The sequence below is a fragment of the Choloepus didactylus genome, chromosome 10 (genome assembly GCF_015220235.1).
Source record: "Choloepus didactylus isolate mChoDid1 chromosome 10, mChoDid1.pri, whole genome shotgun sequence".
NCBI lineage: Eukaryota > Metazoa > Chordata > Mammalia > Pilosa > Megalonychidae > Choloepus > Choloepus didactylus.
In genome coordinates, this window is record NC_051316.1 from 16,095,858 (window position 1) to 16,240,036 (window position 144,179).

The following is a 144,179-nucleotide window of genomic DNA, read 5'->3' on the forward strand; positions in this document are numbered from 1 at the left end:
AAATTAGCCTATGTTCCTACATTTTACATTATCAATTTCTCTGCAATTACTGTACTCTTATTTCCTTAAGATAGATAACTGAAAGGAAAAGATTTAATATTTCTTAAAACTTTAAAGCATCCCTAGGAATAACATTTCCATATTTAGCAAACAACTACATATTTCCAGTTAAATCTGAAATTCAGGAAACAAATATTTTGGCTAAGTATGTCCCAAATATTACATGACACTTGTATGCTAGGAAAATATTCATATGTCTGTGATTCACAGTTAAGTGGTGTCCTCTGTTTTATATAGCATCCCTACCTAAGAGGTGTAACCTATTAAACTCTCATTATTTATTCACTCCTTTAGAAAGAGCAGTGAATTAATGGTAAAGAGATCTGAATTTGAATCTTTGTTCCACGAAGAAAACACATTATTTTCACCTTTTCATTGAATGAGAACACTTTAATAAATCGTATTATTAAGTCTGGATTTTTATTCTATTCCATTGGTAAGACGCTACTTAGTTCTACTCTGAGAGCAAGGACCCAGAAAAGCCAGGAGTTTTTTGCAAAGGACATGAGTAAGAGCAAGATAAATGCAGTCAAGCCATGCATAACTTAATCCTTGCAATCTGAGAACACTGCATTAGAACAGATCTCTTCTTAAAATAATTCACCAAGGATCCTATCTAAATACACGGAACTGCCCTGCAGGCTTGCAAATATAAAAATCGTGATTGGTCTTTTCCTACACCTTCTCTTACAGACGGTGGGATGGCTGTGGACCTTCCTGGAGAACAGGCATTGCCTGTTCCCCAAGAAGCCTCATAAGGGCCCTGAGGCTCCACTTCCCGCCTCTTCCACAGGCCCCCTCCCCAGTAGACTTTCTCCACGGGACCTGGCCCTGCACACGTGCGCATGCTACAGTGATGGGCCGGGCTTTCAGGCACGTGGTCTCTTGCCCTCCAACTGCTCCAGGTGGCGGTTGGGAACCAAATCTGAAGGGAAGCGCATGCGCGCAGTGCGGAGGGCACTTCGCTAACGGTCATTGGTGGGGGGAAGGGATGTACTTTGACCGTTTTTCCTGCGTTCGGGTTTTATCTTTCCGTTTTGTAAAAAATAAAGGTAATGGCTACTGTGATTCATAGCTTGTAATGATGTGAGCGAACTCAGTTTTGTATGTGCTCTCGGGTTATTTGCGTATGTTGTGTCTGTATCAGCGGCTGCTCCGTAAGGTGCGCTCCTGCCCTGGTGTTGCCGCCCTGCGCTGTCGGGGAGCATCTGTACCTCGGGAACTGGAAACACGCAGGCACAGACCCGGCTGCATTTATTGGTTAAAGTGCGTTAGGAAATTTAGTAATGTAGAGCAAACTTAAAAGTGTGTCAAATTTGTTTCTGTTATATCCTGATAGAAAAAAAGGAAGATTTCTTCAGTATCTGAAAACTGTTACTCTCGTGAGGAGAGAGGTAAGGAATACCATTCAAAATTGAGTGAAATTCTAATGTATATCTTCATTATTTCACTATACTATCTGTTAACATAAAAATATCAACCAACATTTATTATGAACCCATTCATTTTTCAAGAATGTGAGGGTCGTTGCTTAAAGTAATATAATCAAATATTTATTGAAAATGTGATTTCAAATTATGGGATTGCAAGCATCTAAAAGAAGCAAGATTTGGGCAAAAATCAAAAGCATTATGTTTGAATCAGTTGGCTATATGGAACTTACAATAAAGAGTATTGAATATTTTGTAATTTTCTGTGAATTGCATGCTATCTCTATTATATTATCAGTGTTTATTGTGTGAGGGTGGGTGTATTAATACTTTACAGAGAATTGGTTTAGCCTGTTGAACCTTTGCCAACAAGTCATTCCTGATGTACTTGGGGCCCTAAAGTGTTTGTATTCTAGAGGAGTGGAGGTTCTGAGTGCAAGGGTGTCTTTGGAGTGTGAGGTCCATGTGCATTCATCCTTGGGTTGTTAGGGGGTCAATGGGAGGGCATTTTGTGCCTGATTATGGGTGTAGGGGAGGGAGGCTGGTTGTGTTCCTGGAAATGGGATATTCTCTGTGGGTATTTGTGGGCCTTTTGGGGATCGTAGAAATTCAAGGAGCATGAGCTCAATTGTGCATGTATGGGATTGTGTTCCTATGAATTCATAGTTCAGGGTTTATGTTTGTATTTAATGGGTTGGTGGAAATGTGATATGTGTATTCAAATGTGTGAATTGGTGTGCCCAGTATGTATATTTAGGATTAACTAGAGGTCATGAGTGTGTTTTTTCAGTGTGGCTGGAGCTCAGTGTTTTTGGATAGTGTGAGATGCAATTAATGTATATCAATGGGGTTATTTATTTATAATTTGAGGCTTTGGGAATTTTTTTTTCCTTTTACATGTTGTGCATGCTTTCCCCATAAATCTTAGAAAATTTTTTGTGTTTAATTGTTGGTTTGGCAGGAATATCTGCATATGCATATGGGCAGTGTTAAGGAATGTGTCTGTGTATATTAGTTTATAGGGTCTGTGTATTTTGTGTATTTGGGGGATGTGGGGGCATCATTTGAGTTTAATGGGGCATGTTGATTAGTGATGTATGTTTTGGTGATTTTCAGGAATTTTGTTTGTACTTCGGTATTTGAGGGTAGCTGTAAGACCATTTTAGGTAGCGGGCAGGATGTTATATATGTACAGATGAAAGGATTGTGGGATTGTGCCATTTGTTGACTCTTATTCTGGAAGATGCTGGAGTTATTTTTGTGAATATTCATGAGTGTGGGAATATGTATATACAGGTAGTGTGGGACCATATATGTATTTGAGAGTATAGGGTGTTTGTGCATATTTATAGCATGTTGGAGAATTGTGTGTATATTTGAGATGTGTGTATTGACTGTATGTGTATTCAAGGATCACAGCAGTTTGGATGTGTGTCTTCTAAGGCTATGAATTTGAATTTATAGCTAGAGAAGTTTTAGTATGTATTCTGCAAAGTTAGTCTATATAAACCTGATGGAATGGTGTGTTGTGTGTTTATACATGGAAGTAAATATCTTAGTTTGCCTGAGCTGCTATCACAAATACCACACAAGGGATTGCCGTAAACAACAAACATTTACTGATCTCTGGTTTGAGGATAGAAGAAGTCCAAATCAAGGTATGGGCAAAGCTTACTTTCTCCTGAATATTTATAGTGTTTTTCTGCTGACTACTGGTGATCGTTGGATGTGTTTCTGCCTCCTATCACTTGCCAATGTCCTCTCCTTTCTAGCTTCTCTAACCTCTGATTCTTTTTATAAGGTTTGCTGCAATCTAATTAAAACACACGCTTATTCATTTGGGCCACATTGTAACTAAAAGTATTATGTTCAGGAGATCCTATTTACAATAGGTTCCCACCAATAACATGTCTAATTTGGTAGCATAATTCAGTCTACCACAGTGGGATAATTGTATTTTTATGTTTTCCAGGTATATGATATGACTATATCTGTGAATTTGGGGTGTAGGAGTGGGGTCTTATATTTGGGGATTTGAAAGGAGTTTTATATGTACTTATATAGTGTAAGATGAGATATTTCCTTGTGTCTTCAGAGTGTGTGACTGATTTGTGTGCATATCCAGGAGTGAGATGATGAATTGTATACATTTATCCATGGGATCTAGCATGTAAGAAATATTCACAGCCTACTTTGGAAAATGCTAGGGTTTTCACATGTGTCTTTGGGAATGATTAGGGGTTAGAGAGGTGGGGTTTTATTCTTGGTATATGGGGATGATGTGTAATGTTTTGGCAGTGTATATATTCAGATATTGGAAATATTTGAGTGGGTATGCATGTGTTTACTGTGTAGGCAGGTATGTTTGCATATCAGCAATAGTGCAGGGACAGCTGGTGTTTTTGTATTTTCTGTGTATCTATCAGAGTGTTTACTATATAATCATGGGTTTTGTAAAGTGTCTTCATTGGAAGTTTGTGTGTATAATAACGGGTTCACTGAATGTCTTTGTTTATTCTGGAATGTTATGCTTGAGGAATTTGGTTCACTTGTGTGTATGTGTGTTTTCAGGGCCTTGTATGTAATTGATGCCTATAGGTTGTTTGTAGCTCTATATGCATTTGGGTTCAGGGAGTTTATGGAGTTCATCGAGTATGTACTCTTTGATATGTGGTAGGTTCAGTCTGTGTATTTGGAAACTAACAGTCTGTGTAGGTTGTGTGTGTATTTAGATATTGTGACTATTGTACAGTTGTAGAATTCTGTGTGGGTCCATTAGGGAGATGTATGAGATAAATCTTTTTTTACTTGGTGTTTTGAGAGCCTGTGTATATGTAGGGTATTTATTGTGTGTATACCAGAAGTGTATTGGTTGCATGTCTGTTTTCAGGCAGATTTGTTATTTGTTATATGTGTACAGTTATAGGACTGGCATGTGAGTGTTCAAGGTGGGCAGGTTTTGAATGTAAAAATTTAGGAATAATAGGTGATTCAACTGTATTTAAGGTATGGATACAATTGGGCATGTTTGTCTAGGATATTTGAGAGTGTTTGTGTTTGGAGATATGTAGGGTGGTTTTGTTGGTATGTTTAGGGTGGGAATTGAGGGTCCTGTTTGGGTACAGTTCCATCCTGTACAATTTTCCTATGAAAGGGGATCAGGTTCACTGGAGCTGGTTCATATTAGCAAGGTGTGGTGGTTTAGAGCTCTATGTACCCCAAGAAAAACATATTCTTAAACTTAATCAATTCCCATTGTGGGACCTTTTGATGAGGTTACTTCCAGTACAGTGTGTCCCACCTCAACCAGGATGAGCCTTGATCCTATGAATGGAATCCTTTATAAACAGAATGAAATTCAGACATAAAACCACAGGAAGCAAGAAGGTGAAATTCAGCAGAACCTGGAAGAGAATGGAGAGGCCAGGAGAGGCCACCATGTGCATTGATAAGTGACAGTGGAACCCAGGATACAGGATTGCCTAAGCCAGCCCTGGACAGCATCTTTTGATGACTCCTTGATTTCGACTTTCTCTTAGCCTGAAACCCATAAGCTAATAAATTCCCATTGTTTAAACCAGCCATTGCATGGTATTCTCTTGAGCAACCCAGGAAAATGAAAACACTTGGGATCATTGATTGTGCATATCTCTTCCTGTGTCAGTATTCAGTGACATCAGGTTGGTATTCTAAATTGGCCATGGTGGGAATATTTACTCCATAAATTGGGGATATGCATTCTGTTCCTGGAGAGCAGATAATTGTACATTTTCCAGAGCATCATCAGTGTGTGTGTGTTTGTGTGTGCACGTGCATACTTAATATGTATTATAGAGCCAGATCATTCAGGCAACATTGTAGTAGGTTCATTGGCAACTCTAAGTGAATAATGAGTGGGACAGTTGTAGGTTTCCCATCTATGTTTGCATCCACCCTTCATCATTATGAATTACTGGGTTGCTCCCAATCAGAATTGTTAATGCTTAAGGGCCAAAGATTCCCCTAAATGTTGGAGATTTTCTGCTCCTCCTTATGCAGATGGGTTCAGGTGTGTCTGAGTTTTAGGGTGTTCCTTCTGCTTTCATGTGGTACTTGCATCAGGGAACCCTAAATGCATAGGGGTGATTGACGATGGCCATGCGTAGCAGAACTTCACAGTTGAGTTGTTCACATGACAGTCAGCAGTCCCAAGGTAGTGCAGCTTCCTGAACAGTAGATAAGATGGATCAAGTCTTCTCCGAGGCAAAAACTTTTGAGAATCATCTGGGCAGCCACAGGTGCAATTGGCTTCTCTTGGTCATGACTAGTGGTCAAGAATACAGTCCACTAAGGTTCCTGCTTTGGAAAGGATGCAGAACCATGTACCCCACCCCCCAACCTGCTGTCTGCTCCCTGGGTGTAATATTGGGTAGCAAACAGGTCAACTGTGACACTAATTCTCAAACAACCTATCTCCATGGAAACCTGAGCCTTCAGGAGTAGAAAGGACCTCCAGGTGTCAGTGAGGTGACATTGGAGGAACTGCAGAGGTAGGGCTAAAAGATGATGGTTGTGAGGGCTGGTGACACTGGGGAGGTTCAGCTAAGAAGAGATTTGATTCTGATTCTGCTGAACCAATGTGACATGGACTTTTTTCTTATCTGAATGCTTAGGATGTTCTTAGCACCGGGAGGCTCATCTCAGTTTCATGTTTTCCTTATAGGGTTCCTGGTTCTTCTTTATTTTCTGTGTTCCACATGGAGCTGGATCCCACCTGAGGGTATCAAGTGATAGTGGAAAACTTCTGACCTCACACCTGCCTCCTGCCTCCCTGGGACCCACTGAAGGATTTCTGGGCCTTACTCCTTATGGTGAGTCTCCTTTTTGCCTTTTATTCTTTACGATATTTCCTCCTGCCAACAAAAGGCACAGACATCCCTTTTTTGAATGCTCCAATAAATGCTTTCCTATGGTATGGTGGGATTCTTATCCTCCACTGCCCCTTTCATATTCTAACCCCAACTTAATGGCAGGATTTTATTCTGTATAATGTGTTTATTAGGAGAATGGTGCTCTGATTACCTTTATATTTTTAAATGTTATATATTTTAAGTTAAAATACACAGAAAGTATACACAGTAGATTTTGTTGAGTATTTTTTAAGTATTTTGCTCTTATGTGGTAGGACATGTGCCGTGAGATTTAGTAGAGAGGACAGGCGTTTCTTATATCTCAACCAAGCCTTGAAAAGCTCCCTCCCAGGTTACATGAATGAAAATTGCTGGAAGGGCTGATATAAGCTGAGCTGGTTGTTCTGGTACAAATATTTTGTGGAGAGAATATCATGGGTTTGGGAGAGGATTCACCCCGAGGAATAGTCTGCCTGGCATGGAGCGAGTCTGGCTGAGCCCTGGAACTGCCCCTGCCAGGGAGGAGGGTTGAGGTGGCAGAGCCCTGAGCATCACAGGGTTCAGAGATGGCAGAGCAGCTGTGTTGTTTACTTGGAGCCACATTTGTTTTCATCTCACTCCCCAGAAGTAATCCCTAGTTTTCTTTTTAGAATGAAAATCCACTCCTCTTCCCAAGTTGAACTTAAGTAGTTGGAAGAGAGGCCCCACACAGGCAGAGGCCAGTCCTCTTCAGGGTCTCATGTTAAAGGAATCCCTGGTGTCTTAGTAGGTCTCCCCTCAGGCCTGAGAATGGACACGGCAAATATCAGCAGGCACAAAGTTGTCCCTGACTCAAAATTCTCAGAGCTAGTGTGACAATGAGAATCTGAAGTTGAATATAGATAATCAAGTCATTCACACCACTAAAATTTACTGAGTTTCATATTTGTACATAAATGGGCAAGTCACAATAGGAAGTAAAACTCACAGCATGTATATCTGAAATTGAGCTTATGTACAGAGTATCTAAAGAATGTTTGCAGCTCAATGATAACTTTAAAAAGCCAATAAAATTAGGTAAAAAATTTGAACAGACACTACCAAAATATATATGATTGGGAAATATGCAGGTGAACATATGCTCAACATCACTAATGAGCAAGGAAATAAAAATTGAAACCGAAATATGAAGCCAGTACATGTGATAAAATGGTAAAAATAAAAAAAAAAACAGTGACAGTTCCAAGAGTTGAAGGAAATGGATCAACTGGGATGTCTATACATGATCTGAGGGATTGTGAAAAGCAGTTTGGCTGTGCCTTATAAATTTAAATGGGCTTATCCCACATGCCCAGCCATCCCACTTCTAGAAATAAACTAAGTGAGATGATAGTAAATAGTCAAAACCTCCCAAGTTCCATCAGCTGATAACCAGGTAAGCAAATTGTGGTATATTTACACATGGATTACACTGTGCCATAAAATTGAGCTAACTATTCATACACAACCACCTGGAGGATCTCAAAATTTCATTCTCAGTGACAAAAGCCAGACCCCAATGAATACACATATTGTGACCCTATTTATATTACCTTATGTAATGAACATATCTACATTCATAGAAAGCAGAGTCATAGTTCACTCAGGTCAGGGTGAGAGGTGAAGGGATTGTTGCCTGCATGGATTTGAAGCCAATTCTGGGTCATCCTCTTACTGACTCTGTGACCTGGATGAGTTGTGACTCATGTGTGAAATGGGAATCACCTCTATGTCACAGGCTAGTTATGACATTTATATAGTTCTGTAGCATGCCTTGAACAAGTACTCTTGGTAAAGATATTAAAGAAATGATAACTGTTATTATCCCCACTCTAGTTCTTGCTTATGTTGATGTCCTTGTCCCACTGAAGACAAGGACTCTGTTCCCCCATAAGAAAGTGCACAGTCAAGAGGGAGATGGAATCATGAGCAGTTGGATCCAGCACATGGTGAAGGGGCTGTGATGGGTCAGAGGAAGGGGCTGAAGGTCTGGACCTCAGGAATAGTGAGGGTAACCTCAGGGAACTCCCTGACTTCTTCACCCCTCTAGCCCTGCCCCCTTTCAATACTAAGCCCAGACCCACATACACAGAACACTCTCCTCATGACTCCAGACACCCTTTTGAACACTTTCAGAGTAGAAATGATGGATATCATGGGTTGAGTCTCTATCCTGGGTAAGCATTTTACTTTCAAATCTCTAATCCTAATAAGGGTTATCCAAATGAAATTTTATTCTTCCTATCATATGATTAAAAAAAAAAAAAACCCACAGATACAGAGACCACAGGTCACAGGGCCAGCATATGACAATGGTGAAATTGAAACCTTGACCTGACTGGCCCTAAAACCTCACTCCCCATTGCATCTGTCTTCTTCTCTCCATATTGCACACTAAGGACTTGCACCCACTCCCAGGAGCATGGTGGGAAGACATTTTGGGGGGATGAATCAGAAAATGTGAACAGGAATTCAGGGAAACTTGGTAGAGACAACACCACCCTCCCCAAAAGAAATGGATAATCAGCCCAGGGACCACCAGTAGGGACATCTGTCCTTGAGGGTGTTCAACAGGGCCTGACTGCATTCCCTCCAAATATGACCCCAAAAGGATCTGGTCTCATTGATTTCCACTCTTGATTCTGTCCATGGGTTTTGACAGATAACCACATTCTTCTTTTCCTAGTGCTCATGTCACATAACACCAATAGAAAATGTGGTGTTATAACAGGATGTATCTTGATGGCCTGGGGAGGTTGGAGAGTGGTCTTGGGGCTGCAGACTCCATACTGGGATTACTGACCCCAAGGAGAGATGCAAAGATTGAGGCTGGGGTAGAGAGCACCCCTCAACTTGGAGGCAGAACCAGCCTTCCCCTCCACTCCCCCATCTCTACATGGACTGAAGGAATTGTCAGCCCTGTACTGTGAGGCACTTTTTGCCAGGCCCTGAGAAGCCCTAGAGTATGCTGTTGCCCCAAGGTTGATGAGACAAAGTCCTTTGCTCTTCTAATTCCACACTAGGGCCTGGGGTCCCACAGGCTTGTAGTGACACACTGGTGTGGTCTGAGGGGACCCAGAAGTCTTCTGTCCCACCACTGGGAAACTCCTCCTAAAAATGAAGTTCATTCTTATTTCTACTGTAGGATCCTAGGATTGAAGGGAGGAGGTTGTGTTTTCAGGGCCAAAGGAAGGTGACCCAGGACCTGCAGATGTGGAAAACAAAACAGGCTCAATAGAAAACAGACCAGAGCTAGAGAGGCCAAGAATCTGAAATGGGGCCTTAGACAAGCTTTGGTCCTACAGTGGGAGGTGGAGAGAGTGAATGAGGGATGTGAAGTTCCCCCACCCACAACTCCAGAGAGACTCAAACCTCCCTTTTGCCCAGACTGAGCTCCTTAGGCTTCTGAAATATGTAGCAGGAAGCCTTGCAGGAATGTCAGCCTGGAGCTAAAGAGTCTAGGTTCTGCCTGCAGACCAGGCTTGCCCCTTACCCATCCTTTCATCAGCAAATATGACTATGAGGGGACCAGATGAAAATAGGGGTACTTTATCAATAGGAACCTAGAAAACAACCTCTGTGAAAGAAAGAAAAATAAAATAAATAAATCAGTACCTGGCAGAGAGAGAAGAATTATGATACACACCCGGAACCTTTTCACCTTACCTCAGGAGGGCTGTAGCTCTAGGATGTGTGGTTGGGTCTTTCCCTCAGTTAGGCTGAGTCCTGTAGGCGTTTCTTACCGGCCTCCATTACCCACTGGATGGTGAGCTTTTCTGGAATGGGGTGAAACCCTGGGCAAAGTGACTCCCTGTATCTGCGGCCCTCAGATACATCTCAGGCTGTCTCACAACACCATTCCCCTCAACTAGGAAAGCGAGGCGTTCACTGCAGAGGGATCTGCAGCATATCTCACTACCCACCGAGCTCATTCTTTTCACATGTACATGTACATTCTGAGTGTGTGAATGTCTTCAGCGTAGTGGGAGATATTTATGTGCTTAGGGGAAATGTGTGTTTCTGTGTATATAAGTTCTGTGTATATAAGTTGTGTGAATTCACGGGGTGGGGAGGCCTGTATGTTGTGATAGGAGGGAGGTTTGGATGACACTGAAGGTTTAAGGTAGGGGTAGGAGGTTTGCATACGTACATGCAGGGTTGTTGTAGGCTGTGTGTGTACTATGGTTTTGGGCAGGTTGTGTGAATATTCAGTGATGTAGGAATTTTCTCCATATTCTAAAAATATAGGTAGTCCAGGCTGAATTACAGAGTGTGTGTTGATTAAAAGGTGTGGTGGGGTTGTGTTTACCCTTCTAATGCATGCATTTTGGAATTGAATATTAATTATTGTTTGTTTATTTGCCAAAGCAAGTCAAATGACCACACCTGAGGTCAACAGGAAGGGAGCATATAGTGTTTTATCATCAGTGGCATTGCAGAAAGGAACATCAGATATTCTACATAGTAATATAGTCAGTCACATTGGAAACTTCTCTGTGTGTGCATTTGAGGTGGTTCTGTGTATTTTGAGGGTATTGTGAGGTATTGTGTATATGTCTCTATATGTGAGCTGTGAGTTAGATTTGTGTATTTGCAGATCATGGTGTTAAATGTGTATTCATGGTGCCCAGGTGAGAATTCAGGGCATTTATTTTTTGGTGTTGAAGAATTTGGAGAGAGTGGAGTGGCTGGGTTTGTGTTTTGGTTTGGGTTTGCTTGTTTTTGTTTTTAGTGTGACTATATTATCTGGGCAGTTGGATAGATTCTGTTCGTAGTTTCTCAAGGTGGAGCCTTGTAGAAGTCTGTGTGCATTTGGGGCTGTGAGGTTATTCTGTGCCGTTTGAGGAAAGTGGGGGCATCATATGTGTATTTATGAGAAGGTTGAAAAGCTTCTGTTCATCTTCAGCTCCTTGAGCATTGTATATATGTGTATCTTCACAGAATATGGGGGATTGAATGTGTAATATTTGGTACTAGGTAACTGACCCTTTCTTAAGTACTTAGTTAATATGTGTTTGTCTTGAATGCATTTGGGTATTGTCAGAGGGTCTGTGTGATTGATTTGGGGGTTACATGTGTTTTGATGTGTTTTAATGGGATATGAGGATATGTGTACTACTTAGTGTTTGTTCACAATTGCTTAGGGGTTGTGTTTTGTATTAAATATTGTACTTGGTAATTTTACTGGGACTTGTGTGGTCTATGTATTTTTTTGCAGGAGTGATTCTGAGTGTATTTTCAGGGATCTGGAAAATATGTAGGTAGTGTCTGAGATGCTTCAGGGATTTGTGTGATTTTTACTGTGTATATCCAGCAGGTATGGAGGTATTGCTCATGGACCTGGTGATTGTGGAGGTGCATGTGGATTTGTGGGCAGGTGGTGGGTATGGAGATTCAGGCACTGGGTGCTTGAGCTTGTGGAACCTGAGGGATATGAATGGATTCAGCAAATGTACTGAGTTGGGTGTCATCCTAGAGCTGTAGGTAGAGGGTGCATGCTTCTGCTGGGGGAGTATAAGACAATTACATGTACATGTGGGTTTGGGGGATTAGTTGGAGCATTTGTAGGGTGTTTGCATATATTTGGATGTGCATGTATGTGTAGAGATGGCACAACTGTATTTTTCAGGAGGTGAGTTTGGATTCTTGGCAGTATTGGTTATTAGGATCTGTGAGTGTTCATTATGGAGGTGTTTGAGGCATTGGGGTTTTTGTATATATGTTAGCACTTGGGATTGGCATTTGTGTTCACATTGGGTGTATGGGGAAATTTATTTTTGTATGGGGACTATGGTTGATTGTGCATTTTGTAAAGGGAAGGGAGGTTTATGTGTCTTTAATTCTAAGGCTGAGGTTACATGTAATCAGCATAATTTTGGGGAGAGATCTGGAAGGTTTTATGTGTATTTGGGAGTGTGTTGGAGTATCATAGTGTTCTTGGGCTTTGTAGTCATTGTCTAGGTGAGTATCTCTGGTTTTGTGGGGTCTGTGTATTTATTTATTCAGGGATTCTGAATGTTGTGTGTTTTTAATCAAGTTGGGTAGGGGTGTGTATATGTATATGAGAGTTTGTAGAAGTTTGGGTATGTTTGGGGTGTGGCATAATTACTTAGAGTTCACTGTATGCATGTATTTATATTCAGAAGCTCAAGTTTGAGTTTTGGGAGTTTAGGATTCCATTTATTTAGATTCTGGCAGCTAGTGGGATTCTGTGTGTGTGTGTGTATGTGTGAATTTTGAGTGTTTGATGGTGTCATTGTGCACTTGTATATTCAAGGAATGAAGAGTATATTGGAAAGGGGAGAGCTTCTGGGGAAGATCACCAAGTAGGGAGCTCAAGGACTCACTCCTACCTACAAAACAGTAGTAAAAACACAGAAACTGTCTGAAAGAACTGTTCTAGAACCCTGGAGACCAGAAAAAGAACATTATATAGCATCTAGAGAAGAGCAGGAGGATTAGGCTGTGAAACTGTGTTAAAGAACTGTGAATAGCTTGCTCTGAGCAGCAGCTGCCTGCACCTATCCCCCACTCTTGAGGCCAGCTGTCTCAGGGTCCCTAGTCTCTGGCTAGCTGTGGCGGACAGAAAGGGACATAAAAATCCTGTTCCCCAATAATGGGGTGAGGTAGAAGAGTGGGAGCATGGCTGATCATTGATCACTGTTTTTGATAAATGAATTCTACCTAAAGTGATTTACAGATTCAGTGCAACCCCAATCAAAATTCCACCAGCCATTTTGCAGAAATCAAAATGCCAATCATAAAATATTATATGGAAATGTAAGGGGCCCCAAGTAGCCAAATCCTACTTGAAAAAAAGATGAACAAATTTGGATGACTCACACTCTTCACATTAAAAGTTATTACAAAGCTGCAGTAGTCGAAAGAGTCTGGTGAGTTAGCCCTTCCGTTCACCCATTGATGTACCCTTAGGTTGCCTCCATTCATTGCAAATTGTGAGTACTGCTGCCATAAACACCAATGTGCAAATGCCTATTTGTGTCCCTGCTTTTAGTACTTCCAGGTCCATACCAAATATCGGGGTTGCAGTATCATATGGCTCAGATGTGGCCTCTGTGTTACAGCCAACTCTACAAATAAACTCACTACTCTCCCCCTGATGTGGGACATGACCTCTAGGGGTATAAGTCTCCCTGGCAATGTGGGCCATTACTCCCAGGGATGAGCCTGGCCCTCGCATTGTGGGATAGACAATGCCTTCTTGACCAAAAGGGGGAAAAGAAATGAAACAAAATCAAGTTTCAGTGGCTAAGAGATTTCAAATAGAGGTGAGAGGTCATTTTAGAGGTTTTTCTTATGCATTATATAAATATTCCTTTTCAGTTTCTTATGTATTAGAATAGCTAGAAAGAAATACCTGAATCTGTTGAACTGTAATCCAGTAGACTTGATTCTTGATGATGATTTTATAATTAAAGCTTTTATTGTGTGACCTTGTGATTGTGAAAACCTTATGCCTGACACTCCCTTTATCCAGTAAATTGGCAGATAAGTAATAAAATGAAGACAAAAAAATACATAAATAATAGGGGGTATTAAGGGTATGGGATGTTTTGGGTGTTCTTTTTTGTTTTACTTTTATTTTTTCTTTATTTTGGAGTAATGAAAATGTTCTAAAATTTTATTGTGGTGATGAATGCACAACTCTATGATAGTACTGTGAGCCAATAATTATATACTTTGAATGGATTATAGCTCAATAAAATTGCTTTAAAAAATGTATGGTACAAGCACAAGGACAGACGTATTGATCTATGGAAATGAATTGGTAGTTCAAAAATCAGTCCTCGCATTTAAGACCAACTGATTTTTTTTAATATTCATTTTATTGAGATATATTCACATGCCACACAGTCATACAAAACAAATGGTACATTCAGTTTTTCACAGTACCATTACATAGTTGTACATTCATCACCAAAATCAATCCCTGACACCTTCGTTACCACACACACAAAAATAACAAGAATAATAATTAAAGTGAAAAAGAGCAATTAAAACATAAAAGAACACTGGGTGCCTTTGTCTGTTTGTTTGTTTGTTTTCTTCCCCTATTTTTCTACTCATCCATCCATAGACTAGACAAAGGGGAGTGTGGTCCTTATAACTTTCCGAATCCCATTGTCACCCCTTAAAAGCTACATTTTTATACAATTGTCTTCAAGATTCATGGGTTCTGGGTTGTAGTTTGATAGTTTCAGGTATCTACCACCAGCTACCCCAATTTATTAGGATCTAAAAAGGGTTGTCTATATTGTGCGTAAGAGTGCCCAACAGAGTGACCTCTTGGATCCTTTTGGAATCTCTCTGCTGCTGAAGTTTGTTTCATTTCCATTCACATCTCCCTTTTGATAAAGAAGATGTTCTCCATCCCACGATGCCGAGTCTATATTCCTCCCCGGAGTCATATTCTACGTTGCCAGGGAGATTCACTCCCCTGGGTGTCTGATCCCATGTATTGGGGAGGGCAGTGATTTCACCTCCCAAGTTGGCTTAGCTAGAGAGAGAGGGCCACATCTGAGCAACAAAGAGGCATTCAGGAGGAGGCTCTTAGGCACAACTATAGGGAGGCCTAGCCTCTCCTTTGCAGCAATAGTCTTCCCAAGGGCAAATCCTGTGGTAGAGGGCTCAACCCATCAAACCACCAGTCCCCTATGTCTATGGGCATGTTAGCAGCCATCATGGTGGGGCAGGCCAGTACCGCTGTATTCTCCACCAGCTCCTCAAGGGGGCTCTGCATATTTTTTCCTTTTTTTTTTTTTTTTTTTTTTTTTTTAGTTTTTTTTTAGTTTTTTTTTTTTAAATCAACTGTATGAAAAATTTAAAAAAAAATTAAAAAACATACAATAAAAAAACATTTCAAAGAGACCATAACAAGGGAGTAAGAAAAAGACAACTAACCTAAGCTAACTACTTTACTTCCAACATGTTCCTACTCTACCCCAAGAAAGTAACCTAATATAGCAACATTTCTGTGAATTTGTTCCTACTATACCCATCAGAAATTAACAGACGGTAGTCTTTCCTGGGCATTCCCAGAACGTTAGATTTACCCACGATAGCTTATCTGTTCTTATTGGATTATTGTTCCCCCTTCCTTAATTACTCTCTATAGCTAGTTCCCCTACATTCTACCTTATAAACCATTTGTTTTACATTTTTCAAAGTTCACTTTAGTGGTAGCCCATTTTTGTGCCTGGCTTATTTCGCTCTGCATTATATCTTCAAGGTTCATCCATGTTGTCATATGTTTCACAACATCGTTCCCTCTTACTGCCGTGTAGTATTCCATCGTGTGTATATACCACATTTTATTTATCCACTCATCTGTTGAAAGACATTTGGGTTGTTTCCATCTCTTGGCAATTGTGAATAATGCTGCTATTAACATTGGTGTGCAGATATCTGTTCGTGTCACTGCTTTCCGATCTTCCGGGTATATACCGAGAAGTGCAATCGCTGGATCGAAGGGTAACTCTATATCTAGTTTTCTAAGGAACTGCCAGATTGACTTCCAGAGTGGCTGAACCATTATACAGTCCCACCAACAATGAATAAGAGTTCCAATTTCTCCACATCCCCTCCAGCATTTGTAGTTTCCTGTTTGTTTAATGGCAGCCATTCTAATTGGTGTGAGATGGTATCTCATTGTGGTCTTAATTTGCATCTCTCTAATAGCTAGTGAAGCTGAACATTTTTTTCATGTGTTTTTGGCCATTTGTATTTCCTCCTCAGAGAAGTGTCTTTTCATATCTTTTGCCCATTTTATAATTGGGCTGTGTGAACTATCGTCATTGAGTTGTAGGATTTCTTTATATATGCAAGATATCAGTCTTTTGTTAGATAGATGGTTTCCAAAAATTTTTTCCCATAGAGTTGGCTGCCTCTTTACCTTTTTGAGAAATTCCTTTGAGGTACAGAAACTTTTAAGCTTGAGGAGTTCCATTTATCTATCTTTTCTTTTGTTGCTTGTGATTTGGGTGTAAAGTCTAGGAAGTGGCCACATAATACAAGTCTTGAAGATGTTTTCCTACATTATCTTCTAACAGTTTTATGGTACTTTGTTTTATATTGAGATCTTTGGTCCATTTTGAGTTAATTTTGTGTAGGGTGTGAGTTAGAGGTCCTCTTTCATTCTTTTGTCTATGGATATCCAACTCTCCCAGCCCCATTTGTTGAAAAGACCATTATGGCCCAGTTCAGTGACTTTGGGGGCCTTATCAAAGATCAGTTGGCCATAGATCTGGGGGTCTATCTCCGAATTCTCAATTCGATTCCATTGATCTGTATGTCTATCTTTGTGCCAGTACCATGCTGTTTTGACAAATGTGGTTTTATAAGCGTCAAAGTCAGGGAGTGTAAGTCCTCCCACTTCGTTTTTCTTTTTGAGAATGTCTTTAGCAATTCGAGTCATCTTCCCTTTCCAAATAAATTTGATAACTAGCTTCTCCAAGTCTGCAAAGTAGGTTGTTGGAATTTTGATTGGGATTGCATTGAATCTGTAGATGAGTTTGGGTAGAATGCACGTCTTAATGACATTTAGCCTTGCTATCCATGAACAAGAAATATTTTTCCATTTTTAAGGTCCCCTTCTATTTCTTTTAGCAGAGTTAAGTAGTTTTCTTTGTATAGATCTTTTATATCTTTGGTTAAGTTTATTCCTAGGTACTTGACTTTTTTAGTTGCTATGGAAAATGGTGTCTTTTTCTTGAGTGTCTCTTCAGTTTGTTCATTTCTAGCATATAGAAACATTACTGACTTATGTGCATTAATCTTGTATCCTGCTAATTTCCTAAATTTGTTTATTAGCTCTAGTAGCTGTATCGTCAATTTCTCGGGGTTTTCCAGGTATAAGATCATATCATCTGCAAACAATAACAGTTTTACTTCTTCCTTTCCAATTTGGATGCCTTTTATTTCTTTGTCTTGCCGGATTGCCCTGGCTAGCACTTCCAGCACAATGTTGAATAACAGTGGTGATAGCGGGCATCCTTGTCTTGTTCCTGATCTTAGAGGGAAGGCTTTCAGTCTCTCACCATTGAGGACTATGCTCACTGTGGGTTTTTCATATATGCTCTTTATCATATTGAGGAAGTTTCCTTCAGTTCCTACCTTTTGAAGTGTTTTTATCAGAAAGGGATGCTGGATTTTGTTAAATGCTTTTCAGCATCTAATGAGATGATCATTTGATTTTTCCCTTTTGATTTGTTAATGTGTAGTAATACATTGATTGATTTTCTTATGTTGAACCATCCTTGCATGCCTGGAATGAACCCCACTTGGTCATGGTGTATGATTTTTTTAATGTGTCTTTGGATTCGATTTGCAAGTATTTTGTTGAGGATTTTTGCATCTATATTCATTAGGGAGATTGGCCGGTAGTTTTCCTTTTTTGTAGCATCTTTGACTGGTTTTGGTATTAGATTGATGTTAGCTTCATAAAATGAGTTAGGTAGTGTTCCATTTTCTTCAATGTTTTGAAAGAGTTTGAGTAAGATTGGTGTCAGTTCTTTCTGGAAAGTTTGGTAGAATTCCCCTGTGAAGCCATCTGGCCCTGGGCATTTATTTGTGGGAAGCTTTTTGATGACTGATTGGATCTCTTTGCTTGTGATTGGTTGGTTGAGGTCTTCTATTTCTTCTCTGGACAGTCTAGGTTGTTCATATGTTTCCAGGAAATTGTCCATTTCCTCTACATTATCCAGTTTGTTGGCACACAGTTGTTCATAGTATCCTCTTATAATTTTTTCATTTCTTCGGAATCTGCAGTAACGTCACCTTTCTCATTCATTATTTTGTTTATATGGGTCTTCTCTCTTTTTGATTTTGTCAGTCTAGCAAGGGGCGTGTCAGTCTTGTTGATCTCAAAGAACCAACTTTTGGTGTTATTTATCCTCTCTATTGTTCTTTTGTTCTCTATGTCATTTATTTCTGCTTTAATCCTTGTTATTTCTTTTCTTCTACTTGGTTTAGGATTGGTTTGCTCCTCATTTTCTAGCTTCTTCAGTTGATCCATTAGTTCTTTGATTTTGGCTCTTTCTTCCTTTTTAATATATGCGTTTAGTGCTATAAATTTCCCCCTCAGTACCGCTTTTGCTGCATCCCATAGGTTTTGATATGTTGTGTTCTCACTTTCATTCGTCTCTATATATTTAGCAATTTCTCTTGCTATTTCTTCTTTAACCCACTGATTGTTTAGGAGTGTGTTGTTTAACCTCCAGGTATTTGTGAATTTTCTAAGTCTCTGATGGTTATTGACTTCTAATTGTATTCCATTGTTGTCAGAGAATGTGCTTTGAATAATTTCAATCTTTTTAAATTTATTGAGGCTTGTTTTATGTCCCAGCATATGATCTATTCTGGAGAAAGTTCCATGAGCACTAGAGAAGAATGTGTATCCTGGTGATGTGGGATGTAATGTTCTATATATGTCTGTTAAATCCAATTCATTTACCTGATTGTTTAGGTTTTCAGTTTCCTTATTAGTCTTCTGTCTGGTTGATCTATCTATAGGAGAGAGTGATGTGTTGAAGTCTCCCACAATTATTGTGGAAACATCAATTGCTTCCTTTAGTTTTGCTAGTGTTTCTCTCATGTGTTTTGTGGCACCTTGATTGGGTGCATAAACATTTATGATTATTTCTTCTTGTTTAATTGCCCCTTTTATTAGTATGTAGTGGCCTTCTTTGTCTCTCAAAACATCCCTGCATTTAAAGTCTATTTTATCTGAGATTAATATTGCTATACCTGCTTTCTTTTGGCTGTAGCTGGCATGAATTATTTTTTCCATCCTTTCACTTTCAATTTCTTTGTGTCCCTGTGTCTAAGATGAGTCTCTTGTATGCAACATATTGATGGTTCATTTTTTTTTTTCCATTCTGCAAATCTACGTCTTTTAATTGGGGAGTTTAATCCGTTTACATTCAACATTATAACCATGAAGGCATTTCTTGAATCAGCCATCTTATGCTTTGGTATATGTTTGTTATATATATTTTTCCCTCTCTCTTTTAATATCCTTTAATGTACCGATACTGAATTTCTTTAGTACTGAACCTTTCTCCATGTCTCTCTCTCCTTTCTTTGTTTTTCTGTCTGTAGGGCGCCCGTTAGTATCTGAAGTAGGGCAGGTCTCTTGTTAGCAAATTCTCTCAGCATTTGTTTGTCTGTGAAAAATTTAAGCTCTCCCTCAAATTTGAAGGAGAGCTTTGCTGGATAAAGTATTCTTTGTTGGAAACTTTTCTCACTCAGAATTTTAAATATATCGTGCCACTGCCTTCTCGCCTCCATGGTGGCTGCTGAGTAGTCACTACTTAGTCTTATGCTGTTTCCTTTGTATGTGGTGAATTGCTTTTCTCTTGCTGCTTTCAGAACTTGCTCCTTCTCTTCTGTATTTGACAGTGTGATCATAATATGTCTCGGAGTGCGTTTATTTGGATTTATTCTATTTGGAATTCGCTGGGCATTTATGATTTGTGTATTTATGGTGTTTAGAAGATTTGGGAAGTTTCCCCAACAATTTCTTTGAAAACTCTTCCCCTTCTGGAACACCAATGACTCTTATATTTGGACGTTTTATATTATCTATCATATCCCTGAGGTCCATTTCAGTTTTTTCGATTTCTTCCCCATTCTTTCTTTTATGCTTTCATTTTCCATTCTGTCATCTTCCAGGTCACTGATTCATTGTTCAGCTTCCTCTAGTCTTGTACTATGAGTATCCAGAATCTTTTTAATTTGGTCAGCAGTTTCTTTAATTTCCATAAGATCATCTATTTTTTTATTTAGTCTTGCAATGTCTTCTTTATGCTCTTCTAGGGTCTTCTTGATGTCCTTTATATCCTGTGCCATGCTCTTCTTCATGTCCTTTATTTCCCATGCCATGGTCTCATCGTTCATCTTTAGTTCTTTGATTAGTTGCTCTAGGTACTGTGTCTCCTCTGATCTTTTGATTTGGTTCCTTGGGCTTGGATTATCCATATTGTCTGGTTTTTTCATGTGCTTTAAAATTTTCTGTTGTTTTGGCCTCTTGGCATTTGCTTAAGTTTATAGGGTTCTTTTGGAATTTGTAGACCAATTGAAATCCTTATCTCTAATTTGATGTACAACTTCGTGGAGTACACTTTCTCTAACAAACAGCAGGTGGCGTCCATGAGCCACCAGTTCCCCTCAAGCCAGTTTTCCCCCTCTTTGCCTTTGTGGTGAGAGGGGGAGTGAGTCTTGTGGGGTCCAATTGGTGTACCAAGCTTGCATGTGTAGTTGGTATTGCCCTCCCTGTATATGGGGCGTGTGTCTGGGCAGTCAGGGAGGGAGGGCGGGCGGCTCTAACAATCAAATCTCCTAGGTGTTCCTGGAGTTTTAAAGCTGCTGCAATAGTCTAATCTTTCAGTTCAGTCCTGCCACAGTTTGTCTTTACCACTGACCCCCAAGTCCTTGGTATTGGTGTATGGCCCCTGAGACTTGCAAGTGGGTCCCTCTTTCAGGCCGTGCACCCCCTCGTCCTCTGTTGAGGGATATCTGTCTTATGTCACAGGTGAGTGCCGTCCCCGCAGGGCAGTTCTGGGCTGCAAGGCTGTCGGCTGAGCGGACACCCCCCTTTTCTTGGGAAGTTGTGGTGTTTAGTGAATTTTCTCAGCCACTGGATTATTGCCTTTTGTCTCAGAGCTCTCTTAGTTCTGCTCTTGTCTTGACCTGGCCAAATTGCAAGTCTTTGAGGCTTTCTATATTGGGCTTCTTAGAGTAATTGTTTTAGAAAAAGAAAAAAAAGATGAAAAAAAAGATGAAAAAAAAAAGGGCCTCCCTTGCAGATCTAATGGTTTACTGAAATGCTAAGAGACAAAGCATTTAGGGCCATTAAGGAAAAGTCCAAGGGGCAGAGAGATGAGTTTTTCTTCGGGATTTGCATATGAGCCTCGGGTCCTGAGCTCTGCCCTTCCCCTTTCTATGTTCACCAGTACTCCAAAAAGCCCCCGCTTTTCTTTTTGGGCTTTTCTTGCTGTTTCTTGCTATCCCTGTCTCCTCTCTGCTGGTCTGGCTGCTCTCAGATTCTCTGGTGCCTGGTCTCAGTCTGCCTATGATTGGAGTTTGGATCAGTAGAATGAGTTTCCGATAAGAGCCGCCACTGCAGTTCTCCCTTTTTGTTCCAAGCACTGACAGCCCGTCCTCCCACAGGACTGAGCATGGCAGGGAAGGGCGCGGGTCCCCTGGCTGCAAAAATTTACAGATTTCGCTGATCTCAGCAATACGATGTGTTCATGAGTGTTGTATGATGTATGCCCAAAGACATCTTGCTCTGTGGTGTCCAGTCCACACAGTTCCTGGCTTTATACCTCAGACCAATTGATTTTTGACAATGGGCCAAAGACCACTCAAACTCAGAAAGTACAGTCTCTTCCACAAATGGTGGTATGAATATAAAATGTCCATAAGCAAAGTAATGAAGGTAGACCCCTACTTCACACCATATGTAAAACCAACTGAAAATGGATCAAAGGTCTAAATATAAGAATCAGAATTGTGAAACTCCTAGAAGAAAACATAGGTAAACATCTTTAGGACACTGTGTTAGGCAGTGGTTTCTTAGACTTTTTACCCAAAGCACAAGCAACAAAAGAAAAATAGATAGATTGGACCGCGTCAAAATTAAAAATGTTTGTGTATCAAAGGACTTTTATCGTGAAAGTAAAATGGCAATTGACATATCACTTCACAACCACAAGGATGACAACAATCAAAAAGGCAAATTAAAACAAGTGTTGGCTAGAAAGTAGAGAGAAAAATAGACATTCCTACACTGAGGTGGAACTGTAAAATAGTCCACCCACTGTGGAAACAATCTGGAAGTTTGCCAATATATGATACATCGGGTCTTCGTATAACTCAGGAATTCCTCTCTTAGGTATCAGAAATGAAAACATACATCCTCAAAAAATTTTTATACACATGTTCAAAGCAGCATTTTTCATATTAGCCAAAAAGTGGAAACAAACCGTATATCCATCTAATGATGAATGGATTAATTAATGCAGTTTATCCATGCAGTGAATATTAATCTGCAATAAAAATGGCATCCTGAAACATACTGCAATATGGATGAACCTTGGAGACATTATGCTAAGATAAAGAAGGCAGTCAAGAAGACCACCTATTGTGTGATGTCATTAATATGAAATGCCCTGAAGAAGAAAATCTACAGAAACAGAAAGTAGATTCACGGTTTTCTGGGGCTCTGGAGGTTAGGAGGAAATGTAGAGAGATGACTAATGGATTTGGGTCTTCTGTTTGAGGTGAAGAAAATGTTCTATGTGTATTTTTGCTAATGTTTGTAGACCTCTGTAACGTACTAACATCCTTTGGGCTGTAAACATTAAAAGGGAGAGTTGCATGTTGTGTGGATTTCTTAATTACACTATTATTTAAAAATGAGATGGCATAAATATGGGAAGTTATTAACATTGCCTTATTCTATGTGTTGTCTATAGTGTTTTCTGTTATATTTTTATAGTTTTTGATATGGTAAGAATTTTCCTAATGAAATTATGCCTTTTTCACAAAAGAATATAAAGCAGTGAATGTGATGGTAAGACATCCTGTGATCTCTGTGCACCTTGATATCGGTCTCGGTTCAGAAGTCCCATTTTTGGGAAGGGAAGAGGAACATCAGGATAGGGTATGTTCTGGTATACACAAGCTGGTTCTCCACAATTGTCCCTTTGGCACAACATGACCTTTGCAGTTTATACTTTGGGGTGAACTAGTTTTGTAAATTATGAAGTAGAAGTATCCACAGACATTGTGATTTGCATCTAGGGGGCTGCCCAGGGATCCATGCACTAACTCAATTTGCACTGACATTTCCAACACCGTTGGAGATGCTGGATCTTATGGCCCAAGGAGCGGAGCAGTTTGCATGGCAGACTGGACCTATTGGACCTATTGCTGAGTTGCTTATTCTAGTCCCCAATCTACTATCAGATTTTCAGATAACCCAGTAAATGGACTGGAGGAACCCACCCAAATGAGGAATATGTTTCCTCCCAAATCCAAAGAGGACCACTAGGTATTGTGCCTCTTTTTGGATGTAGGAAGGGTCAGATGCAACAGCTTATCCCCCACCTTCTAAGGAATATCTCAACATACTCCACATCACTGGCTCTCTATAAATTTCACAGTAGTGGAATGCACCTGAATGTGTTTGGGATAGACCTCTCACTTTTGATGCACATATTGCTTATCAGTCTAGAGTAGTTGCTACTTCTTGCTCACTGGGTCCAATCAACATGATATCATCAGTATAAAGGACCAGTGTGATATCTTGTGGGAGGGAGAGACTGTCAAGGTCCCTGCGAACCAGATTATCACATAGGTGGGGCTGGAGAGTATATATACTTCTATGGTGGGACAATGATGTATATTGTTAACCTTGCCAGCTGAAGGTAAACACTTTCTGGTGGTGTTTACTTACATATATTGAGAAAAAGAAATCATTTTCCAGATCAATAGCTGCATACCTGGTTCTAGGGGATGTGTTGATTTACTCAAGCAATGATAACTCATCTGGAACAGCAGCTGCAATTGAGTTCACCATCTGTTTACTTTAAAGATAATCCACTGTCATCATCTGAGATCCATCAGTTTTCTATACAGGTCAAATGGGAGAATTGAATGAGGATGTGGTGGGAATCACCAGCACTGCATCATTCAGGTCCTTATTGGTGGCTCAAATCTCTCCAATCCATTCATGAATGAGTATTGCATTTTGTTTACTGTGCTGCTAGGTAGAGGCAATTCTACTGGCTTCCTCTTGGCCTGTCTTACCAATATAGCCCTCATGCCGTAATTCAGGGAATCAATGTGGAGATTCTGCCAGTTGCTAACTGTGTCTATTCCAGTTGGGCATTCTGGAACTAGGGGGATGCTACAGAAAGGGTTCAGGGGCCCACTGTACCCACTGTGAGATAGACATGACCTAAAACTCCACTGATCACCTTTATTTTCCCCTTCTCTGACTGTTGGAGCACAGTGACATTTTGTGTCCCTTGGGATTAATGTCAGTTCAGAGCCAATGTCTAATGATCCCTCAAATGTCTGATTATTTTCTTTTCTCCAGTGAACAGTAATCCTGGTAAAAGGTCATAGGTCCTTTTGGGGAAGGCTGGGAAGAAAATTAACAGCATAAATTCTTGGCAATGTAGCAAGTTCTTTCCTCAAGAGGACCTGGCATCCCATTCATTCAAGGAGTTTGGGGTCTGTAAACTGTCTCAATTCAGGGAATTGATTGAGGCAGAGTGAGTCTCTGCTTTTGTGATCCAAGTTAGACTTTTGTTCACTTGACCTAGAACTCTCCTGCTTATACAGATCAAGTATGAATTTAGTAGATTTCCCATATATTTCAACACTAGATAACTATTGATCAACAAGTCGGTGGCATAGATCTCTGCAGGTCACACTGTTCTGATTACTGCTTTGAATCTGCTGTCCACTATGGTAGACATACCCACCATGCATTTGGTGATGAACTGCTGCCACTTGGCTCCTGCCAAGCCTGGAAGATCTAGTCATCCCCATTGTGTTTAAGGAACCTCAGAGGCATCTCTGTGTTCCTTATGAAAAAGATTTTTTGAATGGCAAGACCTAGAAAAACCACACACACACATACAAACACACAGAAGGAGAAAGAAAAAAAACAACTTTCCTAGTTCTTGTATATTGGCCTGTGTGAGTGTCCTCCTTCAACAATTAATAGTCCTAACAAATAGTTTAAAGAACAGCACAAATTTAATGCAGAGGGTCATCTGTCCTTTGTGATCCTGTGTATTTTCATGTGCCTGCTTGCATTTCCCTAGCAATTGCCCATTTGTATGGATGTAAATGTCTGTTTTCCCCTAGGAAATGTGTTTCCTCAAGATACTTGAAAGTACACTGAATGTCTATTTAGCCAGCAGTCCTCTGCCTCAGGCAGGTAGTGTGACTGCTCTCCTAGAGTGTTGTTTTGCAGAGTTCTCTGTGCTGCTCTACGTAGTGGCCAAGTTTGGGGATGGCTAGCCTGCCGTGAGCATCGAGTTTGGTTATTCAGGCTGCCTCCAGGCACTTGCCACAGACATACATGTGCCCTAGAATGTTCACAATGATTACCCTGCTCCCTCCAGCACTGGGACCTGGACCCCTCTGAGATCAAGGTCTGGCCGTCTCTGAGCAGGTTAGGGCATGGGGGACAGGCCAACAAAAGCACCATAAGATTTCCCTACCCTTTTCAGTTGTCTTTTTCTTGATTTGGTGCTTGGCAATCTTAAAATTTTGTTCTGGATCCCTTAGAAATATATTTCTGTCAATTCTTGCTTGCTGTTTAGAGTTTACGTGGGGCAATGGAGCCCTAGAACATTGGTGTCCACCATGTAGGTGATGTCACTCCTGTTTTATTTTGTTTCTAAATAGTTATAAATTTTAGGGGGGTGTTGAACAGGACTTTTTGATATTTTGACTCAACAGGAAAAACTCCCACTCAGTTTGCATGAATGGAATTTTCTGGAAGGGCAGAGGTTGGATTGAGCTATTTGTTCTGGCACCAAATGTTTGTGGGATGTATATAAGGAGTGGGGAGCGAATCAACACTGAATAAGTAAGTCCTCCTGAGATGGAGCAAAGTGAAGCATGCCTGGTTATGTATGCTCTGCATCCACTCCCTTCCAAGAAGGAGGGTCAATGAGATGGCAGGGCATCATGGTGTCATGAGTTAACACAGGGCAGATGTGTTCTCTCTGAAGCTTCTATTGCTAACATCTTCCTCACCATTAATAATGGGAACCCCCTCCTTTATTTAACATAAGCAATGCGATTGTGAGCCCCACACAGGCAGATGACAGTTCTCTTCATATTGCCAAAAAGAATTTCTCTGGGTTTCTCATCCTGTCTGCCTTCTGGCCTCAGAATAGTGACTGCAGATGTCAGCGGGACCCAAGGACGGTTCCTGACTCAGTACCTGAAAGACAATGGTGGAGCAGTGGAGAATCTGAACTGGAATCTAGATGGATGAACCAAATCATTCATTCCATTAAAATTTACTCAGTTTAATTTAACTAAATGAATAGGAAAACCAAAGAGTAGGAGGAAAAATTCCCCGTATGTATCTGTCAAAGGGCCTGTATTCAGAATCTATAAAGAGCTCCTACTATTCTATAATGTGTAGACAAACCAATACAAAATTGGCTAATATCTTCCTGAGTTCCTGCTTTCAATTTTTTGGGGGATATACCTAGAAGATAGTGAGATCATATGGTAGTTCTATGTTAAACTGTCAGTTTCTGTGGAAAGGAAAACTGGATCCAGAAGAGAGTGGCTGGAAGAAAACTTCTTGCTGCATATTCCATTTTGCACAATTTACATTTTTATACTTGAAAAGGTTTTACCTGCTTAAAAAATAATTAAATTATAAAATTTAAATATTTAGCAAAAAGAAAATAAGCTGGAAAAAAGGAAGGAATTTCTGGTCTTGAATCTACAAGATTTGAATATTTCTGAGGGTGATGTATTGGGACATTCCAACAAAGGGGATGGTTCATAAGGGTGGCCCTACTGGACACTGTGGAGCCTAGAGTAATGGACATTGTTTTTAGGAAACAAGGACTTCAACATAGAGAATGCTGTATATATAAAGCAACCAAACATGGTGGATCTCCTGATACAATCCCAATTTCAAACGTCCTATTACCTAGTCTCTATAAGCATAGATGTGTTAACCTTACTATGTGTTCTGAATTGTATTGAGAAACTGTAGTTCTCATTGAAGTAAGGGAAAACTGACCCAGAGAGTTGCAGAGCACAGTGGGTTGAAGGATACAAAACTAGCTCTTTTTTTGGTAAAGAATTAAAATATAAGGAACTTGAAACAGGTCTTTGTGTTGTGAGTCTGAGAAAGAATTTACGAGTTGCCCTAAAGAAGTACATTCAAATTCTGTAGCCATAACAATAATTTGAAGGGAATCTCTGGTTCTTGCCTACCTGTTAGATCCTTTCATGAAATTTCTCCCCCACACAGCCCCACCTGCCCTCCAGCCATCACAGCTGGAGAATGTCCTGAGTCCTACATTCTGCTCCTGTTCAGATGCCAATTTTTCCTTTTCTTTACTTGGGTTCCTGAGAATCTGCTGGAAGCAGATCGCACTCTCTATGCCCTGAACTGTTTCTCATCCTGGAGGCTGCCACCTTCTCTAATGAAAATAATGGTATTTAATGTGGCCCGCACCTACTTAAGGCTCAGGGAAACTTGTCTGCTGATTCACCCCACCCCATCATTTCTTGGCCCATCCTTTCCTCTCCAGTCATTCCAGACTGTTAAATGCCAGAATCTTGGGGGAATTTAACAACTAATCTACAGACCCCTCAGTATCCTGAGTGATGGCGGTGACCAGACAGCAGTAGGGGATGTAGTGGCCCAATCTTAGTAATTTTATTGGGGGGTAGTGCCAGGAGACGTGGGTGTGTGCTGGGAGGGATGTGTTATGGATGGGAGTTACAAAATCTTTGTCCAGGTTGAGACAGAATGGGGGCCAGGTGAGCCTCTTCCAACTCAGCTCTTAGTCCTTCTTAAAACCCCCCTGAATTGGAGTTACCCCAGTACCCTATGAGATTGTTGAGTGTCCTCCAACCTGATTCTCGGTAGCCTCAGCTGTGGAAGCACCACTACTGTTGGGGGCATCCAGGGTGCTGAGGACTGTTGGTCCCTAAGCCTTCCTCTTCTTGCTTCACCATAAGCTGCCCAGATGGCCCGTCATTCCTTCAGTCAGTGCTTGGCCAAGTCCACATGGGGTTCTTGGGAGGGAGACCAGACCAACAACCAATCCATCCCTCACTGGATGACTCATCCTATAAACCCAAGATTGTTTATAAGAACTTGAGATATACAGTGCTTCAAGTCCCTATCCCAGATAGAACTTCCCCAAAGTCCTGAAGGCTAAGCTTTCCACTGCTTTCTCTTGTGAGTGATTTCCCATGAGGAGACATTTGATTTTCCTGAAGCATTCATAAAGAAGGTTTGGGAATGGACAAGAAAAAGACTTTTTAGGAATACTATAAGAAGGTCATGAGGACGGGTGTGCATATCATAAAAGATACATCCCTAATAAATAATAACCACATCTTTCAGTTTATAACCTACTTTCATGACCCTTATCTCAGTTGACACTCAGTATCCTGTGTGTCCAGTCAGTCTTTATTTTTGAATCATAATAGTATAGTAATTTACATATAAGTTTTCTTTTCAAGTGAGGAGCCACGATTTGGATTGAGGTTTCTAACTACACACACCACACTCCTTGCAGTGTACTTTACCTTTCCATGTAGGACTTAAGCATATTTTGTCCAAGGTGATGTCAAATCCAGAGGAGAGTAAAAGGTGCAGGAATGAGGCCGAGTTTAGAGATGCTCCCACACACATGGTTCTGGAGAATTCCAGTTAGAACAGGTGGTAGAATATGCATAGTGGTGAAGCCTACCCCTCACATGACTATAATCCTCTGCAGGCCATTTAACATCTTCACCCTTGTTTACCTCATGCAAGAAGGGAACAGTTATACTTCATTCAAAGGATTACTTGAGAAAATTACCTGAGTAATATTTGAAGTGCTTTTCAGAGTGCCTGCACATAGTATGCCTTCTTACATGACAGCTATTATTATTTTCACTGTTTTTATTACCATTCTTAAAAGGCAATGTGGAAGTGCCAAACAGCTCAGGAAAGACGACTTGTCTTAGCCAAAGAGAGTGAATGGGAAATTGGTCAAAGAGTCCTAGTACTTGCACTGCTGTGAAATCTGAAGTAGAGCCGTTAGTGGACTGGGAAGTTTTGTCTTTTCACACCCAGACACCACTTCTCCCTGAAACTCCATTTGCCTCTTAGTAATTTATGGGTCATCCACTACAGATGCTATACATGCTACTGTTTGATTTACATGTTGCACTCCCAATGTTTGAAAGCCTATAAAGAATCCTTCTGACACAGTGAATAACTGAAATTGATTCTGCAAAATCATAGTTTCAATCTTATAGTTCCCATAGTCTTGATCACATCTGCATGTCCTTTCAGAGAAGTCTTGAAAACTGTCAAGCAGCCTGATTCTCTAATCTTGATCTAGCCCAGGACTCTCTTAAGGGCCATGGGTTGCATTCTTTTTTGGTTCTGGTCACATACTCATGCTCTCTACACCCTGAAACTCTAGGACTGTGTCCCACAAAGTATGATCTGTTCACTCCATGGTGACCTGGGGATCTGGTTAAAAAGAAAAGTCCTGGAATTCCAGGAAAGAGGAACCCTGTAATTTGTATTTTAATGCACTCACCCAATGCATTTTATCCCAAATGATACTGAAGTCTCACAGGGAATTCAGGGAGACCAAAACAAAGTCCATGAATTGAATTGAGCCTTACAAATGTGATTCACAGTTTTGTTATTTGATATTTTTGGAGAGGTATCAGTTCTCGAAAATAATAAAATTTTGATGGGGGGCAAAACTAAGAAGGCAGGATAAAGTGATGAGATGTAGGGGGCCTGTGCTTTGGAGGATTTGGGACAGGGAAGCGCTTTTTGAATGGTACTGATGAGGATTTTAGCCCAGAGCTTTGATTCTTAGGCTGCCTGAAGCCCAGCAGGACCCTGGAGAACAGACTGTGGCAGGCCATGCAGGAATGGTAGCATTCAAGCACCATTGACAGGATGACCTTCTAGGCTATTGCTGGAAAATTAAGTCCAAGGTATCCTCATTGCCTTGTGGGGGCTGTGTGGTGGGGTCAGGTGAGAGAGGATCAAGAGGGCAGGGGTCCAGCTGAGTGTGTGTTTATGAGAGGTAATGTTATGAGGGCAGAGCGTTGATTAGGACAGAGTCCCTTGATTCCTCCCCTCAGGCAGCTTCTCTCTCCACTTCAAGTGCTTGGGATTTTTGCCCTCCCTTCACCTGGAATCTCAAGCTTCCCTGATCTTTGATATGTGTGTTTTATCTTGAAGTTTGTCTCAGGATGGGGTTGGGAGTAAACCCTGCAGTCCCCAGTGGGGGTCAAACTCTAATTTGTAGGGACTTTGCTGTTAGAACACAGGATCCACCAGCCTGGTTCCTGCCTGTCTTGGTGGCTGCACAGCTGGATGCTATTGATGTTACTCCTCATGAAATCATGGTCATAAATTCTTCAACAGGCATCTCAAAAGCTGCTGGGGTGAAAGAGGTTGGCTAGGGAAAGTCATCATCAGAGACAGCAGATGATGGGTGTCTATCTGTTGGCTTCCAAGGTAATTCCCTTGCTTGAAACAAAAAAAACTAAGAAGAAATTGAAATCTTTCCTCTAAGCTTAGAGTATATTTTGTTCTCAAGATACCTTGCCCACCATGCCCCCTAGATTCATTTTTACAGGGACCCAAAGTCCAGCCTAGAATCCTGGATATAGGCACTGATCCCTGGAGTTATCCACAATAAATCCCTTCCAGGATCCCAGTTTCTGGGTGTCAGCAGTTCTACATGACTCTAGGCAGGAACAGGAGTGACCTGGAGTACATGTGGAATCCTGCCATGTGTCCACATGTAGAGTCCTGCCATGTTCAAGCAGTCCTGATTTAATTCACCAGGACTCTATCAACATTGTAGTGAAGCCCCTAGGTTCTAGGAAAGGTAGGTTGTGGAAAGGATGTGAAAGTTATGGCTGTGTCCTGGAGAAGATCCCAAGCACCAGATCGTTCATTTTTTTTTTTTTTTTCCACAAACTTGCTAAGTAATGGTGGGTTGTGTCTCAGATGAAGGGATGATGTGGTGACCGTATGAGGTTGGTTCCCCATAACTGTGGTTCCTCACATGAGAACAACTCTCTTCTTGGGACAGGACTTAAGCAGGATCCTGTCAGCACACTGAGGACATTGCCTTCTCCCTGTCCTTGGTGCTGATCTCCCGTATTGTGCTTCCTAGGGGGCATGTCCTTCTCAGCCTGTACCTTCTTCTCTGCAACAGGTTCTGGAGTTTGAGGCTGAGCTGGAGATGGAGATTGAGAAGTTGCAGTAGATGAAGGGGCACCAGTTTCTGTCTCCAGCCTCACTTAGGTTTGATCTTAGGGGTCCCCCAGCCAATGTTAAAGGACAGTAACCAGGCATAGTTCCCCAATTTCAATCTGAAGTCTAGGGCAAAAGGCCTAAGGGAAATGCAGAAGTGACCTCACATCTGATCCTTTCATTCAAGAAGTGGCCACTGGGATTTCAAGCAGTATAGGCTACCAAGAACCTGGTTTCTCAGATACCCCTTTTCATGAACTGGGTAATGATATTGGCCAAAAATTGTAACTACTCTCTCACTTGGTTGTCAAATGTGGGTCCAGACATATAATCTGCCATAGGAGTGGGGACTGCATGAGGGCGTTTCTTGGGATATTTATGGTTCTAAACTTCCTTGTGCAGTGACTCTCTTTAAGATCCTTCACCTTTTACATCTTCTCTCATGGTTCACATGGCTTCAGGATTGCCTGATCCATGTGGAACCATTTAGTTATCTCTAAATTAGTTCTCTTTCAAACATAGAGTTGAGAGCTAAAAGGTGGAGCTTCATGCTGCTTTCACTTCCTGTTTTCCATCCCTTCAGTCTTCATTACAAAGAAGCCAGTTCCCAAGGGGCAGTTCTGCAGTCAAAAACAACAAAAAGCACAGTGGGTTCTGAAGACCAAGACACTGAATCCATAGAAGGATAGGTTGGCATCATGGAAATGCTGGTGCAGCGTTCCAACTCAGACATTGGTGTCCGGATAGAAATGGGAGGAGGAAGAAAGTAAGCAGCAACAGGAAATGAATGGGAGTGACTCAGACCTGGGTCTCTTGAGCTACACTGACAAGCTGTGTTCACAGGACGATTAATTACCTAGGTGTCCTGGGTCAGGAGGCCCAGTGTCTAGCAGATTACAAGGTCTTGCCATTTCCAGCAATCAAAGATTTGTGATTTTGCCCCAGGCCATTGGAATTTAGTTTTACTCTTTAATTCCATATCATTATATATGTGTTTGAGAGAGAAAGTGTGTGTGTGAGAGAGAGGGTGTGTGGGAGAGTGCATGTGTTTGTCTATAGTTTATATGGAGTTTCACTACAAAGGCATAATTGATGGAATCAGTACCCATGTGGTTAAGGCAATCTCCAGCCCCACACCCCTCTTCAGAAGTCAGGGAGATAGTGGATCGAAGTCCCAAACCCCTAACCACATGGTTGGTCTTATCTGGTGTGGCCAACACCCCAGCCTAAAACTGCTGGTGGAGCTGGCCCCATGCTGTCTTGTAGTTAGCATATGAACAGTATGAATAACAGAATATCCTGGGAAACTCTAAGGATAGAAAGGGTACCTCCCAGGAACCAGGCACAGACACCAGACAATTTATTATCTTGCATACTACCCTCTGGTCTTTGTCAAAAGTTCCCTTATCTCAATCAGAAATTAATAACTAGTCCTGTCTATCATCATATAGTCTGACTAAAATGTCTCCCAGTTTACAGGTTTTCATTTGACCTTGTCAAGTCCCAATAGCAGAAGTGGTCTCAGAACTATGTAGACAACATCATACTCTTGTTCTAAGCATATCTCAGTGTAATATTGGATTTCCCTCACTGCATAACCTCTTCATGCATTTCTTTACCCTCAGCTATCTCTCCACTCCATTTGTCATTTATTTTTACCCCCAAATTTTCCACCTTTGAGAGGACTTTAGGTTCAGCTGCTGTGTTGGTCCAGAGTGTAGGCAGCAATGCTAGTCTAGCAAGTGCCACCTGCTCAGTCTGCTCCCATTCATATAGGTTTACTCAGACACCAAACTAGTGACTATCTCCACCACTAGGAATATGGCTGCATTTACTGTCAAACCCATTTTGGCCAGATAGGGTGAACACACATGCCTCCCTCTCAGGCCCTATGAAATTATTCTATGCAGTTGGGACCCTCCATTGCAGCTACCCCCACATCCATGTTGAATGGGAGCATACACACATAGAGGCTTGTAAGCCAGCCCTTCATGCTGGTACCGCCCCCCCCCCCCCATTTTAGACAACAGTGTTTAAATTGTCCATTCTAATGCTCTATCAAACCAGTAGTCTGAAAATGAAAGTATGTTCATCTGTCTGTTTAAAGGTGCCTCTGTGGTCTAAATTTGTGCAGTATCTTCTGTTTTGCTTCTTTTATAGAATTTTGATCATTTGCATTTACCATACAGTCAGCAAAGTCTAGCCCAAAGTAAGCATGTATTCCTGTCAGGACCAATTTGTAGTCTTCTGGGGCTACCACCATCTTTCTGAGATTCCAGCTATGTGGAAGGCCTTCCCCTTGTGGAATCTGTCCTATAACCATTTGTAGTCTCTATCTCCTTGGATGGGAAACAAAATAGTTCTGACTGATATTTTGTGCCTCAGAGGGTGCAAGAAGAATATGTCTAGAGTCAATCCATATGTGCATCTCTGAGGTCCCGGAATGCCCACAGATTCCATGGATTCAGGTGGCCACCTTAGGCAAGTACACCAAGATATCCACTTGCAGGTTCCAATTATCTGTGGTCCTAGAAGGAGGTTCTTTTGATGGTTATTGATGTGTCTGACTTTAATGCACTCCTCAAATTCCCAAAGGGATATCCGTGGACCATTCCCCACCCAGACACTCTATGTTAGACCAGCTTTCCATTGTCCTTTTCTCTGGTCATATGTCTGTCCAAGTTATTGGCCACTGCCCATGAGTCAGTAAAAACCCAAACGTATGGGCACATAACATATGAGTCAGCCCACAAAGCTAATTTTTACCTTTTTTAATTAGAGTGTAGCTTTCTGAGGATGTTGTCCATTTACCTTGGAGCAGTCATCCATAAACCAAGCAGATATTTGTTGGTTGGTTGAGAGCTGTTTACAGGGCACCATCCAAATGGCATTTGGGTCTGGCAGCTTCTCATGTATTTCCAAAGCTGGTCCTAGGGTAAAAGAGGCTCTCTACTCATAAGAACATCCTTGCATTCCCTTGGTAGCATGTTCCTGAATAAGCCATTTCATTTTATTATTGAACTTCTATGGGAGTTGCAATCCCTATTATAGCATTTCTCTGATACCCACACTATCAAAAAATATTATAGGTGTTTCAGGCATCAAGATTATTTTATGTCCTTTAGTTATAAGGACATTGTCAATCAAAGTACAACATCCATCTAGTAATTGTCACTTGGGTGGAAGTTTACTGGTCTGAATTCTCAGAGGTTGTTGCTGAGTGGTACTCTAAGAACCATACCATAAACTGCAGTCTATGCTGTGCACAAGGCTCTTGTATGGAGAATTTGCCTCTAACTACTATTCTCAACAACTTGAAATTAACAACCTGTGTGGGGTTTGGCCAATTTATTTGTTCTCATTTAGAATGTCCAATTAACATAGCATAAAGGCTGGATTTATATGTATTACGCTGTTCAATACCAGACAGGGGAAATGCTCCCAAGTCAGACACAGTATCCAACCCCAAAATGCATTCAAGTAAGGAGGACACTCCCACTTGACATAAAGTCTGCTGAAACATGTGCATTTTCACTTTAATCCCATCAACCATGGCATTCCTATTCTCAATCTAATTGTAGCACCCATCAGGACTTCACCAACAGGTTTCAGTATCATAAGAATATATAAGGGAAGTGTTCTCCAGTCAGAGATATTATTCAATCCCACAAAACTTGTAGGTACAGGAGACACAACCACTTCACATGCAGCCTGTTAAAACATAACAATGTTCATAATCCCACCAACCATTGCACATCCATATCTTCCCAATCTAACCATAGCTCCCATTAGGATTTCTCCTACATATTTAGGAATCACAGAGCATGGGGATCCTGTGTCAAAGAATCCATGAAACTTCTCTTACCCCTGATCATTTTACCCTCTCATGTTCATATGGCTTTGGGTCCCCAGCTGGTAACTGGGCCATGGGACCCTGGCTTGTTATACTTCCTTTTGATTAATTGCCAGGTCGTTGCCTGAGGGCATTTGAGGTCAAGGTCTGTTACCATCTTTGCCTTCCTCTTTTTAAAATCCCTCCACTTTGGAGTAAATAGAGATTTGCTTAGGGGCCTTAAATGTTCAAGGAACAGCCAGGCTTTCATTGTTTCCCCAGTCAATGAGAATGCTACATTAGGGCTTTCATTTCAACCCCATCAATGTTGCTTTGTTCATTCCATTTCTCAATAGCCATCTAAATACTTCCACTCTTTTGGGACAAGGCCTTTGACTCATTCCTCTTTCTTCACCCATTTTCTTGTGAATTATTCCAATGTTTTTTTTTTAAATTTTTTTAATTTTGAAATAATTTCAAACATATAGGACAGTTGCAAATATAATACAAACCCCATACAGAGAACTCCAACACCCCCCCCAGCCCCAGATATCCGTATCTACCAATTTTACATTTTGTTACCTTTGCAGTACCTTTCTTTTTCTTTCCTTCCTTCCTTCCTTCCTTCCTTCCTTCCTTCCTTCCTTCCTCCCTCCCTCCATCCCCCGCTCTCTTTCTTTCAACTATAACTGTTATCTTTCTATCAATTATCTATCTACCCATTTATCGTCTTCGAACATTTGAGAGCAGGTTGCATATATCATATTCCTTGAACTCATAACACTTCCATGTTCGTTTCCTACGAACAAGGATATTCACTTATGCCATTAACTTAACTGCAGTTAATTCAAGAAAATTAATGTGGATATAAAGCTTAAATGCTATATTCCAATTTTTCCTTTATGCCCCCTTTGAGCTTTTCTCCTCCATTTTTAGATCCACTCCAGTATCATATATTGCATTGATTGTCATTAACTCTTAATTAACTTTTTTTTTAAATTAACAAAAAAATTTTTAAAAGAAAGATATATAATAAAAAAACCATTTCAAACAAACCATAGCAAGGGAGTAAGAAAAAAACAACTAACCTAAAATAACTTTAAAATATTAACTTTTTTTAAAACAACTTTAATTCCAACATGTTCCTACTCTACGCGAAGAAAATAACCTGATATAGCAACATTTCTGTGAACTTTTTCCTACCATACCCATCAGAAATTAACAAACTATAGTCATTCCTGGGCACTCCCAGAAATTAAATTTACCCACGATAGCTTATCTGTTCTTATTGGGTTATCGTTCCCCCTTCATTAATTGCTCTCTATTGCTAGTTCCCCTACATTCTACATTATAAACCATTTATTTTAGGAGTGTGTTGTTTAACCTCCGGGTGTTGGTGAATTTTCTAAGTCTCTGATGCTTATTGACTTCTAATTGTATTCCATTGTGGTCAGAATGTGCTTTGAATAATTTCAATTTTTTTTAATTTATTGAGGCTTGTTTTATGTCCCATCATATGGTCTTTTCTGGAGAAAGTACCATGATCACTAAGAAGAATCTGTATCCTGGTGATTTGGGATGTGATGTTCTAGATATGTCAGTTAAATCAAATTCATTTATCCATTGTTTAGGTTTTCAATTTCCTTATTGGTCTCCTGTCTTGTTGATCTATCTATAGGAGAGAGTGATGTGTTGAAGTCTCCCACAATTATTGTGGAAACATCTATTGCATCCTTTACTTTTGCCAGTGTTTGTCTCATGTATTTTGTGGCACCATAATTGGGGGCATAAAAATTTATGAATGTTATTTCTTCTTGTTGAATTGCACCTTTTACTACTATGTAGTGGCCTTCTTTGTCTCTCCTAACATCCTTGCATTTAAAGTCTATTTTATCTGAGATTAATATTGCTACTTCTGCTTTCTTTTGGCTGTAGCTGGAATGAAATATTTTTCCATCCTTTCACTTTCAATTTCTTTGTGTCCCTGTGTCTAAGATGAGTCTCTTGTATGCAACATATTGATGGTTCATATTTTTTGATCCATTCTGCCAATCTATATCTTTTAATTGGGGAGTTTAATCCATTAACATACAATGTTATTACTGTGAAGGCATGTCTTGAATCAGCCATCCTATCCTTTGGTTTATGTTTGTCAGACATATTTTTTCCCTCTCTCTCAATGTCCTTTAATGAACCAATATTGAATCTCTTTAGTACTGAACCTTTCTCTGTATCTCTCTCTCTTGTCTTTGTTTCTCTGTTGGTAGGGCTACCTTTAGTATCTGAAGTAGGGCAGGAGTTTTATTAGCAAAATCTCTCAGCATTTTTTTGTCTGTGAAAAATTTAAGCTATCCTTCAAATTTGAAGGAGAGCTTTGCTGGATAAAGTGCTCTTGGTTGGCAATTTTTCTCTCTCAGAATTTTAAATATGTCATGCCACTGCCTTCTCACCTCCATGGTGGCTGCTGAGTAGTCACTAATTAGTCTTATGTTGTTTCCTTTGTATGTGGTGAATTGCTTTTCTCTTGCTGCTTTCGGAACTTGCTCCTTCTCTTCAGTATTTGACATTCTGATCAGGATATGTCTCAGAGTGGGTTTATTTGGATTTATTCTATTTGGAGTTCACTGGGAATTTATGCTTTGTGTATTTATATTGTGTAGAAGGTTTGGGACGTTTTCCCCAACAATTTCTTTGAATACTCTTTCTAGACCTTTACCCTTCTCTTCCCCTTCTGGGACATCAATGAGTCTTAGATTTGGACGTTTTATTTTATCTATCATATCCCTGAGGTCCTGTGCCGGTTTGAGTGTATTGTGTCCCCCAAATGCCATTATCTTTGTAGTCTTGTGTGGGGCAGAAGTTTTGGTGATGGTTGGATTTGCTTGGAATGTGCCCCACCCAGCTGTGGGTGGTGACTTCGGTGGGATACTCCTATGGAGGTGTGACCCCACCCATTCAGGGTGGGCCTTGATCAGTGGAGCCATATAAATGTGCTGGCTCAAAGAGACTGAACAGAGTGCAGCTGGGAGTAATGTTTTGAAGAGAAGCAAGCTTGCTAGAAAGGAACGTGCTAGGAGAAAGCCGTTTTGAGGCCGTAGCTTTGGAGCAGACGCCAGCTGCCTTCCTAGCTAACAGAGGTTTTCCGGTCACCACTGGCCGTCCTCCGGTGAAGGTACCCAATTGCTGAGGTGTTACCTTGGATGCTTTGTGGCCTTAAGACTGTAACTGTGTAGTGAAATAAACCCCCGTTTTATAAAAGCCTGTCCATCTCTGGTGTTTTGCATTCTGCGGCATGAGCAAACTAAAACAGATTTTGGTACCAGGAGTGGGGTGCTTTTGCTGCTGAGTTTGCAAATACCAAATACGTTGGAACGGCTTTTTAAATGGATAAGGGGAAGTTTCTGGAAGAGTTGTGAGGAGCTTGATAGAAAAGGCCAAAACTGCTTTAAAGAGACTGTTTGTGGAAATATGGACTCTAAAGATACTTCTGATGAGGACTTGAGCAGAAATGATGAATGTGTTGTTGTAAACTGGAAGAAAGGTGATCCTTGTTTTAAAGTGGCACAGAATTTGGCAAAATTGAGTCCTGGTGTCAGATGGAAGGAAGAATCTGGAAGCAACAACCTGGAATACTTAGCTGAGGAGATCTCCAGACTACGTGTGGAGGACATATCCTGGCTTCTCCTTGCAGCTTATAGTAAAATGCGAGCAGAGAGAGATAAACTTAGAACTGAACTCTTGGGTTCAAAGAAACCAGAAGTTGATGGCTTGGAAAATTACAGGCTTCCAGGGGGTGGAATCCCAGAAGCTACAGCCCAACGTGAGGATGTAACCAAACATGGAACCCAGGCGCCATTTCAGTACAAGCCAAGATTGGAAAAGGAGTTAAGCAGAAAGGATTTGTGGAAAATCCTATTGTCTGATGGCTTTGACCCCTGTGTGCTTCATGCAAAGCCAACAGAATTTTTGTGAGATCTTTATAGACAGAGCCATTGCCGGTCTGGACTGGAGGAGACAGACAAGGAAAAAATTAAAGGAAAAATCTCTTCAAAGACAGAGCCATGGAGGTTGAGGTCTGGAGTCAGGAGGTCTAGGGCTGAGAGAGCAGAGCAGCCCACACGCAGGGAAATGGTGAGTTTTCCCTGGAGGTCGAGGGCGGGCATTCCGCCTCGTTGCTCAGGAAATGTCCTGCCACCCCAAGCCCCAAAGAGGGTGGAGCACATTCCCAGGGAATTGGGGAGAGCCTGGCTGCCACCACGCTGTTCTGAAGGGGTTGAGCATGTGCTCCGGAGATGGAAGGGAATCTGGGAGCTGCCCCAAGGTTTTAGGAGGGTGGAGCCGAGAAGGTGGTCTCCCCAATGTGTGGAAATGTTGGAGCACTCACCTAAGTGTTTGGAGAGGAACGGGCTGCCGAAAAGGCCCTTGGGAAGGGTTAGGCTCCCACTCTCTCAAGCCCCAAGGATGCAACATTGTTCTGTAAATGACTCTTGGACTTTGAAATCTAATGGAGTTTGTCCTGCGGGTTTTAAGAACTGTTTTGCTCCTGTTAACCCTGTTTTCCTTACTGTTTCTCCTTATGGAAGTGGGAATGTTTATCCTATGAATGTCCCTCCTTTGTATATTGGAAGCACGTAGCTTGTTCTAAGTTCACAGATCCACAGCTAAAGAAAGATTGTGCCTTGGGACTGACCATGCCTAAATTGATTTTGATGGGATTTTGTGCTTAACTTTTGTTACTGAAATGATTTAAGTTTTTGTGGTATTGTGGAATGAATGTATTTTGTATTTGGAAAGATAATGCCATTTTGGGTTCCAGGGGGTGGAATGTGCCGGTTTGAGTGTATTGTGTCCCCCAAATGCCATTATCTTTGTAGTCTTGTGTGGGGCAGAAGTTTTGGTGATGGTTGGATTTGCTTGGAATGTGCCCCACCCGGCTGTGGGCAATGATTCTGATGAGATGTTCTCATGGAGGTGTGGCCCCGCCCATTCAGGGTGGGCCCTTATCGGTGGAGCTATATAAATGAGCTGACTCGGGGGGAAGAAAGAGAGTGCAGCTGGGAGTGATGTTTTGAAGAGAAGCAAGCTTGCTAGAAAGGAACGTGCTAGGAGAAAGCCGTTTTGAGGCCGGAGCTTTGGAGCAGACGCCAGCTGCCTTCCTAGCTAACAGAGGTTTTCCGGACACCACTGGCCGTCCTCCGGTGAAGGTACCCAATTGCTGAGGTGTTACCTTGGATGCTTTGTGGCCTTAAGACTGTAACTGTGTAGTGAAATAAACCCCCGTTTTATAAAAGCCTGTCCATCTCTGGTGTTTTGCATTCTGCGGCATGAGCAAACTAAAACAGGTCCATTTTGATTTTTTCAATTTTTTCCCCATTCTTTCTTTTGTTCTTTCATTTTCTGTTCTGTAGTCCTCAAGATTGCTGATTCATTGTTCAGCTTCCTCTAGTCTTGTATTATGAGCATCCAGAACCTTTTTAATTTGGTCAACAGTTTCTGTTATTTCCATAAGATCATCCATTTTTTATTTACTGTTGCAATTTCTTCTTTATGCTCTTCTAGGGTCTTCTTCATGTCCTTTATATCCTGTGCCACGCTCTCGTTGTTTGTCTTTAGTTCTTGATTAATTGCTCCAAGTACTGTGTCTCCTCTGATCTTTTGATTTGGGTGTTTGGGTTTGGGTTATCCATATCATCTGGTTTTATCATATGTTTTAAAATTTTCTGTTGTTTTTGGTCTCTTGGCATTTGCTTTACTTGATAAGATTCTTTTAGGTTATGTAGGGTTATTCAAAGATGAATCTCTAATTTGTCAGATCTGAAGCTTGGTGGCGTACACTTTCTTGAACTAACCAGCAGACCGCGAGTCATCTATTCCCCTCAAGTCAGTTCTCCCCAACTTTGTCTTTGTGGTGTGTGGGGGTCTGATTCTTGTAGGGTCCAATTGGTGCACCAAGTTTGGATGTGTTGTTGGTGCTGTCTGCCCTGAATGTGGGGCGTGTGTCTGAGTGGTTAGGGAGGTAAGGCAGCTTTAATAATCAAACCTCCCAGGTGTTCCTAGAGATTTAAGGCTGTTGCAAGAGTCTAAACCTTCATTTCAGTCTCACCACAGATTGCCTCTGCCACTGACCCACAAGTCCTTGGTATTGGTGTATGGTCCCTGGGATTTCTGAGTGGGTCCCTCTTCCAAGCCGTGCCCTTCCAGGGCCTCTGCTGAGGGAAGGTTGTGCTATGTCACAAGTGTGCACCATCCCTCAAGGGAAGTTCTGGGCCATGGGGCCATGTAGGGGCATTCCCAGCCTGCTGAAAGGATGGCTGAATGGGGCATGTTAATTTTCCCTTTTTTGCACAGCTCTGCCTTCGCAGCTCTGAGACAATTAGCTGCAGGTGCACTAAAGGCTATTCTCCACACCCGATATTGTGGCATGTACGTGTGTTGCTGGAAACACTTCCTGTCACACTGGGATTTTTGGTGCGGCTCTTGGCTGTGGCTCTGGCTCTGGGCAGGAGCGTTTCCAGTCCACTGGGAAGATGGCTGCAAGGGACATGATTTTTTTCCCCTTTCGGCTAACCTCTGCCTTCCTCACTCCAAGACGGTTAGCAGCGGGTGCGTGAAAGGCTATCTTCCATGCCAGGTATTGAGGCGTTCACACAGCCCATTCCTGCCGCGCTTCACTGTGCGGTTCTCGCTGCCATATCTGCAGCCACTTTTGGGTTTTTTTAAAAAAGAACTAGTCCATCTCCAAACACCAACCCTTGGTTTCCCCACACTGCTGCGTGGCTGAATATCTGGCATTACTCACTTGTTTCAGAACACAGACTCCCAGTTTCATCAAATGCACAGTCCCTGTGGATTTGGCAGACCTTATCCAGCTGGTGCATTGCTGGAACTGGTGGTCTGGGTCACTTTCTGGCTTTTATCTAGTATTTTTCATGGAGTGTTTTTTTGCCCTGTCTCTCCTAGCTGCCATCTTAGGTTATCCCTAATCCAATGTTTTTAAACATCTATAGGACCCATCATGGGATATTGAGACAGCAAATCCAATAAATGGTTTTGGCCATTGCTCAATTTGTAGCAGTAAGGTCACATGTGATTCCCATTGCAGAAAGGGCTCTCTTTAATCACAGAATTTAGTATGAATTCAGTAATGGGCTTATTCCGTGCATAAGAAGCATATTAGCTGCTTCATCTGCAGTGCTCCACTTGGCATTCATAGGAGGAACAGGGCAATTTCCCTTCTCAGGGTAAACAAACCTTAAAACATCTTTTATCCAAACCACCAGGCTCACTGTTCCATCAGGAATGACATGCCATGAGCCTGGATCATAGTTCGGCCATCTGCGACTGTTCAGTAGTCAACTGTGGGTCTTGCATCAAAACATGCCCTTTCACTCTGAAGCATCCAAAACCAAAGACACTGCCCCTAAGTTATTCACTCTCAATCCATTTTAATAAAGATTCTTCAGCAAGCTCATGATACTGATCCATACAAATGAGACAGTTCCTTCACACTCCCCTAATTTCAATAGTTTCTTGATTTCCCAATCCCCCCAAATGGGAGCACATTCTTGGTGAGCAGAAACAGTAGAGGTGCTCCAGCATAATTTTGTTCTAGCAAAATTTTTCACTTTGTGATTGGCTCTGAGACTAGTGGCTATAGCTCAGACCACCTACAATTTGACCTTAACTCAACATCAGTAGCTGTCCTAGCATTGTCTTTTACTTTCATTTTAGCTATTATAGATAACAAAAACCAGGGAATTAAATATATATATAATGTTTCTTATTATTTTGCAGTCCATAATGTATGTAGTGAGCCAAACACTGAGGAGTTCAGTATACCACGATCTCTAAATTCTGCTGGCTTCTTTTAACTTTAGTGTAAGTGGGACTGGTGAACTGTATGTTTTAGTTACTCTTCCAAGAAAGTAGGTAGAAAGCCAGGAACTGCGTGGACTGGACACCACAGAGCAATCTGGCTTTGGGCATAGTTCATACAACACTCATGAAAACGTGGAACTGCTGAGATCAGCGAAATCTGTAAGTTTTTCTGGCCAGGGGACCCACACCCCTCCCTGCCAGGCTCAGTCCCATAGGAGGAGGGGCTGTCAGCTCCGGGAAGGGGAAGGGAGAACTGCAGTGGCAGCCCTTCTCGGAAACTCATTCTACTGATCCAAACTCCAACCATAGATAGACTGAGACCAGACACGAGAGAATCTGAGAGCAGCCAGCCCAGCAGAGAGGAGACAGGCATAGAAAAAAACAACACGAAAAACTCCAAAATAAAAGTGGAGGGTTTCTGGAGTTCTGGTGAACATAGAAAGGGGAAGGGCAGAGCTCAGGCCCTGAGGCTCATATGCAAATCCCAAAGAAAAGCTGATCTCTCTGCCCTGTGGACCTTTCCTTAATGGCGCTAATTGCTTTGTCTCTTAGCATTTCAATAACCCATTAGATCTGTGAGGAGGGCCCTTTTTTTTTTTTAATCCTTTTTTCTTTTTCTAAAACAATTACTCTAAGAAGCCCAATACAGAAAGCCTCAAAGACTTGCAATTTGGGCAGGTCAAGACAAGAGCAGAACTAAGAGAGCTCTGAGACAAAAGGCAATAATCCAGTGGCTGAAAAAATTCACTAAACACCACAACTTCCCAAGAAAAGGGGGGTGTCCACTCACAGACATCATCCTGGTGGACAGGAAACACTCCTGCCCATCGCCAGCCCCATAGCCCAGAGCTGCCCCAGACAACCCAGTGTGACGGAAGTGCTTCAAATACCAGGCACACACCACAAAACTGGGCATGGACATTAGCCTTCCCTGCAACCTCAGCTGATTCTCCCAGAGTTAGGAAGGTGGAGCAGTGTGAATTAACAAAGCCCCATTCAGCCATCATTTCAGCAGACTGGGAGCCTCCCTACACAGCCCACCAGCCCAGAACTGCCCTGGGGGGACGGTACTCACCTGTGACATACAACAGTCATCCCTCAACAGAGGACCAGGGGGTGCACGGCCTAGAAGAGGGACCCACTCGCAAGTCTCAGGAGCCATATGCCAATACCAAGGACTTGTGGGTCAGTGGCAGAGACAAAACTGTGGCAGGACTGAACTGAAGGATGAGACCATTGCAGCAGCTTTAAAACTCCAGGATCACCAGGGAGATTTGATTGTTAGAGCCACCCACCCCCTCCCTGACTGCCCAGAAACACGCCCCATATACAGGGCAGGCAACACCAACTACACACGCAAGCTTGGTATACCAATTGGACCCCATAAGACTCACTCCCCCACTCACCAAAAAGGCTAAGCAGGGGAGAACTGGCTTGTGGAGAACAGGTGGCTCGTGGACGCCACCTGCTGGTTAGTTAGCGAAAGTGTACTCCACGAAGCTGTAGATCTGATAAATTAGAGATAAGGACTTCAATTGGTCTACAAATCCTAAAAGAACCCTATCAAGTTCAGCAAATGCCAAGAGGCCAATAACAACAGAAAATTATAAAGCATATGAAAAAACCAGACAATATGGATAACCCAAGCCCAAGCACCCAAATCAAAAGATCAGAAGAGACACAGCACCTAGAGCAGCTACTCAAAGAACTAAAGATGAACAGTTAGACCATAGTACGGGATACAAAGGATATCAAGAAGACCCTAGAAGAGCATAAAGAAGACATTGCAAGACTAAATAAAAAAATAGATGAACTTATGGAAATTAAAGAAACTGTTGACCAAATTAAAAAGATTCTGGACACTCATAGTACAAGACTAGAGGAAGGTGAACAACGAATCAGTGACCTGGAAGATGACAGAATGGAAAATGAAAGCATAAAAGAAAGAATGGGGAAAAATTTGAAAAAATCAAAATGGACCTCAGGGATATGATAGATAATATAAAACATCCAAATATAAGACTCATTGGTGTTCCAGAAGGGGAAGGAAAGGGTAAAGGTCTAGGGAGAGTATTCAAAGAAATTGTTGGGGAAAACTTCCCAAATCTTCTAAATACCATAAATACACAAATCATAAATGCCCAGCGAACTCCAAATAGAATAAATCCAAATAAACCCACTCCGAGACATATTCTGATCACACTGTCAAACATGGAAGAGAAGGAGAAAGTTCTGAAAGCAGCAAGAGAAAAGCAATTCACCACATACAAAGGAAACAGCATAAGACTAAGTAGTGACTACTCAGCAGCCACCATGGAGGCGAGAAGGCAGTGGCACGATATATTTAAAATTCTGAGTGAGAAAAATTTCCATCCAAGAATACTTTATCCAGCAAAGCTCTCCTTCAAATTTGAGGGAGATCTTAAATTTTTCACAGACAAACAAATGCTGAGAGAATTTGCTAACAAGAGATCTGCCCTATTGGAGATACTAAAGGGAGCCCTACAGACAGAGAAACAAAGAAAGGACAGAGAAACTTGGAGAAAGGTTCAGTACTAAAGAGATTCGGTATGGGTACAATAAAGGATGTTAATAGAGAAAGGGGAAAAATATATATGACAAACATAAACCAAAGAATAAGATGGCTGATTCAAGAAATGCCTTCACTGTTACAATGTTGAACGTAAGTGGATTAAACGCCCCAATTAAAAGATATGGAATCGCAGAATGGATCAAAAAAAATGAACCATCAATATGTTGCATACAAGAGACTCATCTTAGACACAGGGACACAAAGAAATTGAAAGTGAAAGGATGGAAAAAAATATTTCATGCAAGCTACAGCCAAAAGAAAGCAGTTGTAGCAATATTAATCTCAGATAAAATAGACTTTAAATGCAGGGATGTTTTGATAGACAAAGAAGGCCATTACATACTAATAAAAGGGGCAATTAAACAAGAAGAAATAACAAACAAATGTCTATGAACCCAATCAAGGTGCCACAAAATACATGAGAGAAACACTGGCAAAACTAAAGGAAGCAATAGATGTTTCCACACTAATTGTGGGAGACTACAACACATCACTCTCTCCTACAGATAGATCAACCAGACAGAAGACCAGTAAGGAAATTGAAAATATAAACAATCTGATAAATGAATTAGATTTAACAGACATATACAGAACATTACATCCCAAATCACCAGGATACACATACTTTTCTAGTGCTCACGGAACTTTCTCCAGAATAGATCATAAGCTGGGACATAAAACAAGCCTCAATAAATTTAAAAAAAAAATTGAAATTATTCAAAGCACATTCTCTGACAACAATGGAATACAATTAGAAGTCAGTAACCATCAGAGACTTAGAAAATTCACAAATACCTGGAGGTTAAACAACACACTCCTAAACAATCAGTGGGTTAAAGAAGAAATAGCAAGAGAAATTGCTAAATATATGGAGATGAATGAAAATGAGAAGACAACATACCAAAACCTATGGGATGCAGCAAAAGCAGTACTGACGGGGAAATTTATAGCACTAAGCGCATATATTAAAAAGGAAGAAAGAGCCAAAATCAGAGAACTAATGGATCAACTGAAGAAGCTAGAAAATGAACAGCAAACCAATCCTAAACCAAGTAGAAGAAAAGTAATAACAAGGATTAAAGCAGAAATAAATGACATAGAGAACAAAAAAACAATAGAGAGGATAAATATCACCAAAAGTTGGTTCTTTGAGAAGATCAACAAGATTGACAAGCCCCTTGCTAGACTGACAAAATCAAAACGAGAGAAGACCCATATAAACAAAATAATGTATGAAAAAGGTGACATAACTACAGATACGGAAGAAATTTAAAAAATTGCAAGAGGATACTATGAACAACTGTGTGCCAACAAACTGGATAATGTAGAGGAAATGGACAATTTCCTGGAAACATATGAACAACCTAGACTGTCCAGAGAAGAAATAGAAGACCTCAATCAACCCATCACAAGCAAAGAGATCCAATCAGTCATCAAAAATCTTCCCCAAAATAAATGCCCAGGGCCAGATGGCTTCACAGGGAATTCTACCAAACTTTCCAGAAACAACTGACACCAATCTTACTCAAACTCTTTCAAAACATTGAAGAAAATGGAACACTACCTAACTCATTTTATGAAGCTAACATCAATCTAATACTAAAACCAGGCAAAGATGCTACAAAAAAGGAAAACTACCGGCCAATCTCCCTAATGAATATAGATGCAAAAATCCTCAACAAAATACTTGCAAATTGAATCCAAAGACACATTAAAAAAAATCATACACCATGACCAAGTGGGGTTCATTCCAGGCATGCAAGGATGGTTCAACATAAGAAAATCAATCAATGTATTACAACACATTAAGAATTCAAAAGGGAAAAATCAAATGATCATCTCAATGGATGCTGAAAAAGCATTTGACAAAATCCAACATCCCTTTTTGATAAAGACACTTCAAAAGGTAGGAATTGAAGGAATCTTCCTCAATATGATAAAGAGCATATATCAAAAACCCACAGTGAGCATAGTACTCAATGGTGAGAGACTGAAAGCCTTCCCTCTAAGATCAGGAACAAGACAAGGATGCCCACTGTCACCACTGTTATTCAACATTGTGCTGGAAGTGCTAGCCAGGGCAATCTGGCAAGACAAAGAAATAAAAGGCATCCAAATTGGAAAGGAAGAAGTAAAACTGCCATTGTTTGCGGATGATATGATCTTATATCTAGAAAACCCCGAGAAATCGACGATACAGCTACTAGAGCTAATAAACAAATTTAGGAAATTAGCAGGATACAAGATTAATGCACATAAGTCAGTAATGTTTCTATATGCTAGAAATGAACAAACTGAAGAGACACTCAAGAAAAAGATACCATTTTCAATAACAACTAAAAAAATCAAGTACCTAGGAATAAACTTAACCAAAGATGTAAAAGACCTATACAAAGAAAACTACATAACTCTACTAAAAGAAATAGAAGGGGACCTTAAAAGATGGAAAAATATTCCATGTTCATGGATGTGAAGGCTAAATGTCATTAAGATGTCAATTCTACCCAAACTCATCTACAGATTCAATGCAATCCCAATCAAAATTCCAACAACCTACTTTGCAGACTTGGAAAAGCTAGTTATCAAATTTATTTGGAAAGGGAAGATGCCTTGAATTGCTAAAGACACTCTGAAAAAGAAAAACGAAGTGGGAGGACTTACACTCCCTGACTTTGAAGCTTATTATAAAGCCACAGTAGTCAAAACAGCATAGTGCTGGCACAAAGATAGACATATATATCAATGGAATCGAATTGAGAATTTGGAGATAGACCCCCAGATCTATGGACGTCTGATCTTTGATAAGTCCCCCAAAGTCACTGAACTGGGTCATAATGGTCTTTTCAACAAATGGGGCTGGGAGAGTTGGATATCCATATCCAAAAGAATGAAAGAGGACCCCTACCTCACACCCTACACAAAAATTAACTCAAAATGGACGAAAGGTCTCAATATAAAAGAAAGTACCATAAAACTCCTAGAAGGTAATGTAGGAAAACATCTTCAAGACCTTGTATTAGGCGGCCACTTCCTAGACTTTAAACCCAAAGCACAAGCAACAATAGAAAAAGTAGATAATTGGGAACTCCTCAAGCTTAGAAGTTTCTGCACCTCAAAGGAATTTCTCAAAAAGGTAAAGAGGCAGCCAACTCAATGGGAAAAAATTTTTGGAAACCATGTATCTGACAAAAGACTGATATCTTGCATATATAAAGAAATCCTACAACTCAATGACAATAGTACAGACAGCCCAATTATAAAATGGGCAAAAGATATGAAAAGACAGTTCTCTGAAGAGGAAATACAAATGGCCAAGAAACACATGAAAAAATGTTCAGCTTCACTAGCTATTAGAGAGATGCAAATTAAGACCACAATGAGATACCATCTAACACCAATTAGAATGGCTGCCATTAAACAAACAGGAAACTACAAATGCTGGAGGGGATGTGGAGAAATTGGAACTCTTATTCATTGTTGGTGGGACTGTATAATGGTTCAGCCACTCTGGAAGTCAGTCTGGCAGTTCCTTAGAAAACTAGATACAGTTACCATTCGATCCAGCAATTGCACTTCTCGGTATGTACCCAGAAGATTGGAAAGCAGTGACACGAACAGATATCTGCACGCCAATGTTCATAGCAGCATTATTCACAATTGCCAAGAGATGGAAACAACCCAAATGTCCTTCAACAGATGAGTGGATAAATAAAATGTGGTATATAGACACGACGTAATACTACACGGCAGTAAGAAGGAACGATCTCGTGAAACATATGACAACATGGATGAACCTTGAAGACATAATGCTGAGCGAAATAAGCCAGGCACAAAAAGAGAAATATTATATGCTACCACTAATGTGAACTTTGAAAAATGTAAAACAAATGGTTTATAATGTAGAATGTAGGGGAACTAGCAATAGAGAGCAATTAAGGAAGGGGGAACAGTAATCCAAGAAGAACAGATAAGCTATTTAACGTTCTGGGGATGCCCAGAAATGCCTATGGTCTGTTAATTTCTGATGGATATAGTAGGAACAAGTTCACAGAAATGTTGCTATATTATGTAACTTTCTTGGGGTAAAGTAGGAACAGGTTGGAAGTAAAGCAGTTAGCTTAAGTTAGTTGTCTTTTTCTTACTCCCTTGTTATGGTCTCTTTGAAATGTTTTTTTATTGTATTTTTTTTTAAGTTTTTTTTTAAATTTTTTTTCATACAGTTGATTTAAAAAAAAAAAGTTTTTTTAAAAAAAAAAACAAGGAAAAAAAATATGTTGAGCCCCCTTGAGGAGCCTGTGGAGTATGCAGGGGTATTGGCCTACCCCACCTCGATGGTTGCTAACATGACCACAAACATAGGGGACTGGTGGTTTGATGGGTTAAGCCCTCTTCCATAGGATTTACCCTTGGGAAGACAGTTGCTGCAAAGGAGAGGCTAGGCCTGCCTATAATTGTGCCTAAGAGACTCCTCCCGAATGCCTCTTTGTTGCTCAGATGTGGCCCTCTCTCTCTCTCTAGCTAAGCCAACTTGAAAGGTGAAATCACTGCCCTCCCCCCTATGTGGGATCAGATACCCAGGGGAGTGAATCTCCCTGGCAACGTGGAATATGACTCCCGGGGAGGAATGTAGACCTGGCATCGTGGGACGGAGAACATCTTCTTGACCAAAAAGGGGGATGTGAAAGGAAATGAAATAAGCTTCTGTGGCAGAGAGATTCCAAAAGGAGCCGAGAGGTCACTCTGGTGGGCACTCTTACGCACAATTTAGACAACCCTTTTTAGGTTCTAAAGAATTGGGGTAGCTGGTGGTGGATACCTGAAACTATCAAACTACAACCCAGAACCCATGAATCTCGAAGACAATTGTATAAAAATGTTGCTTATGAGGGTTGACAATGGGATTGGGAAAGCCATAAGGACCACACTCCACTTTGCCTAGTTTATGGATGGATGAGTAGAAAAATAGGGGAAGAAAACAAACAAACAAACAGACAAAGGTACCCAGTGTTCTTTTTTACTTCAATTGCTCTTTTTCACTTTAATTATTATTCTTGTTATTTTTGGGTATGTGCTAATGAAGGTGTCAGGGATTGATTTAGGTGATGAATGTACAACTATGTAATGGTACTGTGAACAATCGAATGTACAATTTGTTTTGTATGACTGTGTGGTATGTGAATATATCTCAATAAAATGAAGATAAAAAAAAAAAACTTTAGTGTAAGTGAATGGAACATAGCTGCAGTCTGGTAACATGATTCACCATGTCACCATGTAGGACTCAAAGGATCCTAATCCTTCAACCTTTTATTTTGTGTCTTGCCAAATCACATTTCAGAGAGTCAGGTTTGTTCCATCCCATTCTTTGTGACCCCAACTATATGTGGACTAAAAAAACTTCAATCGACTGCTACAAATAACTAACTCTAACTACTGAGAGCTAGGCCCTACTCCACAGGTTAAATATAATCCTTAACAAGATTGCCCTTCAGGCATAGTTGCAAATTCAGGGTCACCAGCCACCTGCATTCTGACTTTGTGGACTGGCTACAAATTCAGGGATTCCCACCACCACCTTGGGTTTAGTAATTTGCTCAAATGACTCATAAAAGTCAGTGAATGGGCTATACTTTTGATTATAGTATATTTTATTATTATAAAAGAATACAGAAGAAACCCGAGAAGAGACATGTAAGGTGAGGTCTATGAGTGTTTCAACACAAGCTTTTCTGGACTCTCCATGTGGTGACAGAACAAATTCACCCTCCAAGCAGGAAAAGGTGTCTTCTCAATCATGGTAACTCACTCAAGTTTCAGGTGTCCACATTTTGTATGGGCTTTTATTATGTATGCATGCTTGATTGAATCAATGCCCATGTGGATGAACTAACTAGGATATGCCCTCGAGAACCTCCATTTTCTGCTCATGAGTGTGCTGAGGGGCATACTCACCTATGATTTGGGGACAGGAAAGGTGTGTTGGGTGGGGTTGGAGCAGGGGAAGGAGAAGGTGCATGCAGAATGATACTGACATGGAGGATTGTAACCCAGTGCTTCAATCCCTGGCCCATCAGAATCCCACCATGTTCCTCAAGGGAGTACTTTATAGGTCGGTGCAGGAATAGTGGTACACAAGCAACTTTGGATGATCTTCTATGAGATGGCAGGAAAGAGTGTCCAAGGATCCTCATAACTTCTGGGGGCTGGGTTGTGGCGTGTGGTAGAGGTTGATGAGGCAGAGGTTGATGAGGCAGGCTGTTGTCAGGCGGTGTTGATGACCATTAGAGGGGATGTTCAGAGGAGGGGTTGTCAACTAGGTCAGGAGTCACAGTGAATAACTTTGAAGGCACAACTTTCCCCTTTTACCTTAAGTGCTGGGAATTTTCTCACTTCCCTTTCTTAGGATGCTCAGCCCTTCTCTGACATTGGGTCTGCAGATGACATATTAAGCATCTTAGGATGGTGTGCAGGGTAAATCTTGCAGATACCATTGAGATTTATACTCCAGCTTGTAGGAAATATGCAATGGATGGCATGCTCAGCTAGTAACATTCATACCCACCTTGGTCAATGGGTACATGGAGGTAATAAGCATAGAACTTAGAGCCCACTGATCCTCAGGAAATAGTGGCCAGAAATTATTTCCCATCATCCCAGATGAGATAGGATTGAAAGAGGTTGGTCAGGGGAAGTCAGGGTCTAAGATATCCTGTGGCTAAGTCCTTCAGCCGTTATCTTCATGCCTACATGTTAATCCTTTGGCTAAAACACAAAGCCATGGAAAACACACAAAAATCACCTCTTTACCACCATTCATTACTGAAACATTTCCATCATTCCAAATAGGAACCCTGTATGTTTCTATTGAAAATTAACCCCTTTCCTTAATGTTAGCTTCCATGTTCTTTCAAAGAACTTCTTCACACCTTTCCTTGCTAGTTTTACTCTTCCAAAGCTCTAATTCCCAGCCTAGGACTTCTAGATCTAAGCACAAAATTCCTGCTTTATTTATAATAATTAGCATCACAGACCCAGCTTCTGACTGTCAGCTCTTCCATGTATGTCTAGGCTGTGACAGCAGTGCTTTGGATGTGGGGGTCCACCTGTGTGACCCTGCCATATATCACACTGGCCTGCTTTAATTCAACAATCTATGCCAACATGGTTTAAGCCCACTGGGTCCTACATGAGGGAGGGTAGAGTGAAAAAATTCAAAGCTATTGATCCATCCTTGAGAATCTGCCATGCACTGGATATTTCATATTTTTCACATCCCTCTTAAGAGAGGGTGGAGTGTACTGTGAGTGAAAGGATGATGTAGTGACAGTGACCTTGCAGGGTTTCCAAGACCTGTGGGTAGTCCCCTGAGAGAATAGCACTTCTTAGGAAAGGATTTATCCAGGACCTTGATAATTCACAAAAGACACTTCATTTCCTTTGTATTCCTGTTATTGGTGCTGATCTCTGATTCTTGGCTCCCAGTAGGCCAAGACTTCTTCTTGGCACTTTGTGCCTTCCTCCCCTGCTAGGTTCATGGAGTTTGAGATGGAGGAAGAAATGCATATTGAGATGTTGGAAGACAGGAATGGTTCTCAGTGCCCTCCATCTCCAGCTTATCTGAAGATTGATCCTCAGGTGCTCCCAGGTGGTGAGGAAGGCCAGCAGCCAGGTATGGGTCACAAAATTCCAACAGAAGATGAGGGCCAAATGGGCATATGAAGGCCATAGGACTCACATATGCTGTATTCCCTTCAAGATGTGCCATTTGGTATTTCAAACAGAAAAATCCACCAACACCTTGATTCTCAGCAACCCTTTGTCATGAACTTGGTCAACCTTGCAAATTATCATAACTATTCTCTCACTTCTACTATCAATAGGAGGGCCCATTTATATAATACACTTAAGAAGTAGGGGATCAATGCAGGGGTATCTTAGAATATTGATAGGCTCCACCCTTCCTTGCACAGTGACTTTTTCTAAGATCCTCCATCTCTGAAATCTTATCTCATGTTGCATGTAGCTTCAGGTAATCTGACCCATGCAGAAGCTTTTATTGTCTCTAAAATATTGCTATGGCTAGAAGGTAAAATATATGGCTAGAGGGTAAAAGTGGGAGATTTATGCACTTTCTCTTAATATTTTCCATCTCTACCTTTAGTGTCTATTCTGAAGAAGACAGGCCCCAAGGCACAGTGTCCCAGACAACAGAAACACAGACATCAGCAGACTCTGAAGAAAGAGGCACCCAAGGAGAGCACACCTGAAGTCATGAAATAGTACACTGACATCATGGAGGGGACGGTAGGGACATTGCACTCAGCCTTTGAGGAGGCAGATGGAAAATGGAAAGAGGAAGACTGTGAATAGCAGCAGGAAGAGGATGGAAGCTACACAGACTCAGATCTTCTGGCAAGCTGTGTGCAGAAGACTTTGCTACCAAAGTAACAAAGGTGGGCTGGGTCTGTAGGTGTGGTATCTAGCAGATTACTATGCCTTGGCACTGACAGCAAGTTAAGATCTGTGCTTTGTCCACAGGCCATTGGAAACTTAGGTCGATTCCTTAGTTCCTATGCAGTGGGTTTGTGTACATGCATGCAGTTTTTAAAATGTGTATTTATGCATGCAAGTGTGTGAGTGTATAGGTTTGTACCTGGTGGTGTTGATGGTCCAAAACAACCACAGATTGCTTATTGTGGTGTGATATCAAGGCTTGTCCTCTTGGCCTCCAGACTGACAGGTTAAACTTATCAAGCATGCTCCCTCCACTCTTACTAATTTTTCCAGGTGGAAGCTGTCATTTGTTCTCAATTCTAGCAGAATTGCTTTCCCCAGGACCACATTTAGATTTCTTGGCCCTAATAGAGGACCTTTAGCAAGAGGAAGGACTCACTTCCATACAGACAGATCTAGGGTTGGTGGGAACATTGCAACAAAAATCCAAATGATATCTCTCCATACATTGCCTTGGAAGTCATAGCTTCTTTAGAAAAACAGTGCGGTTGGGGCAGGTGCAGAACTAGCAGGTAGAGAATATTGAAATATGTTGGGAAGGAGTGTCAAGGTCTGAAAGTCTTGGAATAATGCACAGCAAGATGGGCAGAATGAGCTATATTATCTGCATCTGAAACATAGCTGCCAAGTACCAAATGCAATGATGTCCACTATCATTCAGCCACCTTATCTCACAAACTTGTGCTGAACTAGTAACTGCCCATTTTCCTTCCTCACAGCTGGTTGAGAAATATCTGCTGGCCTTGAAAAATGGAGGGGGTTTGAAAGCACCCTTAAGTTATGACATACCCAGTTTGGACTCTATTACATCCATTGGTGAGAAGAGCCATGGAGCAGAGAGCAGAGATTACTATTGCCTCTTTCTTGGAGATAAAATAAGTAATGACGCCCCACATTGAGATAGAGCAGACAACAGGTTGGCTATTCTTAAAGACCTTCCTGTGTCTCCAAGGGATCAAGAGTCTCCAGCAATCATAACTACGCAAATCACCTCCCCTCACAGTTCCCCTAGATTGGGAAGCAGGGATGAGGAAGTTCCCCAGAAAACCTCATCTGCAAGTGCAACATTCAGGCCAGCAGGGGGGTCCAGGGAGGAGGAGGAGGAGGAGCTCCTGAACCTTGCCTTCCTCTTGGCACCACAACATCACTTACTACCATGGGGTCTTTTCAAGCATTCTCTCTCTGCCTCCAGCCATCTCCCTGCTGGAGTTCAGGGGGTCTAGAGGGCATCCCAGCCTCTGCCTTCTGGGAAACAAGGTCTTAGTCATACTCCACATCCTGCTTCTAATTCTCCAGAGAGAGGTCTTTTTGATGACCCATGCTCTGCTGAATACATGCCCCAGCAAGAGGCTGACTTTGGGGTCTTTGGGAGGCTTCTGGGTTTGGTTCATAACACTCAACTGCAAAAGAGAAGGTCATAGGTCATAGGTCATAGAAAGAAGAAGCACCATTATAGAGAGTAGGGAGCAATGGGAACAAACTTTCCACATATCAGTCCTTCCATGTTGGGGTGCCAAAGTAGATTTTCCCCTTGCTGTACCAAAAAATGACCCTCAATTCTGCTTTCGGATGCCAGTGTTCTTCTTTGGCAGATCCAGAGAGTGTAGGGAGGTCAGGGAGGGGGTTCAAAGACTTTCCAAGGTGGAAATGATCTCCTGGGTGGGGGACGAGGATGGTACTTTTAGAGAAGTTGTATACAAACTGTATGTAAAGGTGGTTCAGTTGGAAAATGCTCTCAGTGCTGAATAGTCTGTAAACCCATCATTGATATATGATGATTGAAGGACTGTGAAGAAGGAAGGATGTGGATGGCAGCAGGCTCTTTGGTTCCATAGGTGACTGGCTGAGTTCTGACTTCCTTCAGACTCCTCCTGGAATGAGACTCACTCTTAGGCTTTCCCTGGTTACTGTCCAGTCTCCAGTGATCCCTTCCATCATCAGCTTCTCCCAAATTCTGGGTTGAGTGTGGGTGCCCTTTTTCTGTGCTTGCCTTGGTAACAGAGAAGTCCCCAGTGATCCCTTTCCTTTTCTCCTCCACACAGGCCCTGGCTTGTCTTCTGTGGGCATCACAACATTATCTGTGTATCTTCATAATTTTTGAAGGGAAGTTGCTTTCATACCATTCAGATTTCTGGACCATTAGCTAATTTTCTATAATATATCCTGGGAAAAACACCTTCTGTTAGAGTTCTTGTGTTCTTTTTTCCTGAAAGATGAAGACTTCAGGGCTTCAGTGATCCTCAGCACACCCAGGCCAGTTGCTGTGTTAGAGGAGAGATGAACCGGACTGTACTACTGGGTATTCAGTTTGTGCATTTCAGACTCAGTATAGGAGATGCATCATTAAGACACAGAGGGTTTACTAAATATGTATTTGTAGTCAGCTATTTCATAATCTTAATGAGGACAGACAAAAGGGAATGGGCAGAAAAGAGATTTATGACATGTCTATCAAAAATTGTTTATATTGAATAGGGCATCAGCAGGAGGATGTGAAGTCCCTTTGTGCATTTCTGTGTAGGAATGAGTCTTGTCCAACTAGAGGGGATGGATCCATTTCCAGTGGCCAAGGGGACTGACCTCAGGAACTTTGGGGATCTTTCAAGGATCAACCCACAAACACTATTCCCTCTTCTTCCCAATTAATGACTGAAGTCATTATTTTGAATACATGTAGATAGAGATTTATATTCATATCTAAATTGTTTCTTTCCAACTAAAGTTGCCTTTCAACCTCTGGATAACTCCTCAAAATCAATTGTGCATGGTCCATCTCTTCAGACCCTTCCTTCAGCCCTAACTTTCAGACACTCATAATCCCTGCATGGAAAACCCCAACACTCACCCTTGTTCCTGCCCAGCTAGTGGTTCCTTCTCCAAGTTCTAAGTTCTGATTCTTTCCCCAATGCCTGCATGGTTTCAGACAAGCTGTGACTCCTAACTTGTATCCCTGGCACAGTGCAGCATGCAGAGCTGTGGTCACAGAGCTGCTGTCCCAGGGCAGAGGCAAAGTGGGGCTAAACTAGTCCTTGTGCCAAGGTGGCCTGGCCCCAAGGCTTGCTCCCAGCAAAGAGCTTGTGATAAAAAGGACCATCCTCTCCTCTTCCAGGACCTGCCTGCTGTCTATGGCCTTTTGTTCAATGGAATTTTATATGTGGCTGTGCTTTTCCCAGATGATGCTCTTTTTTTTTTTTAGCTGGGCCTCAAAAAAGAGAAGCAGGGCTCACAGGCTATACCATTCTTGTGCAGTATTATGAGGACTGACATCAAACACCTAATGTCCAGAAGGTTCCTACACATTCCAACAGGCCCATGCAGGCCCCTCTGGGGTAAGCATCTTCACAGTGTGCCCCCACCCTCTGCTTTACCCTAATGTCTAAACCAGCACCCACAGTGGTCACCCAATGGCAATGTATTGAGGGAACAACAGAGTCCTGGCTCCACCATTTCGGCAAGTCACCAAGTTCTCTACATTCCAAGGTCTTCATCAGAAAATGGAGGTGACACTTAGTTCAGGATGTTTGGGATAGTAAATATGTCCTCTCTGAAGGGAACTTTGTTCATGCCTGCCCTGTTCTGCTCTCCATCAAGGATGGGCATCATTGCAATTATACCCTGGAGGTACAGGAGGTGCACTCATGTCCTCATTTTCCCATTTCAAACCAGTCCTCTGAAGGACTGAGTCCACCATCCATAGTTATTCCTTGAAATATCTTTTGATCTATTTAAACTGCAAAGATAATGATTTGGGTACATTTTTATTAAGTTTGGTGGGGGGAGGAATTGAAATTTCTCTGGTGGGAAACAAACAACAGAGGAACATAAAGTTCCTGATAAACATAGAGGAGTTCATAATGTGCAGGACAGTCTCTAAGGTATAAATGGCAGAAACCAAGTTATGGCATTGGGAAGCAGAACCAATAGAGGTATGAGGTCATATCCCATCCTAACACTTTTTCTTTAGAAATCCGTGAATGGGGCTTCTGAACTGAGGCAACACCAAAGTGTCCATAGATCACAAGGTATCCTGCTGCAAAACACAATGCTTAATTTTCTTCTGTTAAATAACTGCATAATTTTATTATAAAATATTTTTCATATCTATGAAATATTATGGAATATATAATTAGTAAAATAGAACAGAAACCAATATAGCCACCACCTTAATAAGCATAATGTTTATATTGTGCCACATTTGTTGCTGGCTGTTTGTAAAATAACAGCTTTATTAACATACTCACAGACTGTAGTATTCACCCATTTAAAAATGTAAAATTTGGTGGGTTTTAGTACATTCAAAGAGTTGTGCAACCATTAGAAGTACCAATTTTAGAACATTCTCATCACTCCAAAGAGAAACCCCATACCCATAGCAGTCACACCCTATTTCATCCCAATCTCTCCAACACCATTGTTCTAGTTTGCTAATGCTGCAGAATGCAAAACACCAGAGATGGATAGGCGTTTATAAAATGGGGGTTTATTTGGCTATACAGTTACAGTCTTAAGGCCATAAAGTGTCCAAGGTAAAACATCAGTAATCAAGTACCTTTACTGGAGGATGGCCGATGGCGTCCGGAAAACCTCTGTTAGCTGGGAAGGCATGTGGCTGGCGTCTGCTCCAAAGTTCTGGTTTCAAAATGGCTTTCTCCCAGGACGTTCCTCTCTAGCAAGCTTGCTTCTCTTCAAATAACATCACTCACAGCTACACTCTGTCCAGTCTCTTTGAGTCAGCATGTTTTATATGGCTCCACTGATCAAGGCCCACCCTGAATGGGTGGAGTCACACCTCCATAGGAGTATCCCACCGAAGTCACCACCCCCCACAGCTGGGTGGGGCACATTCCAAGCAAATCTAACCAGCACCAAAACGTCTGTCCCACAAGACCACAAAGATAATGGCATTTGGGGGACACAATACATTCAAACCGGCACATTCCACCCCCTGGACCCCAAAATGACATTATCTTTCCAAATACAAAATACATTCATTTCATCACAATATCACAAAAACTTAAACCATTTCAGTAACAAAAGTTAAGTACAAAATCCCATCAAAATCAAATAAAGGCATGGTGGGTCTTAAGGCATAAATCTCCTTTAGCTTTGGATCTGTGGGCTTAGAACAAGTTATATGCTTCCAATATACAAAGGAGGGACATTCATAGGATAAACATTTCCATTGCCATATGGAGAAAGAGTAAGGAAAACAGGGTTAACAGGACCAAAACAGTTCCTAAAACCTGCAGGACAAACTCCATTAGATTTCAAAGTCTGAGAGTCATTTACAGAATGACGTTGCATCCTTGGGGCTTGAGAGAGCGGGAGTGTAGCCCTTCCCAAGGGCCTTTCTGGCAGCCCTTTCCTCTCCAAATGCTTAGGTGAGTGCTCCAACATACCCACACATTGGGGAGACCACCTTCTCGGCCCCACCCTCCTCAAACATCGGGGCAGCTCACAGATTCCCTTCCATCTCCGGGGCACATGCTGAACCCCTTTAGAACAGTGTGGTAGAGGCCAGGTTCTCCCCAATTCCCTGGAAATGTGCTCCACCCTCTTTGGGACCTGAGGTGGCAAAACTCTTCCAGAGCATCGAGGTGGAAAGCCCACCCTCGACCTCCAGGGCAAACTCACCCTTTCCATACATGTGGGCCACTCTGCTCTCCCAGCCCGAGACCTCCTGACTCCAGACCTCAACCTCCATGGCTCTGTCTTTGAAGAGGTTTTTCCTTTAATTTTTTCCTTGTCTGTCTCCTCCAGTCCAGACCGGCAATGGCTCTGTCTATAAAGATCTCGCAAAAATTCTGTTGGCTTTGCATGAAGCACACAGGGATCAAAGCCATTAGACAATAGGACTTTCCACAAATCCTTTCTGGATAATTCCATCTCCAATCTTGGCTTGTACTGAAATGGTGGCTGGGTTCCATGTTTGGTTATATCCTCACGTTGGGCTGTAGCTTCTGGGATTCCACCCCCTGGAAGCTCGTAATTTTCCAAGCCATCAGCTTCTGGTTTCTTTGAACCCAAGAGTTCAGTCCTAAGTTTATCTCTCTCCACTCGCATTTTACTATAAGCTGCAAGGAGAAGCCAGGGTATATCCTCCATATGTAGTCTGGAAATCTCCTCAGCTAAGTATTCCAGGTTATCACTTTTAAATTCTTCCTTCCATCTGACACCAGGACTCAATTTTGCCAAATTCTCTGTCACTTTAAAACAAGGATCGCCTTTCTTCCAGTTCACAGCAACACATTGATCATCTCTGTTGAAGGCCTCATCAGAAGTATCTTTAGAGTCCATATTTCCACAAACAGTCTCATTAAAGCAGTTTTGGCCTTTTCTATCAAGCTCCTCACAATTTTTCCAGAAACTTCCCCTTATCCATTTAAAAAGCCGTTCCAACATGTTTGGTATTTGCAAACTCAGCAGCAAAAGCACCCCACTCTCGGTACCAAAATCTGTTCTAGTTTGCTAATGCTGCAGAATGCAAAACACCAGAGATGGATAGGCGTTTATAAAATGGGGGTTTATTTGGCTATACAGTTACAGTCTTAAGGCCATAAAGTGTCCAAGGTAAAACATCAGTAATCAAGTACCTTCACTGGAGGATGGCCGATGGCGTCCGGAAAACCTCTGTTAGCTGGGAAGGCATGTGGCTGGTGTCTGCTCCAAAGTTCTGGTTTCAAAATGGCTTTCTCCCAGGACGTTCCTCTCTAGCAAGCTTGCTTCTCTTCAAATAACATCACTCACAGCTACACTCTGTCCAGTCTCTTTGAGTCAGCATGTTTTATATGGCTCCACTGATCAAGGCCCACCCTGAATGGGTGGAGTCACACCTCCATAGGAGTATCCCACCGAAGTCACCACCCACAGCTGGGTGGGGCACATTCCAAGCAAATCTAACCAGCACCAAAACGTCTGTCCCACAAGACCACAAAGATAATGGCATTTGGGGGACACAATACATTCAAACCGGCACAACCATTGCCCACAAACTGCCCCAGCCATGGGCATCCACAGATCTGCTTTCTGTTCTATTGCTTTGCGTGTTCTAGACATTTCAAATGAATAGAGCCATGCAATATCTTGTCTTCTGTAGAGAGGGTTGGCTAGGTATCATGGCCCCTTGTCCACAGATCCCCACCTCACCACAGCTGCTGGAGAGTGCAGGAAGAATTCTCCTGCTGGACCCAGAAGTCAGGAGAGTGGAGAGCAGTGAAGGGCTTAGGGATTTGTCTTCCCTTACCCCTGCCCCATCCACCCAAGGTATCTAGGAATGCAGGAACCCAATGGGTTGTACAGGGGAAGGACACTTGGGACTCTTGAGCCTGGCAGCATGGGTTGAATCAACTCTTCTCCTCCTGCAGACATGGCTCAGGCAAGCTTTCCCCTTCTCTGGGACTCAGTTTTCCTATCTCTGCCACGGGAGCCCAGACAACGTGGTGATGAAGAGAAGAGCTAGGGAGGCAGACAGGACTGGTCCTAAGGCTCAGCTTTGCCATTATTAACCTTGTGCCTTCATACTTCTCTCACCAGTCTGTGCCTTAGTTTACTCTCTATACATGGGGGAAATGACTATCTACTCCCAGCAAGATTCTTTCTGGTTCAGAAAGGATTTAGTGCAGTTCCGAGCAGTCAGAAGATGATCAGAGAAGTATGGCACGTATTTTATTACTGTCCTTGTAATTCTGGGATGTGTAGCTGCCTCCCATCTACATGAGGCATAGCTCCCCTGTTCCTCCATAATGTAGTCCAATCCCAGTGACCACAGATTCATATTTGGTGCATACAGATCCAGTGACCAAGTGGCCTCTCCCTACACAGTGGCCTTCAGTGGCCTGAGGCTTGGAGGTGCTGGTCCCATGTAGCCCTGAATCTGCATCTTTGAGGGCCCAACTGTGACATTCCTAGAAGGTGACCATGGCACCACAGCTGACCAGCAGCACAGGGTGCATGAAGTGGCCCTGCAGGTGCTCAGCAGATGAGGCCAGCTGCGTTCATCAGCTGGGGACCCTTAGTCTCAGTCTGACCTTACTTGGCCTTGGATTAGTCTCTCCTGGTTGGAACTTCCTGCATCTTTGAACCGTCGGAGTCAAATCAGCTTTGACAAGAAGGGCTGGGTGGAGGATGAGAGCTATAGGAGGGGGCTGGGCTGGGGCAGAGCCTGGGGGATGGGGAGAGACTGAGGAGATGCTTTGAGGAGAAAGGCACATTGTTTGGGGCTGTGTAGGAACAGAGTCCAGGGAGAGGCATGAGGGGCAGGGGATGACAGCCCATTGAGACCTGTGTGGTTTTTTAGTTGCCCCAGGAAGCGGATGACTAGCTGTAGCCCTCAGGCATTTCCCTGAAATCGACCTTTGGTCAGGATGGCTGGGGCCCCCACATATCCAACTTCTCTGTCTTAGGCCTAAGTGTGGCACTTTCTGAGTGTTAGTCCTTGGCAATAGCTTCCCTTCGCTGTCCCTCTTTTCCTCCTCCAAAAAAAATAGGATTGCGATTTGAGTATAATGTTTTTAAATAGGTAGACTATCTGTGTGATGAAATCTACAAAACTTTGATGAATGGAATCAAACAAGACTTAAAGAAATGGAGAGTCAGAACACTTTTCATGGATCTGGATACTCAACATTGTAAAACATCAGTTCTTCCCAAATTGATTTATAAGCTTAATGCAACTATCAAGGCCCCACTAGGATTTTTTGTCAATATAGGCAAGCTTATTCTAAAATGTGTACAGAATTATAAGGGAATGAAAATGGCTAAAATTATTTTGAGAAAACAGAACAGGTTGGACAATATTAATACTACCATAAAGCCTTAGTAATGATTAAGTATAGTATTGGTGGATGGATAGGTTTATATTGTAATAAACAGGATAGAGTGTGGAAAAAGATGTACACACATGTCCAGCAAACTGATTTTTGATAAACAATTTCATGAAGAAAGGTTAGGTTTTTTTTGTTTGTTTTTAACAGATTGTTTTAGAAGGATGGAATACCTTCTGGCAAATAAATCTCTGCCGTTATCTCTCACCTTACACAAAAGTTAAATCACAATGTATCCTTTAAATATAAAATTTAAAACCATGAAACTTTTAAAAGATAATATAGGAAAAATCTTCAGGACGTAGGACTCACTGAAGAGTTCTTAGACTTGACACCAAAAACAATATTCATAAAAGAGAATATTGATAATGGGACTTCATGAAATTTAAAAGGTTTTCCTATGTGAAAGACCCTGTTAAAAAGATGGAAATGCTACAGGCTTACAGAAACTATTTTCAAAGTCTCATGTTTAGAAAATATAAATATCTCTTAAAACTCAGCAGTGAAAATAGATAATACAATAAGAAAATGGCCAAAAAATATGAAGAGATATTTCTCCAAAGAGGACATATATGTTACAAATAAAATATGATAAAATTTTAAATCACTAGCCATTTATGAAATGCAAATCAAGAATGCAATGAGACATTATTATGCATGAATTAGAAGAGCTAAAATAAAATTTAGTTACACTATGAAATGTGGATGAGGTTGCCAAAAACTGGATTACTCATACATTCCTGTTGGACATGTGAAATGGTATAGATACTTTGGAAAATAGTGTGACAGTTTCTTAAAAATTAAACAATTCACTTATCATACTACCCTGCAATTGCACTGCTGGGTATTTATTCCAGAAAAATGAACACTTACGTCTACCTGAAAATCTGTACATGATTATTCATAGCAGTTTTATTTGTAATAGCCCAATACTGGAAACAACTGAAACTTCTCTTGATAGGTGATTGTTTAAACAAACTGTGGTATATCGATACCAAGAAATACTTCTCAGCAATAAAAATGAACCATCTTCTAACACAGTAACAACTTGGGTGACTCTCAAGGGCTTTGAAAAATGCCAATCTCAATAAATGACATTTTCTAGGTTTCCATTATATAACATTCTTAAATTGTCAAAAAATGTAGAGATTTAGAGCATATTCATGGTTGCCAGGGGTTAGGATGGTGCAGGGGAGGATTTGGGTATGGCTGTGAAGGTGCAGCATCAGGGATTTCTTTGTGATGCTGGAATCACTCTGTCTTGTTGCAAAGGTATTTATGTGAAACTTCACATCATAAAATGACATGGAGCTCTGCACACATGCTATGCCAATGTCAGTTTTCTGGTCTTCATATTGTTTCATAAGTATATAAGATGCAGTGAACTACTGTGGGAAACTGGGTGAAGGATACACAGGCTCTCTTTGTATTACTGTGCAATTTTTTGTAAGTCAGTAATTTTCAAAATAAAAAAATTGAAAAATGCCTCCTCTATAAAAAGGGGGGGGGGCAACTTTACCCACTTGATGAGAAATAACATATTTTAACTATTTTTTAATGTTTCTGAAATGTTTCTTATTCCATGGAGGCCAAGAGTATAACAATTCCTTATATTGGTTAATGAGTTGGGATTAATGCATTGCAGTTTGGGGATCGGGATGAAGGAACTTGGTGAATTTTTTTATATTTCACTCCTATCCTTAAAAAACAAAAAATAAAGGTTCAGCAAGGCTGGATGCCCTCCTGATTTCTTGGTTTGCAATTGTTGTTTTTCTCTTGTACTAATACACATTGTTTGGAGCACTTTTATGTTTACACAATATTCGTCCAAGAGGTACAGAGAGTTCCCATATACTCCCTGTCACTCCATCACCCCCACAGCTTCCCCAATTATTCACATCTTTCATTAGTGTGGTACATTTGTTACAGTTGATGAGCCAATATTGACACATCATTGTTGACTACAGTCCACAGTTTACATTAGGGTTCACTTTCCTTGATTGGTACATTTCTATGTTTCTTTTAAAAGAAAAAGCTACTTTATAAAAAAACATTCTCAAGGATGATAATGAATTTTTATTGATAAATACACTATAATTAACATCATCACATGTTCCATTTTGGGGTGTTCAGTTCTGATTTTCTTGGAATTGTACTTTTTTGTAGTTCTTCTTATTTAAACTTTTTATTCTGAAATACAAGCTTACAGAAAAGTTGCAAAAATAATTTAAAGAACAATACAAAGAACACCAATATATCCCTTACCCAAGTACCCTGATTTACCTATTGCCAGATTTGTTATACCATTCTTTCTATCTATCCATCCATCTATCTACATACCTACCTACCTACCTTCTTACCTATTTTTTAAACATTTGAGAGTAAATTGCAAACATCATATCCCTTGAACACTCACTACTTCTTTGTACATTTCCTAAGAACAAAGATATTGTTTTGGTTTGCTAAAGCTGCCAAAATGCAATATACCAGAAATGGATTGGCCTTTACAATGGGGGCTTATAAAGTTACAGTTTACAGTTCTTAGGCCATGAAAATGTCCAAATTAAGGCATCAATAGAAGGATAAATTCTCTGAAAAAGGCTACTGGCATCTGGGGTTCTTCCATCAGATAGCAAGGCACACGACTGGCATCCTCTGGTCCTTTGCTCCTAGTCCCTTGCTGTCAGCTTCTGATTCCAGTGCCTTTGTCTCTGAGTGTCTATGCGTTCTTTTTGTCTCTGAGCTCTCTCCAAATGTCTCTGGGTGAGTTTCTCTCTAAGTTCTTTCTGCTTTTCTGTTTTTTTATCCTCTCATAAAGGACTTCAGGAAAGTATTAAGACCCACCATGAGTGGGCTGGGTCACATCTCAATTGAAACAAGCTAACCAAATGGTCCTATCTACAATAGGTGTATACCCACAGGGATGGATTAAAAGAACATGGCCTTTTCTGGGGTACATAACTTCTCCAAACCAGCACACACCCAGACCTGGAGAACCCTCATGTGTTTGGGAGACAGGACAGAGGCTGTCAGTTGCAGGAAATGAAAATGGTGGTCAACTACAGGGAGTGAAGCCCAGGGAAGAAGCAGTGCCTTGGAATCATCATTCCCAAGATAAGGCTCCCAAATTGGGGGAACCAGCCACTACCTGGAGAAATGATCACCTGGGCCCTGGTTCTCATGGAGCTGGTGTTTGGAACCATGGGAAGCCAGACTGCACAGAGCCCTGTGGTCTGCAGGGAGCTAGCTGCCTGTCAGCACCTCCATGGGAGGTGGGAGCTAAAGGGCTGAGGCAGCCTCTCCTGGGGGAAATTCTTTGTCCTGGACAGGGACATCTGTCCCTCCGGCCCACATCACCTTCCTTTCCTTTCTAGAATTCAAAGCCCAGCAAGCCACAGACCTGGCCTCTCCATAGAGAATTTCCCAAATGTGATCCAAGCCAGACTGCAGCTGCATCCCCACATCATTTCCCTCCTAATGAGGTGACTTCAACAGAAAAGTCTGGGCACCTGGATTCCTAACTGAAGGCCCAGATGTCATGAGACAGCTTCAGAGGCAGTTCCAGAAGACACGAAAGCTGGCACCTGAGAGTTTGTGGTGAAGTCCACGTCCCCATCTCCATCCACGGAGCCCATCAGACACCAGGGTGTGATTGCTCTGGACCCACATGACCCCGTGGGCAGCTGTCAGGACCATGAGGGACCCTGAGGAGAGGAGAGGCAGCCCCCATGTTCCTCATGACAAGAGTGGACAGTGAACGGAGACAACAGGATGCAGATCCCAGGGCACAGTAGACCCCAGACTCAGCATGTACAGCTGGATTTTGAGCCTGCTGGTTCTGGGAAATGCAACAGTGCATGGTGAAGAGAAGACTCATCCTTTGAGTCAGGCCATGAATAAAGAACAGAGAGAACTGGCTTGGAGTACAACCTGGCCTTGTCACATCCTCATGTTTGAAACTGTAGGGGCCTCAGAGTGGAGCATTGCTGGCTGTGGGCTGAGATCACAGCATAGAGCATCGCTGCCATGAGGACCAACCACACACAGATGGCTGAATAGAGAGTGGCAGAAGGCTCCCAGTGCTTCGGGCCATCTAGACCTGGGCTCTTAAACAGCTGGGGTCAGACACTCATAGACCTTGACTCAAATGTGTGAGTCCCTCCCCAGAGCCCCAGTTTTCCATCAGTTTCTCTAGAGAGGGTCATGGGTGCCTGGTCCAGAATTCCATTTATCCAGAACTGATCAGTGCACAACAAGGCTGCCAGGACAGGACCTGTGGAGTCTTGAACTCAGGATCATCCCTGACAATTCCTCCTGGAGAACCACCCAGCCCTGCCCCTGGCATTCTCTCTCACTCCCTCTGGTGAGGTTAATTGAGACTGGGTGATATAGAGCATAAAAAAGAGACAAACAATGAAAAATAAAATGAAGATCATGCTTTCTCCTGCAGCAGAGACCATGAATCCCAAAGACGCCCACTGCTCAGTGTAGAGACCTCACCTATGTCCAGGAGCACAGAGACCAACAGGCTGCCAGATATACCTGCCAAGTTTCCCTCATGAGACAGGACTCAGGAGGTTCACCCTGGACTTTACAGATGTCAGTAATTCACCTGTAATTGTAATTTATGCAACTGAATGATTTTGAATTTCAATCATAGTGCCAGATAGTGTGCAGTAAGATTTTCAGTCCAATCATTTCAAGAGAAAAGAATTGGATATCTTAAATGTAGCCGTATGTGCCCTTTAAAGGGCAAAAATTATTTCTTACAACTTTTCCAACTAAGAATTGAAAAGCTGTTATAGCCACTGACAGGGTAAGCCATCTGGCTGGACATATTGGAGAAGCTAATGCAGTAGATGAAAGACTAATGTAGACTTGTACAGTGGACAGTGCTGAATGACCAGCAGGTGAAAATCAGGAAAGGAAATCATGGCACTGCCACTTTCCAGTTATGCCGTTACTTGTTGGATTAAAGATGCTTTAATTGCACTTTGTGTCACAAATCAATGGATCTTCACAAAATGTCCGGATATGCTATTTTCCTGGTATTTAGTGTCAGCACTGACTAATCATCAAAGAAGATCTTCTTTTATATAAATGCTTGATTAAAAACAGAATGGTGCTGAAATATTCAAAGCGTCAATTAACTTTTTTGAATCTCATGGTTCATCCTAGAACAATTGGTTTGACATGTGCACTGATAGTGCAAAAGCATTGGTAGCAGAACTGCTGGTGCCTTGACATAAATCCAGATAGTTACATCAAACTGTACTAACAGGTATTTAGTCTTCGTCATCAAATACACACATGAAAAAAAAGATCGTTCATTTAAGAATGTCCTTGAAGAAGTAGTAAAAATTATTAGTGCTACTGAATCTTGACCTGTGAGTATACGTATTTTTAATAATGTATGATGAAATTGAATATACAAACACAGAATTTCTCCTTATCAAAGTGAATGGCTTAAAGAATAGGGATTTGAAACAGAAGAAAAGGAAATCAATGACATGGAATATAGATGTGAAAATTATCTAGAATATAGCACAGAAACAAGGAGTCAGAAAATGTGAAAGAGAAATTATGGACATAGAGAATAGAATAAGATGATCTAAAAAATATATGTATATTCAGAGTTCTGAAAATACAGTCAAGGGAGAACAGAAGGGGCAACATTTGAAAAGATAACATTGTATTGTAGAATTGAATAAAAAACATATATCATCAATTCATGATGCAAACTAGATCCCATGGGGGATAAAACATTTTTCTTAACATCTGCAACTAATCACAGCTCCTGAAACTATAGCACTCCAAAGACAAAAGACAATGTTTAAAATAATCATTAATGAAAGAGCTATTAAATGGATGGCTGAATTCTCAGTATCAATAATAGGAGCCAGATTGGAGTGGAATAAAATGTCAAAGCCCTAAGAGAAAATAACATCCCACCTAGAATTAAGTACCATATTACATCAGAACTTATGAGTTCTTTGATAAGGGAATTCATAAATTGGTTTTAATACATACATACAAAGTAAAATTATAAAGAATTAAAAATTAAAGAACGTTTAATATGTCAATGTTGATCATAAAGCCAAAGTCTTGAAACAAAAAGCAATTTGATAGGTATAATGTGATACCATATGTAAGCACAAAACTTCTCATTTCTATAAATTTTGATTACCTGTCCATGTAGCAAAAGCATAATCACTTTTACAAGATAAATATACAAGTTCTTGAAAGTGGTTATCTTTTAGAGGGAGGACAAAAAGGTGGAGTGAGCCCTTAGGTGTATCTGCAACATTTAATTTATTTAACAAATGAGCTTACTGCCAATATAATACAACAGGGAAAGAGTGATCTTTTTTAAAAAATGGTCCTGAGAAAACTAGATAGCCATATGCAAAAGAATAAATTGGACCCCTATCTCACATATTGTACACGAATTAAATCAAAATGGAGCAAAGACTTAAATGTAAGAGCTGAAACTACAGAACTCTTAGAAGTAAACATAGGCATAAATCTTGACCTAGAAATGGGCATGGGTTCTTAGATATGACACCAAAAGCATAAGCAAAAAGAGATTAGATCGAAGGAACCTAAGATGGTGGCTAGGTGAGACGGCAAAAAAGCACCTCCATGAAAAATACTAGATAAAAGCCAGAAAGTGACCCAGAACATCAGTTCCAGCAATGAACCAGCTGGAAAAGGTCTGCTAAATCCACAGGGACCTTGCATTTGTTAAAACTGGGAGTTTGCATTCTGAAACGAGTGAGTGAGCTGGCTGAAAGTCCAGCGGCTGTGCTGTGGTGTGGGGAAACCATGGGTTGGCATTTGGAGATGGACTGGTTCTTTAAAAAAAAAAACAAAAAAAAACCCAGGAGCAGCTGTGGGTACAACAGTGAGAACCGTGTAGTGAAGCACGGCAGGAGCATGCTGTGCCAACGTCTCGGTGTCTAGCATGGAGGATAGCCCACTGCTGATTGTCTTGGGGCCAGGGGGCAGAGGGGAGCCAAAAGGAGAAAGAAACCGCATCCCTTGCAGCCATCTCCTTGGCGGGCTGGGAATGCTCTGCCCAGGGCTGGAGCTACAGCCCAGAGCCACACCAAGGGTCCCAGTGTGACAGGGAGTGCTTTCTGCAGCACTGTGCACACACCACAATATTGGCCATGGACAGTGGCCTTTAGCGCACCCACAGCTAATTGTCCCAGAGCTGGAAAGGCAGAGTGGTGCAAAAAGGGGGAAATTAAGACACCCCATTTAGCCATCCTTCCAGCAGGCTGGAAATGCCCCTACATGGCCCAGCAGCCCAGAACTTCCCTTGAGGGTTGGCGCACACTTGTGATGTAGCACAGCCTTCCCTCAGCAGAGGCCCTGGAAGGGCACAGCTTGGAAGAGGGACCCACTCAGAAATCCCAGGGACCATATGCCAATACCAAGGACTCATGGGTCAGTGACAGAGACAATCTGTGGCAAGATTGAACTGAAGGTTTAGACTCTTGGAACAGCCTTAAATCTCCAGGAACATCTGGGAGGTTTGATTGTCAAAGCCACCCTCACTCCTTAACTGCTCAGACACACACCCCACATTCAGGACAGACAGCACCAACTACACACACAAAACTGGTGCACCAATTGGACCCCACAAGAATCAGACCCCCCCACACACCACAAAGACAAAGTTGGGGAGAACTGGCTTGAGGGGAATAGGTGGCTTGCAGATGCCACCTGCTGGTTAGTTAGAGAAAGTGTATGCCACCAAGCTGTAGATCTGACAAATTAGAGATTGGTGTCTGAATAATCCTTCATATCCTAAAAGAACCCTATCAAGTAATGCAAATGCCAAGAGGTCAAAAACAACAGAAAATTTTAAAGCATATGGAAAAAACAGATGATATGGATAACGCAATCCCAAACACCCAAATCAAAAGATCAGAGGAGATGCAGTACTTGGAGCAATTAATCAAAGAACTAAAGACAAACAGTGAGACCATGGCACAGGATATAAAGGACATGAAGAAGAGCGTGGCACAGGATATAAAAGACATGAAGAAGAGCCTAGAAGAGCATAAAGAAGAAATTGCAAGAGTAAATTAAAAAAAAAAATAGATGATCTTACAGAAATAAAAGAAACTGTCAACCAGATTAAAAAGATTCTGGATACTGCTAGTACAAGACTAGAGGAAGCTGAACAATGAATCAGCAACCTGGGGTATGACAAAATGGAAAATGAAAGAACAAAAGAAAGAATGGGGAAAAAAATAGAAAATATCAAAATGGACCTCAGGGATATCATAGATAATATAAAACATCCAAATATAAGACTCATTGGTGTCCCAGAAGGGGAAGAGAAGGGTAAGGTCTAGAAAGAGTATTCAAAGAAATTGTTGGGGAAAATTTCCCAAACAAAATACACAAAACACAAATGCCCAGCGAACTCCATATAGAATAAATCCAAATAAACCCTCTCCAAGACATATTCTGATCAGACTGTCAAATACTGAAGAGAAGGACAAGTTCTGAAAACAGCAAGAGGAAAGCAATTCATGACATACAAAGGAAAAAACACAAGACTAAGTAGTGACTATTCAGCAGCCACCATGGAGGCGAGAAGGCAGAGGCATGACATATTTAAAATTCTGAGACAGAAAAATTGCCAACCAAGAATTCTTCAGGATAAATTCAAATTTGAGGGAGAGCTTAAATTTTTCACAAACAAATGCTGAGAGATTTGCTAATAAAAGAGCTGCCCTACTTGAGATACTAAAGGGACCCCTACTGACAGAGAAACAAAGAAAGAAGAGAGAGATATGGAGAAAGGTTCTGTATTAGATGAAGATGCATTTTTAAGCCATATAGTGACCACTGAATATAAGTTTGGCTTTATTTTCATCATAGTCATCATAAGACACAATCCTATATTAAATTATTTTTAATTACATATTTCAGAGAGGAATAAACAGACATTGCAGAAGGGTGACATTATGAAGGAGAAAACATACTTGGTATCACATCCCTTTTCATGCTACCATTTCTTTCACTCTATTTCAAAGGGATAACTCAGGTTTATGGTATGGCATTCTTTCTGAAACACTAGAAGTCAGAAGATGGAAGATACTTTCCTCACTTTTCTGACTTGCTGATTGTAAATGTGGTCATCTCACTTAATTTGTAAGATGACTCTTAGTTTCCTAATTGATGAAACAGGAATTAGACTAAGAATAATTAAAAACTATTAAATTTAATTCTGAAAATATAGACTTCTTTTGAAAATCCAGAGGAATACTCTTATACTTTTTGAGACCATTGAAAAATATTTATTTTCAATTATGTTTTATTGGTTCGTGTAGATTAGATGCCATTGTCAGGAGATAGGCATGTTCTTCATCACCTCAAACAGAAACTCTGCACCCATCAAGCAATATCTCCTTGTGCTCCTCACCCCTATCTCTTAACCTATCTGTCCCTATGAAATTTGCTTCTTCTAGGAATTTTATATAAGCAAGATCATAAAATAGTTGTCTTGTTGTGTTTGGCTTATTTCACTCACCATGATGTCTTCAAGTTTCATCCATGTTGTAGCAGGCATGAGAACTTCATTCCTTTATCCAGCTAAATAATATTCCACTGCATGCATAAACCACATTTTGTTTATCCATCTGTTGATGGACACTTGGGTTGTTTCCCTCTTTTGGCTATTGTGAAAAATGCTGCAGTGAACATTGGTGAACAAATATCTGTTTGAGTCCCTGCTCTCAGTTCTCTGGGATATATACCAAGAAGTTGAAATTCTGTTTTGTTTTGTTTTGTTTTTTAAATAATGAGATATAATGAGGTACCACTTATATTCAGTGAATATGCAGTAAAGTACACAACTCATAAGTTACAGCTCAACGAGTTTTTGCATATGTGTACACAGCTGTATAGCCACCAACCAGATTAAGATATAGGATATTTCCATCACCCCAGAAAGTTCCCTCATGCTCCTTCCTGGTCAATACTCCTCTCCCAGAGGTAATCACTGTTCTAAACTCACCATAGCTTGCTTTTGCCTATTCTTTAATGTTATACAAATGGCATCGTCCAGTATATACTCTTCTGTGTCTGGCTTCTTTTGCTAAACATGTTTTTGAGATTCAACTGTGTTGTTTGTATCAGTAGTTCATTTCTCTCTACTGCTGTGTCATGACATATATCACTTTTCTAGGTGGAAAGGAATTTTTTAATTATGACAACAGAAGCTCCATAGCCATAACGTGAGTTCTGATGCTGCTCCTTCTGCCAACCTCACTCCCACACTTGGGGAACTGTAAAGTCAATTAGACTTCAGCTGCTTTGGGTTGGACCAGAACATCATCCCTAACAAGGACAAGGTATTTGGGGGCAGAGGGTTCTGTTAGCTTAGCATTCATTAGTCCACTTATCTGTTCTCCCCATCGGAATTCTGCTCTTTTCAGATTTAACTGTCTTATTCACATGGAAATTAAATGAAAGACTGCCTCTAAAGTGCAGATAAGCTTCTCCACCTGGGAGCCTAGTGCTTTAAGACAAAAAAAGCACATTCTCTGCAAATAAGACATGGGGAGTGGAATGGTAAACTGCACTGAGTGCTTTCCTGGCTTCCAGCCACTCTGTGAATATTTCACTATATATATATATAAATATATATATATATATTTAACCAACTGTTCTCATATTTAGGCCAATTTTTCTTTTGCTAATATGGTCTTTTCTTGTCTTCGATCCAAAACAGATTGGGAATCAAGAAAGATATATTCTGTGCACACAGTTTTATTTCACCAATGATCTGTTCATTTTCAACCAATGACAATCATTTATGTTTTTACGTGTTATGTTGGTGCCAAAGAATGTGAGGCAAATGCAATGTTCAGAGTCCATGTTGAATAAGAATTTCAGAGGAGGTGCAGGCTGAGGTGGAGTTCCTTCAAGTTCTTCAGTTTAGTCTGGGAATGCCCATCGCTGGAGGTGACAAGGAAATGAATGAGACCACTGGGAACAGGCTTTAGGTATGTAGTTAGACAAGTACCTAAGCCATTCTCTGTAACTGTCAGTGGTGCCGGGTTAAGTTGAATCTGGGCCACCTTAGAAGCTGAACAGAAACTGGGGGAGAAAGTCTCTATACTTCCTCGCTTGCTTCTCCATTTATTGTCACTAGTATCACTGCTTCCTTATGAGCATCAGAGTCATCAGCCTTTGGATTTAGATATCAGCCCTATATATTCATTTTCCTATAGCATTTTCCTATAGCTTGCCCCAGCGTGATTACCAGGAGGTGGTTAGGGAAAGCACTATCTTCACATTGAGGTGTTAAGAGGTTAATCGAGGTTTAAAAAGAGGCCCTGCCCCTTTCCCTCCTTTGTTTCAGTACCTATTGAGTGCTGCTGTAAGAAAAGCCCTAGGATAAGTCCTTTGGAATATTTTATGAAGATTAATTGAAAGGCAGAGTCCCTATCCTAACATAATTAAATATAAAGTTTTGTCCATTAAACCAGAATAAAGCTACTTGATTTGTCCCAGCGAATTGACTAAAAACAATCAGCTATTTTGACTTACTGTCTTCTTCTTGAGCCTTCCCCCTATCAGAATATAAGCCCCATGAGAGCAGGGACTTGGTCTGGTTAGTTCACTGTTAAGACCCCAGTGCATAAAACAGGGCCTGACACATAATAGGGCCTGACACATAATAGGTAATCTGTAAATAATAGGTAATCTGTAAATAATAGGTAATCTGTAAATTACCTATGAACCAATGGAGGCATGAGGGAAGGAAAGAAAGAGTAAGCTTAGATAGGTGATGTGTCTTGCCCAAAGCCACACAACCACAGTGACCTTAATATTCAAGAGGTTGATCATAAATACCATCTCTTTGTTAAATCTTTTCACTTTCCCTTCATTTCCATTGGTGGCATTAGTTGTCATTATTGGAAGGGGCTGGGGAAGGCGGAGAGAGTTTGCCATTTTTATAAAGAAACACCTTTATGATGTCACCAAGTTACTGGATAACCTATATGAGTCCTATATGAGCAATAAAATTACCTCTGGAGTGGATGCTGTGTGGCTGACTAGGCTCTACAACTAGCAGATTACAAGATATCATGGACCTTGTAAAGGCAGTGACTGTTCTAACTCCACAAATGCTAAAGGTCTATGAGAACCTTACTTTGTCTAATCTACACTTTTTAAACCGCATCATCTATGTTTCTTGCTATCGCAAGACATGCCCGTAGAAAAGGAAGAATTGATGGCTGAATGCTCTTTTTCATCATGCTTTGAGAGTACTTAGAGAAATACATCTGCTCATGCAAATAATATGCACGAATAATGTGCATAACTTATGCATGAATATGCAAATGAAGTCTTATTGACTTGTAAGAAGATTCTTGAATCACCTTTTGATGTTCTAGGAATTCAATCTTTCTCAGTGCAAATATCAAACTCCCACTCAGATACACCAAATGGAGACTTGGCTGTTTTTGAAGCATCTATTTACCCAGAAGAATAAATCTCACACTTAGGGGAAAATAGGCCCTATTATATCTGATGTTCCAAATGCCTCTTTGCTTCAAGATTACGCCAAAGGGATGCCAACATAGAGAATCAAGCTTTATAGTGAAAAGTGGACCAAATCAAGCTCAATATTACATAGTCATGTTTCACAGTTTTAAGGTTCCCAGCAAAGAAAGAGAGGAACCAATATAGAGAGAAAATGCTTTCTGGAAAGAATAAGATGCCTAGACGGTGAATAATAGCAGATAGCATATCTTAATGCTGTTTTAAAAATTTATATGTGTACCTTCCTTTTTTCCTTCTAGTCTGTGTTCTCAAGATAGAGAGCAAATCACTGGCTTAACAACATTTTCTACCAGCAGAAAAATTATAGTATCAGAGCATACCTGAAAGCTTATAATTTTCCTGGTCAGCCATTTTTAGGTTTATTCCTTTTCTAAAACTGAAGGCTAATTAAGGCAACTGTGGCCAGAGCAGGCCAAACTGGATTTTTCTTATAGCTTTCCCTTCATCTCACAGGGTGAAGCCATTAAATGTTCAGGCTATGAAATGCGAGGGACAGCCTGTTTCCATTGTAATATGGGTCACCCTGGAATGCAAGGGAAATTCACCCCAGAATGTCATAAAGCTTTAAAGAGTCACAATAAACCAGAAAAGCAGAATATGGCCATTTGCCTCTCTTTGTAAACATCTCCATGGAGCCAGGAGGGAAACAAGTTGGAAGTGATGCTGGAAATGATGAAGCAAATGGCATCACAGCACTGCTCTGCAGGCTGTTTGGTCCGGGGCCCCTTGAATGGCGGTCATCACTCAGAGGCTTTACAGAGACCTGGGAACTGGGATCACCAAACCGCACACCTTGTTTGCAGACTTATTTGAGCACAGGCAGCTCTTGAGTCACAGGGCTGTGTGATTCAGCCTCTTGATACCTGCCTATAACTAAGCAAGTTCTAGTGCATTTTCGTAAGTGTATTAGTCAATTAAGTGGACCTCGTTTGACCCCATGAGACCTGTGATTTGAAGAGTTCAGAGTTAGGTGATAGAGAGCACTCAGATTTTAGAACAGCAGGATTCAATGACATGATGATTGTAATCATGTCTGGAATTCAAAAGAAACATTAGTAAGATCTTTATAGAACTGAGTGATGCTGATACATCTAATATTAAAATGGAAGGGAAACTTTAAATACAACAATTAAAATGTTAGTGATAGCATAATTAATGAAAATGCTAACTTTGAATTATAATGGGATATTCTACGTGATAAACAGAGAACTGAGTGATATTCTGAGGGAATATTCTATGAGGGATATTGTATGTGGTAAACATAGAACTGAGTGATGCTGATACATCTAATATTAAAATGGAAGGGTAAATTTAAATAAATATAATAATTAAAATGTTAGTGATAGCATAATTAATGAAAATGCTAACTTTGAATTATAATGGGATATTCTATGTGGTAAACATAAATTTCAATTTTGTTAACATTATATCACCTGTGCTTGTATCATTTAAATTGTTATGAAATAATTATTAAAATATAATGATTATATTTTATTTATGTTAAATTATGCAGTGCTATTAGCATATTGATGAATCAAATTTTTAAAATAGGAATAAAAAATGGATATTAAGGGATATAAAGAGTTAAGCAATATTCCAAGTGTGTTTCATATACAGTTATCCCTTCTACATCGCAACTTTCCTCATCGCAGTTTCAAGATATTGCAGGTTGGGATAAGAAATAAAATGGGAATTTTGGGAAGCTCAGATGACACACAAAGGCCAGAAGATGACATACAAAGGCTAGAAATGTGCAGGATTGTTATTTTTTAAAAAAAGGCATTCAGGTAGACTCTGGCATCATACGAGAAAAGGCTAAGTCCTTATATGATTCCCTGAAGGAAAATGAAGGTGAAGGGTCTACCCCTACTGAGTTTCAGGCCAGCAAAGGCTGGTCTGAAAAGTTTTAAAAAAGATTTAGCCTTGGCAATGTGAAAGTAACGGGAGAGGCAGTGTCTATCAATCAAGAGGCAGCTAGGGAGTTTCCTGAAACTCTGAAAAAAAAATTTTTATGCAGATTTTCCAGATGGCAGGGGCCCCAAACCCCCATGATGTTTTCTTACAGTGGAGTATCCCTATTGCATTCTCAAATGAGACCCCACTGGTTTTATTGTTTTCATGTGTCTAGGTAGTGTCTGAGTGTTTATCCTTCTGCATACTTAACCACTTGGGTTGCTATTGATCAAAAATGTTACTCTTAGCAACAGCCCAGGATGTATCACTAACACCTACTGTGTGCAAGACATGGTTTTGGATGCCCTAAGATAAATATTGATCAGAAAGATGTCTTATTGGCTTTTAAGAAGATGAACTAAAGAAACATTACAATGTTTAACAATGTAAGGCCATCTATAAAAAGTGCAAAGAAAACACAGCTTTTTAAATAATAATTGGAAGAAGAACGTTGAGGGGGACTGAGGTCAAGAAAGATAAGTATGTTTGGAAATATCAAGGAAGATGTCAATTTTAAGGGCAGTGGCTTTTAAGGAGGGGTACATAAGCACAAGGGACAAGAAAATGGGAACTTTTATAAGACTAGTTTCGCTAGAATGAAAACATTGGCTACATTCCACTTGTGGACAATCTCAAATGCTAAGCTAAGGAATTTAAACTCGTTTTTGTAGACATTGGGGAACTATAGAAGGTTTTTAAAAAAGTGATATAACATTTAGGGCCATTTTATCATAAGCAACAGAAAACCCAACTTGAACTGGCTTAAACAATCAAGTGAGTTTTTGGCTTACGTAATGGAATTATCCATGGGTAGATCCTGACATTGGGTGAGCCTTGATCTAGCAGTCCAAACAAGGACCCCAGGGGATTGGTTCCTCTCTGTCTCAGCCTCATCCTCAGATGCCACATTGTCCCTCCTTCCCATTCTCATCCTTCTCATAGGCAGCTCCAGGCTCTCTAGTTGTGGTAGCAAAATGGCTGCAGGAGCTCCAGACCTCAGATTTTCTCCCTGCATCTTCCATAGGAAAAGTAAGCATCTTTTCTGTTAGCATATGGGGAAGAAGGGGTGAAGTTGTCTTTCTCTTCGAGGTCTCAAATGGTTCCTGGTGTCTCAGTTCTGATTGGGTTACTGGCTTAACTGGGAACCAATTGAGGCACATCTGGGGCAAGAAGCGGGAGTCATTCCTTCCCAACCCACATGGTTGAGAATGAGGAAGGAGAGATTTCCTGAAGGAGCCTCCAGTCACAGTTAGGAAGGGAGAATGGCCACCCAGTGGCCAAAAAGTGATGAATGTCCACTAGAAAGAATAACATGATAAAAGAAGTGTTGGAGCTGAGAGGGAAGATGGTGGGATAGAGAGGAGTGGAAGCTAAGTAGTCCCCCTGGAACAACTGAAAAAAACCAGAAACAACTAGTAAATAATCCAGAATAACTGCAGGGGGACAAACGAGACCATCCACTCATCATACACCAACCTGATTTGGGAGGAATGCCCAAGATCACAGCATAAAATCTGTAAGTAAAACCTGCAGATCTGAGTCACAAGACCCCCTTCCCCATAGCCCGAGCTGCAGAGCCCCCTGGTGCCAGAGAGAAGCTCTCTCCCAGCAAACAAATATAGCTCAGCTGAGCTCCAACTGGGGTTTTCAGTAGCGAGTATGAACTGCTCACTACAGGTATGAATCCCCAAAAAACAGAGGCTTTGGGTGACGACTGACCTTGGAGAGCCAGAGGGTCACCTTGAACTAGGTCTGAAGGGGACTATCTGTTTCTTTTTCAGCTCAGTGGAGAAAGCCCCATCCATTTTCAGTTCCCAGGGCTGTGACTCAGAGAAGGGTGGAGACAGCACAAGCAGAGAGTGAGACCATTGAAATGCTAATGACCTCCCCCTAGAGGGTCTATTTTCTCTAAGAGGAAAGGGGTGGGGCCCTTTCCATTCAGAACCAGACCCCAGAGCCTGGGGGAACACGGCCATACCTCCTCACACCAGTCAAGAATTATAGGCTAACAGGCACCACCTGCTGGTCAGAAAAGCACAGTGACCTGAGGCATCACAGGGTGGAGCAATTTTCTAAGACACACCCTCAGGGAAACCAGATACTAAATATTTCTTCCCTCTGGGACCTGAGCCTGTTCTGGTCTGGGAAAACCTGATTTGGATAACCAAGGAAACCATGCCTAGACAACAGAAAATTACAACCTACACTAAGAAAAACAAAGTTATGGCCCAGTCAAAGGAACAAATGTACACTTCAACTGAGATATAGGAATTTAAACAAGTAATGCTAAATCAATTCAAAAAGTTTAGAGAAGATATTGCAAAAGAGATAGAGGCTGTAAAGAAAACAATGGGCATACATAAGGCAGAAATTGAAAGTTCAAAAAAACAACTAGTAGAATCTATGGAAATGAAAGACACAACACAAGAGATGAAAGATGCAATGGAAACATACAACAACAGATCTCAAGAGGCAGAAGAAAACACTCAGGAACTGGAGAACAAAACACCTAAAAGCCTACATGCAAAGGAGCAGATGGAGAAAAGAATGAAAAAATATGAGCAACGTCTCCAGGAACTTAAGGATGAAACAAAGTACAATAATGAAAGTATCATTGGTGTCCCAGAAGGAGAAGAGAAGGGAAAATGGGCAGAAGCAGTAATAGAGGAAATAATTAGTGAAAATTTCCCATCTCTTATGAAAGACATAAAATTAAAGATCCAAGAAGCACAGCGTACTCCAAACAGAACGGATCTGAATAGGCCTACGCCAAGACACTTAATAATCAGAACATCAAATGTTAAAGACAAAGAGAGAATCCTGAAAGCAGCAAGAGAAAAGCAATCCATCAAATACTAAGGAAGCTTAATAAGACTATGTGTGGATCTCTCAGCAGAAACCATGGAGGCCAGAAGGAAGTGGTGTGATATATTTAAGATACTGAAAGAGAAAAACTGCCAACCAAGAATCCTATATCCAGCAAAGCTGTCCTTCAAATATGAGGGAGAGCTCAAAATATTTTCTGACAAACAGACAATGAGAGACTGTGAACAAGACACCTGCCCTACAGGAAATACTAAAGGGAGCACTGCAGAGTGATAGAAGACAGGAGTGCATGGTTTGGAACACAATTTTGGGAGATGGTAGCACAAGAATGTAAGAACACTGAACAAAGATAACTATGAATACAGTTGAGAGAGGCAGGTTGGGAGCATGTGAGACACCAGAAGAAAGGAGGAAAGCTAAAGAGTGGGACTGTGTAACTTGGTGAAATCTAGAGTGTTCAACAAGTAAGATAAAATGTACAAATATGTACTTTTTCAAGGGAGAACAAGCAAATGTCAACCTTACAAGGCGTTAAAAATGGGAGGCATTGGGGGAGGGATACAATCAACATAAACTAGAGACTGAACTAATAGAATCATTGTATCATGCTTCCTTTAATGTAACAAAGGTGATATACCTAGGTAAATGTGGATAAGAGGGGGGGATAAGGAAGGCATGTTAGACACTTGACATTGGTGATGTTGTTTGATTCTTTACTCTACTTTGATTTAAGGTTATTTTTCCTTTTGCTGCTTCCTAGCTGTCATTTTGTTTTCCTCTTTCTTTTGCCTCTCTACCTTCTTTGACTCTCCCTCCTGCCTTGTGGAAGAAATGTAGATGCCCTTATATAGATAGTGGTGAAGGTGGTGAACACATAAATATATGACCATACAGAGAACCATCGATTATTTACTTAGGATAGATTGTATGGTGAGTGAACAAAACCGTATTAGGAAAAAAATGGGTTGATGACAAAACCTCGAGGGCAATATACTGAGTGAAATAAGCCAGACACATAAGGACAATTATTGCAGGGTCTCACTGATAGTAACTAATTATAATATGTAAACTCATAGACATGAAATATAAGGTACCAAGATATAGGACGAGGCTTAAGAATGGGGAGCGGTTGCTTAGTATGAGCAGAATGTTCAACTAGGATGAACTTAAATGTTTGGAAATGAACAGAGGTGTCGGTAGCAAGATGTGAGAATAACTAACAGTGCCGAATGGTGTGTGAATGAGGTGGAAAGGGGAAGCTCAGAGTCATATATGTCACCAGAAGGAAAGTTGGAGATCAAAAGATGGGAATGTTTAAAACTGAATCCTATGGTGGGCAATGTCCATGATTAACTGTACAAATATTAGAAATCGCTTCCATGAACCAGAACAAATGTATGACAATACAATTAGAAGTTAATAATAGAGGGGCATATAGGGAAGTAGTATATATCTATTGCAAACTATATACTACAGTTAGTAGTATTTCAACATTTTTTCATAAACAGTAACAAATGTACTATACCAACACTACAAGTCAACAATTGAGGGGGGTTGGTTAGGGATAGGGGAGGATATGAGTTTCCTTTTCTTTTTTTCTTTTTTCATCTTTCACTTTATTTCTTGTCTGGAGTAATGAAAAGTTTCTAAAAACTGAACAAAAATTAAGTGTGGTGATGGATGCACAGCTGTATGAGGGTACCCAGGGGCAACTGATTGTACACTTTGGATCTTTGGATAATTGTATGGTATCTGAACAATCCCAATAAAAATTAAAAAGAAAAAAAAAGGGCTGGAAGCAGAGGGAATACAGGAAGATTATATAGAATTTGGTGACTCTCTTAGAGGAACAAAAATGGTTAACTAAAAAGTGGGGAGAGATTATCAATGATTATCAATGAGATAAGAAAGATTATCAATGAGATAAGAAAGGACATCAAGAACTAGTTTAACATAGAATTACCATATGACCCAGCAATTCCACTTCTAGGTATATACCCAAAAAATTGAAAACAGGAATTCAAACAGCTACTTGTACACCAATGTCCATAGCAGCATTATTCACAATAGACAAAAAGTGGAAACAGCCAAGTGTCCATCAGCCGGTGAATGGCTAAACAAAATGTAGCATATACATACACATACAAACGTGGCATATTATTCAGCCACAGGAAGGAATGAAGTTCTGATACATGCTGATCATGTATTCTGATACATGACAACATGGATGAACCTTGAAAACATTATGCTAAGTGAAATAAGCCAGACATAAAAGTACAAATACAGTTTGACTCCACCAAAATGGAATACCTAGAATAAACAAATTTATAGAGACGGAAAGTAGATTAGAGGTTACCAGGGGCTGGAGGAAGGGGAAATGGGACTTATTGATTAATTGGCACAGAGTTTCTATTTGGGTTGATGAAAAAGTTTTAATAATGGATGGTAGTGATGGTAACACAATACTATGAATGTAATTAATCTCTCTGAATTGCACACTTAAAAATGGTTAAAATGGAAACTTTTGTTTTATGTATATATGTATATATGTTACAACAAAATTAAAAAAAAAAAAAAAAAAGGAGTGTTATATGGTAAGGAAGACCCATTTATCAAGTCATGAAATTGAAGAGATGTGTGCTACCCTCCTAGCTAGCCACTTCCCCCATGTCACCTGCTCGTGTGTGCAAACACCTTGCCCCTTTCTTTTCTGAAAGTCTTAGGAAGGCATCATCTTGTTTCATATGGACCCAAGGGTTATTTTGCAAATAGAAAAAACTTCTTAAATTTTTGTTTGGAAATAAATAAATTATCTTTGTCTTATCTTTCTAGAGATGTTATCACTTTTCAAAAAACCTATCTGTAGGTTTCAAGTTTGTTCTGTATACTGACCAGCCAAGAGAATGCAGTAAGTATTCAGAATCCATTAGAAAAGTTTAATCAGCTTTGAAGAAGACTATGCCTTTTGCGTGTGTGTGTTCCTTCTTTTCAACTATTGAGCTCAACTCTTTGGCCCCCACAAAAGCATATTTTGACATTGACTTCAATAGGGAGAAGGAAGCCACATTTTCAATAGAAAAGCATTTTTTTTGTCTGGCTCCAATCCCTGCACGCCTGGGCCCATTGTGAACTACAAAGCTATCTGTGCACAAATTAGGAGCATACCCACCAGGCCTGGCCAGCTGTTTTGCTTTCTTCAATGAAGCCACAACTGTCGCCGCCACACAGTTCAATGCCACAGAAACAATTGTGAGGGTTTGGTGTCTGCATCGCTCAGAGTTTCTGGGGGTGGAGAAGAAAGACAGGTGTCTCCCACCTGGCTTCCTACATTGGGGTCTCACACCCACCACTTTCCCTCATCCCTTACTCCTCTCCCGCTGGGCCAGTGCCTTTGCAAATGAATGCAGTCCTGGGCTGATATAAAGGTAGGCAGGGGTGGGAGTAAATCCTTGAATGAGAAGGGTTGACAAAGAGAAAGACAGCTAATTCAAAAGGAGACAATTTGACAGTGACTGGAGACATGGTGCTGACAAAGTGCATCTGAGCTTGACATGATTCTATAACCCTAAGAAGGACTCTTTTATGCTTGGAAGGTTCTTAATTCACATGAGCATTCTGGGCCATGACAGCTCTTGATTGGGAAAGAAAATGCAATTCCAAGGCAGAAGGAAAAATAGAGAGCAAAGCAGAAGTCCTCCACTTACAGCCCATGTTTATTTGTAGTGAACTAACAGCTGGACTAGGAGGGGTTTAATCTCAGTCCTATTTGGCAGGGTACTGACTCAGAATGAGGAGCACTGATCTGATGCTAAGACCAAAGGCTTGGAGTTTTTTTTTTTTGTTTTTTTTTAATTATCACCTGTATCCCCTGTGCAGATGTCACACCCTTCCTAAATGCTACAGGAGAGAAGGTGAGCTGATAAATTATCCATTGAGGATAATATTGCATGTTTGAAAAAATTTAATACAGATGGAAAGTAAAGTGAAATGAAAAATGGTAAATTTCTTGGCATCAAATAAACAAGTTCTAGGTATACAGAGGCAGAGAATGAGAACAAAAGGAGGGATGGAGAAGTGGGATGGTTATGAAAGGAGATATGATGTATTTCTCCATATACAACTGGTACTTAGGTCATTACTTAATGTTCTAATGGATGCTATTTTCACTCCTGAAGGCATCAGGGAAGTGATCTTGGACTTCCTTCCTCCTGTCTTTTCCCCTCATTCCCTCTTCTAAAATTTCTCTTTGCTTACAAGTTTGAATTTTGTCACATAGTTTCTAAGGCCCTGGAAACACAAAATAAGCATTAACAACTGTAACTCAATTTTCTGAAAGCTCACCAAACAATACTGAGAGTATGGCTCACTTTTACCTTAAAAGAACAATATGGCCATGTCTCTGTACCATGATAGCATCATCTGTTAAATCTATTTTTTATCAAAGTAATACATGCGCAACATGATAAGTCAAACAGAGCAGCTCTTGATGAAGTCGACACTTTTCACCATATTCCTCCCTGCTCTCAATTCTACTCATTTAAAAAGACTTCTGCTTTTAGTTCTGGTGATTTCCTTCACATCTCTATATTTTATGCTTATTTCTCAATTTTTTTGACTTAACTTTAGACTATCTAATAACTCAGGTAAGAAAGATGGTGCTTTAGTTTACTTATATCTATCCCCTCTCTTCTGCCCACATTTCTAGTGCATGATGGTTAGGTAATAATGATTAGATCTTCTGTTGGCTATCTTTATAACTATAAATAATGTAACATACTTGAATATTATTGTAGTATGATAAACAATGTACTTGGACCTCTAGCTCTTCTTCCAGTCACTCCCCCATTGTAAGATGAGGATATTGGCTACCTTGGACTACCTCTGCCTTTCTCTCCCCTTTCCTGCTTCCCACCTTCTGTTGGTTATACTCCTACCATTTGTCAAGGGAAAGACCCTCTTCACCTTCTCCAGAGAAGGGGACTATGCCAGTTTGAATCTATTATGTCCCCCAGAAAAAGCCATACTCAATCTTGTGGGGGCAGATGTATTGGTGTTGATTAGACTGGAATCCTTTGAGTGTTTCCATGGAGATGTGATTCCATCAACTGTGGACAAGACCTTTGATTGGATAATTTCCATGGAGATGTTACCTCATCTATTCAGGGTGGGTCTGAATTAAATTGCTGGAGCCATATAAATGAGCTGACAAATGGAAGGAGCTCAAAGCAACTGAGAGTGACATTTTGAAGAGGAGCTGCAGCTAAGAGAGGACAACACGCCCCAAGAACAACATTTTGGAGGATACCACTTTGAAATGGAACCTAGGAGCAAGTGGATGCCAGCCACGTACCTTCTGAGCTAACAGAGGTTTTCCGGATGCCATTGGCCATCCTCCAGTGAGGGTACTTTATGGCCTTAAGACTGCAACTTTGTAACCAAATAACCCCCGTTTATAAAAGCCAATCCATTTCTGGTGTTTTGCAAAAAAGGCAGCATTGGCAAACCAGAGCAGGGCTCAACCACCTGAAGGAGAGCAAGGAGATCTCAATCTGTTCCAATACAAGTGTCAGGGTCACCAAGAAAGACACGACTCCCACAGCCACTGGATGGAACAACATTTACTCACATAGAGAAGACATGGAACAAGGTCAGCTTCACTAGTGGGCAGCGGTGCCCCATGGCCAGCCTCTCTTGCTCCGTAGCCAATGCAGAGATGGTCTACCTGCACCCTCTCTCTTGGGTGCTGTAGGTGAGGGACCCTGTTCCCTCCTTGCTGGGAACAGATATAGCATTGGAGGGTGAGCCAGGTGCCATAATATACACATACCTGGCCAAGCTGTCTCCAGTGAAGGATTACATATATGCTTAGGGCAACAGGGGAAGGAATGAGCTGGCAGGCCACACTAGCTGCTGGGATGGGTTTTACCTCCAGGCACTCCGTAGAAAGGGGTCAGCTCTAATTATCATCCCATCCTAGGAGGCAGGTCAAAGTATCTAGTCCTGAGCACAGGATTTATTTGTGGGTCACAGGGAAAGGAGGCAGCTGTGTTCAGACTACCTCCTACCACACCATTACATCAAGATGCTTCCTAAAACTTGACCAAGTCTCCTGTGTCTTGCCTAGCTGAGACTAGCTCTAAAAGTTAAAATCCAATGCACAGGGACTGTGTAATGACTATTACCCATGGTTACTGCTGAAGGGATGTATTCGTCTCCAGTGTCAACTACTTTATCAAGTAGCACCTCACAGAGGCACCTGTTTGATTGAGAGATCTAATCATAGGAGAATATTAGATAGCATCCTACTCATTTCCCCTGCTGAAGAGCTTTAGGACATAACCTCTTTGGACCTTTCTGCATCAGTCATTGCATTTGAATAAATTAGCACTGTTTCATCTGTGAAACAAATTGTTCCCTAACAGCTTTTTTTTTAAATGCAGAGAATAAAGGTTTGATCTCCAAAGGCACAGAATTGTATGACTGAAGAATGTCCCCATTTGATTGCTAATGGTTGAAAAGTGTAATAATCAACACTGATGTGCCACTTGAATGATTTTCTAAATATATAGGACTCAAAGAAACTTCTTTATGGTAACGGAGATCTAAATGTGATTGGAGCCAACAATTTGCTTTTTAAAGTATAAGCTTCAATCAGATATTTCTTTTCAAAGATATATATTTAATATACACTCATACATACCTAAATATAATTCTATGTATTTATATAATAATTCCATTTATTTATCTTATTTTTATTAAGATAATATATATATAAAAGGATATTTGCCATTTTAACCATTTTTAAGTGTGCAATTCAGTGGTTTTACTTTTACAGTGTTTGTTACCATCACCACCATCCATTACTAAAACTTTTTCATCACCCTAAACAGAAACTCTGTATCTGTTAAGCAATAACTCTTCATTCCCTCTACCACAAGCCCCTGGTAACCTCTAATCCACTTTCTGTCTCTATGAATTTGCTTATTCTAGATTATTTCATGTAAGAGGAAGCATACAATATTTGTCCTTTTGTACCTGGCTTATTTCGCTGGGCAATGCAATGCTTTTAAAGCAACTTCCATTGAGAAGACCCAAAGGTGACCATAAACATGGATCGTTCTAAGTGTTCCTGGTTCTGGAGTGGAAGGACAAGTATCCTACATGAGTTGGGGCTGCCATGATCTCCCACCCTTCTGGCTTCCCTCTGCAAATGCACTCAGAAGCAGACTTGATCATCAGGAATTCTCTCCCCATCCTAAAGTGGAGCCCCCAAAGTCTGCTCCGATGGTCACAGTGGTGACCTGACCTGTGTCATCTTTCTCACTGATTTTTGCCCAGGCCAACTGTATTTCCAGGGGACATCAAGGTCTTGGAGATGGCAGGATAAAGTTGTGCAGCAACGAGACAGTGGTTCTTTTTTCTCCCCTTCCAGGGTATGCAAATGGTTGCCATTCTCCTTTGCCCTTAGGGGCAGCCTTGAAATTCCCTTTCCATTGATGGGAAAACTCAAGCAAAAATCAAAGTAATAATCAATGTCACTTAGTGAATTAGCATTGGAGACAGGAACAGAATCCAGACTTTTTAACTTGTGGATCCCCTGCTGTTAAGTCTAAATGGCTCTTTTTATTTTAATCCAGATGCACTGAGTTAATAAGGCTTTGACAAGATCCAGCCCTGTATGCTGTAGAGTTCACATATTTGATATTTACCTCAGCTATTCGTTGTCTGTTTAATAAGTTGTGTTTGTCTTCCCAGAAGCACATTATTTGGCAGTATATAATCACATACAATTGTTTACACGATTTACCATTTGCTTTCAAGTCCTGCCAAGACCAGCTTGGTGTAAACTAGCTATCCGCAGCAGCCACACTAAGTTAAGCCCTTGAAAGGGTCTAATTGGGCCAATGTAAATAAACAAAATGATATGGAAAATAACTCCATATAAGGTGACTATAGTGCTGGCCACCTGGCAAATATGCAAACCCTTCTATCCTCTGGAACACATAGGATTAAATCTTACTCAGGACACTGTAGTCCATGGAATGATTGCAAAGAGCCATTTAAGTTTTAATTTAATGCTTTATCCAATCCACTTGAACACGCATGCATGCACACACGCACGCATACACACAGAGGAGAAAAAATCCTTTCAGTAGCAATAAATTTCAATCGTGTGCTTAGCAAAGCTCCACTCCAGCTTTTATTTTCAGAGAAAATGGTCAGGAAAATAAATTTCATATCCGTTCATTAGAAGGCCAGTGGGTAGGTCATGATAACTGGGGGACCATAGATGGTTTGATTATCTTTTAAACTAATAGGAGCTCAGCAAAAATCCACCAATGAACTGCTTAGGCATATGAAAGAAACTAGTGCCTTTCCAAGAATGTTTCAGGACACGCCCTCATTGTAAAACAATTCAACATTTATCGCTCCCTGAGTCGGGGAGGGAAATATAGGGGTTTTGCGTCATTATCTCCGTGTATGAAAGCAATACGTTAGAAGGTGGTGGTTTTAGGATTGGCTGATAATTAATGTTAATTACTTGAGTAGAAAGTGAATTTTACATTCATTGCTTCAATAAATGTTAACTGAATAACTACCCTGAGTCAGGTACTGGGCTAGGGGCCACAGTCCGGGCAGGAGTGTTGCAAAGAAGTTAAAGGCATAGTCTTTGCCCTTGAAGAAGGAGTCATTTGGGAGGTTTCTGTCTTCTCCATGCCTTTGTTCATGCTGATTCCTCCTGTGAAAAGCCCTCCACTGCTGCCTACTTCCTAATAGTCATGCATCCTTTACAGTTCTTTTCAGTGGCTAATTCTACCTTGTGCCAGTTTGGATGTATTATATCCCCCAAAACGCCATTATCTTTGAGGCAATCTTGTGGGGGCAGATGTATCTGTGTTGATTAGGTTGGATTAGGATTAGGATGGATTTGGATTTCCATGGAGATGTGACCCACCCCACTGTGGGTAATGCCTTTGATTGGATTATTTCCATGGCAGTGTGGCCCCACCCAATCAGCATGGATCTTGATTGGTTATGAGAGTACTTTAAAAAGAGCCACACACGCCAAGTCGCTAGCTCCAGCTGAGAGACACATTTTGAAGATGGCCATTGGAAGCTGACACTGACATTTTGGAGAATGCCATTTTGAAACGCAACCAGGGAGCAAGTAGATGCCAGCCACGTGCCTTCCCAGCTAACAGAGGTTTTTGGATGCCATCAGCCCTTCTCCAGTGAAGTTACCCTGTAGTTGATGCCTTACCTTGGACACTTTATGGCCTTAAGAGTGTAACTTTGTAACCAAATGAACCCCCATTGATAAAAGCCAATCCATCTCCGGTGTTTTGCAAAATGGCAGCATTAGCAAACTGGGACGTACCTCATCACCCTTACTGGTACCTAATTCCTTCTGCTTTGAATTACATGTAAACCTATTTGTTCCACAGTGCCTCAAGGTTGAGAATTAGATCTTGTTTACTTTTGTTTTCTGTGCTTAGCACTGTGGGTATTCAATCAATATCTGTTGGACCAAGAATGAATGAATGAACAAATGAACAATCTTAATGTTTCTTTGAAATATGGCAAGCCGTTTTAATACCCTATTGGAGTGCCTGGATTTACGTGTGAAATGGTACCAGAATGGTATTTAAACCTGTCCACATTGCTTCATTAATACCAGAAAGGTTTTCGTTGGTTAACATCCTGTGAGAGCATCTCTGTTTCGATGAGCAAATTTTATTTAAAATGTTCTTTTTGGAAATATTGTTGATTTTGGTGTGTGAGTGATGAAGATATTGTGGTTATGTTTAAAAGGGAAGTACTCATATGCTAGAAAGACATCCTGAAATATTTAGAGATAAAATTATATGGTGTCTGGAATTGGCTGTAAAATAACCAAGAAGAGATAAAGAATAGGAGTGTGGCTGAGACAATACCAGCCATGAATTGGTCATTGTTGGAGTTGGGTGATGGGTACATGGGGTTCATTGTACTGTTCCTCCTCATTTACAGAAGAGGAGAAGCTGGGGTATGGGTCACAATTGAACGATAAATATAAAACCACAGACTCAAGTTTCTCCTGCTCAGGGATGATGTCAACAGGGCATGTTTTGGAATAAGTCAAGGGTAACAGAATGGGACATACCTGCTCCATTTCTGTCCATGCAATTCCTTATCCCTTAGAAATGGTTCATTACCTTCCTGGAGCCCAAGGTACATTTTTGAGGTTTGCAACTTGACCACTTCCTATTCTAAATGCATCTGAGATCACTGTTCATGGCAGACTCAAAGGACCGGTACAGATGGGGGGAAAATGTACCACACCAGGATCCCACCCCAGAAACCTGCTGAGATGAATAATTGGGCCACCTCTGTCCAGGTAAATGAAAAATCTTCGGCCCCTCCCCCCATTATGTTCTATTCTAGCAGTCTTCATGGACTCTAGTATATCTTGGGAAGAGTTCCTAGATAAAAAAAAAATTACAGGATGCCTAGTAAAATGTGAATTTCAGATAAACAACAAATACTATTTTGAGTATAAGCATGTCCCAAATAGTGTATGGGACAGACTTAATTTTATTTGCTAAATCTGGAAACTCTATTCTTGGGTCTGTGTGTTTGTAATTCCAACAGTTAGATTATTTGATTAATTAGTTAAAGGACTATTTTCCATATTTAGTTGGATTAATCATTTTGAAAAGCCTTATTGGGTTCTGCCCTTGGTTACAATGTTAAGCTAGAATGAGTTCAACTTTGCTCAATGAAAAAACAGCAAACTCTTTATAGAATTCCTATAGTTTAAAACCTCGTTTTTTTTCAGGTGTGCAAAATTCTTCCCTCCCTCCCTCCCTCTCTTCCTTCCTCCCTCCCTTCTTTCCTTCTTTCTTACCTTCCTTCATACCCCCCCCATCTCTATCTCCCCCTAGCTCTAGCTCTAGCTCTAGCTCTAGCTCTAGCTCTCTTTCCCACAGCAGGGAGAGGGAGTCCTTTGGTGGCCTCTGAAGTCCCTCCCATTCTGAGCTGCTACGTTTCCCATTGCAGCAATGTTGTCAACCCATTGTTGACCCCCTGGGCTATTTGGAAAATCATTCTGATACTTAGTAGATGCTTAATCTGCTGACCAATTAATCAATTAGGTTCAATGGATTGATCAGCTGAATGTAATTACATTTTGACTTACTCAAATTTATTTTTCATTCTAATAGAGGAAAGTTGGAAAATAGAGCAAAGAAAAAAAAAATACACCTGTATTAGCCTGAGTTTCCCAGAAAGTAGAGCTTAGGGCAGAGGTTTAGGTATAAGTCCTCTGGGGTATGTGATCCAGGGAGCTGGACTGGATGAGGGATGTGGGAGGAAGGACAGCCAATTTGATGGTGCATTACTGGGCTGGCTATTGCTGTAAGTTGCTCAGTCCCACAGTAAAATCACCTGAGGAATTGTATGAAGTGTGTCACTGTACCTAGGGACAGCTACACAATTTTCAGGGCCCAGTACAAAATGAAACTATGGGATCCTTGTTCAAAAAGCAGGGAAAAAAGTGCCATTAAAGTACTCATTTTTTTGTTTGTTTGTTTTTGTTTTTGTTTGTTTTTTAAGAAAAATGGCATACATATTGTTAAAATAAAATCAAATAGACAAGGATCTAAGATGGCAGCATAGAGAGGAGTGGAAGCTAAGTAGTTCCCCTGGAACAACTGAAAAAAAACCAGAAACAACTAGTAAATAATCTGGAATAACTGCAGGGGGACAGACGTGACCGTCCACTCATCATACACCAACCTGAATTCGGAGGAATGCCCGAGATCACAGCATAAAATCTGTAAGTAAGAACTGCGGATCCAAATCAGGACACCCCTCCCCCATAGCCTGAGCTGCAAAGCCTCGTGGTGCCAGAGAGACGCTTTCTCCCAGCAAGCAAATATAGCTCAGCTGAGCTCCAACTGGGGTTTTAATTAGCGAGTGGGAACTGCTCACTACAGGTACCAATCCCCAACAAGTAGACAGAGGCTTTGGGTGACAACTGACCTTGGAGAGCCAGAGGGTCGCCTCAGACTAGCTCTGTTCCTTTTTTGACATGTGATTTTATGCTCTTTATCCCACCCCCACTGTTCATGCTATATCTTTGTAGCAACCCCAGAATATCTATTTCAGTCTCAGGTTTGCTGGAATATAAAGTGATTTCAGAATGGTCTCCCCATTGTGATCCTCATCAACCATCCCAAAGACTGTCATACCATTGGTATTTGGGATGGGTTGAGGTAACAATAATTTTGCTTCCCTTCTGGGTGCCTCAAAAATACTGCCCTAGGCCCTGAGAATTCTGGTGATATGAACTTGTTGGTGTGGATGTCACCACTGGAGTTCATGCCAAGGTTATATATTGCTCTTCTTCCACCTACTCAGAACCCCAGTGCCTCAGTGCACTAGGAAGGGTGACCATATGTCAGGGATATTCTAGAACCCCATGTGCTCACATACAGACAGAATTACTAATCGAGTGCTATGGGGCTTATGTGAAACAAAGCTCAGAAGTCAGTGGAAATCCAGAACTGGAATAGTCAAAGTGTCTTCAGTCAACTGTGAAGTCAACTCTACCCTTTTCTGGAGGTTGGCTTGGTTCAAACCAAGCCATCTGGTGTTTCCTCTTAGGATGGCTAATGCCACCCTCACCATGTCTACAAAAGCAAAGTAGATTTGCAAACTTTATGAAAAATTCAGGTAGGATTCTATGTATTATCGTTAGACTTACACTTAGAAAAAAGCTTGGAAATGCAGGCTACTTTAAAGACTAGAATTCATGCTCCAAATACAGTTTGAGGTACTGAGTCCTTCCATGATAAGTTTGCAAATGTTGTGGCCTTTTAAACTGAAAATGTGAAGTGAAAGATGTTGAAATTATTTATGACTATAGCTAGATATTTGGCAAGCTTTACTTCATATCTTGATAAATCATCCAAACACTGAACATCATTTGTGTTCAAGTAAGATACAACTATAATTGATAGGGTAATGTCATCCAAGAGTGTATATTATTCATTCATAACAGAATGATATTCTTCTCCCTGATGGAGTCATTTAATATCCTGGAATGAGACTGAAGATTATATATTAGGAATTAAGTGCTATTACTCTATAATAACCTTGTATAGGACCACCTACATAAAGAATTGTCATCTTTTTCTTTTCACCATTTATTTCCATTTCCCTCCTTGGAGCAGTTAAATTCTGCCCAAAGTAATGGACCAGCCTGCTGTCATAAATGGCTCCTTTGTACAAGCTGGTACTGGGCCATGTACCCATTAAATGCTCATTAAAGAGAATCCTGTATTTTGTGCATGATTGTTCTGTAAACCACAACTTCTCTAATAAAAAACAAAAATAAGAAATGCTCATTAAGTTGCTCTGATAATAAGAGAATTTTATGGAAATTCTCCAACCACCATTAAGAGAGGCAGTAGTGGCTAAGAGTGGCTTTAGCTTGGGTCCCCTCAAAAGCTCAAAAGCAGACCCTGAGACAAGGATTTAGGTGCAAGGAATTTATACAGAAGTTGATCCCAGGACGCACTTGAGGGAGGTAGGGAAGTGCACCAGGAAGGGAGGTGTATTAGTTCTCTAGGGAAATAGAATCAACAAGAGATATCTATAAATATAAGATTTATAAAAGCATCTCACACAACTGTGGGTATACACAAGTCCAAATTCCATAGGGCAGGCAGCAGATTGGCAACTCTAATGAAGATGTTCGATGAACTCCTCAGGCAGCAAACTGGCAACTCCAAAGAACTCCTCAGGCAATGCTTGGCTGGTCAGCCAAAGAAGAAGTGAAGGTCCTCTATCTGTCTCACTTGAAAGGCTTCAACTGATTGGATTAAATCCAGCTGATTGAATTCTCTCATTGTGGAAGATATGCTCTTCGTTGATGTAATCAGTAACAGTTGCAGCCAATTGACTGATAATTTAATAAACCAGCCTGTTGATTTATTAACCAGCCACAAACATCCTTGTATCAACGGTTAGGCCAGTGCTTGCTTGACCAGACACCTGGGTACCATCACCTGGCCAAGTTGACACATGAACCTAACCATGACAGGAGGAAAGCCCATAAATGGTGAATTAATGATCAGGCTACCTCTGTGGGCAACTGAGGCTCAATCTCAGTGGGGACCCTGTAAGATTTTACAGAAATTATCTCAGTCATTCTAGTGGGGGACTAGGAAGCTGGGCTATCTGTTTACCAACTTCTGTCCTCATTGACTGAGCATCACTCCTGTGAGGTTAACTCCTTGTTCACAGGTCAAACAGGTGCCAGCAGCCAGGGAAGGCCCTCAGGCAGAGAGATGCAAGCAGCTGTGGGCATGGAGAGGGACTTTCTGCAGGTGACCTCCAGGTGGGCCAAGAGATATGGGCAGAGCAGTAACTGCATCCAGCTCTGACTTTGGTCAGGCAGACCCGTGTTCAAGTCCTCACTCTGAAATTTACTAGCTATTCGATCTTGAGCAGGTTAGTTAATTTCTCTAAGCTTCTGTTTCTTCATCTGAGAGAGTAACGATAGTAAAGACCTAGTGACAGGTCTGGAATCCTGGGGTGTTGGAAGGAGTGCTTAAGGACTTGTCTAGAAGCTGCGTTTCCATGGCAGGTGCACTGCTCCTTTTGTTCTGTAAGAATGTTGTTCATTTGGGGTGACTGAAGGAGATTACGGGGTTGTTAAGTATTCCCCAACCTACCCCATGAGGCTGCCATTGTACTGACCTCATAGAACTGGTATAAAGATAGAATGTCTGCAAGGAAAATGTGATCGCATCACTCCTTTGCATAAAAACTCTTCAATGGTTTCTTATCGCTCTCAAGAAACAGACCAACATCTTTAACACAACATACAAGACCCTGTAAAGCTCTTGTATATTCTCTTACTTTTCACCTCCTCTCTTTTTTTAAGTTTCTTGGATGTACTGTCTATCTCTGCAGCTCTCATCTCCACAGGCTAACCTGACCTTCCACCCCTGGGATCTCCTCTCTTTAAGGGAAGTCTCCCACTCTTCTCCCTGTTTGCTGCCTCTGTCTCACTGGAATTGAGTTCCAGCCACCTTACATTCCATTTTCAGCCTTCCAACACAAAAGCCACTCCTAGGCTAGGGAGCTAAAATGCAAAACATAAAGTCTTCTCGGGGTGGAGAAAAGAAAACTACTCTGCATCTACCCCTAAAGCACTAAGAACAAACCACAAATCAACATCCTGCTATAATTATTGCATCAAAAGTTGGATCCATAATCTTATCCTTATTCATTCATTATTACTGTAGGAGAAAATAGTTTAATGCTCGAAATTCCTCTTACATGTGTATTACCTGTACCAGGCATTATTCCACTTCCCCCTGACTTCACAGTTACCCTCTGCTTTAGCTGTGGGCCTTTCCTGAGTACACTTCAATCAATGAAACTATTTAGATAATGGCTGCTCTTCTTTTAATTCATCCAGAAGGAAATATTGAACTGTGCTAGCAGTTTCTCTGAATGAAAACCAAAAGCACTGATAGAAAACTGGAGACATTACTGAGAAACACATGGATGATTTTTGTGTTCCAAAGAATCCCCCAAAGAGCCACTCCTGTATGAGTTAACCACAAAGCTCCTGCTTGCTAAAACTCAGTGGGTTAGGAGGAGCTAAGTGACTTTTTAAATATATAAACACTACTGGTCAGACCATGGAGGAATGTTCACATGATGCCCACATGCAACTTTATCGTAGGGCTCCTTCCTCTGAAAAAGCTAAAGGTAAATATAGAGAGAATGGTTATGATCCTCCTTGACTGATTCTATCTTTGGAGTTCTGGAGAATAAAAAATGTTTTTCCCCAAATTAAGTTTTAATAACCTAAAAGAGACTGAAGTACATGAGAATGAACATAAAAATAACTCAGACTACTTAATCTCCCTTGATGTCCACAATAGAATTAATCATGTCAGTTTTCTGGCAACAGTATTTTACTGTTCAGAGAAAGAATCCTTCTTGAAAGAATTTTGCAAGAGTCATTCTTACTTACATGTAACAGCACAGCTATACACACCCAAGGGGTTGCAGGCATTTAACTTGGAACCTCATCCAGTAATCTTCAGATTTTAATTAAGCTTTTCCAGGGCGACAGAAGAGGGTAGATGGAACTAATACCATCTAGCTGCCAAGATTTATCTTTGTCCTCTCCGTAAGCCAATATTCCCATATTGCGAAATGATATGCCACCAACCACACAGGAGCCAGATCCCTGAAAATTCTGCCTGATTACCATGGGAATTTGCACCATCTGCTGGGTTGAATATTTTCACACTCCTGGCAATAAAATATTAGACTTGGGAATCACCTCCCTCCCCAACTCCTTTCCACAGAAGAGTACTGGGGAGCCATGTTTGTGTCATGTGACCCTGCCTCCTGTCCACAACTGATTGGATTAGGGGTGAGCTTGTGACCTAGAATGTCTAATCATATTCCTTCTCCCAGTCAGTGATTTGGAATTGGAATTAAGAGCTCTGATATCTTTTAGAAGGAAGAGATTATAAACTTGAATATTCTGAAATGACCATCTCTGCCCATTGCAGGGCTAGAGATTCAGAGAAAGAAGACCTAGGAAGAGAGTAAAGAGTGAAGCAGATATGTTTCCAAAGAAAAAAAGAGAAGGCTGAGAAGAGTTCTGCAAGCTTCCTGTGTCCTGATTCCTTTGACCCAGCTGCATTCCTGCCCTTGTGTTCTGTGAGTTACTACTGTATTTCTATAATAAATGATCAGATTTTACTCAACATGACACTTGAAACCAGAGTCCCAACTAATATATGCATCCAGACAGTGGTAACTTTTGGTCAGGAGACATCAGATTAGTGTTTTCTAATCTTTTTTTATGGAAGTATTTAAATTTCAAGTAAGTATTAAAATCAGAAACCTTAAAGTATTGTTATTACTGGCAGTGATGGAATTAGAAAAATCCAGTGACTGTTGAAAGATCTCCAATCAAGTTGAATCCCATAGATTCTTAGGAGTAATATCTGTCTAGGTTGGGAGAAATAGCAAGTTTTTGCTACCACCTGTGAAATCATGGCTTTTTGGATGGGCAAATGGACCCCAATTCTGCTTGTTTTCAACGCTGTCATTGGTGGTCAGGACAACCTACTTTCATTTGCACAAACATGTTGGTTGCTAGACCCAATCCCTTGTGGGTGGGTGTTTCCAGAGAGAGCTCTGCTGGGGACTTCCCAAAGCTATGCCATTGGTTTATGCTTGGGTGAAGTATTAATTGGTGCTGTATTGGCTCAATATCTGGTGTCATTAGAAGCTGGTTTCTCCTCAGTCCCATGCAATAGGGAATGTTTGTCTTGTTATATGTCTGCTTTTCTGCCTTCAAGGAACAGGAGAACAAAGTCATGCAAGAGTGCTGCCTTTCATTCATTCATTCTTTTAATAAGTAAATAAATAAATATGGAGGACCTTCAAAGGCCAGCCAGTGCTAGGTGTTGAAATCTGTTTCCCCACTTTAGTCTGAGGATGGCACATCTCCATTAGCCTATCCTGTTTGGCCAATCAGAATGACTATTCTTGGATACACCAGCATCTCCCATTGACCTCTTGTATTATACCTTGTCTTCAGATTTCTTGGTTTCTCAACATCCACCTCCTCTCTTTGATTTTATCACCATTTCTTGTTTTTTCCTTGCCATCTTGGCTTTGCTATTTTAACACATCTAGGACACAAGTCTAGAACTCTATCCTCTAATGTTATAGTCTGCAGTTTATCTGCCTGCAGACTCTAAGTTCTTTGACATCAGGGATATATTTTTCTCATCTTTGTATCCTCAGAGCCCAGTATGGTACCTAATACATGATAGCATTCTGTAAATGTTGTTGAAAGAAAAAAAAGAATATGGCTATATGACAGACATTCAGTTAGCAGGAATGTATCATTAAGTCCCACATGCCCCTTTCCCACTGAATTCGCTCCACAAAACTCATGAATATTGGAGAAGAAAAGAGAGACCAGAGATAGGGATAGCTGTTTACTTTCATTGGAAATCCTTCAGAATTGATTGTTGCCTCCTTCCCCCATAAAACTGAATATTACACCACGAATGCCACTCTTTTTTTCTAGGTATCTCTCTATTCCTTTCTCTTTGGCAACAATATTTTTATTCTCCCTATGCCTCTTTTTTTACCCCCTTCTAAGTTAAAAGAGCATCATTTTCAGTCTCAGTGCCCTTGGAAACGACCCTGTCCCCTTGAGCCACAGACTGTTTCCTCTGTTTACTTCTGAGATCCAGCCACCAGTGCTCTCTGCAGGGACAGGACCCTGAGTCCATATTGCTCTATGGCTATATATAAACTCTACAGTAATCTCTCCAACTCGTATTGACCAAGTCATTGAGATATCTTGTCACGCACATCAAGTCAATTATATTCAGCTTTCATTTACCAACTATCCTACTCTAGTATGATTTTTTTTCCCAGAAACTTGCAAATATTTCACATCCTGCATTTATATTTTGTCACATTCATCCCACCTGTCTCTCATCAACCCACAGTAATTTTCAGAGAGGATTTTGTTTTGACATTTCTCTTGCCTTCAGAGATGATAACATGAAAACCCAAAGCTAAGCTTTAGCACGCTCACTCCCTTTGGTGTGATGTGTGGGCAAATTATGGCAACATTAAATGGGCCAGAAACATGGAAGACGGGCTTTAGACTAATTTTCTTTTCCATAATAACATTCTGCTGGGAGCCTAAAGGCATATGTAACTATATTTAGCATCTGCAATAATTAGAAAAGTAGAAATTTGAAAATTTGAAAAAAAATTCTAAAATCATTCAGTGACATTCTTTCATTATACAAATGAGAAAAATGCAAGCTCAGAGAAGTTGAGTTAGTCCCGGGGCCAGGTAGACAGTGGCAGATTCAGGAATAATTATACCTTTTTCCATAGTGGGTGGGGATTTAGTGGACCACTCACATCTTCTACTGAACACAAAGACCCCTTTCCTTTCTATGAACTCTTTAGAGTTCAGCCCAAAACAATGAGAATGGCATGCCAAGAACCACATTGTATTAGGGCTATGCAAAAATGGTATTATTGAAAATGTAGTTTAAATCTGAGTTTACAGTAAAGCAGATCACGGAGAAGGGTTTATTCAGCACATTCAAATGAGAAAGATGGTAGCCACAAGAGTGCAGCACAACCATCAGCAGTCAGTACTATTTAAGCATGGAAAACAAGGCTTCATGTGGAAAAGAGTGAAGAGGCAATGAACAATTGCTGGAAGTTTTTTTTTAACCACTGTATCCTGTAGTATGCATTTGGCTACAAAGCAACAACAACAACAAACCTTACTAATGGGCTAAAATCAGAAGTAGTATTGTCTACTTCATAAGTCCAGAGGGAGACAGCAGGGGGCTGGGTCAGCAGCTCAACAATGTCAGAGTCTTGCTTTGCCATGGCTCCCATAACAAATGCCAAACAATGGGATGGCTTAAAGAGCAAGAATTTGTTGGCTCACAGTTTGGAGGCTAGAAGTCCAAAATCAAGATGTCAGCAAGGCCGTGCTTTCTCTAGGAGTTTTCTCCAGGCTTTTCTCCAGGCCATCCTGGTGATGGCAGTGTAGCAAGGTCCTTTATCATGTGGTGATATTTCTCTCTCCTGTCTGGCTTCTTCTAACTTTGGGCATCTACTGACTGACTGCATCTGAATTTCCTCTCTTTATAAGGTCTGTGGTAATATGGATTAAGACCCACCCTGATTCAATCTGACCACACCTTGACTAATAATAACATCTTCATAAGGTCCTATTTAGAAATGGGTTCACACCCCCAGGGACACAGATTAAGATTTGAATGTGTCTTTTGTGACACAGTCAATCCCCAATATTTGGGCTCTCTCATTCTTTCTTGCCTTCCTTCCTCAGCACGTTAACTTTTCCTCCTCCTCCTGACCACCCCATGGTCACAAGATGGTTGCCAGATGCTCCAAACATCTTTCCCTCTATCCCAGAATCACAAGCAATAAAGAAAGGAACAAGACTATTCCAGCTAGCGCTCCTCATAGGACCTATCTTTCTATAAGGAGGTAAAATCTGCCTCAGAAGCCCCTAATGGTCTTCCCCTTCCATTGCATTGGCCAGACTGTGTCACATAGCCACCCTTGATGTAAAGAAAACTAGACCATGAATATGGGGCAGAGGGAAATGGGATTCCATGGCTGGCTTAGATTTTACTGTAGCCTAGAAAGGAACATCCCAGGAGAAAGACATTTTGTAACGAGAACTCTGGAGCAGATGCCAGTCACATGCCTTCCCAGCTAACAGAGGTTTTCCAGACACCATTGGCCATCCTCCAGTGAAGGTACCCAATTGTTGATGTGTTATCTTGGACACTTTGTGACCTTAAGACTGTAACTGTGTAACCAAATAAACCCCCTTTTATTAAAGCCAATGCATTTCTGGCAGCAAACTAGGACAGATTTTGGTACCAGAGAAGTGGGGTGCAAGCACCAAACATGTTCGAACAGCTTTTTAAATGGATAGGGGAAGATTCTGAAAGAATTGTGAGGAGCTTGATAGAAAAGGCCTAAACTGCTTTGAAGAGACTGTTTGTGGAAATACGGACTCTAAAGATACTTTTGATGAGAACTTGAGCATAAATGATGAATGTGTTGTTGCAAACTGGAAGGAAGGCGATCCTTGTTTTAAAGTGGCAGAGAATTTGGCAAAATTGAGTCCTGGTGTTGGATGGAAGGCAGAATTTGAAAGCGATGACCTGGAATATTTAGCTGATGAGATCTACAAGCAAAATATAGAAGTAGCAGCCTGGCTTTTACTTGCAGTTTATAGTAAAATGTGAGATGACAGAGATAAGCTGAGAAATGAACTCTTGATTTCAAAGAAACCAGAAATTGATGGCCTGAAAATCTCTGGGCTTCCAGGGGTTGAAACCCCAGAAGCTATAGCCCAATGTGAGGATGTAACCAAACATGGAACCCTACCACCATTCCATTACAAGCCAAAATTGGAGATGAAGTTATTCAGAAAGGGTTTGTGGAAAGTCCTATTGTCTGATGGCTTTGACCCCTGTGTGCTTCATGTGAAGCCAACAGAATTTTTGTGAGATCTTTATAGACAGAGCTGCTATCGGTCTGGACTGGAGGAGATAGATAGACAAGGAGCAAATTGAAGGAAAAATTTCTTCAAAGACAGAGCCATGGAGGTTGAGGTCTGGAGTAAAGAGGTCTCGGGCAGGGAGAGCGGAGTGGCCCACATGCATGGAAAAGGTGAATTTGCCCCAGAAGTCTAGGGTGGGCCTTCCTCCTCGATGCTCTGGAAGAGTTTTGCCACCCCAGGCCCCAAAGAGGATGGAGCACATTCCCAGGGAATTGGGGAGATCCTGGCCACCACCCCACTGTTGTGAAGGGGTTAAGCATGTGCCCTGGAGATGGAAGGGAATCCGGGTGCTCCCCTGATGTTTAAGAAGGATGGGGCCGAGAAGGTGGTCTCCCCAGTGTGTGGATATATTGGAACTGTCACCCCAGCGTTTGGAGAGAAAAGGACTGCCACAAAGGCCCTTAGAAAGGGTTAGAGTCCCACTCTCTCAAGCCCCAAAGATGCAACATCGTTCTGTTAATGACTCAGACTTGGAAATCTAATGGAGTTTGCCCTGCGGGTTTTAGGAACTGTTTTGGTCCTGTTAACCCCGTTTTCCTTTCAGTTTCTCCTTATGGCAGTGGGAATGTTTACCCTATGACTGTCCCTCCTCTGTATATTGGAAGTACATAACTTGTTCTAAGTTTCACAGGTCCGCAGCTACAGGGAATTATGCCTTAGAACAAACCATGCCTGTAACTGATAACTGATTTAATGGGATCTTGTACTTAACTATTGTTACTGAAATGATATAAGTTTTGTGATACTGTGATGCGATGAATGTATTTTGTATAAGGAAAGATCATGTCATTTTGGGGTCCAGGGGGTGGAATGTGCCAGTTTAAATGTATTATGTCCCCCAAAATGCCATTATCTTTGATGGAATCTTTTGTGGACAGAAGTACCAGTTGCTGATTAGATTGTGATTCTTTGAGTATTTCCATGGAGATGCGACCCACCCAACTGTGGGTGATGACTCTGATAGGATAGTTTCCATGGAGGTGTGGCCCCCGATTAGTTTACTAGAGCACGATATATGCTCAGACAGAGGGAGTAAGCTTGCTATAGCCAAGAGGGACACTTTGAAGAATGCATGTAAGCTGAGAGAGGTGCTGAAGCTTACAGAGACATTTTAGATATGGCCTTTGAAAGCAGACTTTTGTTCTGGAGAAGCTAAAAGAGGACAAATGCCCCAAGAGCAACTGAGAGTGACATTTTGGAGAGAAGCTGTAGCCTAGAGAGAAACATCCTAAGAGAAAACCATTTTGAAACCAGAACTTTGGAGCAGACGCCAGCCACATGCCTTCCCAGCTAACAGAGATTTTCCGGACACCATTGGCCATCCTCCAGTGAAGGTACCTGATTGTTGATGCATTACCTTGGACACTTTATGGCCTTAAGACTGGAACTGTGTAACCAAATAAACCCCCTTTTATAAAAGCCAATCCCTTTCTGATGTTTTGCATTCTGGCAGCATTAGCAAACTAGGACAAGCCTGGGATGACTAAATAATTTGCCTGTAGTCATACAATATTAGAATCCCCCCCCCCGTTTTTTCTTGTACTATGCCTTATTGTATTTGTGTAGTGTCCTTACTTCTAAGAGGGGGCTCCAAGTTTTTTGCTCATATGTACTTTATTGTCTTGCTTCTTACGTTACTGTGGTCTAGGAGAGATAATGATCTATTCTGGAGAAAGTTCCATGAGCATTAGAGAAGAATGTGTATCCTGGTAATTTGGGATTTAATGTTCTATATATGTCTGTTAAATCCAATTCATTTATCAGATTGTTTAGGTTTTCAGTTTCCTTATTGGTCTTCTGTCTGGTTGATCTATCTATAGGAGATAGTGATGTGTTGAAGTCTCTCACAATTATTGTGGAAACATCAATTGCTTCCTTTAGTTTTGCCAGTGTTTGTCTCATGTATTTTGTGACACTTTGATTGGGTGCATAAATGTTTATGATTGTTATTCTTGTTGAATTGTCCCTTTTATTAGTATGTAGTGGCCTTCTTTGTTTCTCATAACATCCTTGCATTTAAAGTCTATTTTATCTGAGATTAATATTGCTACTCCTACTTTCTTTTGGCTGTAGCTTGCTTGAAATACTTTTTTCCGTCCTTTCATTTTCAATTTCTTTGTGTCCCTGTGTCTAAGATGAGTCTCTTGTGTGCAACATATTGACGGTTTATATTTTTTGATCCATTCTGCCAATCTATGTCTTAATTTGGGAGTTTAATCCATTTACACTCAACATTATTACTGTGAAGGCATTTCTTGAATTAGCCATCCTGTCCTTTGGTTTATGTTTGTCAGATATATTTTTCCCTCTCTCTCTTACTGTCCTGTAATGAACCAATACTGAATCTCTTTAGTACTGAACCTTTCTCCATATCTCTCTCTCCTTTCTTTGTTTCTCTGTCTGTAGGGCTCCCTTTAGTATCTGAATTGGGCAGGTCTTTTATTAGCAAAATCTCTCAGCATTTGTTTGTCTGTGAAAAAATTAAGCTCTCCCTGAAATTTTGAAGGAGAGCTTTGCTAGTTAAAGAATTCTTGGTTGGTAATTTTTCTCTCTCAGAATTTTAAATATGTCATGCCACTGCCTTCTTGCCTCCATGGTCACTACTTTGTCTTATGCTGTTTCCATTGTATGTGGTGAATTCCTTTTCTCTTGCTGCTTTCAGAACTTGCTCCTTCTCTTCAGTATTTGAGTCTGATCAGAATATGCTCAGAGTGGGTTTATTTGGATTTATTCTATTTGGAGTTTGCTGGGCATTTATGCTTTGCGTATTTATGTTGTGTAGAAGGTTTGGGAAGTTTTCCCCAACAGTTTCTTTGAATACTCTTTCTAGACCTTCACCCTTCTCTTCCCCTTCTGGGACACCAAGGAGTCTTATATTTGGACATTTTATAGTTATTGCTCGTATCCCTGAGGTCCATTTCAATTGTTTCGATTTTTTCCCCATTCTTTCTTTTGTTCTTTCATTTTTCGTTTTGTTGTCCTCGAGGTCGCTGATTCATTGTTTAGGTTCCTCTAGTCTTGTACTATGAGTATCCAGAATCTTTTTCATTTGGTCAACAGTTTCTTTTATTTCCATAAGATCATCTATTTTTTTATTTACTTTTGCAATTTCTTCTTTATGCTCTTCTAGATTCTTCTTCATGTCCGTTATATCCTGTGCCATGCTCTTGTTCTTCGTCTTTAGTTCTTTGATTAATTGCTCCAAATACTGCATCTCCTCTGATCTTTTGATTTGGGTGTTTGGGTTTGGGTTATCCATGGTGTCTGTTTTTTTCATATGCTTTAAAATTTTCTGTTGTTTTTGGCCTCTTGGCATTTGCTTAACTTGATAAGTTTCTTTTGGGATATTAGGCTAATTTGAAGACTTATCTCTAATTTGTCAGATCTACAGCTTGGTGGTATATACTTTGTCTAACTAACTAGCAGTTGGCATTGTGAGCCACCTATTCCCCTGAAGCCAGTTCTCCCCAACTTTGTCTTTGTGGTGTGTGGGGTTAATAATCAAACCTCCCAAGTGTTCTGGAAATTTAAGGCTGTTGCAAGAGTCTAAACTTTCAGTTCAGTCTTGCCACAGGTTGTCTGTGCTGCTGACCCACAAGTCCTTGGTATTGTCATTTGGTCCTTGGGATTTCCAAGTGGGTCTCTCTTCCAAGCCGTGCCCTCCTAGGGCCTCTGCTGAGGGAAGGCTGTGCTACGTCACAAGTGCGCACCGTCCCTCCAGGGTAGTTCTGGGCCACTGGGCTGTGTAGGTGCGTTCCCAGCCTGCTGAAAGGATGGCTGTATGGGGTGTGTTAATTTCCCCCTTTTCACACAGCTCCACCTTCCTAGCTCTGGGACAATTAGCTGTGGGTGTGCGAAAGGCTATTGTCCATGCCTGATATTTTGGCATGTGCGCATATTGCTGAAAACACTTCCTGTCACACTGGGTTTTTTGGTACCGTTCTGGGCTGTGGCATGGGCACCAGGCAGGAACGTTCCCTGCCCGCCAGGATGATGGCTGTAAGGGGTGTGGTTATTTTCCCCTTTTGTCTAACCTCTGCCTTCCTTGCTCTGAGACAGTTAGCAGTGGGTGCACAAAAGGCTATCGTCCACCCCAGATATTGAGGCATACCCACCAGTTGTGGAGACGCCATTCCTGCTGCTCTTCACTGTGCGGTTCTCGCTGCTGTATCCGCAGCCACTTTTGGGTTTTTAAAAAAGAACTAGTCTGACTCCAAACGCCAACCCATGGTTTCTCCACACCATTGCATGGCTGCCGGATATTTAGCAGGCTCACTCACTCATTTCAGAACGCATAATCTGGGTTTCACCAAGTGCACTGTGCCTGTGGATTTAGCAGACCTTGTCCAGCTGGTGCATCACTGGAACTGGTGTTCTGGGTCACTTTCTGGCTTTTATCTAGTATTTTTTATGGAGGAGATGTTTTTTTTTTGCCCTGTCTCTCCTAACCGCCGTCTTCTGGAAGTCCCCTTGTTATTTCTTATGAAAAGTCAACTGTCATTTGTGTTATTGTTCCCCGGAGTGTAATACATCATTTTGTTCTGGATGCTTTCAAGATTTTTTTTTTTTAATTTGGCTTTTAGGAGTTGGACTATGATGTGTCTTGGTGTGGTTTTCTTTGTATTTATCCTGCTTGCAGTTTGTTCAGAGTCTTGAATCATTACATTTCTGACTTCCACCAAATTTGAGAAATTGTAACCATTTAACCAAGAAAATAAACTTTTTCCATAGAAATACTTTCAGACTTATCAAAAAGTTGCAAAGATAGTATGGAGAGTGCACATATGCTGTTCAGCCAGCTTCCCCTGATGTTGACATCTTACATAATCATGGTATGTTTGTTAATCTAAAATATTAATATTGATATGATGCTGTTAACTACAGATTTTATTTGGTTTCATCAGTTTCCCCATGAATATCCTTTTTTCTATTTCAGGATTCAACTAAGGACACTACATTGCATGTAATCATCATATCCCTTTAGTTTCTTCCAATCTGTTAGTTTGTTAGGCTCTCCTTGCTTTGCATGACCTTGATACTTTAAGAGTACTGGTCAGGTTTTTTAATGGTTTGTTTGTTTTTAAATGGCCCTCAGTGTGGATTTGTTGATGTATTTTCATGTTTAGTCTGATGTTTTGATTTTTGGGAAGAATACTACAGAGGTAATATGCCCTTCCCATCACATCATATCAAGGGATAATGATGTCAACATGACTTATCACTGGTGATGTTAACCTTGATAGTGTGGTTAAGTTGGTGCCTTCCAGGTTTCTCTACTATAAAGTTAATATTTTTCCTTTTCTGTTCTTGATTCTATGCAAGCAAGTACAAAGTGAGGCCCATGTTCAAGGGGAGAGAGTAACTACATCTCTTGGAGGAGGGAGTAGCTGCATCTCTTATTTGAAATTCTTCTGTAAGGAAGATTTGTCCCTTTCCTCTATTTATTTATTTATTTATTTATCATTTGTGTATATCAGAATGGACTCATAGATATCTGTTTCTTTGAGTTCTAATCTAATACAATAATTATGTATTTTCTTGCTCAGATTTTTCCAACTTTGGCCAGTGGGAGCTCTTTCAGGTTGGGTCTTCTGTCCTTTTGATAAACCTCTTCCTTTTTGCTTCATTTTATTCTTACTTCCTTGCTTTCTGGGCCTACATGATGTTCCAGGTTCATCTTGTATTTTTCTTGCCCCAGCCTTAGAATCAGCCATTTCTCCAAGGTTCCTTTTATTGGAAACCTTCCTTTCTTTTATTGGAAAATGATATTTAGAAACCAAGGGTTTCTGGATGTACTCATTGTTCATTATGTTTAAAAGTATTTTTACCTACCACATTCTCTTTCACCTGTCCTCCTTGGACTCCAATTACATGTACGTTAGACCTTTAGATTTTGTCCCAAAGGTACCTGGAGCTCTGTTAATTTTTTTTTCCAATGTTTTTTCTCTCTATTCATCAGAGTGGATGATTTCTATATAAATATTTTCAAGTTCACTTACTCTGTCTTCGGAAGTCTGTAATCTTTAATCTGCTGTTAATCCCAAATAGTGAACTTTTGTTTCAGATATTCTTCAGTTTTATAATTTCCTTTTTTTTAAAAAATTGTTTCTATTTCTCTGCTGTATCATCCTTTTATTTCATTCATTAGAAGCATCAAGCCTCAGTGTCCTTAGTTACAGTACTAATAGCTGCTTTAAAATTGTTGTTGGCTAATTCCTAGTCAATCGCCATTGAATGTTTTTGCACTGAGTATGAGTCATATTTTCTTGTTTCTTTTTATGTCTAGTAAGTTCGGATTGTATCATGGACATTGTGAATCATACTTTGCATAAACTTTGGATTTTGTTTTGTTCCTCTGAGGAGTATTTTTATTTTGTATTAGCAGGCTGTTAACTTGGCTGAGCTCATACTCCTATTCAAGGTGCTGAGTGAAAATAACTGTGAACCTAACATTTTATACTTATTTAAGTGATCATTCAACAGTAAGGATTTGCAAATATACAAGTGTTAGAAGAGTTTACTACTCATCGATCATTCCTGAAAGAATTACTAAAGATATTCTTAAATAAAAAAGAAATCGTTGCAGATTATATTTTCCAAAGATGGCTGGAACAAAAATCTACCAACCCACATGTTCTTCTATAATGTGACCTTGCCACACCCATCAAGAGTTGAAGTTTAATTTCCTTCTCCTTGAATCTGGGCTCCCTTAAAACCAGCAGAATGTGCTGGAAGTGATACCACATTAATTTTCAACGGTAGGTCAGCTTTCAACTGGTCCTTTTGGAATACTTGATTTGGGGACCCTCAGCTACCATGTAAGAAGTCCAGCTATTCTGAGACCTCCATGTTGGAAAGACCTCTTGTAGCCACTCTGGTCATCAGACCCTCCAGATAAGTACATCCTCTGGCTGAGTACAATTGAGTGACATAAACTTTACGTATAAGAAGCAGAAGAAGAGCTCAGCTGAGTGTTACCCAAATTCCTAGCCTACAGAATATAGTAAAATGTTTTGCATTGATTGTATATTAGTTTGCTAGGGCTGCTATGACAAATACCAAACACTGTTTGGCTTAACCAACAGGAGTTTATTTTATAGGCCCGAAGTCCAAATTAAGTTGTCATCAGGCCATGCTCCAAAGCATGCTCCAAACTGTCTGGTGACAGTTTTCCAGCAATCTTCCATCACATGGTGATCTGTTTCCTTGTGTCTCCTCTTCTCATTTCCTATTTTCATGTCCAATTTCCTCTGCTTATAAGGATTTCTGCCATACTAGATTAAGGCACACCCTCATTCACTCTGGCCTCATTGTAACCAATGATATCTTCAATAGTCCTATTTACAAATGGGTTTGCATCCACACCCTGACTTATCTTAAGTAATAAAATATTCAAAGATAGTATTTACAAATGGGTTCACACCCACAGGACCAGAGTTAGGACTTGAACATACATTTTGTGTGGGGCATGATTCAAGCCCCAAGAATTTGTAATGTAGCAATAGTAACTGAAACAAAACTGAACCCAGAGGGAAGGAGTGGAATGTATGATTAGTCATGAGTAAGGAAGCTAGTGAACATTTTTGCAAATACAAATATTTATTGACTTTTTTTTTTTTAATTTGGAATTGGGGATGATTAAAAGCAATGTGATACTAAGATATTAGCAACAACAACACAAAAGCTGTTTTGGAGTGGGGAAGAGGGGAGGCAGGTGATAAAACTTTCTAAGGTTGTTGTATTGTTCAGAAAGTTACTAGAGATTAACTTAAAGAAAGATGACCTATGCATGTTAAAGAAAAGAAAATAAGTGGATGGTGTGGCTTATGAAACAGTAGAGGAAAAAAAGCAAATGCAGGAAAAAAAACCGACAAAGACAGAAAAATAAAAACAAAGAAAATTGATCATGGTGAATCGAAAATCTAAAAAAGTTGGCTAAGATCCGTGCTATTACAACAGTAGTTACAATAAATGTAAATAAAGTAACCACAGTAATTTAAAATAAGTATACTTTTAAAAATCCAGTCAAATGTTGCTTTAAAAATACACTCAAAGCAAAACAGTCCAGAGCAATTAAAAATAAAAATAAAGAAGTAGAAGAGATACACCATGTAAAAACAAACCAAAGGAAAGCAGGTGTGGCAATGTTAATATCAGGCAAAATGGAATTTCTGGGTGTTTTACTTAGAAAAACTTGCACCTGTGCAACAAGAGACATTTATAAGGATGTTCACTGCAGCATTGTTTGTAATAATAAAAATTTTTAAAAAATTTAAATATGAAAAAGGGAATATTGAAATAAATTGTTATATTCATATAGGAATATTTAACAGTGGTTAAAAGAAACAAGCTAGATCTATAGGCTTTCATGTGGCTATATTTAAAAGCCATTGAATGAAAAGAAGCAGTTACAGAATATTATGTCAATGTGGTGTTTCTAAACACAAAACAATACATTTTGGACCTCTAGGATTCCTTCTGACTTTGCAATTATTTTATTGAATTTCACAGCAATAAGCTCTGTTCCTATGACTATATGCATTTTAGTGTCTGAGGAAATGTACCCAGAAACAATGAACTGTTATTAAGAACATTCACTGTATCCTAAAGAATGAACCCACTTGGAATAGCAGAAAGCTGTCCTCTGATCAAATAATCTGTAGACTTAAATATTTAATAACTTCCAAAGTGTGCTCAATGCTATGTAATAAGCATGTATGAAAAAATTTCTTCTTTTCCCCTAAATTGCTTACAAGAAAAGAGATGTAGCGTAAAGAAGCACAGATGTATCCTGAGAAGAAAAACTTGAGAGTGATGTCTGGAGAAAGATGTTGGTTAAGCAATAACTTTCTACCAGACTATAGAACATATGCAAGCTGGAATCCCTCTTCCATATGTAACTATTGCACGCAGATGTCAATTCCACAGATGTTTATTGAGAACCTATTATGTATAGGGAACTCTATTTGGCATGGTTGTGAACACAGATGAATCAGGGGTCCCAAGGGGGTTTATAGACCAGTGGAGGATGGAGCTAACTACAACCAAGGCAAGATGAGTTAAGGGCCATGAAAGTAATACAGATTGCTTTGTTGAAAAGAGAATGAAATTATTTTAGTTGGAACAATTGTGAATGGCTTTACAGAGGATATTTCACACATTTGTAAATGTGTGCATTGCTCTTGTGTGACTGAGAATGGCAGGGCAATTTCCTCCCTTGTGCTGTAGTTCTGTTTAGTATTTGATCCTTCTCTCCCTTTCTAAGAAAAAATATTGCTGTACATTAATCCTTTGAAGCCATTGATGATGTTTCTGAGACAATAATGTTAACATTTAAAATACAAACATGTGCTTACCACACTTATTTTAGAGGCAGCAATGGTTAGCCTTTGGGAGTGTTTAGTGACAGGGAATGGAGAGATGCTTCACTGAGACAGGCTTGCATTTTCACTTGGGGCACAATAATAGCAAAAAGAGCTGAAGTCAATGGATTGCTTAGAAATATGGTTTCCATTTGCTCGGAGAGGCCATTCAGGGTGACCACATACACACATCTGCACTGTCAGTTCAGTTCTTCCCTAAATGTGGAGCCATGGCCCTGATTGATACCAGTGAGAGTTATGTACTTGCAGAGAAAGGAGGTTTAGGTCATCCACGAATCCAAAGACAAGTATGAAATAGGTGTAATACAAGTATAAAGTTGTAATAATTTTGCATCTCATGCATAATTTAGGTTGGAAACTATGCAAAGATAATCTTTTGTGACTGGCTTAAAAATTCTCCTTTTTTCCTAAAGCTATTCCAGTAAGAATCAATTCCTAGTCTATCTGACTTGAAGAAGACAAAGAAGGTAGAATGGGGATAAGGAAGAGAGTCTAAGGAGGTGACATCTGATGTATGATTTGGGCAATATAAAGGAGATGGTCAGAGAGCTGGAGAAGGAAAATTCCAAGGAGAAGCATCTGCAAGTGGGAGAACATTTCTGTTTTCCCAAATGAAAAGAGAAATTGGTGACTTTGGGCAATTTGCTTTACCTATCTGGGCCTCGTTGTCTTCATTTGTAAAACTAGAGCTGGGCTAATGATCCCTAAGGGCTTTTCCAGCTCCAAAATTGAACAACAAAGCCAAATATAGTTTTGTTTATTTTTCAAGTTGGCAGACCTAGGAATGTTTGAAACATTGGGAATAGGATAGAATCATCGAGAGGGAGAAAATGTTGGCTAGAGAAAAATGTGAAATGAAGAAATAAGGTTCCAAGTAAGTGGGAGGGTATGGTGTTGGAGGGGAACACTTCTTTCCCATTTCTATTGTGTCCTTTCTTGTGGTGGGAGCTCAATTTCTCAATTAGAGCAACACTCCTGGTCCCTGTACACCTTTACTTCTTCTGTCCTAAGAGAGTTACTTATTTTGGTAGATTTGGGAAGAAGATACATTGTGCTCTGCTCAGCTCCTCCTTTTGCTGTTGGGCAGCAATTCTGACCATAGGGAGCCTTTCTCTGCCATATATGTCATATATATATATATATATATATATATAGTTATTTGGGGGAGGTCCACCTCCTCTCCTGGGAGTTTTGGCCTGATCCAACATTGCCTGTGGCTGTGGGGGTCAACCTATCTAAATTTTAGGGTTTGAGTTTCAGGTAGTTTTGACTCTCACATCAGGCCATATTCTGCAGCTTAGCCTTCACAGTGATATTTCTGTCTTCTGTTACGGTGCCCGCAAGTTAAAGTACGAGACAGCCAAACAGAATTTAAAGAGCCTTTATTAGCCGGCCGGCAGCTGCCGTCTCTCACCCCGCGCAGGGAGTTCAGCAAGTAGCAGCACCGACCTGAGAGTGCTTGAGACTTATATAGGCAGAAACCACATCCTGAAAATGCAGGCAAGCTACTTTGACAAAAGCAGAGTCGGCGGTTAATTAATGGGTGCTTAAGATCTTTAACAAGGTTGAGAAATTTTCTCAAGGCCGGTGCAATGGTTAATTATTGAAACGGTTATGCTTGGCTAATACGTACATCCGCAAGTCTCACTCCCTAAAACGGCACAGTTTCACTCCCTTCTTCTCAAGGCTTAATGTTTACTTTGCAGTCATTACCGGTTGAGGGGGAAGGGGACTCTCATTACAGATTAAGGGGAGGGGGACCCACTTCATTCCCCACTGGTTTTTAGGGAGAATCAAATCATTGTTTCTTCCGAGGGTGAGTATTGATATTGGGATTGCAAAACCATGAGCTTTACGCTTTGAATACGCCATTGGACAAATTTAACTAAACTGTTTATAACACAGGGGCCTATGATTAAGGCTAACATGAGAAGAACCAGGGGTCCAGCAATTGCTGATATTAAGGTAGTTAACCATGGAGATTGAGAAAATATACTTTTAAACCAATTTGCCTCCTTTTTCCTTTGCTCTTCTCTATCCTGTAGTCTCTTTTGGAGTTGGCTTAAACTTTCTTTAATTACACCCGAGTGGTTGGTATAAAAACAGCATGCTTTGCCTAAGGCTAGACAAAGCCCTCCCTGCTTTAAGAATACAAGGTCGAGACCCCTCCGATTCTGGAGCACTACTTCTGCTAATGAGCTTAAGGACTCCTCAAATTTAGTAACGCTCTCTTCTAAGGTTTTTAGATTCTGGTTAATTTGAGCACTAAGGCTTTTAAAATTTTGGTCCCCTGTGACAAGTGCTGTGGTTCCTACTGTGGTTTCCCCGGTTACTCCAAGCCCGAGGAGCACTGGCACTAGTATTGGTCCCCCTCGCTTGACTTGTTTGAGATTAGTTTGCCTGAAGTGCTTCCTACCTCCCTCTCCAGAGTAGTAATATACTTGGGGAAGGACATGGGTGAGAATGCATAGTCCTGGAGCCTTAGGCTGCATGAGGGCAGGGGGGTATAAACACGGCGTTAATTCTGTTTTACAGGCAAACCATGTTCCTTTGGGCGCTACTAAGTAGTGTTTGGTATGACCCTCCGAGCTGTTGCTGAAAATGGTTACAGAGGCTCAAGAATTAACATAAGCAGAAGTAGATAGAGGGAATTGAGGGGACTGGAAGCATGTTCCTTGTCCTTGAAAGTCACCCAAAGTAAGTTTAGGGGTAGTGCCCCAGGAACAATAGTGTGAGTTTTGGTGAATATTTGATAGGGAGATATTTTGAATGTCATTGTTAGTTACTCCTATACTTCGGTTAGCTCCCAGGCCTGTATAATAGGGTGGTTCAGGGTTTAGGCATAGCCAGCAATCTTTAGTTAAGTTGGGGGAAGTTTGGTTTAAGAATTTAAACATGAGTTTAAGTGTTTTGAATAGAGATTCTTGTCGGGAGTTTGGAGGTGGAGGGAGGGGAGTTGCTTTTGGAGATAAAGGGTGGCTTTTTGTGGTAGAGTAAGGACGGGTAAGTGGGAAAGGAGTAGTTGTTACAGGTATTTTGATGTCGATGGGGTCCAAGGGGCCTATTGGATTTAAGGGCTTAGGAATTTTCCTTTTTTGAATAGTGAATAACACTCCGGGGTCATATCCTGATACATATAGGCGCAATCCCCATGTTTTTCCCCCCAACTACTGGGAATCTTCCCAATACTGCTGTGGTTTAAAAGTAACAGGGTTACAGTTCCCAATTGCACAGTTTTTAATAGGAGCTTCTGGCCTTATCTCCTTTGTGACCTTTAATAAATGACCTACATTTTTCCATGGGGCTATGGTTTTACAGCCCCAACTGTAACAGAAATAATCATCCTCTCCCCCACACTTTGAGGCGCTTCTTTGCGCACAGATGTAATGTTGACTATGCCATAGCCCTCATTCCAGTTTTAAATTACCACAACCGAAGCCCCTAAGCCCTGCCCTTCTCCCTCCCAAATAGGTATTCACAGCTTCTGGTAGATTCCAGATTCTCCCAAAGAGTTTACATCGGTCAAAAACAAATTTAGGGCTGCCAGGGGTGCTAATCTGGCCGACCACTGTTCCATCAATGGTGCGAGTTAACTGCCACGTATAATTAGTGGCTTGATGGGGGTTCTCGGCTGCTAGCATTGTTACTAGAGTCAGCATAATGGTGTATGTCTCTGCAGCCAAAGTTTAAGGGGATCTGATGTTTTTTGTATGGACCATTCTGCATTCTGGTCGGAGTCTGCCTTTTTAATTTGTGAGCGATGTATCCAAAATCTTTTACCTGCGACTTTTACGGCGGTCGGTGTACTTAGAATCACCTGATAAGGCCCAGCCCAGCGTGCCTCGAAGGAGGAGGGATTCCTTTTTCTGATCCACACTAAATCACCAGGTTCAGCAGTAGGGGTTTCTTCTTCGGCGGTGTCAGGTTTCGGATGGTGGGCGTGGACGATGTGATGGATGTTTTTGGAGCTGTAGTGTAAAGCTTGTAAGGACTTGAGAAGTTCAGAGTTAGACAGGGAGGCGAGCTGCTCTGCCCCTAACTTGGGGAGGAGCAGGGGTGGCCTGCTGAACATGGCTTTATATGGAGTAATACCTTTTACATAAGGGGTACACCTAGCTTTAAGTAAGGCAAACAGAAGGAGGCTCACCCAGTTTCCGCCAGTCTCCTATTTAAGTTTGGTGAGGGTTTCCTTAAGTGTCCGTTTCATTCTTTTTACCTGTCCTGAGCTTTGCGGTCTGTAGATGCAGTGTAGCTTCCATTTGATTCCGAATGCTTTTACCAAGTTTTGGGTAACTTGGGCTATAAAAGCCGGACCACTGTCAGACCCCATTGCTACCAGTAAGCCAAACCGAGGGACAATTTCAGCCAATAATTTTTTAGCTACTGCCTGAGCTGTCTCTGACCAAGTTGGGTAGGCCTCAACCCATCCTGAGAAGGTGTCCACCAACACAGGTAAGTACTTATATCCCCCTGGTCCAGGAGGCAGTTCTGTAAAGTCTGTTTCCCATTGTTTTCCTGGGAGCTGACCTCTTAAGCAGCGACTGGGGGTAGCATTGGTACTTACATGACTTAGGTTAACTTGGGCGCAGACGTGACATCTTCTGCTTACCTCCTTTGCTACCTGAAAAAGCTTAGGTATGTAGAAGTCAGTTTTTAGCAATTCAGCTAATTTTGTCCCTCCCAGGTGTGTACACTGATGCGTTTTTAAAATTAAGTCTCTTCCCAGTGCTTCTGGTAGCAGGATTCTAGAGTCGGGGAGGACTTTCCACCTCTCTGGATCTTCTCTAGCTTGGAGTTCTTGACCTAGATGAATGTCAGAATCTGAGTAAGTTGGAACAGCTTTTAGTGCCTGGGGTGGTAGGAGGGGCAAGACCTGGAGGGGCCCCACTGGTTTTAGGGCTGCTTCTTTGGCTGTCTGGTCAGCGAAAGCATTTCCCTTTGCTTCGGGTGTACTTGAAGTTTGATGTCCTTTAGAGATCTCTTACCATTGTGGGCCCACGTCCAGATGGCTCCAGAGGCAGATTTTCGAATCTCGAGGCCTGATCACTCGGTTCTCCGCTGGGGCTGAGGAATGTCTCTCAGTGCGCGCCCCTGGGGGAGGACCGGCAGTCGGACCTTGTCTCGACCGATAAACCTCGGTAAACGCCGAGGGATCTCGCTGGGGCCTCCAAATGTTACAGTGCCCGCAAGTTAAAGTACGAGACAGCCAAACAGAATTTAAAGAGCGTTTATTAGCCTGCCAGCAGCTGCCATCTCTCACCCCGCGCAGGGAGTTCAGCAAGCAGCAGCCCCGACCTGAGAGTGCTTGAGACTTATATAGGCAGAAACCACATCCTGAAAATGCAAGCAAGCTACTTTGACAAAAGCAGAGTCGGCGGTTAATTAATGGGTGCTTAAGATCTTTAACAAGGTTGAGAAATTTTCTCAAGGCCGGTGCAATGGTTAATTATTGAAACGGTTACGCTTGGCTAATACGTACATCCGCAAGTCTCACTCCCTAAAACGGCACAGTTTCACTCCCTTCTTCTCAAGGCTTAATGTTTACTTTGCAGTCATTACCGGTTGAGGGGGAAGGGGACTCTCATTACAGATTAAGGGGAGGGGGCCCACTTCATCTTCCTTTGCCATATCCTCATTTTGTTTCTCAGTATGCTCACGGCTTGGATGGGAAAGAAGAATGTTATTTGTTTGGTTCTCTCAATGCCCCCAAAGTTGAGGATTCAGAGTGAAGGAGTTACCTTTGGTAAGAAGGGATATTATTTTCTTTGAGTCAGGGAAGGCGATAGTTGTGCAAAACTAGAGATATTTTGAGGTACGATGGACATCAGAGACTTCAAATCATCTTGGTAAATTAGGAGGCAAAGTAGTCTGCTGAGAATGAGACAGCAGTCATGTAAAGTTAATTCTAAATTGCCTCTCTGGAGAGTGTATTAAGGAATCCACAGAACGCCAAAAATTGCCAGTAATGGTGACAAATGAGGGAAAGTTCACAGACTTGAATGCACAGGGCTCATAGTCAGCCTTGCTCTCTGCCATCAGGGAAAAAGTGGTGAAAACTTCCCTATAGAATGCATGTCATTCTTAAATTATACCAAGTTTTAGAAGTACATGAAGAAATCTATTAAGACTGGACAATACATGATTATATCTGTATGGTGGTATATATTAAACTGTTTTTCTGCAAATATCATAGTTTTAGACAGTAACTAAGTTAGCCCTTGTCTCAGTTTATTCAAGGTGGAGTATTTCTTCTTTTGTCTGTGTGTGTGTGTGTGTTCTGGTTATTTTGTTGTTGTTATTATTTATTTATTTATTTATTTTATTGTTTATTGGTTATTTTTTTAAATACTTTTTTTTAACAAAAACTCAAGCAACAAAATACTACATGTTCTTAGCCCCAAACTTGAGGTTAGATTTTTGACATCCGTTGTTTCTCATTACATGGATGTACTCCTAGCTTTATTGAAGGTTATTGTTAAACTAGTTACTGTGCTTTCGTTTCTTGTCTCATTAAATGACAAATTCAATCCCTCTGTAAGGCTTGTGTAGAAAAGAAAATGTGTCCTTTTCTGCCTAGTGATTTTACTAGGACCAAGAGAAGTGCCAGCTTCTCCATAAAGTAACCCCAAACTATTCTTTGCATCCCTGATTTCCCTCAATTCCAATTGCACTTAAAGTCATTACCGTACACAGTTTGTTGGCAGGCAGGAGTAGGGACAGGGAAGGATTTCTGGAGGTGGTTGCATGTAAACTGGGGTTGGGAGGGGGGGTAGAATTGGGGCAGGTACATCTGGGAGGTGGGAGCCAGGAGAGTTCAGGTGCAGAACAGGGCTTAGTCCCAAAGGCATGTGGAGGCCTGGAGTCAAGTCATCTTCAGGGATTGGTGCTTGAGCAGGCCCTTTGGCTAGAGTTCAAGGATGCAAAGGGGGTGTTGTTCTCCAGGACTGGAAAAATAGACTGAAACCAGATTGCACGACGCTGCAGGATCAGGCTTTTTTAGACTAGGTGAGATTCTGATGAGGAAATAGCCTGTAGAGAGGTAGAAACTGGAAATTTAATAGAGCTGATTGCTGGAATGAGTTCTAGAGGAAAGGGAAATAAAAGGGTCTAGCAGAGAAGCAGATAAAGTTGGAAGGGAAGTGAAGAGGAGTTAACCAGAATCAAAAAAGGAGGTCTCAATTTTACTTGAAAAGCTAAGCAAGTAACATTTTAAAATGATAAAAGAATACCTTCTGATATTTAGAAACAAAAAAATTATTTGAAATATTCTACTGTGTCAGAGTTTTCGTTTCTTTTCCCCTGCCATTTCTTTTTCATTTTTGCTAAAATAATTAAAAAAAGAAAAGTAAAAACAGCCTATGCTAAAAGAAATTCAGTACACAACAGGGATTGAAATAATTTCAAATAATTTTTCTTTTAGCTAGATTGCTATTATAAAATAAGAATACGTTTTGATTTAGAACTTTTATGAAGAACTTGTGCATTTTATGGCAACATCTGTTTCCACATTTTAATTTCTCTCTTCCCCTTTATAGGTATTTGCATACTTTTATTTTTTCAAATGAGAAGACTTTTTGTTTGCCACAAGAAGGTTATTATCCAGAATGTTAATGGGCTTTCAGCTATTAAGATGTAATAATATACTTTGAGTATTTAACTATAAATTTGAAAAATCTCTGTGAACAATCTCAAAGGAATACTTAGAATGCACTCCTGGTAAATTGGCTCATTTTCCTGTAATTTACTGGAAGTGCTGATATGAGAGCAGTCCTAATGTGAAAAGTACATTAATCCTTGGAGTTACATTGTATATATTAATTTATTACTCTCAAAGAACAAAACTTATGAGGCCATTTAGCCTTCATTCACGCTTGTTACTTAGAATCACAGTAGAGAAACAATCACTTATCTTTTGATGCACAAAATTAGAAATGATAAATTTAGTATCTTTTAAAACAAGAGGCAGAGTGATACTCAATTGCACTTTTGCATAACAATTGCTCTTTTCCAAAACAAGGACTGTTAAAGTTAGGAACACCATTCTTCTGGCTTTGTGGAGGCCCATTTCATTCCCTTGGTAATTGAAATATTTTTAGAAAACCATTATGCAGCTTTCTTTGATGTCAGTTAAAAAGACTAGTCTGCCTTCTAGCCATGAGCAGCTAATACACTGGGGGAATTATTTAAAGATGGCAGTCAACTTGCAGGAGCAGCGGTTGCAGGAACATTTAGGGTTTTATTTGGAATGTTGTCTAACTGTATTTTTCTTCTTTGCCAGGGCACGTGAAAGTTGTGGGACCATAATTTGTGACATCGGGTGATTTTTTTGGTATGCAGACATTTATGATTCTGGAAAATTGAGGCAGATAGGAACATTAAGGCACAAACTACACCATGGACATAAAGATGGACCCGTCCCAAGATGACCTGCCTCTCCTGGCCAACACCAGCCACATTCTCTTGAAGCACTACGTACTGGATGTAGATGTGAATTTCAAAAGTCAAGACATTGAGGGCACCATAGTGCTTTTCTTTGAGAAGGAAACAGATTCAAGAAACGGAGCAGTTCCACTGAAGAAACCTGCCCATCGGAGTCAGACAAAGACTGTGAATTTGGAACGCCTGGACCCTGCCATAATCCCATGTCAAACGCAGGGACCTTCTCATCTAAAATGGGATATAATGATTTTGCCATCCGCGGTAAAGGTGAAAAAGATACTTCTGATAAAGATGGTAACCATGACAACCAGGAACTGGCTTCTGGGATTTCTAGTTCAAAGTACTGTGGAGACCCAGGGAATCCTGGGAGTGAGGGTTTTTTGCTGGTGTTGGACTGCTGTGATTTATCGGTGTTAAAGGTTGAGGAGGTGGATGTTGCTGCTGTGCCAGGTATTGAAAAATTTACAAGGTCTCCCAAGCTCACAGTTGTTTCTGAGGAGCTCAGGAATCAGATTGTGTGTGAACTTGTGACTCTGCCTGCAGATCGCCGGAGGGAGCAGTTAGACTATTATGCTCACTGCAGCCAGGCTCCTGGCTGCAGGGAACTCCTGTTTACCACTGACACTTGGAGCTTACAGATCAGGAAGATGGGCTCAGACAGCTGCTGATTTTCCTCACGCCGTAAGGATCTGGTACAAAACCAAACCCAAGGGGAGATCAGTTACATGGACCTCAGACCAGAGTGGCAGGTAGGTTACCTGAGCACCCCACACCTGTGCTCTTTAATCTCACACACTGCAGGATGAGAATTTGCAGGGATGCACTCAGACTGGGGGACCAGCTCTGCAAAGATGTTCCTGTTTATCCTTGGGCATTACCCATCTAGCTTCAAATCCTTAGACTCACAGCAAAGCAGGTAAATCCCCAGGCCAGGCATGTTGAACTCTAACACGATTACCTCCTTTGAGAGTCAGGATGAAAAGATTACTTTATTAAGCCCCCATATATCTTGAGTTAGGAGATTGAAAGGTGAATCTAATGATTAAATCCTGAGCCTAGGTCTCCACTGAGAACTCTAACAGAAATTTCCGGTGCTACAGATGGGAGTAGTATGTGTCTCTCAGCAAGTACTTTCTCAAAGTTCCTACCTATTTCCCTGAGAGGGTAGCTGCTGCGGAATTGGGTTGGTGTGAAACCTGATCAAGAGCTTCCAAAGAAAACTGTCTCACTTTTTGTATTTCTTACTGTACCTGTTGCTTGGCAGCTGTGCCTCTTTGGATATTTTCAGTTACCATATAACATGCTCCCCAGAGATTTTGAAAAATCTGTTTCAGAGAAGGGTAACAGTCAGTCCTGCTGAGACTGCACATTCCTTTAGCCATGATTCCTGGGATTTGAATCCAGAAAGATCTCTGGTTTTAAGTGTAGGGAGAAGGAATTGATGAGGCATCAACTTCAAGGGGATGTATTTAGGCAGCCATTTGCTCTCTGGTTATTGTCCTTCTTCCAACAGTTGTTCAGACTTTTTTAGAATTTGAGAATTTTTTAAATAAACTGTATTGATTCCTGATTATTTTACCTATTTCTTTGTGCTAATTTATTACAAATCAATGTGGTAATTATTGCAGAACTTGGATAGAGGAATGTTGATCTCATTTAGCTTGTTTTCAGCACCTTCTTTTATAGCATTGGATTCCCTTAATTGAAGCAGTTGTCTCCATCAACTGTTCACATTGCTTTCCCTCACCCCCATCCCCACCCTGCAAATTTTGGATCTTTATTTAAAGCATCACCTTGATTTTGAGCTCTAATTATCCTGTTCCTTGCCTTCTAATCTTACCTTCTGCTCTGGTGTCCCGCCCTGCAATGAGACAGAAGTTCATTTCCTGTCTCACTGCTGCTAGAGTCTGAGGCAGTCTTTGAGAAATTACAGGGTTGGTGCAAACTTTTATCAGTACAAAGGCATAGTGAGGTATTTATAGAGTAACTTATTGGATGTTCTTTGGAAATGGTGAGGGAAAGAAACAGTTGTTCTTATTGTATCTTCATAATTTTTTGAACTTGTTAAAGATGGGATTTTCAATAAGATTTAACAGCATACCATCTCTGAATATTTTACTAGGAAATTGTAGTTTTTATACTACAAAATAATATTTCAGTTTTTAATAAGAATATGGGGAAGAAGAAACTATGGACAATTATTTGGAAGAAATACTCATTAATTGCCTCAAGCATGACTTTCTCCTAAATGTTCACTACAAAGAAAGAGATTAGACTTGTGAATTGTGTGTAAAAATTTTGAGTAAGATTGAGTTATGGATAAATGCTGGTTTCCATAAAGAGGTCCTTGAGCAAATTTTACTTCAGAAAAGTTTGACTTCAGGAATTTACTCTTGGTGTCTCTTGGTATCTTTTCTGATAATTCAATAAAATGCATGATCTCCACAGGAGTTTAACCTGTATCCTTGGAAGTTTGCAATCACATGTTAGTAAATAAATTGCCATTAATGAAATCTTACAAGTGTAATAAATGTTTTCAAAAAGCAATCCTAGAAAGATTTTCTGTCTTTTTTCCTTTTATTTCTGGTGGTGCTGGTGGGGGGACAGACAGGAGATTTTATTATTATCGAAACAATCTTCCATGAATGGCCACAAAATCTTGTCACTTTCCCACATGTTTAAGAATACTAAATATATACTGGTCACTAACTGAATATTTGAAGGACTTCGAAATGCCTAAGGATCCCAGGTTGCTAGACAGAAATGATTTATTAGTGATATGAGCAAATATGAAAGTCACGGCACTTTCTTACTGTAATTATCTAAAGTGGATAATGTAGACTTGTTCCTCCAGGGCACAGGGTCCACATTTACTAAAACTAAAATAGTTGTTATGTATTTGCTCTCGAATGGCTGAATACTATCAGCTTACCTACCATAATTTCTCAGTCCTGGATGAGAAATTTTTAGTTCCATTTTACAGGTAGGGAAATTGAATAAAGTGACTAGAAGCTCCTAGAAAAATCCATGTCCTTTCTTACTTTTGGTCTTTACCAGGTCCATTATCATATGCAAATAGATTTTCAAATGCATTTAAAAAGTAAATGACTGATACTAGCTTTAAATAAATTTCTGTTTTTATGCAGAGGTTAGACAGAATGGCTTCTCCCTTCTCACTCTAGTTCTATCACTTGTCAAGAATAAAACTTAATGTCATTTTGTTTGGTAATAAGTAAATAATCATTTAGGATGGAATGCAGAATGTGTCAAAAATAAGCTAACTGTATAAGAGATACATGAAACAACCTCACTGAAGGGGATGGGGGTGGAGGAAAGGTGCTGACCCAAGTAACTTTGGAAATGACAGAAGTCTTTAAGACTAAGGGCAAAAGGAGCTGTACTGTGTACTGTACTGTAGTTGAGAAAGTTGTTTCCCATGAGGGTTCAGATGAGCTATTCTGGTACCACTCCACATGGATCCTGGAATTGAACGAGTAAGTAAATGGATGGCAGACAGTGGAAGCCCAGTTCCTCATTGTTGGAGTGGGAGGTTACAGGTAGGCAAGGAGAGGAGGTTAGAATGATCCATATGGCAATGGGTTAGAGTTGGAGACATCACTTTGAACTTCCATGTTTAGTTTAATATAGATACAGATGATTACATATAGTAATAATTATAGATATGTGTATATTCATGGATGGGTACACATGCGTACATATATTTCCTTGTTTTTTCAGCTGAGAGGGTCTAGAGCAATGACATCCCAGGAGCAATAAACATACCCAGGGTCCGGCTTTTGGTTTCTCATACTGTTCTCCAGTCAAAGGAACCAGGGCTTCTTGGAGAAATGGCTGATTCTAGGACTCGGGCAGGATGTATACAAGATAAGCCCGGAGCATCTTTTAGTGCCAGAATGTAGAGCAGTGCTCAAACAGCAGCAACAATTTCTGTAAACCCACAACTTATAATTAATACAAATGTACAACCACCACCACCACCCACAATAATGGACGTATGTCAAAGGGCCACAGGGGCAACTGAAAGAGCTCCTCATGGCTAAAATGAGCAACAAAAAAAAGTAGCACTGGATTATAACCCAAAGCATCAAGTAAATACCCATGAGCCCATCCTGAAATAAATAAATGATTTTTGAATAAATAAATAAATAACTAAAGGGGCCGAGGGGGGAAGAGACATATTTCCCATGCAGAATAATTCCAATTTACATAGAGACTTTGTAAAGCATAACTCCCCACTCCATAAGTGAGCTGCACAGAGTGACTTCCTTCCAAAGGAAGGAATGGAAGTATGGAAAGGGGGCAAAAGTAACTCTTCAGTGGAGAAACCTGACAAACACGGCCTCACCCAGGCAGTCAAGGTCAACATCATCCATGGTAACTCATGTTGATAGTATGCATGTTCCCTTGATGGGAAGTGATGAAAATGGCACTTTTTATCTATGGTCTTCCTCCAGTGCAATCATGAGAAAAACATCTGACAAATCCTGATTGAGGGATACCCTGCAAAATACCTGGCCAATAGTCCCCCAGACCATCAAAATAAGGGAAGTTTGAGAAATTGTCACGACCAAGAGGAACCTATGGAGACATGACAACTCAATGTAATATGGTATCCTGGATGAGATCCTGGAACTGAAAAGTGACATTAGGGAAAAACTAAGGAAATCTAAATAAAGTCTGGACTTTAGTTAATAACAGTGTATCAGAATCGATTCATTAAGTGGGATAAATGTAACATACTAATTTAAGATGTGAATAATAGGGGAGACTGGGTGTGGGGTGTATGGGAACTCTGTATTATTTGTAGTTTTTTAAAATAAATCTAAAACTGTTCTGAAAGTTAAAGTTTACTAAGAAAATAAACTTCAAACTTGGGAAGAAGTCACCTTTTTATCCTGAAGTCCTCCTTTCATAAGAGTTGTCCTCTCACCTTTACCAAGTGCCAATATTCTCTGGAAAAGAACTGAAAATACATTTGATGCAACTAAAGAGTATTTCTTCCAAATAGTTGTCAATAATTTCATCTTTCCCATTATTTTAGTTCTAAAATGAAATATCTGGGAGTATAAAAACTATAATTTTCTTCTTTAGTTTAGCCAATATAGGGCTATGCCAGCTGTTGAACCTAAATGCTATTTCTTCCCTCCATTGTTCCAATATAGATGAAATATAAGATTGATCAACAGAATGAGCTCATATATAACCATCTGAGCATACATATAGCATGCGTCTTGGAAAAGATGCTCACTTTTGTGTGGTGTGCATTAGCGTGTGCCCTTTAAAAATATATTGATGACAGCAGGGACAGGATCAAGAATGTGTAATGGTGTTCTTGCTAAGCTAAAAAGGAGGAGGACTTAATATCTTTTTGATTCTAGATCTTCATTATACCTAAGAAAACAACTTCTAAAATGGAAATCTTAATTCAAAGCGTTTGTAGTTTCTGCACTTGCCTTGCATTTTCAGCATTTTCCCCATTCCACTAATAAAATGTTATTTTAAAGCAAAGCATTCTCTCTGGTAACCCATCCCCTTTTCCCTTAGGAAAATTATAATACTTGCAGAACCAGCCAGGTGATCTTGGAAGTCTGGGCTTAAGCCGATGACACCATTAAACATGAGTTGAAAGGAGGGGAAATCCGGATAAATAGGAAATTCAATATAAAAACTGCAGTTATTTGAATTATTGTCAAAGATAAGGAAAAGGAGTAGGAAGCATGCTGTAATTTAAAGTAATATTAAAATTTAAAATTTCTAAAAACATTATGGGGAGGCGGGGCAAGATGGCAGACTGGTGAGCTGTAAGTTTTAGTTACTCCTCCAGGAAAGTAGGTAGAAAGCCAGGAACTGCGTGGACTGGACACCACAGAGCAATCTGTCTTTGGGCAGACTTCATACAACACTCATGAAAATGTCGAACTGCTGAGATCAGCGAAATCTGTAAGTTTTTGCGGCCAGGGGACCCGCGCCCCTCCCTGCCAGGCTTAGTCCCGTGGGAGGAGGGGCTGCCAGCTCCGGGAAGGAGAAGGGAGAACTGCAGTGGCAGCCCTTATCGGAAACTCATTCTACTGATCCATACTCCAACCATAGATAGACTGAGACCAGACACCAGAGAATCTGAGAGCTGCCAGCCCAGCAGAGAGGAGACAGGCATAGAAAAAAAAAACAACACGAAAAACTCCAAAATAAAAGCAGAGGATTTTTGGAGTTCTGGTGAACACAGAAAGGGGAAGGGCGGAGCTCAGGCCTTGAGGCGCATATGCAAATCCCGAAGAAAAGCTGATCTCTCTGCCCTGTGGACCTTTCCTTAATGGCCCTGGTTGCTTTGTCTATTAGCATTTCAATAACCCATTAGATCTCTGAGGAGGGCCGTTTTTTTTTTTTTTTAATCCTTTTTTCTTTTTCTAAAACAATTACTCTAAGAAGCCCAATACAGAAAGCTTCAAAGAATTGCAGTTTGGGCACGTCAAGTCAAGAGCAGAACTAAGAGAGCTCTGAGACAAAAGGCAATAATCCAGTGGCTGAGAAAATTCACTAAACACCACAACTTCCGAAGAAAAGGGGGGTATCCGCTCACAGCCACCATCCTGGTGGACAGGAAACACTCCTGCCCATCGCCAGCCCCATAGCCCAGAGCTGCCCCAGACAACCCAGTGTGATGGAAGTGCTTCAAATAACAGGCACACACCACAAAACTGGGCGTGGACATTAGCCTTCCCTGCAACCTCAGCTGATTGTCCCAGAGTTGGGAAGGTGGAGCAGTGTGAATTAACAAAGCACCATTCAGCCATCATTTGAGCAGACTGGGAGCCTCCCTACACAGCCCAGCAGCCCAGAACTGCCCTGGGGGGACGGCACTCACCTGTGACATAGCACAGTCATCCCTCAACAGAGGACCCGGGGTGCACAGCCTGGAAGAGGGGCCCACTCGCAAGTCTCAGGAGCCATACGCCAATACCAAGGACTTGTGGGTCAGTGGCAGAGACAAACTGTGGCAGGACTGAACTGAAGGATTAGACTATTGCAGCAGCTTTAAAACTCTAGGATCATCAGGGAGATTTGATTGTTAGGGCCACCCCCCCTCCCCGACTGCCCAGAAACACGCCCACATACAGGGCAGGCAACACCAACTACACACGCAAGCTTGGTACACCAATTGGGCCCCACAATTGGGCCTCACTCCCCCACTCACCAAAAAGGCTAAGCAGGGGAGAACTGGCTTGTGGAGAACAGGTGGCTCGTGGACGCCACCTGCTGGTTAGTTAGAGAAAGTGTACTCCACGAAGCTGTAGATCTGATAAATTAGAGATAAGGACCTCAATTGGTCTACAAACCCTAAAAGAACCCTATCAAGTTCAGCAAATGCCAAGAGGCCAAAAACAACAGAAAATTATAAAGCATATGAAAAAACCAGACGATATGGATAACCCAAGCCCAAGCACCCAAATCAAAAGACAAGAAGAGACACAGCACCTAGAGCAGCTACTCAAAGAACTAAAGATGAACAATGAGACCATAGTACAGGATATGAAGGAAATCAAGAAGACTCTAGAAGAGCATAAAGAAGACATTGCAAGACTAAATAAAAAAATGGACGATCTTATGGAAATTAAAGAAACTGTTGACCAAATTAAAAAGATTCTGGACACTCATAGTACAAGACTAGAGGAAGTTGAACAACGAATCAGTGACCTGGAAGATGACAGAATGGAAAATGAAAGCATAAAAGAAAGAATGGGGAAAAAAATTGAAAAAATCGAAATGGACCTCAGGGATATGATAGATAATATGAAACGTCCAAATATAACACTCATTGGTGTCCCAGAAGGGGAAGAAAAGGGTAAAGGTCTAGGAAGAGTATTCAAAGAAATTGTTGGGGAAAACTTCCCAAATCTTCTAAACAACATAAATACACAAATCATAAATGCTCAGCGAACTCCAAATAGAATAAATCCAAATAAACCCACTCCGAGACATATACTGATCACACTGTGAAACACAGAAGAGAAGGAGCAAGTTCTGAAAGCAGCAAGAGAAAAGCAATTCACCACATACAAAGGAAAGAGCATAAGACTAAGTAGTGACTACTCAGCAGCCACCATGGAGGCGAGAAGGCAGTGGCACGACATATTTAAAATTCTGAGTGAGAAAAATTTCCAGCCAAGAATACTTTATCCAGCAAAGCTCTCCTTCAAATTTGAGGGAGAGCTTAAATTTTTCACAGACAAACAAATGCTGAGAGAATTTGATAACAAGAGACCTGCCCTACTGGAGATACTAAAGGGAGCCCTACAGACAGAGAAACAAAGACAGGACAGAGAGACTTGGAGAAAGGTTCAGTACTAACGAGGTTCGGTATGGGTACAATAAAGGATATTAATAGAGAGAGGGAAAAATATGGCAAACATAAACCAAAGGATAAGATGGCCGATTCAAGAAATGCCTTCACGGTTATAACGTTGAATGTAAATGGATTAAACTCCCCAATTAAAAGATATAGATTCGCAGAATGGATCAAAAAAAATGAACCATCAATATGTTGCATACAAGAGACTCATCTTAGACACAGGGACACAAAGAAACTGAAAGTGAAAGGATGGAAAAAAATATTTCATGCAAGCTACAGCCAAAAGAAAGCAGGTGTAGCAATATTAATCTCAGATAAAATAGACTTCAAATGCAGGGATGTTTTGAGAGACAAAGAAGGCCACTACATACTAATAAAAGGGGCAATTCAGCAAGAAGAAATAACAATCGTAAATGTCTATGCACTCAATCAAGGTGCCACAAAATACATGAGAGAAACACTGGCAAAACTAAAGGAAGCAATTGATGTTTCCACAATAATTGTGGGAGACTTCAACACATCACTCTCTCCTATAGATAGATCAACCAGACAGAAGACCAATAAGGAAATTGAAAACCTAAACAATCTGATAAATGAATTAGATTTAACAGACATATACAGGACATTACATCCCAAATCACCAGGATACACATACTTTTCTAGTGCTCACAGAACTTTCTCCAGAATAGATCATATGCTGGGACATAAAACAAGCCTCAATAAATTTAAAAAGATTGAAATTATTCAAAGCACATTCTCTGACCACAATGGAATACAATTAGAAGTCAATAACCATCAGAGACTTAGAAAATTCACAAATACCTGGAGGTTAAACAACACACTCCTAAACAATCAGTGGGTTAAAGAAGAAATAGCAAGAGAAATTGCTAAATATATAGAAACGAATGAAAATGAGAACACAACATACCAAACCTATGGGATGCAGCAAAAGCAGTGCTGAGGGGGAAATTTATAGCACTAAACGCATATATTAAAAAGGAAGAAAGAGCCAAAATCAAAGAACTAATGGATCAACTGAAGAAGCTAGAAAATGAACAGCAAACCAATCCTAAACCAAGTAGAAGAAAAGAAATAACAAGGATTAAAGCAGAAGTAAATGACATAGAGACCAAAAAAACAATAGAGAGGATAAATATCACCAAAAGTTGGTTCTTTGAGAAGATCAACAAGATTGACAAGCCCTTAGCTAGACTGACAAAATCAAAAAGAGAGAAGACCCATATAAACAAAATAATGAATGAAAAAGGTGACATAACTGCAGATCCTGAAGAAATTAAAAAAATTGTAAGAGGATATTATGAACAACTGTATGGCAACAAACTGGATAATGTAGAAGAAATGGACAATTTCCTGGAAACATATGAACAACCTAGACTGAACAGAGAAGAAATAGAAGACCTCAACCAACCCAACACAAGCAAAGAGATCCAATCAGTCATCAAAAATCTTCCCACAAATAAATGCCCAGGGCCAGATGGCTTCACAGGGGAATTCTACCAAACTTTCCAGAAAGAACTGACACCAATCTTACTCAAACTCTTTCAAAACATTGAAAAAAATGGAACACTACCTAACTCATTTTATGAAGCTAACATCAATCTAATACCAAAACCAGGCAAAGATGCTACAAAAAAGGAAAACTACCGGCCAATCTCCCTAATGAATATAGATGCAAAAATCCTCAACAAAATACTTGCAAATCGAATCCAAAGACACATTAAAAAAATCATACACCATGACCAAGTGGGGTTCATTCCAGGCATGCAAGGATGGTTCAACATAAGAAAAACAATCAATGTATTACAACACATTAAAAACTCGAAAGGGAAAAATCAATTGATCATCTCAATAGATGCTGAAAAAGCTTTTGACAAAATCCAACATCCGTTTTTGATAAAAACACTTCAAAAGTTAGGAATTGAAGGAACCTTCCTCAACATGATAAAGAGCATATATGAAAAACCCACAGCCAGCATAGTACTCAATGGTGAGAGACTGAAAGCCTTCCCTCTAAGATCAGGAACAAGACAAGGATGCCCGCTGTCACCACTGTTATTCAACATTGTGCTGGAAGTGCTAGCCAGGGCAATCCGGCAAGACAAAGAAATAAAAGGCATCCAAATTGAAAAGAAGAAGTAAAACTGTCATTGTTTGCAGATGATATGACCTTATATCTAGAAAATCCTGAGAAATCGACGATACAGCTACTAGAGCTAATAAACAAATTTTGCAAAGTAGCGGGATACAAGATTAATGCACATAAGTCAGTAATGTTTCTATATGCTAGAAATGAACAAACTGAAGAGACACTCAAGAAAAAGATACCATTTTCAATAGCAGCTAAAAAAATCAAGTACCTAGGAATAAACTTAACCAAAGATGTAAAAGACCTATACAAAGAAAACTACATAACTCTACTAAAAGAAATAGAAGGGGACCTTAAAAGATGGAAAAATATTCCATGTTCATGGATAGGAAGGCTAAATGTCATTAAGATGTCAATTCTACCCAAACTCATCTACAGATTCAATGCAATCCCAATCAAAATTCCAACAACCTACTTTGCAGACTTGGAAAAGCTAGTTATCAAATTTATTTGGAAAGGGAGGATGCCTCGAATTGCTAAAGACACTCTAAAAAAGAAAAACCAAGTGGGAGGACTTACACTCCCTGACTTTGAAGCTTATTATAAAGCCACATTTGCCAAAACAGCATGGTACTGGCACAAAGATAGACATATAGATCAATGGAATCGAATTGAGAATTCAGAGATAGACCCTCAGATCTATGGCCGACTGATCTTTGATAAGGCCCCCAAAGTCACTGAACTGAGCGATAATGGTCTTTTCAACAAATGGGGCTGGGAGAGTTGGATATCCATATCCAAAAGAATGAAAGAGGACCCCTACCTCACCCCCTACACAAAAATTAACTCAAAATGGACCAAAGATCTCAATATAAAAGAAAGTACCATAAAACTCCTAGAAGATAATGTAGGAAAACATCTTCAAGACCTTGTATTAGGCAGCCACTTCCTAGACTTTACACCCAAAGCACAAGCAACAAAAGAGAAAATAGATAAATGGGAACTCCTCAAGCTTAGAAGTTTCTGCACCTCAAAGGAATTTCTCAAAAAGGTAAAGAGGCAGCCAACTCAATGGGAAAAAATTTTTGGAAACCATGTATCTGACAAAAGACTGATATCTTGCATATACAAAGAAATCCTACAACTCAATGACAATAGTACAGACAGCCCAATTATAAAATGGGTAAAAGATATGAAAAGACAGTTCTCTGAAGAGGAAATACAAATGGCCAAGAAACACATGAAAAAATGTTCAGCTTCAGTAGCTATTAGAGAGATGCAAATTAAGACCACAATGATATACCATCTCACACCAATTAGAATGGCTGCCATTAAACAAACAGGAAACTACAAATGCTGGAGGGGATGTGGAGAAATTGGAACTCTTATTCATTGTTGGTGGGACTGTATAATGGTTCAGCCACTCTGGAAGTCAGTCTGGCAGTTCCTTAGAAAACTAGATATAGAGCTACCATTCGATCCAGCGATTGCACTTCTCGGTATATACCCGGAAGATCGGAAAGCAGTGACACGAACAGATATCTGCACGCCAATGTTCATAGCAGCATTATTCACAATTGCCAAGAGATGGAAACAACCCACATGTCCTTCAACAGATGAGTGGATAAATAAAATGTGGTATATACACACGATGGAATACTATGCGGCAGTAAGAAGGAACGATCTCGTGAAACATATGACAACGTGGATGAACCTTGAAGACATAATGCTGAGCGAAATAAGCCAGGCACAAAAAGAGAAATATTATATGCTACCACTAATGTGAACTTTGAAAAATGTAAAACAAATGGTTTATAATGTAGAATGTAGGGGAACTAGCAGTGGAGAGCAATTAAGGAAGGGGGAACAATAATCCAAGAAGAACAGATAAGCTATTTAACGTTCTGAGGATGCCCAGAAATGACTATGGTCTGTTAATTTCTGATTGATATAGTAGGAACAAGTTCACAGAAATGTTGCTATATTATGTAACTTTCTTGGGGTAAAGTAGGAACAGGTTGGAAGTTAAGCAGTTATCTTAGGTTAGTTGTCTTTTTCTTACTCCCTTGTTATGGTCTCTTTGAAATGTTCTTTTATTGTATGTTTGTTTTCTTTTTAACTTTTTTTTTCATACAGTTGATTTAAAAAAGAAGGGAAAGTTAAATAAAAAAAAAAAAAGAAAAACAAGGAAAAAAAAAAGATGTAGTGCCCCCTTGAGGAGCCTGTGGAGAATGCAGGGGTATTCGCCTACCCCACCTCCATGGTTGCTAACATGACCACAGACATAGGGGACTGGTGGTTTGATGGGTTGAGCCCTCTACCATAAGTTTTACCCTTGGGAAGACGGTTGCTGCAAAGGAGAGGCTAGGCCTCCCTATATTTGTGCCTAAGAGTCTCCTCCTGAATGCCTCTTTGTTGCTCAGATGTGGCCCTCTCTCTCTGGCTAAGCCAACTTGAAAGGTGAAATCACTGCCCTCCCCCCTATGTGGGATCAGACACCCAGGGGAGTGAATCTCCCTGGCAACGTGGAATATGACTCCCGGGGAGGAATGTAGACCCGGCATCGTGGGACGGAGAACATCTTCTTGACCAAAAGGGGGATGTGAAAGGAAATGAAATAAGCTTCAGTGGCAGAGAGATTCCAAAAGGAGCCGAGAGGTCACTCTGGTGGGCACTCTTACGCACACTTTAGACAACCCTTTTTAGGTTCTAAAGAATTGGGGTAGCTGGTGGTGGATACCTGAAACTATCAAACTACAACCCAGAACCCATGAATCTCGAAGACAGTTGTATAAAAATGTAGCTTATGAGGGGTGACAATGGGATTGGGAAAGCCATAAGGACCACACTCCACTTTGTCTAGTTTATGGATGGATGTGTAGAAAAATAGGGGAAGGAAACAAACAGACAAAGGTACCCAGTATTCTTTTTTACTTCAATTGCTCTTTTTCACTCTAATTATTATTCTTGTTATTTTTGTGTGTGTGCTAATGAAGGTGTCAGGGATTGATTTAGGTGATGAATGTACAACTATGTAATGGTACTGTAAACAATTGAAAGTACGATTTGTTTTGTATGACTGCGTGGTATGTGAATATATCTCAATAAAATGATTAAAAACAAAACAAAACAAAACAAAAAAAAAACATTATGATGTTTCTTTGTTTAGACACAACCAGGATGAAGTTGGCAAAATACTGTGAGGAGTACTGCTTTTTCTATTATATTTATTTCCCAGCTATTGGAGCAAGGAAGATGTAAACTCTTGATTTTAGTTTGACATCAAAACCAGATGTTTACAATGGGGCTTTCCCCCCTCCTGAGTTATTTATATTGTTTATATCTCACTTTAAAGGAAAGTTTTAAATTTAAAAAGAATGAGAAGGTCTTGGGAAGGAATTTCAGGTTTAAAAGAAACTTTTTTGTAATACTGTTTTTCCTCCCTACTTGCTTCAGGAAACCAAAGCAAAATTTTTGAGAGCTGAAGTAGAAATACATGATAATTCTGTAATATCATTGTGTAACTATAAAGGAAGAATCGATACTCCCAAAGTAGAAAATGTTTAAAAGTGTTCATTCTTTTAGCCTCTCTTCTCCTTGCTTTGCATACTTCGTTCACCTCTGTTTCCCAGAATCTCAGTTGAGTCATTGTGGGAAAAAAGAAAATGATACACTATCCTTACTTAAACAGATAACCAAAATGACCAACTGAACAAAAACCAAATAACCAAACATCGTCAGAAAATAGCCAGTCACAACAGCCTGTAACCAAGAGCATAGTATGTTGAAAAGAACCTGGAAGGAGAGAGCTGAGAGACTTGAGTTCTAGTCAGAGCTGTGTGACTTTGGAGAAGTTATTTTATGTCTCTAACTCTTAATTTCCTCATGTGTAAAATGGGAAGATTCCATGAAAGGATTTTCAAATGTTTTACACATGTAAAATCTTACATCCACAAGGGATGTATGGATGAGAAATACTCTCTTTGGCTTTACAAGCAGCTTACCTGTTTCACACCCAAAGCACCCTCTGGTAAAGAGGTGGTGAATTTCTGACTCAAAGCCACTTTCAAGTTAGTCCCTTTGACTTTACACAAAATCTGTCTTTCCAAATCAAAGCAGCATTCTCCTTGGGTCTGCATTAGATTCAGTATGATTGACGAATTTAGATGGTTTTGGTAGTTGTGCCATTTAGTAGAATGATGTTAAGGAAGGTGTGTGTGTGTGTGTGTGTGTGTGTGTGTGTGTAAGGTAGAAAGAGAATTATAGCTGATGCTTCCTATTTTAGTAATTCTGCTGCTTGGTTTCTGTGGTACGAGAAGGCCAGAGGGTTCCTCACTTACAAGGGAGACTGTAGCTCAGGTCTAATGAGCACATGGTGTTGTAAGATGCAGGAAGGACAGAAGGCTGGGGAAATCTGGGGACCTGAAGATTTTGTAACCCTGGGAAGCTTGCAGAAGATTCTGACCCACTATACCATCACATCAGTGGCCCCCTAGTCTCCAGAGACTGTATCAGTGCCTCACTGTTGGAAAGAAGCCATCAAGTCATCAAACCACACACACACTGGAGTTGGGGACTCATTACCTCTTTGCCACTTCTGAAGCAGCCTTCTCCCCACACGTTGAACTCAGTGATAACCGAGTCTGAAAATGAGTGACTTTATAGAAAGTAGTGGAATGGAAACCAATCTCTAAATGAAAAACGGCATCCTCTTCCCCTTCTCCCCAGAGCCTACAACCACAAAAACTCAAATGCCTGTAACAGTCACCTCCAGAGAAAGAAAATACATGATTTGAATCATCATTCCCTCCAAGTGAGTTTTCTTCCATAAATGTTTCCTCCTTAAAGAAGACTAGCAAGCACATTGGTGTTCATTGACCTCTTTCTTTGGAAGGCACAGTGAATTCTTGTCCTCATTTGACCACTCCGTGATAATAGTTATTCTGACAGGTTCTTCCTAAATTTAAAAGTTATATTAATGGCAGCAAGCCATGAGCCTACCTCTCCACCCCTCTTAAACCCTGTTTTCCTCTTCTCTGATTTTCCGTCTCTTCTTCCCACTCCTACAGCTCCTTTTGCAGTTAATTTAGGCTTCCCAAGGAGCTTCCCATGCAAGTGGGTGTCCCAGGGTGGGTGAGATGAACCCCAGTGAGAGAAAGTTTTCCTTTGCATGCTGGAAGGAATTATTCCATCTGGAAATAATGAAGTTATAAGTACTGGAGAAATTCGGGCCGGTGCCTGCACATCTATTCCATAAGCATTTTAGCACATGGCCAAGACGCAAGGCTGTGCATGTTGGATAAATGCAGCTGCATTTATTTCAGTGATTACACATCAGATAACTACAGAGCATGTTTATAAACCCACGTAGATTTCCCTCCTCTCTTGGCTGGGTGGGGAGTGGCTGGCAGGGAACCCACCCTCCCTGTAGTCCCCATTTGAATGAGTGCATGATGGGAGCCAACTTTACTCTTGAGTCACCACATAGGAAGTGTGATTTTCAGGACTGTGAGACCCCCGTGCCCATCCTCCACTTGCAGGCTGATGCCCCAAATTCCACCACTGAAACTTTATCCAGAGATTAAAGCTTTCATCCCTGTTGCAATATAGCTACGTCACTTTAAATCATCTTCAGGTATTTGCACTATGCTGTGAATAAGGATTTCAAGTTGTAAAAGAGCCAGAGGCCATTGGTTATGATGATTCTTAAGCCCTTGATGCCTGGTTTGGGCATGTTGGGGAGGGAGGGCTGAGGCAGCACCTGTGAAAGAGGAAAAAGCCAGCAAAGGAGTAAGTTGGGGGCATCAAGAGAATCTCCACATTTTCAAGAACTTTTGCCTAGGACCTCCTACTTCAGTGATTGTCTTCCTATATATGTTTTCATCACAATGAGAAAGCAGTGGAGTCTTGTATCAGACATGGGTGTATTTATAAGGTGTGGCTTTTAGGTCAATGACTTGATCTACACTTTCAAATTTATAGCTTGGACACCAAAGGGAAACCTGGAAAGAAAATATATTTTAGACTTGAGCAGAAAGGAAGTCGATGCCATTTGAAGAGGATGTTAGGAAAAGAAAATTGTGAGGACAGCGGGAATTGGAGGTGAGATCTCCCTGGGGGCCAGGCCAGGCAAGCAACCCTCTTGAAGGAGAAGGAAAGCTCAAGTGCCAAGGTCAGAATGGCAGAAACAGCCTTCAAGAAGAAGACAGAAGGAATCAGGATGAAATTCTAGGACAGAATGTCTAGATTTGGAAACTCGGACGGGGAAATAATACAGAATTGGGGAGGAAAGGATGGTGACAAGTTTTTAACCCAGCAAATGGAAAGATTGGCCCCCATTTGTCTGTGGTATCCTATAATCAACATTTACTGCTTTATAAATCATCATTCCCACCTTTTCTGAGGTAGGTCATATTTCAGATATTCAGTCTCATTGTTGGACATGGAACTGCAGTTTGAATTAGGAAAGCACGCTCTGTGTGTTCACAAATGTGTCCTCTGCTGTCTGCTGTGCAAAGCTTTTACAAGGACCTTCACCAGGCAGGTACCGCCTCTTTCCTTATCCCTTCCTATGACCTTGCTTGTCATCCTGGGTTTCCTTTCCTCATTTACTAGCTTTATCATCCACGTTGTCACTGGAGTCAGAAACCTCAGAAAGTTCTGTGTTAGTCACCCATTGCTGCATAACAAATTCCCCCCAAATTTGGCAGCTTAGAAGAACAAATATTTATTACCTCACACAGTTTCTGAGGTTCCAGGAAACCAGGAGCCACTTAACTGGGTCGGTCTGGCTCAGGATCTCTTAAAAGTTGCAAACAAGGGGCTGGTGGGGGCTGCCGTCTTCTCCAGGCTCGACTAGAGCTGAAAAGTCTTCTTCCAAGCTTACTCACAGGGGTGTTGGCCAGAGGTCTTGGGCCTACATCTCTTGGGCCTCTCCATGGGTTGTCTGAGTGTCCTGTGACATGGCAGCTGGCTTCCCCCAGATTGAATGGTGAGAGAGAGAGAGAGGAGGGAGGGGAGATGGGAGATGGGAGGAATCCCTAAGGTGAAAGAAGCAGTTTGAAAAATAATCTAATCTCAGAAGTAACAGGCCCTCAATTCTGCCGTATCCTGTTGGTCACACAGACCCACCCTGGTGCAGCGTGGGAGGTTGTGAATACCAGGAGGCTGGGGTCATTGGAAGCCGGCTACCTCAGAGAAGTCTTCCTTTCCTTCTCCCTCTCCTTCAGCACATCACTTCCTATGTCCTTCTAATTTTCTCTGAAGTATTTCCCAGATAGACACTCATCTCAAATCTGATTATTTCTTCAGGGAAAAGGTGGATGGGGGAAGTAAGCCTGCCTATGGAAGGACACTGGTGGAATACATGATAATATGCCAGCAGGGCCTCGGACCCAACCTAATGCAGGAAGGAGAGCAAACATCTTGGCAGGCCAGTCTTTTGGGGAGGATGCTCCCTGAGGCAGGGAAGGGAAGGCCTGTAACACCAGAGTCAGCCTAGGGAAATGGGGTGCTGAGCCCCAAAGCAGCAAAGAATGGATACTTCCAGACTTGGCCTAAGCACCTTAGAACTTAAGGCCCTAACACTAAGGAGCCAGCTCCCCTTCTGTTGAGGCAGAGGAAGTCCTTGAGTTGGCCCTCTAACCAAGGGCGGTCATTTCCCTGTAAGCATGACAAATAGGTCTAACCTCCTGCCCCCTTGAATCTGACTTAGATTAGAAGAAGTGGCTTCCTGGAGCTCTTGGACTGAGAAAAAGCCTGGGGTCCTGTCTGCCTGAGTGTGAAAAAGCACCTCAGTTCTCAATGTATGCCATTGCCGGAGGAAACAGGAGTCATAGCTGCTGTTTGACCAGTGGGGTTACACCCCCTTTCTATTGACAATACTTGTTTTTCCTTCTGAGAATCCTTCTTTGAGACAGGCTCTTTGGGAAAAAACTAAATGATAGAATTTGCAGAGCTAGATATGCCTCAACTTCACCTTCCCAAGCTATTTGAGCTGCTAGAGGATCCCACCCCATTACCTCCACCTGGGAAGAAGTGAGCCTTAGCCGCTCCCCTCATTAGGTTCTTAGCCTGAGGCTGGACAGTTAACCTAGTTTAAGCCAATTAACCAAGGACCCAAGAGGACCAGAGTGAGAGCTCAGAACTCATTGAAGTTGGTGGGTAGTTATGGGCCTCCCATAAAAATTTTCTCTTTGTTCTTGGATCTATAAACGTGAGATAGAGAAGCACAGACTTACGGGCCAGAATAGATAGAAGAAGTCACCTACTACTTCTGCTTTCTATCTCCTCACCCCCATCATCCCCATTTTACATGTGACTCAGAGGTCAAGGGACTTTCCCCACGTTTATTTAATAAGTTAGCAACTCCACTAGAGTCTAGTTTCTGATCTTTATTTCCTTTCCCCATGTTGAACCTGTACGTTATGGTGGCATGTTCGCTTCTAGGATAGGTATACTGCAACTGCCTGTGTGCCCTAAGATCCCTTGCTGCTCTTACTGTGATCTCTGAATGACAGTGCACTTCATTTGCCACACTCCCTTATCCTCTGGCTTCCTGCTTGGTTTGTCCAGTACGGGGCACTGTTGGAAGATTTGAGAGCAGGAGTTGGTGAGAAACAAGGTATTTCTTCTCCTCTCCTTGTTTCCTTATGGCGTCTCCAACAATGACTTAGTCTCCTCTGTGGTTCCAGCTCCCACTGGACACTCCCCACTGTGACTCTAGCTTCTACCGGGTGACCTCTGTGGCTGTAACCCAGTAACACCCAGTTATAGCGCTGTCCCCATCATCCAGCCAACCCTGGGAATCATAACTGCTTCCTGCTATTGCTGATTTCTGGGTCACCTCCCTGTCCCCTGTTTGGCTTCTCAGCAATTCTATCACTCATGTAACCAGTCTCCTATATCAAATTATTTCTGCTTGTTAAGATCTAGACTGGTTTCTCTTTTCCTTATGGGACTCTGACTGATAGAGACGCTCCTGTAGATTATAGGAACACAATAAATGTTCAAGCATAATGACATTAATAAAAAAAGGAAAACCAGTTTCTCCAAACAAGGTAGTGCTCTGCTCTATTTATTTACTCTATAAATCAAGCCGAGCAAAACAACATCACATTTCTCATAACTCCTGAAATGCAAAGAGTAACAGCATTTCCCTAAGATGATTTCCTGAGGAATCAGTCTCATGCTTTTTCTCCTGTGATGTCAAAACAGTGAGTTCCTTTGATCTCATAGCTCTTTTCCATCTCTGTCAACCATGGCTTAATTTTGGAAGGGATCTTTCTTTGTGGAGGTGGGTTTGTATTTTTTAATCGTAGCACAGCAAGTCCTGATGTCATGCCATTGGTTTGCTGTGCTTGCTTTGGTAACGACTCTGTGTCCCGGGCCCTTCCCTGCCACAAGCCTGGTTACTGTAACCCTACAGTCCTGTTGATGTGCCATCCCTTGTTCTTGGCCTCCACACAAGGATTCCTACAAGGGTTCCATTTGAGATGGTGGTTTCCAAGATTGGGGGTATCCACTCACCAACTCTGGATTTGAGACCACCAGCTTGTTTTTCCAAGCATTACTATCTCCCTGATCTACAAACATATTTTCTTTTCCAGAATACTTTCCAAAAGGTTTGCAAGAATGTCTCAAGTTTTTTTTTTCTTCTGAAGACATGAGGATATAAGAAAAGGGCAAGGGTAATATAAATTATAACTTGGAAGACTAGAATTTAAAATTTCATCCAAAATATTATTTTTCCCTTAAAAAAAAAAAAACCCTCCTTCCCCCAAACAACCCTCTTTACATATTTAAGTAATTCATTTGGGAGGAATCTACCACTAGGCTATTCACACAGCCCAGCCCTTGGCAGTTTCCATTCAGAATGCTTTGAAACCCCTGAACTACAAAGCCTCAAATGTTTTCCCTTTGAAAGCCCAAGTTAACCTTCACTACCATGGTGGTGAGAAAAGGGACAACTCATTTTAAAGATTCTCCCCCATTGTTTCTTTCTCTTTCTTCTGCAGGCCATGTGTTTATACTATGGAATCCCCCATAAACAACAGGGCCCTTTTTCCATGCCAGGAGCCACCTGTTGCCATGTCAACATGGCAGACCACGGTTCGAGCAGCTGCATCTTTTGTTGTTTTAATGAGTGGGGAAAATTCTGCCAAGCCAACACAGCTTCGGGAAGGCACTGTACATGTGTTCTTTGCTTATTTATGTATTGCACACATGCCATACCCAGGAACGCAAGAAGCAGTGTTTTTGTAACTTTAAAGAGCTTCTTTATTAGTTGGGTTGGAAATGAACATACTTATAAAATTTCCTGCCGGAGAAAACAGGCTGGGGGTGGGGAGGGGCCCTTAGGAGCCTGGGCATTAGATATGGGTTCCTGACTCCAGAGTTATCAATTCATAGATTATGTCAGTAGTTGCCTTCACCTGGTAGTTTGTGGGCCATTCATGGGTGGTCTTGGTTGAAGACTTCCTGGAAAGACCGTTACAGTTGAGTTACCTGTGGTTCCATCATGGAGTCTGTGCATGGTTTTTCATTACTTTGAGAGACAGTTCTGTTGGCTGTTGTCCCTTCTGCCGGCTGGCCCACTGGAGTTGTCCTGGTAAAGGCTCTGTTCTACATACTGTGTGCCCAGGAAGTTCTGAGCCAAAGGTGTATGAAGAAAGGTGGAAGGCAAGAGCTAACGCATCATCCAAGGTTTGGTTTGGGAATTACTTGTTTATTGCAATAATAAACTCATTCATTTGAGATCCTGAACACATTGATGCCAGCTAAAAATTTTGTAATTGTAATATTTCCTTATTTAAATTATGCTGTCTTCTCCCACATGTCTTTATACAGAAAAGCATAAACAATAAAATAATTTTAGAGAAAATGATTGCTAACATTTTTTTTCTGCATTTTCTTCCAGTATTTAAAATCTATGTGTAAAACACTTATATCACTTCAAAATTGTTATCATAGCATATACCAGTTTTGTACTCTGCTTTTTTCCCTCTTGGTATATCTTTTTTTTTTTTTTTTTTTTAATCTTCATTTTATTGAGATATATTCACATACCACGCAGTCATACAAAACAAATCATACATTCGATTGTTCACAGTACCATTACATAGTTGTACATTCATCACTTAAATCAATCCCTGACACCTTCATTAGCACACACACAAAAATAATAAGAATAATAATTAAAGTGAAAAAGAGCAATTGAAGTAAAAAAGAACACTGGGTACCTTTGTCTGTTTGTTTGTTGTTTCCTTCCCCTATTTTTCTACTCATCCATCCATAAACTAGACAAAGTGGAGTGTGGTCCTTGTACCTTTCCCAATCCCATTGTCACTCCTCATGACCTACATTTTTATACAATTGTCTTCGAGATTCATGGGTTCTGGGTTGTACTTTGATAATTTCAGGTATCCATCAACAGCTACCCCAATTCTTTAGAACCTAAAAAGGGTTGTCTAAATTGTGCGTAAGAGTGCCCACCAGAGTGAACTCTTGGCTCCTTTTGGAATCTCTCTGCCACTGAAGCTTATTTCATTTCCTTTCACATCCCCCTTTTGGTCAAGAAGATGTTCTCCGTCCCACGATGCCAGGTCTACTTTCCTCCCCGGGAGTCATATTCCACGTTGCCAGGGAGATTCACTCCCCTGGTTATCTGATCCCACGTAGTGGGGAGGGCAGTGATTTCACCTTTCAAGTTGGCTTAGCTAGAGAGAGAGGGCCACATCTGAGCAACAGAGACATTCGGGAGGAGGCTCTTAGGCACAATTATAGGGAGGCCTAGCCTCTCCTTTGCAGCAACCGTCTTCCCAAGGGTAAATCCTATGGAAGAGGGCTTAACCCATCAAACCACCAGTCCCCTATGTTTGTGGTCATGTTAGCAACCATGGAGGTGGGGTAGGCCAATACCCCTGCATTCTCCACAGGCTCCTCAAGGGGGCACTACATATTTTTTTCCTTTTTTTTTTTTTTTTTTAACCTTTTTTTTCCTTTTTAAATCAACTGTATGGAAAAAAAAATGTAAAAAAAAAACAAAAAAGAAAAACATACAATAAAAGAACATTTCAAAGAGACCACAACAAGGGAGTAAGAAAAAGACATCTAACCTAAGATAACTGCTTTACTTCCAACCTGTTCCTACTTTACCCCAAGAAAGTTACATGATATAGCAACATTTCTGTGAACTTGCTCCTACTATATCCATCAGAAATTAGCAGACCATAGTCATTCCTGGGCATCCCCAGAACGTTAAATAGCTTATCTGTTCTTGGATTACTGCTCCCCCTTCCTTAATTGGTCTCTATTGCTAGTTCCCCTACATTCTACATTATAAACCATTCGTTTTACATTTTTCAAAGTTCACATTAGTGGTAGCATATAATATTTCTCTTTTTGTGCCTGGCTTATTTCGCTCAGCATTATGTCTTCAAGGTTCATCCACGTTGTCATATGTTTCACGAGATCGTTCCTTCTTACTGCCGCATAGTATTCCATCGTGTGTATATACCACATTTTATTTATCCACTCATCTGTTGAAGGACATTTGGGTTGTTTCCATCTCTTGGCAATTGTGAATAATGCTGCTATGAACATTGGCGTGCAGATATCTGTTCGTGTCACTGCTTTCCGATCTTTCGGGTATATACCAAGAAGTGCAATCGCTGGATCAAATGGTAACTCTATATCTAGTTTTCTAAGGAACTGCCAGACTGACTTCCAGAGTGGCTGAACCATTATACAGTCCCACCAACAATGAGTAAGAGTTCCAATTTCTCCACATCCCCTCCAGCATTTGTAGTTTCCTGTTTCTTTAATGGCAGCCACTCTAATCGGTGTTAGATGGTATCTCATTGTGGTCTTAATTTGCATCTCTCTAATAGCTAGTGAAGCTGAACATTTTTTCATGTGTTTCTTGGCCATTTGGATTTCTTCTTCAGAGAACTGTCTTTTCATATCTTTTGCCCATTTTATAATTCGGCTGTCTGTACTATTGTCATTGAGTTGTAGGATTTCTTTATATATGCAAGATATCAGTCTTTTGTCAGATACATGGTTTCCAAAAATTTTTTCCCATTGAGTTGGCTGCCTCTTTACCTTTTTGAGAAATTCCTTTGAGGTGCAGAAACTTCTAAGCTTGAGGAGTTCCCATTTACCTATTTTTTCTTTTGTTGCTTGTTCTTTGGGTGTAAAGTCTAGGAAGTGGCCGCCTAATACAAGGTCTTGAAGATGTTTTCCTACATTATCTTCTAGGAGTTTTATGGTACTTTCTTTTATATTGAGATCTTTGGTCCATTTTGAGTTAATTTTTGTGTAGGGGGTAAGGTAGGGGTCCTCTTTCATTCTTTTGGATATGGATATCCAACTCTCCCAGCCCCATTTGTTGAATAGACCATTATGACTCAGTTCAGAGACTTTGGGGGCCTTATCAAAGATCAGTCGGCCATAGATCTGAGGGTCTATCTCTGAATTCTCAATTCGATTCCATTGATCTATATGTCTATCTTTGTGCCAGTACCATGCTGTTTTGACAACAATGGCTTTATAATAAGCTTCAAAGTCAGGGAGTGTAAGTCCTCCCACTTCGTTTTCTTTTTTAGAGTGTCTTTAGCAATTCGAGGCATCTTCCCTTTCCAAATAAATTTGATAACTAGCTTTTCCAAGTCTGCAAACTAGGTTGTTGGAATTTTGATTGGGATTGCGTTGAATCTGTAGATGAGTTTGGGTAGAATTGACGTCTTAATGACATTTAGCCTTCCTATCCATGAACATGGAATAGTTTTCCATCTTTTTAGGTCCCCTTCTATTACTTTTAGTAGAGTTATGTAGTTTTCTTTGTATTGGTCTTTTACATCTTTGGTTAAGTTTATTCCTAGGTACTTGATTTTTTTAGTTGCTATTGAAAATGGTATCTTTTTCTTGAGTGTCTCTTCAGTTTCTTCATTTCTAGCATATAGAAACATTACTGACTTATGTGCACTAATCTTGTATCCCGCTACTTTGCTAAATTTGTTTATTAGCTCTAGTAGCTGTATCGTCGATTTCTCAGGGTTTTCCAGATATAAGATCATATCGTCTGCAAACAATGACAGTTTTACTTCTTCTTTTCCAATTTGGATGCCTTTTATTTCTTTGTCTTGCCGGATTGCCCTGGCTAGCACTTCCAGCACAATGTTGAATAACAGTGGTGATAGCGGGCATCCTTGTCTTGTTCCTGATCTTAGAGGGAAGGCTTTCAGT

The 144,179-nt window shown here is 40.8% G+C and overlaps 1 long non-coding RNA gene and 1 pseudogene across 1 annotated transcript; both read left to right on the plus strand.

Moving 5' to 3' along the window:
- Positions 1-1,399: 1,399 nt before the first annotated feature.
- Positions 1,400-54,120, plus strand: LOC119505575. The gene is made up of 3 exons (XR_005210762.1): positions 1,400-1,454; positions 6,193-6,340; positions 53,901-54,120. It is a non-coding gene; the product is annotated as an uncharacterized LOC119505575 (long non-coding RNA).
- A 55-nt stretch (positions 54,121-54,175) lies between these two features.
- LOC119505576 lies at positions 54,176-120,210 on the plus strand (annotated as a pseudogene).
- Positions 120,211-144,179: the final 23,969 nt, after the last annotated feature.